This window comes from Neomonachus schauinslandi, chromosome 12 (assembly GCF_002201575.2).
Source record: "Neomonachus schauinslandi chromosome 12, ASM220157v2, whole genome shotgun sequence".
NCBI lineage: Eukaryota > Metazoa > Chordata > Mammalia > Carnivora > Phocidae > Neomonachus > Neomonachus schauinslandi.
Window position 1 is genome coordinate 24,250,308 of NC_058414.1, and position 144,179 is coordinate 24,394,486.

General features: G+C 37.4%; 1 protein-coding gene across 7 annotated transcripts; it reads left to right on the forward strand.

The window, feature by feature from the left end:
* Nucleotides 1-41,624: 41,624 nt before the first annotated feature.
* CD36 (CD36 molecule) lies at nt 41,625-119,993 on the forward strand. Of its 7 annotated transcripts, XM_044920292.1 has the most exons (15): nt 81,966-82,260; nt 89,005-89,098; nt 89,518-89,723; nt 99,352-99,512; nt 103,803-103,950; nt 104,648-104,827; nt 106,090-106,181; nt 108,359-108,405; nt 111,582-111,651; nt 112,832-113,019; nt 113,945-114,063; nt 115,102-115,175; nt 115,730-115,784; nt 116,587-116,751; nt 119,060-119,993. In XM_044920292.1, the coding sequence occupies exons 3-14, from the start codon at nt 89,604-89,606 to the stop codon at nt 116,749-116,751; spliced, it is 1,419 nt and encodes a 472-aa protein (XP_044776227.1). In that variant the 5' UTR covers nt 81,966-82,260; nt 89,005-89,098; nt 89,518-89,603; the 3' UTR covers nt 119,060-119,993. The 7 variants fall into 7 exon arrangements, with proteins under 7 accessions (XP_021545166.1, XP_021545167.1, XP_021545162.1 ...); XM_021689491.2 differs by lacking the exons at nt 81,966-82,260; nt 89,005-89,098 and adding an exon at nt 41,625-41,682; XM_021689492.2 differs by lacking the exons at nt 81,966-82,260; nt 89,005-89,098 and adding an exon at nt 63,555-63,573.
* The last annotated feature ends 24,186 nt before the right edge of the window (nt 119,994-144,179 follow it).

Sequence of the window (144,179 nt, forward strand, 5' to 3'; positions counted from 1 at the left end):
ATATACTGCTATCTCTAAAGATACTACTCTACAATGATTACATTGAATAATTTCATGCTTTAAATGTGCTAAATAATCCATTGGGACATAGAACTTACATTTATAATTTCTAAGAAATCCAGAAATTCACACTGCTCCATAATTTAATAAGGTTTCTTTTTTTCTTGCTTTGAGCCACAAATTCTTGAGTAAGTTGATCAGGTAGCTGACACAGTATATCTAACTTGGGAATAACTGAAGGAGCCAAAACTATTTGTTGAGAACGGCTAAATATTTAGTGTAAAATAAAGACATTTATAGAACGAACTTAGGAATACCTTTTTATGCACACTGAAAAAACTATGTAGAAGGTTCTAACTCACCTTCCAGGTACTCATCTCTCAGTGACGACTTTTTTATGAGACCAAATATATTCTTCTGTATTTGGAAAATTAAATCATTTTTCTATGCATCTCTGTGTCTTCTTTCTAGCCAATTTGTACAACTCTAATAAATTTTTTTATTTTGCTCAATTCAACAGATTTTATTACCTTTAATTCTCCTCTTATGACTCAGAATCTTATGACATGCACATGTTTGAATATGTGATATGTACGGCTATGGAGTTTGGGGATAAATTGGTGCTGATTTCACTTGGCTGAAAACTCTGATTCAAGTCTCAATAGATAATTTTGAGATGTCAAAAGTGATCTGGCAGGGAATGGTGATAATTGCCAGAATGTCTTCGGTCATCTAGAAAGTTTTCCCATAAACTTTGGGAAAATTTTAATTTTCTTTTCCAAAATTTTCACTGCCTTCTCATTTTGAAAAATATTTCTTTAGAGTGTTTTATTTTTGCTTTTGCTGTTGTCTATGTTTTATTTTTCTTCAGGAATTCTTTACAAAGCTAATTCTTCTACTTCATGAAACTAATTCTGCTAGATAGGTATCTCTCTTTTTAACTCAATTAGGTATGCCAGATATTAGGTGTTATGGGCTGATGGTTGTGTTCTCCCAAAATTCATATATTGAAAACTTAATTTCCAATATGATGGTATTTGGAGATGAAACCTGGAGGAGGTAATTTGATTCAGATGAAGTCACAAGGACATAGGCTCTAGGATGGGATTAGTGCACCTATAAGATGCAGAGACCAGAGCTTGCTCTTCTCTGCAAGAAGGGAACTGTCTATAAACCAAGAAGATGGGCCTCACCAAGAACTTGACAATGCTGACATCCTGATATCAGACTAAGCCTCCAGAATTGTGAGAAATCAATGTTTGTTGTTTGAGCTACCCAGCTCATGGCATTTCTGTCACAGAATTCTGAACTGACTATGATATTAGGATTTATTGTCTGAGTGACTTTTTTTTGAGTTGTTTATATTGTATACATAGATGAATGAGGCACACACTAAGCCCCCATGGAGCATACAATCTAGTATGCAGAAGTTGTATATATACACAACACTTGGCTATAATACTACCTGAAAATAAAGAGGTAGTATGAAAGCCACATCCCATCAGCCATGTTAAAAAAAAAGAAAAAGAAAAAGAAGGAAAACATATTTCCAGCTTGGAGGGTTGTTTTATCCTTCAGGAATACTTTGGAATTCTTTTAAAAAAATTTAATATTTATAATCAAAATTTCAAAAATACAGAAATCAGAAAGAACAGTACAGTGAAACCCATATGCCCAATCCTTTATCTTCAACTATTATAAACATTTTTCCGTATTTGCTTCAAAAATTTAGAAGTTGATGGTTGAAAGCCATTTTAGTTAAACTTTATAAGGTAAGGCACGAGGATAGTCATTCAGGGGTTGCTTAGAGATAAGACATTTAAGAGAATATGGGACAAGAAGGAAACCAAGGTTATCATATAGCTGCTATTTGGATTATATGAACACCAAGCTCAAGGACATGTGTAGGTAAAGCATGGTGGGGACAGAGGGATCTAACTTCTTTTGCATCAGGCATTATGCTGCATGCTTTCATCTTTATTGTGTATTTCATATAAGACATCCTTTACTTTTTCTATAGATAACAGAAGTCTTTTCCTTTAGATTTGTTATTTGGAAATTCTAGCATGCTAGGTTGAACGGCTTTCAGGGAAGAAAGAATGAAATAATGGAGGTCGGTTTAGGAGGTGAGGTATGATAGCTATGGGAGTGCTAATAAAGCTGAGCACAGGCCATGGTAAAGGAAAAGAAGTTGCAAATACATTTTTGGGTTAACTTTCAAGGAGGTGGCGACTGAGTTGGTGTGGATTGTGAAGGGAAAGGAAGAGGCAAGATGAAGAGAATAGTAAGCTAATATTTACTGAATATTCACTCTGTAAAGTGTGATGCTTACTATTTTAGTTAAATTATTGCATGCAGTGCTGGTGAATTTCAAGGTCAAATGCCATTGGTTTTCCTATTTGTAAAAAGAGGAAGTTGAGGAAAGGAGGGGTTAGAATATTTATATTAATAAAAAGAACTTACAAGCAGAAGACTCTTGCAAGTTCAGTCCTGTTTGATGTTACAGTCCCTCATTTTTCTACATTACCTCCCAAAAAGTGCATTTAACAGTAAAAGATTATGAGTCTTAGTGAAAGAAAAAAGGATGGTGCTACTAATAATGACAGGAGGAAAAACTAGCCATGGGGAAAGATAATGACTTTGGTTTGGATACTTTAGCAGAAATCGTGGTTATCATACCCATTCTCCTTTTTTTCCATAATAAATTACCTTCCAATTTTTAACTGGTACCTGACTGTCTAGAATGAAGAATACATTTTCCAGCTTCTCTTGCAAACAGGTGCTGACATGTGACCAAAGTCTGGTCAGTAAGAAGTAGGTAAAATGTTAAGTTCAGTGTCCAGGGAATGTCATTAAGGAACGAAATTATGCTCTACTTTTTTTTTTAAAGATTTTATTTATTTATTTGAGAGAGAGACAATGAGAGACAGAGAGCATGAGAGGGAGGAGGGTCAGAGGGAGAAGCAGACTCCCTGCCGAGCAGGGAGCCTGATGTGGGACTCGATCCCGGGACTCCAGGATCATGACCTGAGCCGAAGGCAGTCGCTTAACCAACTGAGCCACCCAGGTGCCCCAAAGTTATGCTCTACTTCTATACCTTCTCCCTGATAGAGGGAAGGCGGAGTCCATGGCTTCAAGAGCAGTTCTGAAAGATTTATCTTTTGGGCCATGAGACCAGAAGCCACAGTGGAGAATAGTAAGAGAAGTAGCTTGGATCCCTTCCACTGTGAAGTGAAAGAAAGAATAAACTTGTTTAAATTATGATTACTCTAGCATTTCTGCCATGTGAAGCATAATTTTATCTTGCCAGAAACTAATATATTGATTTTGATTCCTCTTACATTACTTACTCATTCCTTTTCCTATTATATAAAAGTAATAAATACCTACAATGCATAAATACCTGTACTTCTATTTACATGTTGTACACCATCTTAGATATGTTGAATGATTATTTTTATCCATATGGTTATTGTTAATATTCTTTCCTTCTGTGAAAGTATTTTGTGTGCTTGAAAAGAGCTTATTTATCAGATATAATTTATAATTGAATCCATCTATGTCATGTACTAGCTGTATATCCTATGGAAAACTCAATCTCTCTGAAAATCATTTTTTCTCACCTGTAAGATAAAGACAAGAATGTCTGCCCTGCCTTAAACATTGCTGTGTAGAGTAAATGAACCAATATACAGAAAATACTAAATAAATTTTGGTTCTCCTCTAGCTCATGAACGGTGCCTGTCACACAAAAGGTGGTATTTGTTGAATGAATTCCAGTTCGACAGATTGAAACCCCAAAATGAATGTAGTTCAAGTGTTAAACTCAAGACTGTATTGTGAAAACTCTGGGCAAGAGAGGCTGAAGAGCTCTCACCCCCTATTTTTTTCTAAGAGTTGGCTATAACTTAATGCTTTATGTATCTTTTGATTCAAATTTTTATGAATGAAAAGACTCCACAGAGAGAAAAGTAAGCTCCTGGGTGAAGAAGGACTTAAATTTGTGTGTAAATTCCTCAAAATTTACGGAGCATACTCTTGGATAATACAAAAGCAACACAAACACTTGACTTCATAACAGTTCTGATTCTCAGTTGAACTCCCATGGACTACTCATATAAATTCGTAATACTGTATCACATTTAAAAGGCAGTAGACATTTTGAGCTAAAGATGCTAATATTGGAATTATTTAGGTAGTTATCATCAAATAACACTACTAATAAATGCATAAAGATAAGAATAGTTGGGAAACCTTCAATAAAAAAGAAATCTTTCTGGAATCAGTAGTTAAGTTGTATATGGAGCATCATCTTTGGCTATCAAATGACTGTATTTGATTTCCAGGAAAGTTGTGGGAACTTTAGGAACATAGGTGTTTCTTCAGATTAAACTGCTAAGCATCTATCCAGTCTTTGTAGGGCACTGGATTATTTCAAGTTATTTCCCTAAATAATATATAATGTATAATAAATAAATAAATAATGTACAGTAAATAATTGAAGGGCCTACACAGTCTGGATGTTGGGGAGAATTTTGGTAGGGGAAAAGGAAGAGCTTAAACAAAAAGGGAAATGATTTACTAAGGAATGTCACCTTAGTGGCAGGAACACAAGCTTCTTTTGTTGTCTTGGGAGATGCAGTTAAGAGAGACATTGCTTTAAGTTACTTTAATTACTGGACTATGTTCCTTTGAATGTGGCACTGAACACTCGGTGGGCTAGTCATGCTCAGCATTTTATTTAGGTTGCGTGGTGGTTGTAACATGGAAAGGTATTTTTTATTTCCTAATAAAAGTGGGTTTTAACTATATGTAAAGAAATACGGAGCCTGGTGGGCTTTTTGGCGCCAATGTACATCAGAAGCAATATGGAGCATTCATTCCAGGGGACATGCATTGTTGGTGTATTATATGCTGGAACTCTGGAGCTAGGCAGAAAAGAATGATTGAATTCTTGGTAACTAACTTCAAACTGCTGCATCTGTGTCTTGTATGTGTTCCTAGTATCCTTTAAGAGAGGAAAAGTAAAGAACTTAAAATAAAATACAAAAACATATGGATGTTTATAGATACAGGAATCATTCTTGCTCTAAGCTGGCCACGTAGTCTCCTTTAGGTAGAAATCAGGTCTCCTTTATTCTTAGAATACAAATTAGGATATGGATATATTCTGCAATTATTTGTCAAATGAATAAAAGTGTAAATGGTGAATTCAAATGACCATCCCACATTATGCTAAAATATCTTTTTCAGTTTTATGTATGTATGAGTATAAACTATGAGTGAGAGTTCATATATGTATGTACAAATGACCTATATATACAAATATCAAATTACATATAAAATATGTTTATGTGTACACATATATGTAAGATAATGACATTGATAATACTAATGATAACTAGTTAATATACATTAAACTTCCATTATATTCTAGACACAATGCTAGGTGCTGCCATTTTCTGCTTAATCATCAGAGATTCCATAAATTATAAATTTCTACAACGTACCATTAGGAAAATGAATGTGAATGTCACATAGTTAGTAGTAATTCAAAATTTGCATGCATGTATATTTGCCTGAAGAGATTACACTTTTAACCACTGTGTATATATTTATAAAGATGTCTGCAAGATCAAATGAACAACTCTATTTCACTGCCTTTTTTCATGAACTTAGAATGTTTGAAAATGTTTTACTTTTGCATTCAGCACAGAATAAAGAAAATGCTGTGTCTTTCTCACTATCCCAGTTAAATCACTTCCTTGCTTTTAGTATGTTGCTCTAAAAGTGGTAGAGTCTACACCAATGAAGCTGGTTAATTGTGCATGTGTTCAGAGTAAATTATACTGTGACTTGCTTTTTTTGAGTAAAGCAGGAATCTGATTCCTAGTGGTATTCTATTACCAACACCTACACAGAGTATTACATAGAACATAAATGTATCATTATATGGAATATGAAATCAGAACTATTTTGGTCTCTGCTCCTTTCATTGGTTTGGAGCCATAGATTTGACCTCCAGTTAAGTCCTTAGTCTGTGAAACTCTTAGCAGGTTTCTCAGCTCATAGCCTGGACATCCTCCAGAGTTCTCTCATGTTCTGGACTCTACTCAAAACTGGCAGCCTCCTGAGTCACCTGATAAATTAGTTGGAGCAGTGTTCTCAAATGTCATGTATGCTGCTTCCAGAATCCAAATAGACTAACCAATCTGCGGCCTCTTTCTTAAACATAGCAAGTGCAAGGTCTAATAACCTGCCCTTTACCTTAAAGGGGATATCCTAAAAATCAACATACCGCTACACTCCGAAGACCCTCTCTGATGAGCCCATGAATCTTTGTGGGTTTATCTTCCACCCTCTAACTCACATGTGTCTAACAAGGCCACACCGAGTACTTGGGCTTTATATACCAGTTTCGATTTGCATGATGTTATATTCTCTCTCTATGAAACCAGAGTGACATTCTGCAGCATAGGAAGATAACCAAGCATCCTGTGTACTATATTACGACAGAGACAGCAAACAATTTAACATGACCTTGGACCATGACTGGAAAAGCTTATTGTTGCCCTTCCTGTGTAAAGGCAAGCTGATGTCTTAATTATCTCTACTGATAGGATTGAAAAATAGCTGTTTGCCAGATCAGCAGATCCATACTAGTGCCAGCTTTTGTGTTGATACATTCAGGTAAGAACACATCTACGCTGCAGTGGCATTTGGAGCCACGTGGTTAAGTTCATGGTATTCCATTGTCATCTGTATAGTTTTTGCAAGAGCCATTCAAAGGAATTAAATGGAAAGATAATGGAAACTACTACACCTATATCCTTAAATCTTGGCACTACTCCTTAAAATTCTATCCAGAATATGGTATTGCTTCTAAAGATTCAAGAATGAGAAATATCAAGGGCTTTCACTTGGTCCTTTTTATGCTACTTGAATGGCTCTTACTCTCAGGTCGAGGAATCAGTGTTAGGGTTTTCCAGCTACAAAATGTATGAATCCCAGTTAGGCAGTTGGGGATTAAGGAAATAACCACAGAGTGGGTCTTTGGTTTAGGCCCTAGACTCTTTCTATTACATGGTCTATTTTAGCCCACAGTTTAACTGAGAAGCCACACTTACTTTTACGTCCCTGATATCAATGTCAGATTTTATACATATTTATTTCTTGAAGAGAGGAGTATCAGATAATTGGTGCACATACTTTAATCTGGCTATAATGGTCGAAAGTCCATGTCAATCACATACTTTAATTTCGCTTCTGTAATATCCCAAAGATACTCTTTATTTTTATTTTATTTTATTTTATTTTATTATGTTATGTTAATCACCATACATTACATCATTAGGTTTTGATGTAGTGGTCCCTGATTCATTGTTTGTGTATAACACCCAGTGCTCCATTCAGTACGTGCCCTCTTTAATACCCATCACCAGGCTAACCCATCCCCCCACCCCCTTCCCCTCTAGAACCCTCAGTTTGTTTCTCAGAGTCCATAGTCTCTCATGGTTTGTCTCCTCCTCCAATTTCCGCTCCCCGCTTCATTTTTCCCCTCCTGCTATCTTCGTCTTCTTCTTCTTCTTTTTTTAACATGTAATATACTATTTGTTTCAGAAGTACAGGTCTGTGATTCAACAGTCTTACACAATTTTCTTTAATGTATACTCTGTTTATCCTGTTTGATCCTCTGTTTCTCTTAGAATTGATGGGAACAACAAAAACAAAATGACTTCCTGACCCTGACTAGCTTTAACATTTTTTGGCTGGATATTACATTTTTTTCTATGTTTAGGATGATTGTTTCCAGCTGAATCATCAGATTATTTCAAGTGGAAATAATCTATCCTAAACATAGATAGATACTCTATTAACTAGGTCAGTATTTTTAAAATCTGGCTGTGGAAATGTTCTGTTGTTGTTGTTTTTTAATTGTAGCTTTTTTGTTGTTGTGCCAATATCTCTGCCATACATTTAGCCAAGTAAACAAAATTTTTTTATTTTTTTATTATGTTATGTTAGTCACCATAGAGTAGTACATCATTAGTTTTTGATGTAGTGTTCCATGATTCATTATTTGTGTATAACACCCAGTGCTCATTTCAACACGTGCCCTCCTTAATACCCATCACTGGACTCCCCCATCTCCCCACCCCTGCAGATACTTCTCCAAAGAAGACATACAAATGATTAATAGACACATGAAAAAATGTTCAACATCATTAGCCATCAGGGAAATTCAAATCAAAACCACATTGAGATACCACCTTACACCAGTTACAATGGCAAAAATCACCAAGGCAGGAAACAACAAATGTTGGCGAGAATGTGGAGAAAGGGGAACCCTCTTACATTGCTGGTGGGAATGAAAGCTGGTGCAGCCACTCTGGAAAACAGTATGGAGGTTCCCTCAAACAGTTAAAAATAGAGCCATCCTATGACCCAGCAATTGCATTACTGGGTAAATGGAATTTCTAAGCAGGACATCCAGTCATCTGAATTTTTAACAAACTCCATGGCTGATTTTTGCTCTATTGGGTTCAAAACTGTTGGAGTAATTAAGTTTCTCTTTGCCTTAAATCATCACTTTCAAAGTTCTGTTTTGATTTTATTTTCCTGGTTTACTAAATAGTCACAAGATACAATTTGAGATAATGGTCTACAGCCTCATAATTTACGTTTCAATTAGTTACTCTTATCATTATGTAATTGTGGTTTCTCTTTCTAGGACTCTGTGGTCTTCACACGGTAAAATCATCAATTCCTGGCATTGGTTATCTTAAATAATGGACTTCTTCCTAAATTTCTTTCTTACAATCTAAGTTTATATGGGAAAAGAGATAAATGTTACTGAGAGTTTGGATTGTATTCTGTGATTTTTAAGTTATGGTTCTTTAGCCCTAGGGTTTTCTTTCTGGGCACACTTTAAAATATTACAGAGGGGGTCACAGAACTATTTGAAGTTCAAAAATGAGTCTCTTGATACATGAAGGAACATTTTATATTTATGTAAAAGTTTTGGGGTTTTTTGTTTGTTTTGTTTTGTTTTTTAAACCCTAGCATGGAAACTGAAAAATAGAGAAAACGCCTCATGTGTTCTGTTAGGCTAATCTAAATATATTCACATTACTCATAATCATTCAACTGATGTCATTCAATACCATTCAGCCCTCTTGTTTTTATCTTTTTCTTAAAAATTATTTGTTGGTTTAATTTTTTTAAATTTAATTTTATTATGTTATGTTAGTCATCATACCTTATATCATTAGGTTTTGATGTAGTATTCCATGATTCATTGTTTGTGTATAACACACAGTGTTCCATTCAATACATGCCCTCCTTAATATCCATCACCAGGGTAACCCATCCCCTCCCACCCCCCTCCCCTCTAAAACCCTCAGTTTGTTTCTCAGAATCCATAGTCTCTCATGGTTCATCTCCCATCCAATTTCCTCCCCCCTTCATTTTTCCCTTCCTACTATCTTCTTCTTCTTCTTCTTTTTTTTTTTTTTAACATATAATGTAGTATTTGTTTCAGAGGTACAGGTCTGTGATTCAACAGTCTTACACAATTCACAGCGCTCACCATAGCACACACCCTCCCCAATGTCTATCACCCAGCCACCCCATCCCTCCCACCCCTCACCATTCCAGCAACCCTCAGTTTGTTTCCTGAGATTAAGAATTCCTCCTGTCAGTGAGATCATATGATACTTGTCTTTCTCTGATTGACTTATTTCACTCAGCATAATACCCTCTAGTTCCATCCACATCATTGCAAATGGCAAGATTTCATTCTTTTTGATGGCTGCATAATATTCCATTGTATATATATATACCACTTCTTCTTTATCCATTCATCTGTCGATGGACATCTTGGCTCCTTCCATCGTTTGGCTATTGTGGACATTTCTGCTATAAACATCGGGGTGCACATGCCCCTTTGGATGCCTATATTTGCATCTTTGTGGTAAATACCCAGTAGTGCAATTGCTGGGTCCTAGGGTAGCTCTATTTTCAACTTTCTGAAGAACCTCCATACTGTTTTTCAGAGTGGCTGTACCAGCTTGCATTCCCACCAACAGTGTAGGAGGGTTCCCTTTCTCCGCATCCCCGCCAACATCTGTCGTTTCCTGACGTGTTAATTTTAGCCATTCTGACTGGTGTGGGGTGGTATCTCATTGAGGTTTTGATTTGGATTTCCCTGATGCCGAGCGATGCTGAGGACTTTTTCATGTGTCTGTTGGCCATTTGGATGTCTTCTTTGGAAAAATGTCTGTTCGTGTCTTCTCCCCATTTCTTGATTGGATTCTTTGTTCTTTGGGTGTTGAGTTTGATAAGTTCTTTATAGATTTTGGATACTAGCCCTTTATCTGATATGTCATTTGCAAATATCTTCTCCCATTCTGTCGGTTGTCTTTTGGTTTTGTAGACTGTTTCCTTTGCTTTGCAAAAGCTTTTTATCTTGATGAAGTCCCAATAGTTCATTTCTGCCCTTGCTTCCCTTGCCTTTGGTGATGTTTCTAGGAAGAAGTTGCTGCGGCTGAGGTCAAAGGGGTTGCTGCCTGTGTTCTCCTTTAGGATTTTGATGGACTCCTGTCTCACATTGAGGTCTTTCAACCATTTTGTGTCTATTTTTGTGTGGGGTGTAAGGAAATGGTCCAGTTTCATTCTTCTGCGTGTGGCTGTCCAATTTTCCCAACACCATTTGTTGAAGAGACTGTCTTTTTTCCATTGGACATTCTTTCCTGCTTTGTCAAAGATTAGTTGGCCATAGAGTTAAGGGTCCATTTCTGGGCTCTCTATTCTGTTCCATTGATCTATGTGTCTGTTTTTGTGCCAGTACCATACTGCCTTGATGATGACAGCTTTGTAATCGAGCTGGAAGTCCGGAATTGTGATGCCGCCAGCTTTGCTTTTCTTTTTCAACATTCCTCTGGCTATTCGGGGTCTTTTCTGGTTCCATACAAATTTTAGGATTATTTGTTCCATTTCTTTGAAAAAAGTGGATAGTATTTTGATGGGGATTGCATTGAATGTGTAGATTGCTCTAGGTAGCATTGACATCTTCACAATATTTGTTCTTCCAACCCATGAGCATGGAACGTTTTTGCATTTCTTTGTGTCTTCCTCAATTTCTTTCATGAGTATTTTATAGTTTTCTGAGTACAGATCCTTTGCCTCTTTGGTTAGATTTATTCCTAGGTATCTTATGGTTTTGGGTGCAATTGTAAATGGGATCGACTCCTTCATTTCTCTTTCTTCTGTCTTGTTGTTGGTGTACAGGAATGCCACTGATTTCTGTGCATTGATTTTATATCCTGCCACTTGACTGAATTCCTATATGAGATCTAGCATTTTAGGGGTGGAGTCTTTTGGGTTTTCCACATAAAGTATCATATCATCTGCAAACAGTGAGAGTTTGACTTCTTCTTTGCCAATTTGGATGTCTTTTCTTTCTTTTTGTTGTCTGATTGCTGTGGCTAGGACTTCTAATACTATGTTGAATAGCAGTGGTGATAGTGGACATCCCTGCCGTGCTCCTGACCTTAGGTGGAAAGCTCAGTTTTTCCCCATTGAGAACTATATTCGCTGTAGGTTTTTCATAGATGGCTTTTATGATATTGAGGTATGTACCCTCCAGATTGAAAGTATTCCTACACTCTGAAGAGTTTTGATCAAGAAACGATGCTGTATTTTGTCAAATGCTTTTTCTGCATCTATTGAGAGGATCATCTGGTTCTTGTTCTTTCTTTTATTAATGTATTGTATCACATTGATTGATTTGCGGATGTTGAACCAAATTTGCAGCCCAGGGATACATCCCACTTGGTCATGGTGAATAATCTTTTTAATGTACTATTGGATCCTATTGGCTAGTATTTTGGTGAGAATTTTTGCATCCATGTTCATCAAGGGTATTGGTCCTTTTTGATGGGGGCTTTCTCTGGTTTGGGGATTAAGGTAATGGTGGCCTCATAAAACAGGTTTGAAAGTTTTCCTTCCATTTCTATTTTTTGGAACAGTTTTAGAAGAATAGGTATTAATTCTTCTTGAAATGTTTGGTAGAATTCCCCTGGGAAGCCATCTGGCCCTGGGCTTTTGTTTTTTGGGAGATTTTTGATGACTGCTTCCATTTCCTTAGTGGTTATAGGTCTGTTCAGGTTTTCTATTTCTTCCTGGTTCAGTTTTGGTAGTTGATACATCTCTAGGAATGCATCCATTTCTTCCAGGTTATCTAATTTGCTGGCATAGAGTTGCTCATAATATGTTCTTATAATTGTTTGTATTTCTTTGGTGTTGGTTGTGATCTCTCCTCCTTCATTCATGATTTTATTTATTTGGGTCCTTTCTCTTTTCTTTTTGGTAAGTCTGGTCAGGGGTTTATCAATCTTGTTAATTCTTTCAAAGAACCAGCTCCTAGTTTCGTGATCTGTTCTACTGTTCTTTTGGTTTCTATTTCATTGATTTCTTCTCTGATCTTTATAATTTCTCTTCTCCTGCTGGGTTTAGGCTTTATTTGCTTTTCTTTCTCTTTTCTTTCTCCAGCTCCTGTGAGTGTAGGGTTAGGTTGTGTATTTGCAACTTTTCTTGTTTCCTGAGGAAGCTTGTATTGCTATATACTTTCCTCTTAGGACTGCCTTTGCTGCATCCCAAAGATTTTGAACAGTGTGTTTTCATTTTCATTTGTTTCCATGAATTTTTTTAATTCTTCTTTAATTTCCTGGTGGCATTCATTCTTTAGTAGGATGCTCTTTAGCCTCCATGTATTTGAGTTCTTTCTGACTTTCCTCTTGTGATTGAGTTCTAGTTTCAAAGCATTGTGGTCTGAAAATAGGCAGGGAATGATCCCAATCTTTTGGTACCAGTTGAGACCTGATTTGTGACCTAGGATGTGATCTGTTCTAGAGAATGTTCCATGCGCACTAGAGAAGAATGTGTATTCTGTTGCTTTGGGATGGAATGTTCTGAATACATCTGTGAAGTCCATTTGGTCCAGTGTGTCATTTAGAGTCTTTATTTCCTTGTTGATCTTTTGCTTAGATGATCTGTCCATTTCAGTGAGGGGGGTGTTAAAGTCCCCCACTATTATTGTATTGTTGTCAATGTGTTTCTTTGCTTTTGTTATTAATTGCCTTATATAATTGGCTGCTCCCATGTTAGGGGCATAGATATTTACAACTGTTAGATCTTCTTGTTGGATAGACCCTTTAAGAATGATATAGTGTCCTTCCTCATCTCTTATTACAGTCTTTGGTTTAAAATCTAATTTGTCTGATATAAGGATTGCCACCCCAGCTTTCTTTTGGTGTCCATTAGCATGGTAAATGGTTTTCCAACCCCTCACTTTCAATCTGGAGTTATCTTTGGGTCTAAAATGGGTCTCTTGCAGACAGCATATTGATGGGTCTTGTTTTTTAAACCAATCTGAAAGCCTGTGTCTTTTGATTGGGGCATTTAGCCCATTTACATTCAGGGTAACTATTGAAAGATAGGAATTTAGTGCCATTGTATTGCCTGTAAGGTGACTGTTACTGTATATTGTCTCTGTTCCTTTCTGGTCTCTGTTACTTTTAGGCTCTCTCTTTGCTTAGAGGACCCCTTTCAATATTTCTTGTAGGGCTCGTTTTGTGTTTGCAAATTCCTTTAGTTTCTGTTTGTCCTGGAAGCTTTTTTTTTTTTAAAGATTTTATTTATTTGACAGAGAGAGACACAGCGAGAGAGGGAACACAAGCAAGGGGAGTGCGAGAGGGAGAAGCAGGCTTCCCGTGGAGCAGGGAGCCCGATGTGGGGCTCGATCCCAGGACCCTGGGATCATGACCTGAGCCGAAGGCAGACACTTAACGACTGAGCCATCCAGGCACCCCTGTCCTGGAAGCTTTTTATCTCTCCTTCTATTTTTAATGACAGCCTCGCTGGATATAGTATTCTTGGCTGCATACTTTTCTCATTTAGTGCTCTGAAGATATCATGCCAGTCCTTTCTGGCCTGCCAGGTCTCTGTGGATAGGTCTGCTGCCAATCTAATGTTTTTACCATTGTAGGTTACATATCTCCTCTCCTGAGCTGCTTTCAGAATTTTCTCTCTGTCTCTGAGACTCGTAAGTTTTACTATTAGATGTCGGGGTGTTGACCTATTTTTATTGATTGTGAGGGGGGTTCTCTGTGGCTCCTGGATTTTGATGCCTGTTTCCTTCCCCAAATTAGGGAAGTTCTTGCTATAATTTGCTCCAATATACATTCTGCCCCTCTCTCTCTTTCTTCTTCTTCTTCTGGGATCCCAATTATTCTAATGTTGTTTCGTCTTATGGTATCACTTATCTCTCGAATTCTGCCCTCGTGATACACTAGATGTTTATCTCTTTTTCTCAGCTTCTTTATTTTCCATCATTTGGTCTTCTATATCACTAGTTCTCTCTTCTGCCTCATTTATCCTAGCAGTTAGAGCCTTCATTTTTGATTGCACCTCATTAATAGCCTTTTTGATTTCGACTTGGTTAGATTTTAGTTCTTCTATTTCTCCAGAAAGGGTTTCTCTAATATCTTCCATGCTTTTTTCAAGCCCAGCTGGTATCTTTAAAATCATCATTCTAAACTCTAGTTCCAACATCTTACTAATGTCCGTATTGATTAGGTCTCTGGCAGTCGGTACTGCCTCTTGTTCTTTTTTTGAGGTGATTTTTTTCCATCTTGTCATTTTGTCCAGAGGACAATAGGTGAATTAGAGAATAAATGCTAACAGGTAACAATGACCCCAGAAAAATAGTCCCTAAACAAATCAGAAGAGACCTGAAACCGGGAGAAGAGAAAGGGAAAGAAAGATAAAAGAGAAAAAAAAAAAGAAAATGATAAAAACAAACAAACAAAAAAACAGAATACGATCAAATATGATCAGGCTGGTGCATAGATCAGTGCCACACTCTAGATTTTGGGCAAATTTTGGTCTGTTAGAAGAAAGTGCCTGCCAAAATTTTAAAGAAAGAAAAACATATATGTACAAAAATAAGGGTAAATATGATGAAGGGATGGAATATAATTGTAAAGATGAAAATTATAAAAAATTTTATAAAAGGAATTGATAAGAAGTTGGTTGAAAAAAAAAAGAAGAGGATTAAAAAAAAAGGGGAGAGAATGTGATCAGGCAGGAGACTAGAACAAAGCCATACAGTAGAGATTTAGGGTATATTTTGGTCTGTTAGAAGAAACTGTATCCCAAAATTTTAAAGAGAGAACAACTTATGTATATATACCAAAAATAAGGGTAACTGCTATGAAGGGATAGAATATGACTCTAAAAATGAAAAATAAAAAAGATTTTTAAAAAAGGGATTAATAAGATGTTGGTTGAAAAGGGGAAAAAGAAAAATTTAAAAAAAAAGAAAAAATTAACTTTGAAAGACTAAAGAATCATGGGGGAAAAGCCATGGATTCTATGTGCAGTATTCCCCTAGCGCTGGAGTTCTGCCGTTCTCATTGATCGGTAAACTTGGTCTTGGCTGGCTGTTCTCGCTGATCTTCTGGGGGAGGGGCCTGTTGCCGTGGTTCCCAAATGTTTTTGCCGGAGGCGGAATTGCCCCACCCTTGCCCGGTCCGGGCTAACTAATCTGCTGGGCTTTGCTCTGGGGAGCTTTTGTTCCCTGCAAGCTTTCCGTCCAGCTTTGGAGGACGAGAGTGAAAATGGCGGCCTCCCAATCTCTGTTGCGGAGGAGCCGAGAACTCGGGCCCTGCTCCTTGGTGCGCCCCAGAGAAAAGCAGTCAATCACTCCCGTGTCCCCGGTCTCTGGCCCCACGCCCTGCTCACCCGGCCTGTGACCGAGAGTTTCTATCTCTGGCACATGACCCCATCTGGAGTCTTCAAACCCGGGAGATCCCTGCGGTGAGCTCCCGCACTGCTCCTCCTGGGTGAGGAAGGTGAGTCTCCCCGGATCTGCCACTTGTTGGGTCCCTGCTGGAGGAGCAGTGGCCCGACTGTGCCACGGATCACGGTTTATGGCAACCCTGAGCTGAGAGCCCGTGCCTCGGCTCCGTCTCTGCAGCCGGCTTCCCTGCTCCAATACCTGGGAGCTCTCCCGCACTCAGGCACCCCCAGTCTTTCTGTGACCCCGCGGGTCCTGAGACCACACTGTCCCGGAGGGTTCCACCACCCGCTTAGCCACCAGAGTGATGTCCCTCAGCAGAGCAGACTTCTAAAATTTTTGATTTTGTGCTCCACAGCTCTATCACTTGCCAGAAGCAGCCGACAGAGGCCCTTCCCCCGCCGTCTATCTTCCCGAATATTGCCTTGGATTCACTTCTCCACACGTCCTATCTTCCAGAAAGTGGTCGCTTTTCTGTTCAGAGAGTTGCTGCTATTCTTTTCTTTGATCTCCTATTGAGTTTGTAGGTGTTCAGAATGGTTTAATCCCTATCTAGCTGAATTCCTGGGACCAGACGAAATTTAGGTCTCCTACTCCTCTGCCATCTCGCTCCTATATCAAGATTTTATTTATTGTTTAAAGTAATCTTTACATCCAACGTGGGGCTCAAACAACCCTGAGAACAAGATTCACATGCTCCACTGAGCAAGCCAGGTGCCCTCAAACTGGTGTGGTTTTGTTTCATTTCTCATTGTGGTTTTGAATTGCAATTCCTTGATGATTAATGATGCTGAGCATCTTTTCATGTGTCTATTTACCATGTATATGACTTCCTTAGAAAATTGTCTATTCAAGTATTCTGTCCATTTTTGAATTGGATTGTTTGGGTTTTTTTTTTTTTTTTGCTAGTGAGTTGTATGAGTTCTTTATATATTCTGCATATTATCCCTTTATCAGACATATGATTTGCAAATATTTTTTCCCATTCAGTAGTTCACCTTGTCATTTTGTTGATGGTTTCCTTTGCTGTGCAGAATCTTTGTAGTTTGATACATTCCCACTTGTTTATTTTTGCTTTTGTTGCTTGTGCCTTTGATGTCAGATTCAAAAACTCCTCACCAAGACTGATGTCAAGGAGCTTACCACCTATGTTTTCTGCTTGGTGTTTTATTGTTTCAGGTCTTATGTTCAAATTTTTAGTCCATTTGGGTTAATGTTTTGTGTATAGGACAAGATACAGGTCAAGTTTCATTCTTTTGCATGCGGCTGTCCAGTTCTTTCCAACACAGTTTATTGAGAGACTGTCCTTTCCTTATTGCATATTCTTGATTCCTTTCTTGTAAATTAATTAACCATGTATGCACGAGTTTATTTATGGGCTCTTCATTATGTTTAATTGATCGGTGTGTCTGTTTTAATGCCAGTACTATATTGGCTTTTTTTTTGTTTTTTAAATATTTTATTTATTTATTTGATAGAGACACAGCGAGAGAGGGAACACAAGCAGGGGGAGTGGGAGAGGGAGAAGCAGGCTTCCCACTGAGCAGGGAGCCCAACGCGGGGCTCGATCCCAGGACTCTGGGATCATGACCTGAGCCAAAGGCAGATGCTTAACGACTGAGCCACTCAGGCGACCCAATACTATACTGTTTTAATTACTATAGCTTTGTAATATAGTTTGAAGAGAGGGAACATGATGCCTCCAGTTTGTTCTTCTTTCTTAATATTGGGCTATTTGGATATTTTTGTTATTGCATTCAACTTTTAAGATTATTTGTTGTGTATCTTTGAAAAATGCTATTGGAATTTTGATAGGGATTGCATTGACTCTATAGATTGCTTTGAGTAGTGTGGGCATTTTAACAATATTGACTCTTATAATCCATGAGCACAGAATATCTTTCTGTTCATTTGTGTCTTTTTCAATTTCTTTCATAATTGTCTTTTCAATATGCAAGTCTTTGACAATGTATTGGTAAAATGTATTCCTAGGTATTTTATTCTTTTTGATGCAATTATAAATGGGATTGTTTTCTTAATATTACCCTTCCAATATTTTGTTAATAATCTCTGCAACAGAATTCTGCGTATTGATTGCATATCCTGCAACTTTACTGGATTTGTTTATTCAAACAAATTTTTGATGGAGTTTTTATGGTTTTCTGTATGTAATATCATGTCATCTGAAAGTAGTGACAGTTTTGCTTCTTCCCCCATTCCCTACTCAAACACTCATACTCCATAAAGTTTACTGATTTGGAGTCTGGGATGCCTCAAGTTTTGGACATTAGGTAACCCAAGAAAACTTGACGGCAGACAGAGTAGATAGTGGCATTTTATCTTCTGTATTCCTATTTCTTTTCTCTGTGCTATGACTGCAGTTCTGCAGACCTTCCTACTGGCTTATCTTAGGTTCCCTTCATCTCCTCTCATAGCCCTCTTTGACCACTTTCCTTTGCCATCAATACCTGAATTGAGGTTACATTCTACCAGTCCTTTTTACCTTTTCTTGAATTGAGCAGCATAGTGATAAAACATGGGCCTACCTATGAAATAAAAAGAGCGCATTCTGCAATTAAAACCAAGCCTTAAAATACTTATATCCTTAAGGCACATGAATAAGATTTGTCTGTTTTAAATATTAAGCAGTATAAGTGGAAGTTTTCGTAAGTATTAATTTTTTTTAAAGATTTATTTTAGAGAGCATGAGCAGGAGGAGCAGGGGGAAAGGGAGAGAGACTCTCAAGCAGACTCCATGCTGAGCACAGAGCTCAATGTGGGGTTCAATCTCACAACCCTGAGATCAGGACCTGAGCGGAAACCAAGAGACACTCAACTGACTATGCCACTCAGGTAGCCCTAAATGCAAATTTTCAAAAGAGGGTACAAATGGAAATGGCACAATAGCTTTTGATGGAAGAAGAGAGATGCCAAATCGAGAATAATTTCACAAGAATGGAAAGCCAAGGAATCAAACTAAAACTTCTACTTCAAATTTTTGCCTAAAATGAGCCTTCGGAGTTTGTCTGCAAGGGTTCCCATCTAGGTGTACACAGCTATACTGAGCTCCTGCTTGTCACCAGACTTTGTAATAGACCACTGGACCATTCTGCAGTAAACAACAAGGCTACCAGATTAGCAGGGCAAATATTTTTCTTTCCATTTAACAGACAAGAAAACTGAGGCCCAGAGAACTTACATAAGTGACTTTCCTGAGGTTAAGAACTGCATCAAGAATCTGGGTCTCCTCATTGCTCTTAGTAGACCATCTACAAATCACACTTCAGGTATGTGATTCTAATAAAACCTTGTCATGTGTGCTTACATCCTGTCCCCATTTGTTCTTCACTTATTCGACTATTATTCTCTATTTTCCTCCGTCTTTTTCTCTGTTTCCAAAGCACCTTTTGTACTTTGCCTTTGATATTATGTGTGTTGCTCCATTATCTTAAATAGACCGAACCAAAGATTCACATGATAATCTCTGCCGTGAGCATGTTGATCAAGGTACTAGGGAGGCAGGAGGTGTGCCAACACATTGTATAAGTGCCTTGATCACGTAATCCAATACTGTGACACAGGACAAAGTGGCCAAGGTAAGCAAGGAAGTAAGGCAGAGTGAAAGTGAAAAGGAGACAGCCACAGAACTGCTATCACAATGTACTAGAAGCAGAATAGGCTGAGCTTCTTCTGCAACCATACTGTTAGAGAGTTTACTGAAAGAAGGATTAAATAAAATCCAGAATCTCATTATATGGAAACTTATTAGGCCACTTGATCCATGATCAAAGACAAGAAAGACATTTCCTTTGTAGCACAGAGTATGGGATCTCCCTAGTGGAGCTAGGATATACAAAGTTATAGTGTAAGCTCACTAATATTGTTTGAGCTTTTTTCTCTGAAATTTGTGGCAGGTTTGGTCCATAAGATCACAGAACTGGGGAAAGTCTTAGAATGCTCTTTTATGCAATCTCTGAAATGTCATTTGTTTTAAAATTTTAAAGGAAAGGTATTTCACTTCATATTCTATTTTCTCATTTTAGGTACCATTTTCTGCTCACCCTCAAATGATTATTTTATGATGTCTTTGCATATTTAGCAAGAAATGGGTACTTGGTACACTCTAATTTCATACACAACAAAGCTTAGAAATGGCTGTGGGAAGAGATGCTTGGGGAAGGTGCTAACATCTCTACCTGTCCCTTGTAGAAGAGCCTCAAGATGGTATTTTTTTTGAGTCATCTTGTTCATCCTCTGCTGTCACAGTCCTTAATGTCACCACTTACCAGTACCCAAGATTTTCTAAATAGTTTTTATGCTATAAAAAGAAACATTCTGGGAGTGGGTGTATAAGACATGTCTGGATGTCAGAGAATTTAGGATATGAGCTCATTCTGTTTATTTACAGCTTGATTTCTCTTGGGAGGAAATGTACTCCCTTTTCACTTACACGATCTCCCAGGTGGAAGACAATTGTTTTTAAGTCATTCTGTTTGCTCTTTCAGTCAAAGTTGTTGGGCTTGAGACTGATTTTTCTTCAAGGCTGTATAAACCTTGGAGTTGGCAGGATGATTTTGGAGAAGGTACAAGATGGAAAATAGGGAGCACAGGCTCTGAAGGCAATGATTTGACATGTTCTTTCTTATAACTCCTTAAGGAAACTTCAGCTGCATGATTGACTCCTCCCAATTGAATGAATACTAATTTTAAATTGTATTAATATCATAAAGTAGTTGTAAAAAACAATGGAAAGTATATTTATAAGGCAGTACTTGTTCTATTTCTTATTCTACCATAAGTAAATAAATATATTTTATTTCTTATACTCTTACATTAAAAATGTAAGTATAACTGGCAGGTTGCATAAAATATTTCCTTGGGAAAATATTCAAACCATAGCTTTCATATTGTCTTTCTTGATATAATTTTTAAATTTTTAGTTGATTTTTTCTGTATAAAGGTGAACATGTTCTTTAAATGTAAATAGGGAAATACTTGAAAATGAAAAAAAAAATTCCACTAAGTAAAGGTGACCTCTAAAGTTTTCATGTATTTTCTCCCAGTGAAATGGCTATTTCTTATCACTTAAGCGTGGCTGAAGATAAACTATTGTATAGTATTAAAAAACTAAGAAATTCAGTGTTATTAATTTAGGATTTTAGAGGAATGATTAGAACTAAAAATGGTCATACTGAATTCATCATGACCACTTAGTTCTCATTCATTTAGGTTTTGCTTCTATTCATTTTTTTTTTTTTTGGTTGGAGTGTTTTTCTAATATTCTAAATACCTATTGTTATAATTGATTTTGATCATTATTCCTAGATGTTATGACAACAAACATCTACAGATCATAGTAAGAAACAAACAACTTTGATTCTGATTTCAGGCCCTTTGTGCATTTCAATTTCAAATTTATATATTGATAAACCCAAGGACAAGTTTAGAATCCATATAACCCATAATCTAACTTTGGATTAGATTCTGATACCTCTTGTTCAGAACTGAGAAAAGGTTTTATTAAGCCCTAAAAAAGGTTAGTCAAGGCAGGTGAATATTGGGAAATCATCCAAGTGTTTGGAAAATATTACAGAGTTATGGGTAATCCATTAGACATTCATTTCCTATTAAGAATTGCAAGAGTAAAAACATAACAACTGGCTACCAAGCTAAGGAAGGTTAGTCAACGCAGGTGAGTATTGGGAAATCATCCAAGTGTTTGGAAAATATTATAGAGTTATGGGTAATCCATTAGACATTCATTTCCTATTAAGAATTGTAAGAGTAAAAACATAACAACTGGCTACCAAGCTAAGGAAGGATATAAAACCGAACTACATTTTGACACTTGATGAGTAGCTATTCTAACAGCAAGGATAAATAATAATGCGTGGCTGATAAATAGGACAGCTTCTTCATCTAGTAGTTTTTCTGCACTAGAGTGTTCTTTATATGGGACACTTAATGCGGCTCAACTGAGATGTTACTGTAAGTAACTGTAAGGTGGAGTGTCATAGCAGGAGTAGAAAAAGGGTAGATATAAACTAGACATTGAGGGAACATAAGCCCTGACTTATACCTTGGAGACATAAATTCAGTGTAGTGTAAAGACCAGAAGTTTGTAATGGAGTCATCCACTAATAGCGATGCAACCAGGGGAGGGCATTGAACTTTTCTCATCTGCCATATGTGTCACTTGAGTTGACACTGATTATTTGCATCCATTTTGAATAAACTGCCTTATGTATATGTGTCAGCCAGTCTGGTTTTTATAATCACAAGTCACTGGAGTAGTTTTTCTCAAAAGTCAGTCTTGCTCTAGAGAGTGCAAGCATAAGAAACCATTAAGAATGGCCTGACACTGGAGAGAATTCTGAGATCCAAGGGGAAAGATGGGTTAGGTTGATTGTGCAATAACAAATCCTTGTGCATGTTGGAGACTCATTGTTCATGATTCTGATAGTATAGACAATCAAAATTGAATCAAACTTGTGATTGATAATTATTACATTAAAGAATTGGTGAATTCGTGCATTAAAAATATTGAGTACCCATTATATTCTAGACACAGTGATGACTTCAAATCACTTCCCTCCAGGAGCTTCTAATTCAGTGGATAATGATAATTAACGACACAAGGCAGCATTTGTTAATAAACACTCAAATGAGTGTCACCGGCAGTAAGTTCTCCAGGAATTCATAAGAAGAAACAATCTTTCTAAACAGAGAGGCTCATAAACTGAGCCAAATTTCCATGTTCCCTGACAGTAATTTGTCCAGGTTTCATGTGAAACCAAACACTCAACTAAATGTACATTCTTCCCCAAGGCTTGATTATTGCCATATACAACTTATTCTTTATTTCTGTTTTATAACATGGCTGGGAACAGCAACAAGCCTAAAAGGAGGCATTAGTAATGTTCTCTGAACATATTTCATTAACGTCTTTTAAAAACATATATTTTTAAGCCATGATGCAAAATTACCAGAAGTTTCTATAACATGATTATAAATGTGGAATACTTTTTTAAAAAAGGAAACTCTCAAGACTCACAAGAAAAAATAGAAAAACATCAATCCTACTGATAAACTAGATTAAGTGAAGGTTTATCCAGGACCTTGTCTCTTGGTGAAGAAAAAAAGAAGCTGCTTTTCCTAGGACTTGATTCAATCTCTTACATGGCACTTGTATAAATGTATTATAAATTTTTATTAAGCCACCACAATAGTTAACCTAATTGCCCCTTTCTGAGAGAAACTGATAGAAAAGTATATGATCTGTGCTATGCTGTTTTTCAGGTCATTACTCAAAGGAACTGCAAAAGAAAGTTTGTGAATTCATAGAATCATCCATAGAAAGTTAGATGATTGCAACAATTTTCATTAATCCCCTGGACCTATTCAAAGGGTTACAGAGGTATCTCACACAATGTAGGGATGTAAATATCTTTTCTGGCTCTTATGTACCCCATCTGACTGTGTCGTATGGGTTTGGAGGATATTTAAGTATTGTTCAGTGATTTAAGACAAATGAGACAATTGTTGAGACTGTCCTTAGGATATTTTTAAGCTTTTTACAGATCAGATTGCTGCACAAGTTGCTTATTTTCTATAGTTTCTTCCTGTGAAGGTGGAGTAAAATTCTCAATATGAGCAAAAGGGGATCTGGAAATCCTATTTAGTTGTATAGTCTGAAAAGATTTTCAAAGACAAGGAAAGGAAGCAGGATTGGGTAGAAAGAAAAGGAGGATGGAGAATCACTGGTCACATACACCTTTTGTTTTTAGGGCTTCTTTGGTGCTCCTTGGAGTGTGGGAAGATTTGCTAATGCCACTGGTGAACTAAACTAGTTCTCTCATGTGCCCAGAGTGACAGAGCTCCAAAATGTCAAGTCAGTGACTTCTATCCTCAGAGTATCATCAGCTCTCCCTTGAATGACTTTTTGTCAACTTGGTAGCACATCAGTCTCCCAGTGTAACCAGAAACATTCCTCATACAGATCTTTGAAATAATTTCCACTCAATTTCCATAGAAAGCCTTCAGTGGGATGGGCCCTGAGCTAAATAAAGGGAAACTCACTAATCTTGAGTTGTGATTGGCAAGTAACTGAGCCAAACCTCCAAAGGACTTTATATGATAATGTGACAAAGGTAGTGGAGTAGAGTTCTCATGTGGGGTATCATCAAGGAAAGTAGAAGTGACATTTTTAGACTCAATGCTTTATATCATCTCTTTGATCCTACAGATTATCCTCTTTGATCCTACAACCGACATATTATAGCAAAATGAACCCGATCAGTTTCTTCTGGCTTGTGAACTGGCTTGCATGCAAAAACAAAAACATAACATTTCATGAATGCTTTTATTTAGTGACTCTCAACCTTGGTCTTTGCAATTCTAATTGAATCTCTGATTTAGCTTTCAACTTTCAATACCCACATATCCATTCATTTTTCATGTGTCCTCCATGTTTCCCTTTATATTCATCAAAGGCCTTCTGGACTCAGTATACAAAAAGGATTTGATGTACAAATGGCAAAATAGTGATAAACACTGAAGCTGGGAAATGGTCATATAAGGTCATTATACCTTTATTTCTACTTTTAGAGAGTCCAAAACACAAAGTCAAAAGACAAAACCATAAGAATGATTTTTAGGTTTTGTGTTTATTATCAAGATGAGTACATAGAGTTACAAACTTTACAGAAAGAAGTTCATAGGCAGGCTCAGACTTAATTGTGCTTCCTTTGTCCATTAAAGAACACAAATATGTCCATTGAAAAACACAAGTATTTTCTGTATTAGTTTTGTGTGCAATTAAGTCCTTGAAAGACTGTCAGTGTTCTGTGGTTTCTAAGTTTCCTTGATGGGGTGATATCATGTAAATCATGATCAAGAGTTAGGCCTTGGAATCTTAACTGCTAAATTCACCATTTCTATGTGGTGGTCATTGTTGTTAAATATAAAATTCCACAAATTGCTGATTCTTTTTTAACACATCACTAGTGTCAGGGACGAGATGTTTCCTTTAGATCACGTTAAGGCTTCTTAGTTGCTTCCCTTTTTTCTCTTATAATACATATCTTGCAATATCTTCCATGCAGTTGTTTAAGGAACATTACACTATAGAGTCCTTGAGCTGGAAGCTTGAAATAGTGTCTCAGTGACAAGGAAGGAAACTAAGTGAAAAATGAGGAAAGAAAAAAAAATAATAAAAGAAACAAACACAGTATATAGATATACCAGATGAGACTAAGAAAAAAATAGGCAACATTCTCCAACTTGTTTAACTGTGATCTTAATAGAGAAGAAAAAAAAAAAAAAACTAATGGGGAAATGTTCCAATTTGCATTGTTAGTTTAATATTCAGAAAAACTTTTAGTAACTGTCTTTTAGAATGTGATGGTATCTCCATGGCTTAATATTCACACTGTATTGGGGCACCTGGGTGGCTCAGTCACTTAAGCGACTGACTCTTGATTTTGGTTCAGGTCATGATCTCAGGGTCAGCCCCGTGGTCAGGCTCCTCAACAGGCACTGAGACTGCTTAAGATTCTCTTTCTACCCCTCCCCTACCTCTCTCTCTCTCCCTCTTTCTAATATATATATATTTTTTCCTCACTGTATCATTAAATTTTCTATTATGTATCATTTAATGGGAAAACAAAAATACAATGTTATTCATTACGTTTCTTTTGAGGTAACTTTTGTATGATCAAATAAAAAATATGCATCAACAAAAGGCAAAAATCAAGTTAATCAGGTTTTATTAATTTATCATCTTTCTGATGCATTTTACAAATGATAAAATTAAGATTTTGAGAAGGGGGTCTATGATCACATACATTATAAGTAGGAGAGTCACCATCCCAGATGTCCTGATTCAGTGTTTAATTTTCAAGGGCTCCCGTTATGTAAACGGCTCATTTTTTTTCCTTTGATAAAAAAGAAAAACAGCATTTAAAAATATATTCTGGGTTTTTTTTCAGCTTCTCAAAAGTCTTTTCCTCCAGATTTAAATGAGTCTCAACTAAGTTGTCATTAGGTTGTCAAACATATTTAATTGGTGAATCCTGTATCTCATCTAAATCTCATTGCAAGTGGTTACGTGTTTTTGCCTGACAACCATTATTTCTCAACATCTCATTATATTTAGAAACAGGATATTTCCAAAGGAAGGAAATGACAAGGCTATATCTTTTTTTTAAAAAAAAACTAATGCTGTATTTTAGGGGTGAAGCCCAGCTTATTCAAAGTCTCATCAGAAATTATGGTGAGGACTCATTTGTCACCAGGAAAAAACAGTCACTAAATTTTGTTTGTTTTTACATGCTTGACAATTCAGAAGAAATATTGGATTTATTTTGCTATCTACTAACTTCTTCTATAAACATATACATAGAATATAAGCAAATTCTTAAAATACCTTTAAATGTTCAAATGTCTGTCCTAAAATATATTTTAATAGGTGATAAAAGAATTCAAGAGGCCTAAATAGACTTCATTTTAAACTCCAAACTGTTAAACAAAGGCTGGTCATGTGGGACACCATATGAGTGTCAAGGAAGAAGATTGAGTTTTTCGAGGACCGAGACCTCATTGAAAATAGCCGACTCAAAAAACTAAGCAACCCTCATTGCAGATGGAATGAGCCTAAGCAAAGTGCATAAGATAAGGTTGAGATCCATCTTCCAGGCAAAGAACCTAGGAATACCAAGGTCAATGATGAGGCTTGAGGTTAAAATCAGAGAGAAGTTTCAGAGCTAGATGAGAGAGTTAGGAATGTCATGAGCACAGACTGGAAATGAGCAAGCAGGTCTGAGTTTCATGGGCTGTCTGAGCTGAGCAGCAGAGTTCAGATGCCAGTGAGGCCCACTCATTTCTCGCAGATTCTGAATGGAAACCTATGTCAGTAATTAGATAAAATGACTTGAGAAAATTTTCTTGCCTTCTGCTGGGCTTTTCTTCATCAGGAATAATAGCCTATGCTCTCAATGAGGGCCTCCCACTTTGAACCCCCCCACCCCCCCCCACACCACCCCTACACCCACCCAGGCTATTTAAACTGGAAGTAAAAGAAAAGAAGTTACATGATTACATGTTCAACAATTTATTAGCATCTGCCTGCTGGCAAATTTGTGACACATACATCAGGCACATCATTTAACATTTATAATTTCTACAGTCTTCCTTCACTGAAAAATGCGTGGCAGCGCGCGTCCCCTTCCCCCCATTGAATGCATCGCCACGCCCCATGGCAGCTCTGGAAATATTTGGGGGAACATTAAAGAAAAAAGTATCCTCTGTCATGATGAGCACTGAGTAATGAATAGAATTGTTGAATCACTAAACTGTATACCTGAAACTAACTAATCAAAGTATGATCAGCAAACATACAGGTTTTCTTTATCATCTCGTAACAGAGACTATTGTGATGTATTATATAATTATAAAATAATTTGAACTTTCTCTCACAATTATTTGAACTTTATCTCATACAAAAATATAAAAACAGCCCGTTACATAATATTATTATTAAGTCTTTAGGCTTTCTGCCAAAAGTGTTTCAATTTTGATAGATAGGAAACCTCTTTTCCTTGTACCCTTATTGTTATGACTGATTTCTGGCTGCATGTTGAGTCACCAGCTGAATCATAGACATGATCAGTTATTATGATCTGAACTCAGTACAGAGATATTGTGGGTTTGGTTCCAGACCACCACAATAAAGCAAGTATCACAATAAAGTTAGTCAAATGAATTTTTTCATCTCCAAGTGTATATGACAGTTATGTTCACATATACTATAGTTTATTAAAGAGTGCAGTAGCATTACAGCTAAAAAAATGCACAATTTATTTATTTATTTTTAATTAATTAATTAATTATTAATTTATTTATTATTTAAAATGCTTTATTGCTGAAAAATGCTAACCATCATCTGCACGTTCAGTAAGTTGTACTCTTTTTGCTGGTGGAGGGTTTTGTCTTGACGTCAATGGCTGCCGACAGATCAGGGTGGTGGTGGTTGCTGAGGGTTGGGGGACTATGGCAATTTTGTCAAATAAGACAGTGAAGTTCGTTGCATTATTTGAGTCTTCCTTTCATGAATGATTTATCTGTAGCATGTGATGCTGTGTGTTAGCATTTGACCAACAGCAGGACTTCTTTCAAAATTGGAGTTAATCCTCTCAGTCCCTGATGCTATTTTATCCACTACGTTTCTGTAATATTCTAACTCCTCCATGGCCATTTCAACAATCTTCTTCACCAGCATAGATTCCATCTCAAGAAACCACTTTCTTTCCTCATACATTAAGAAGCAACTCCTCCTCTGCTCAATTTCTACCATGAGATTGCAGTCATTCAATCTCTTCTCTAGGCTCCACTTCTAATTCTAGTTCTTGTGCTGTTTCCACCCCATCTGCAGTTAATTTCTTCACTGAAGTCTTGACCCTTCAAAGTCATCCATGAGGGTTGGAATCAACTTCTTCCAAATTCGTGTTCAGGTTGATATTTTGACCTCTTCCCATGAATCATGAATGTTCTTCATGGCATCTAGAATGGTGAATTCTTTCTAGAAGGTTTTCAATTTATCTTGCCCAGGTCCATCAAAGAAATCACTGTCTATGGCAGTTACAGCCTTATAAAGTGTATTTTCCAATAATAACACTTGGAGATCAAAATTACTTCTCCGTCTATGGGCTGCAGAATGTATATTTTGTTAGGCATGAAAACAACATTAATCTCATTGTCTACCTTCATCAGAGCTCTTATCAATAAGCAGTTAATATTTTGAGTCTTTTTTTTTTTCTATGTAGTAGGTCTCAAGAGTGGTCTTCAAATATTCAGTGAACCATGTTATAAACAGATGTGCTGTCATCCAGGCTTTGTTGTTCCACTAATAGAGCACAGGCAGAGTAGATTTAGCATAATTCTTGAGGGCCTTAGGATTTTCAGAATGGTCAATGAGCATTGGCTTCGACTTCAAGCCACCAGCTGCATTAGTCCCTAATATGAGAGTCAGCCTCTGTCCTTTGAAGTTTTGAAGCCAGGCAATGACTTCTCCCTAGCTATGAAAGTCCTACCTTGCATCTTCTTCTAATATAAGTTTGTTTTGTCCACATTAAAAATCTGTTGTTTAGTGTAGCCACCTTAATTGGTTTGGCTAGATTTTCTAGATAGCTTGCTGCAGCTTTTACATCAGTACTTGCTGCTTCACCTTACATTTTTATGATGTGGAGGTGGCTTCTTTCCTTAAACCTCATAAACCAACTTCTGCTAGCTTCAGGTTTTTCTTCTGCAGCTTCCTCAATCTTCAGAAAATTAAAGAGAGTTAGAACATTGCTCTGGATTAGGCTTTAGCTTAAGAGAATGTTGTGGCTGGTTTGATCTACTCAGACCACTAAAACTTTGTATCAACAACAAGGCTGTTTCATTTTTTTTATCCTTTGTGTGTTTATGGAATAGCACTTTTAATTTCAAAAAGTTGGTTTTTTTGTTTTTTGTTTTTTTTGTTTGTTTATTTGTTTTTTGCATTCATAACTTGGGTAACTGGTGTAAGAGCCTAGATTTTGGCCTATCAGCTTTTGACAGGACTTCCTCATGAAGCCGAATCATTTCTACCTCTTGACTTAACATGAGAGATATGAGACTCTTCCTTCCACTTAAACTCTTAGAGGCCATTGTAGGGTGATTGATTGATTTAAATAATTGACATACAATGTTATATTAGTTTCAGATATACAACATAGCAGTTGGACAGTTCAATACATTATGCTTACCCTGATAAGTATTGTCACCATAAAATGCTATTATAATAATATTGACTCTATTTTCTATGTTGTACTTTTCATCACCATGACTGATTTATTTTATAACTGGAAGCTTGTACCTCTTAATCCCCTTCATCTATTTTACCCATCCCCTACCCCTCCTCCTCTTTGGCAACCCCTAATTTGTCTTTTGTATTTAAGAGTCTGTTTGGTGTTTGTTTGTTCATTTGTTTTTTAGAGTCCACATATGAGTGAAATCAGATGGCATTTGTGTTTCTCTGACTTGTTTCACTTAGCATAATACCTTCTGGGTCCATCCACGTTTGCACAAATGGCAAGATCTCATTCTTTTTTATGGCTAATATCCAATTGTATATGTATACCACACATTCTTTATCCATTCGTGTATGGATTGCTTTCATATCTAAGTTATTGTCACTAATAGTGCAGTAAGCATAGGCGTGCATATATTTTTCGAATTAGTGATTTGGGCAAATATCCAGTGGTAGAATTACTGAATCATATGGTATTTCTATTTTTTATTCTTTGAGGAACGTCCATACTATTTCCACAGTGGTTGCACCAATTTAAATTCCCACCAACAGTGCACAAGCGTTCCCTTTTCTCCACATCCTCTCCACACTTTTTACTTCTCACCTTTTTGATACTAGCCATTCTAACAGGTATGAAGTGATAACCCGTTGTGGTTTTGATTTGCATTTCCCTGATGGTTAGTATGTTGAGCATATTTAATGTGTCTGTTGTCTGGGGCGCCTGGGTGGCTCAGTCGGTTAAGCGACTGCCTTCGGCTCAGGTCATGATCCTGGAGTCCCGGGATCGAGTCCCGGGATCGAGTCCCGCATCGGGCTCCCTGCTCGGCAGGGAGTCTGCTTCTCCCTCTGACCCTCCTCCCTCTCATGCTCTCTGTCTCTCATTCTCTCTCTCAAATAAATAAATAAAACCTTTAAAAAAAATGTGTCTGTTGTCCATCTGTGTATCTTCTTTGGAAAAAAAAAAAGTCTATTCAAGTATTCTCATTTTTTAATAAGATTTGTGGGTTTTTTGGTGTTGTATAAGTTATTTATACATTTTAGACGTTAACCCCTTATTGGCTATACCATTTGCAAATAACTTGTCCCATTCACTAGTTTGCCTTTTTGTTGTTGTTGTTGATGGTTTCCTTTGCTGTGCAAAGGCTTTTTATTTTGAAATGGTTCCATTTGTTTATTTTTGCTTTTGTTTCCCTTACCTGAGGAGACATATCTGTAAATATGTTGTTAAAGCTCTTGCCCAAGAGATTACTGCCTATTTTTTTTTTTCAAGATTTTATTTATTTATTTGACAGAGAGAGACACAGCGAGAGAGGGAACACAAGCAGGGGGAGTGGGAGAGGGAGAAGCAGGCTTCCCGCTGAGCAGGGAGCCTGACTCGGGGCTCCATCCCAGGACCCCGGGGTCATGACCTGAGCGGAAGGCAGACGCTTAGTGACTGAGCCACCCAGGCATCCCTGCCTATTTTTCTTTCAGGAGTTCTATGGTTTCAGGTCTCACATTTATGTCTTTAATTCATTTTGAATTTATTTTTGGTTATGGTATAAGAAAGTGATCCAGTTTCATTTTTTTGCATGGAGCAGTTTTCTCAACATGATGTATTGAAAAGACTATCTTTTCCCCATTGTATATTTTTCCCTATTTCATTGTAGCTTAATTGGCCTTATAAGTGTGGGTCTATTTCTGGGCTCTCTATCCTGTCCCATTGATCTATGTCTATTTTTGTACTAGTACCTTACTGTTTCAATTATGATACCTTTGTAGTATATCTTGAAATCTGTGATTGTGAGTAGGGTTATTGACTGGTCTAATTTCAATATTGTTGTGTCTCAGGGAACAGGGGTGCCCCTGCAAGGGAAAGAGACCAGAAACAGCTGGCCCTTGAAATAGTCAGAACACATACAAGATTTAACAAGTTTGGTGTTTTATATGGCACAGTTTGTGACACCTCAAAACAATTACAATGATAACATCAAAGATCACTGATCACAGATCACCACAAGAAATATAACAATAATGAGGTAAACAGTGATTTCTCTATCATCCTTCTGAATGTGAATAGTTAACAACTTTTGTGGGACTTTATTTAGAATAAGAGCATATTAGATGTGGTAGACAGAATTCCATAATGGCCCCCAATATTCCTGGTCCTGATACACACACCTTTTATGATTTCCTGCCCTTGAGAATAAGTGGGAATGTCTATATTTCATTTTTCACTCCAGTGATGACAGTGTATTTTATTGCAAAATTGAAGGGAGTCAACCAGAGGGGGAGGTCTTAAAAGAGGACAGAGATTTCAAGTGTGAGAGATTGTCTTGCTGGCTTTCAAGAAAATTACTATGTTGCGAGAGGTCCACATACCGCTAGGGCCTGAGGACACCTCTAGTAGCTGAGGACAACCCCTGGCCAACAGCACGCAAGGAAGCATGAGCCTCAGTCCTACACCACAAGGAACTCATTTTTTTCCAAGAAACACATGAGTGTAGAAGATAACCCCAAGCCTTAACTGAGAATGTAGCCCAACAAAAGCCTTGATTTCAGCCATGTAAGACTCTCAGAAGAGAATTCAGCCAGCTCGTGCCCAGACTTTTGAAATCCACAGAACTGTGAGATAATAAATGGGTATTATTTTAAGCCACTAAGTTTGTGGTAATGTGTTATGAAGCAATAGTGAACTAATTCATTAAGGGTATTTTGTTTTTGTTGCTATTACTTCTCATCATTTTCTGAAAAACAAACAAACAAACAAACCTGGAAGCTAATTCTTGACTTATAAATATTCTATCCCCCATAGAAATCCTTTCATGGACTTAAGGTTCAATGTTAAATCTCAAACATTTTGCTTGTGGGTTAATGTAATAAATAAATATATGACAAATAGGGCGCTGGGAGGCTCAGTTGGTTAAGCGACTGCCTTCGGCTCAGGTCATGATCCTGGAGTCCCAGGATCGAGTCCCACATCGGGCTCTCTGCTCAGTGGGGAGTCTGCTTCTCCCTCTGACCCTCCCCCCTCTCATGTGCTCTCTCTCTCTCATTCTCTCTCTCAAATAAATAAAATCTTTAATAAATAAATAAATATATGACAAATAGTTTACTTGTTAATAAATTTTTCCAGTATGCCTTCTTTCTGCGTGCTGGATAGTCTTCTAAGCAGTATGGACTATGGCAGTGAACAAGACAGTGGAAATTCCCTGGCCTCGAGGAACATCTATTTTCATATAGTATATTAAAAACCTAAAAAATACCAAACAGATATTTGATAAAATCAAGTAACATAATAAATGGAATAAAGAGGACTTAGAAGATAGAGTATGATGAGAGATTGTTCATTGATTCATAGAACACTAGATCAAAAACTAATGATGTAATGTATGGTGATTAACATAATATAAATACATACATACATACATACACACATACATACGTTGGCCCCAAGAGAGGTAACATTTGAGCAGAGAAGCTGAAGGAAGAGAGGGAGCAGCACCAGCACAGAAACATCTGGGAGAAGGGAGTTTAAGTAGAGGAAACAACCATGGAAGTTCCAGATAGAGTTTGGCCTGTTCCAGGAAGGCCAGTATGGTTTGAGCAGAGTCCATGAAATGGAGCATAGTAAGAGATAAGCATGAAGAAGTGATTAACATCAAAAGCATATGAGGTCTTTTTTATTTATGTATTTATTTTAAGTAGGCTCTACACTCAATGTGGGGCTCAAACTCATGACCTCAAGAGCAAGAGTCACATGCTCTACCAACTGAGCCAGCCAGGAGCCCCCATATGAGGCCTTTTAGATTCTGAATCTATGAAGATATTTTCTACTTCTGAACCTTTTGTTAGAATCCTTTGAAGACGCTGTGCCTTTTAATGTCTATCTCAAAAAGATCTACTTAACTGAGTTAACTTAGAGTACATGAAATTTGAGGTCTACTGAAGGACTGCTGTTTTCTTTTATGATGAGAGCTTTGACATATATCAGAGCTCCATTGTGGGCCTGGCCACCAGGGGACACCAAGCTTGGCTTTGAGTGAACTAACATTCCTCAGGTAGGGTTTTGAGATAAATCCATTGCCCCTCCTTCATGGTTGTCTTTGTTATTCATTTCATGTCTCCATGGATTTTATGTTGTTTATTGTTTTAAATAACTTTTAGAAACAGGTACAATAAAAAAAGGGGGGACATTAAAGATACATTTGCCAACCAGAGATCTTTCCTTCTAAAACTATGATTCATATTAAATCCCTTTATTAAACAATTGGTTAGTATCTAGGGACTGTGGATTCAATTAAATGAAAAAAAGCCCTCCATGTCATCAAAGAGATTAAATATGTATGTTAAGTACGATAAAATAAGATTTAAGTTTACAGGGAAGTAAAACTTCATATATGATACTATGGGAGGTCAACACAGGAAAAGCTTATGCTCAGAGGAATTGACTAAGACAAGACAGAAAGGAAAGGTTTTCACTGAATTTTGAAGCAGGACTACCGTGGGCTGCTAAATATGGTAATGCTTGTACAATGAACAATACTAAAGGGTGTCATTAGTACTGTATATGTCATAAATTATATATATGTGATAAATTATATAATATAAATTGTATAGTGTAAGATATATAATATAAATAAATATAAATATACATGGCAATTTTCTTATATAGTGCAGGAGAGTGTCTTGAAGAAGGGATTGTTTTCATTTGCAAAAAGTAACTCTGTGGGCTAATAGTAGCACTAACAGTAATTTTTAAACATGGAAGTATCCATTAATTCTGATTTAATTTGTCTGGGATGGAAATTAAGCATGTTATATATTTTTTAAAGCTTCAAGCGTACACACCATGTTAAAGTATTGTTGAATTTGAAGAGTAACATTTACGTAGAGCTTTCAGACTTCTACACAGAGGAAAAATTTGAAGCGGTGGGAAATGCAAGGTAAGAATGCAGGGACCATTTCACTGAAGAATGGACTTCACACAGGAATAGAAATGACAGCTGAGGGCCTTCAACAGTGGTCTAAGGAATTTAAAGTCCATTCTCTGGGCTATGGGTACAATTAATGTTTTATTTTAAATAAGTAAGTCATAAAAACTAATTTGTGTTTTTGGAAGCTTAATCTGCAAGCAGTGGAAAGGAGAAACGAGAAGGCACTGATTCTGCATGCAGGAAAATCAATTAGGAGACCAGGGCAGTGAACAAGGTACATTGGAATCAAAACCTGACTTAGGTAGAGGCAGTGAAAATAATACACAGGAGACAAATAGAAGATTCATGGTGAAATTAGAACTGTTAGGAATTGGAAGATGATTGGGTGCATGGGAAACAGTTTCAGGCTGGGTGACAGAAAGAACAGTGATATAATGGTGCAGAGATCGGGAACACAGCCTCAGAGATATGGAGGCGGAGACATGTGTTTAAGGCAGCGGAGTAGAGATGTCCCCAGAAGTGGGAGATGCAATTATACCACAGCGAGTCAAGCACAGCGATGTCTCCCAGCTCAAGAGCTGGATCCATGGAGAGCCGGACCCATATCTGGCCACCTGGAGCACTCTAACTATGAAGCAATAACTTAACTTTACTAAACTTCCATTTAAATTTGTCAAGTGGTAAATATTAGTTTTATCCCAAGGTTGTTTTTTGTTTGTTTGTTTGTTTTAATCACATGAGATAATACAGACATTTGACTAGTGTGTAGAGAATTCTCAACAATGCTAACTAAATGTATTAGTAGGATAGAAGTTATGGATAAAAATAGATTTGGGGGTTAACTGCAGAGGTGCTCAATTAAGCCCACAGAGTAGGATACGTTGCCAAGGAAGAAAAGATACAGGAGAAAAAGAAGGGATAGGCCTAGACCTTCGTAGATGCCTACTTTGAGAATGCAGGCAGAGCAAGGGGAACACAAACATGGATGGGAAAAGGACAGCCAAGAAAATGGGTGTCTGATCTTTACATGAAAAAAAATTATGCAGAAAAAAAGGAATCATAGCAAATCATGATCTAAAGACTAGAGGTCTTAATTCTAGAGCTTTGTTAAAGCCTTCTAATTGACCTCAGGACTGTCCTACTTCATCTTTCCATTTCTCTTAAAGAAAAGAGGAGAGAGCTACAGTGCCCTAGACACTGCTTTGCACAATCACACACCAAGAAAGTACTAAGAATTGCCTGATGATTAGCTGATTAGTACGTGATAACATCAAAACAAAATATTATACCCAGAAAATGCTACAATGTGGAAGTAATAATTATAACAAACCAAGGTTCTGTGTCTAGTTTTAAAAACCAGTGGGACATCTGCTTGGCTGCTACCATAATTGGCTACCAGCCTGTTGTTTTGTTGTGCTGGAAGCAGGACTTTATGTTCTGTGGGTATTATTTGCTCTTGGTCCAGAGGGACCCAAGTTTCCATTAGATTACAAGCTCTAGACACATAGCCACATGTGTGCAAGAGTCTGTGCAAGAGTCTTGCACAATTTCTCCTAGTCACTAAATTTCTTTCCTTTGAGCACTGGGTTCTTTCAGATTTTCTGGATACTTCTGTGAGAATTGATAATCCCCCTGACCTTCTGGTCTCTGAGGTATCACTTGGTGTGTTATGATTCCCCTTGGGGTAGCTTTGAGAAAACTGCCTATGATAACCTAAACAAACAAACAAAGATACATGTCACAATATAACTGTTCACTCCTGTTCACAAGTCCTTAATTCCACTCACTCACTTATTCATTTATACCACCTGTCATTCAAGAAATATGATTTCTGGAATACCTTCAGTTTAAAGACTTCCTCAATTAATTCTTCTTCCCCTTTCCTCATATACCACAACCACCACCACCACCAAAATCTGTTGAATTTACCTTCTAAATATATTTTTGTAAATCCATATGTTTTTCTTTTTTTCCCCCCATTTTTCCTATATCCATTTTAGGTCAGTCTACCATTCAAGTTAGTAATAGCTGCCTTACTGGTTTTTCCACACCCATTCTTCCATTCTTACCTCTCTTCAATCCCAGCAGCCATGCTGCTATCAGAGTTTGTTTTTCCAGTGTAATTCAGATTTGATCATGTATCTCTCTGGATTAAAATTTTCAAAGGCTCCCCACTGTTCTTAGGATAAATCCCTGCAAGTATTTATGATGTCTGGCTCTTCCCTAACTCTTCTGCATCATCTCTTATTACTCTTCCCTATCCTCTTGTCCAACCATGTTGGGCTTCTGCTCTCTGCTTTCAGTGACTTGAATCTTCTGTGCTCCTTCCTGTCCATGGCAGACTGCTTACAGTTGCTGGCTTCTTACCTTTGAATGCTTTCCAAATTCTTTGCCACTTAAAACCTACTCACTCTTAGGGGCACCTGGGTGGCTCAGTCATTAAGCGTCTGCCTTCGGCTCAGGTCATGGTCCCAGGGTCCTGGGATCGAGCCTCGCATCGGGCTCCCTGCTCGGTGGGAAGCCTGCTTCTCCCTCTCCCTCTCCCCCTGCTTGTGTTCCCTCTCTCACTGTCTCTCTCTCTCTGTGAAATAAATAAATAAAATCTTAAAAAAAAAAAAACCTACTCACTCTTAGATATTAGTGTGTCTGTAAATCAATGGTAAATAAAAATGGTAAATAAAAAGCCAAAGTTTGTGCTCCCAAGTATCTGATTGTTTTGTGAAGAGAGCCAGGCATTATTTAAGAAATCATAATATATAATCATAAACTGAGATAAACTGGAATAAATTGAAAAGGAATGTTACACTGTGATAAGCTAAGCTGAAAGTTCAGAGAGGCTTCCCTACATATATATAGGCTTCCTTATATAATGTGTATTTATATAGATATATAGATATGTATGGATATATATCCATATCCACACACATGTACATATATAAACAAATGCTTACAATTTATATACACATATACATATATGATCACATACACATATATAACATTTATACATATATATGTATATTAGAGAAACCTCTCTGACCATTCAGCTTAGCTTACCACAATGACATGTTCTTTCATTACTTACCCCAGTTTATTGTAACACATTATGATTTGTTAAATGGTGCTTGTCTTCCTTCAATAAACAATAAGATACTTGAGAACACAAACTCTGGCTCTTAATTAAGCATTTTTCCCCAAAGGAGTAGCACAATCCTGTACACAGAAACAGAATTTCAATGCATCTTGCTGTTGAATTAATAAATGATTAAATGACTACCCATCCAACTCAAAACGCTGCTTTGGGGCTATAATATTTCATGCAAATTCTTGGTAAAGCTTTTATGACTAATGAAGATGACATTGGAAGGGAGATAAAAATAAGGATATGAAATTTAGCAATAATTTGAGGCTTCAAAGACTTAAAAAAAAGCAAAGAGAACGACTCTGTTAGATTTTTTAATAGTATAGATTTCCATGTTTCCTCGTTAACTTTTGAATAACAAACATAGAGCTAGAATTCTCTCCTAGAGTCAGTTTTGAGAATAAATGGTAAGAAAAACTTTACCTGAAGCTGATGTTCAGACTAAAGGCATTTCACACATGTATAGATTTGAGGAGAGCAAGTTAAGAGATTACTAGTAAGCCTTTATCCAAGCTCTCCTGAGGAAAATGCTCCTTATGAAGAAGGTCTTTGAGTGAAATTATTTATTCCATGCAAACAACTAACAGCCAAACAAATAGAAAACCCTGGTAAAGAGGAGTCTACTAATAGAATCTGTTACAAATAAGCCCAAAATTGTCTTTCAGACCCTGAATATACACTTTAAGCAAGCTGATAATAATCCAAGGGCGTTTTCCAAATACGTTTTTCCTAAAAACAGGGTAGCAAGGTTAATGTGTTGAAGTGTCTTGGTGAATATTCTCATTGTTTTCAAGTGTGTACAGGGGTGTATGCCAAAATTTCCCAACAAGGCTACAAACTATTCCTTCCCTATTATGTTACAGAGCCAAGGATTCAAGAACACTTTACTGTTAACTCTTACACAGTGGACAGAAATATAAAATGAGGGACAAATCTTTGATTTAAAATTTGAATTTCTCTGAAGAGAATTTTTTAAGGCATATTATTAGTTTAAAAGTCCTATACGCATTCATCATGGCATGCTTAAGGATGAAGTCCATTCTGTTACCAATACTTGATGAAGGCCACTGGAAGAGGCTGGCTGGATGAAGAAGAAAGATATCTGGAAGAAGAATGGCACCCTGGGGACATCAGAGACACAGGACTGGGAGGCATTGGGAAGGACAGAAAATGAGTCCTCTTAACGCCACTGTATTGATGATGTTTTGCATACGTACAGATGAACTGCTTGTTTTGAGAAAAGATTTTCACAATGAAATGGGAAATTCCATAATAGCATCTTGTGAGGAAGAGTCTATCAACAGCCGGTGAGAGCTGCTATTTACAGCAGGATTATTGGTTCAACTTGAATGCCTTAAAGTTCTGCCATTCAGTGTGCAACAAAAAACAGATGTTTTGGTTTTGTCTGGTTCAAAAATTTAGGCTCATCAACATTTGAAAGGTGACTGATTTGTGGGGGTTGGGAGAAGTCCTGGGTTTAACTGACATTCTGTGCTGAAATGTTTAATTTTAAAGATAGTTGGTGAAGAAAGTTTCTGATGATTCTCTGGATGAAGGGGGTCAGAGATCTTGTCCTCGTTCATTATCCCAGAGCCATAGTCTTTTTTTAATTTTTATTTTAAGTAGGCTCCAGACCCAATGTGGGGCTTGAACTCATGACCCTGAGATTAAGAGTCACATGCTCTACCACCTGAGCCAGCCAAGTGCCCCTGTAGTCTTTTTTTTTTTTTTAAACTCAATCTACCACTAGTCTTTCCTCTCTCTCACGACCCACTGCTTATAAATTGGTGCCTAGCAGGGAGTGAACAAGTTAATGACAATGAATAGGTAATTCATGGAAAGGAATTTCAGGATTTCCTATTCTTATTTATAGGACATAATCCATATTCAAAGATAATGGCGCTTAGAGTGTTGGAGACATCCTGTGATATTCATTGTGATTCATAGAAAATATGTGTGATCCTGAGTTCACTGGATTTTTTGTCTTTTCAGTTCTTTGATGAAATATTTTATTAATAAGTTCAAATAATAGACATTTTACACACATGGAAAAATAATTTTTTTGAATGAACAGGGTGACATTGACATTCTATGATAGTTGAACATGGGCCCCCCCCCCCCCCCCCTCTCATGCAAAATCTCCCTGGTATTTGTTCGCTAAGCTCACTGGCTGACTCTCTGCCCTGTGGCTATCCCTCCTCTAGGCCGTTGCCCAATCTCCACCTGCCAGACATGATGTTATGGCTGAGAAGTGGCCATCAGGCTCCAGCAGGTCAAACTCTGCTTATACAAATTCATGAGGACAAGCTGAAAAACATAAATGCAAGAGATGAGAAAGATCTTTGGCTAGAATTGTGCCTTCCAGAGCTATCTTTTCCTTGTGCTGGGGACATAATGCTTCTGGGCATTTCCTGGTGTCATAGCAATACTCCACAGGGACCGTTTCTGTACTTTCTCTAACTTTGTTTTAAACTAAAAAAATTGAAGAAGCCTGGGTATTACTCATAGGTTGGCTAATCTGATAGAGATAAAGCATGGAAGAAACTCATTTTTAACCTGTAACTATATTGCATGATGGGAAAGAAACATACTTTCAAGTCAAAATTACATGAGATAGACTCTCCTATGAGTCACTTATTAGCCACAGGTCCACTGTCAGTATTTACCCTTTTAAGTTCTAGGTTTCTTTTCTGCAAATGGGACCTAAAAATATTAACTTGATTTGAAAGGATTTTTTTGGAATGGGAAAAGAGAATGAGATTATATGATATCTACTTAGCAAAGTGCCAAGAACATAGACAGTGCTCAAAACATGGGACTTATTATTCAAATACAAAAATACTGGTTTCAGTCATTGGAAAAAAGAACCATTCTCCTTTCTGGGTGTTAGGTGCTGCTAGTTACAGGCCTGCATCATTTAGAAAGTGGTAACCCAAAATCCATTATTTTTCTCTAATGCCATTCAGTAAAACACATACTATTGACTGAAAATATTTAGTACCTCAAAATCTAAGGAGAGCAGTGTGACTTTTCTAGTTCCCCTGCTCACTTTGTTCTAATATAAAATTAGAGATTCTTAAATTATGAATCCTAGAAAGTGATTTATTGTTAGAAATTTTGCCATCATATTGTCAGAGTAATAACTTTAATCATAGCTTCTCAGGCCAAAGGTAACCTTATTTATATGTTTACAAATAGTACTAAGCAAAATTCAATTTCAATCCACTACATTATACAACTCTACCAAAAGATTAACTTAAACCAAAGCATGTGGCAATGCATGAGGCTTTCTCTCACTGAGACAAACAAAACAGGACCAAATTACCCCTCCACCTTAGAAGAGAAAAGATACCAGAAAGTTTACCAAATAGATATTTACATTTATGGACTGACCTGCGTAAGTTACTTAAAAAAAAAGTTGAGTAAATAATTCTTAATATTCACTATTATGTTTCTTTTATACTTCAACGAGAAAGGAGACTTTGTCATAACAAATGGTAAATCTGGAGAGAAGCAAATTGATTACTAATGATTATTTGATTTCTCATGTTTCATAAGCACAGAAACTTTTTTTTAAGGGGCATAAAAGGTTTTAATAGGAAAGGGATTAAAGGTTTTATTTTCCTCAACTGAAGCACAAAATGAATGAGATTTTTCAAGTTAACTTTCATTCCATCTGGCTCAGGTGTCAGGGATCTATATTTATCTCGTGTTAGGCATGCGCTTAAAGTGCTGGAAGGCTCAGGATGTCAATGGCTTTCAGATGTCAGGATAACCTTAAAGACAGATGAATGGTCAAGACCCCGTGCCTCATTTTTGAGTCCTCAGCTGCTGTGCTGTGGAAATCATGTGTTTATTTTCTGCGTCTCCTCCTACAACAGTGTCTCTGAAGCCAGACTTCTGATCCTACATCTAGGCAAGCAAGCTCCTCCAGAAGTTGGTGAGCAAAATTATTTTTACTTAGGGGTGTGGCTGTTAGTGTCTTTGTTGTGGATGGGTTATCATCTAGTAAGTATTAATAACTATTATTTTTGACTCTTTAGGAAGATCATATTACCTGTTGTAATAATTTAGTCTAGGATGCTTCTTTTAACATTTGTAAGCTTTCAACTAAATAGACACTAAATGACACTTAATTGTAACATTTCCACTAGTCTCCAAATTCATCCTATGATATTTCCATTTGCACATTTTCATGGCTTTGACTTGGAAAGTATCAGAAAACGTAAATTTCTTATTTCAAAAATGATAGTTTTACTGGAAATCTTATTCCTTCAGATTCTCTAAGTTGATATGGCTCGTCCCAATCTACTCTGAGTTATCTTATTTTAATTTCTGTATACCTTCTTCTAGGCTTTAAAAAATACTATTCTTGTGAAAAGAACACTCTAAAAATCTGGCCAATTAAATTTTTCTCTGCCAAATTGGAAAAACTTTTTTTAAAATGAGACTAGAGGTTGAATGACCTTTGTTCATGGGACTCTGAAAATGTTTTTTGACACACTGTCAAGACTAACAAGTATATTTAAGAAATAATTTAAAAGATCCAATCCTTTCAATAGGCCGACTCTTAGAAGGAAAAAAAGAAAAAAAATCTTTCCATATATATACTTACTGATCACTGGTGATCATACAGATTGTACTGACTGGGCACCAGATATCTTATTTTGGAGGGAGGGGGTTTTGTCACATAGCAGAACTTTGTTACCTGGGTTGTTTCATAGTATGTCTGTATAAGCTCGGAGAACACTGCAGAGAATGATAGAGGAGTGACTTACGCAGAAAGGAAACTTAAGGACATACTTAGCTTACAGACAAAACCAGGTGCTGATTTAAAAACAGTCCCTTCTGATACCCCATGCTATTTTATAAAGTCTCAAAAGGAATTAGGTAGAATTCTTTACCCTTAAAGAAGATCATTTCCTTTTATTCTTTGGGGAAATGGTTGCTTGGAGCTGTGCTGAATTCTGGGGAGAGTATTTTGGGCTGATGCTTACAAAAGTGTTAACTTCTTGTTCGCTCCCTGAGTGAGAACTCACAACTCCGGTGGGACGTGGATCAGATGAAGAGAAATAGGCAACCTGTCTTGTTCTCAGGTACACCTGACTAAATAATGAAAGTGGGATTTGTAGGGCAATACATGAGACTCCTGTAATCCTGACAAGGAAAGGAGAAATGTTTTCAAATGATGTACAACGCAAACAAACGCTAATTATTTGGAATCCGATCCTTTTGTAAAGGACAATGACAACTTTGCTGCTAACCGTTCTGAGAGTTTGAGAAAGAAAGCAAACACTTGAGGATAATAAAACAATTTTCACCTGGGAAAAGGTAAGCTCTTGAACTCAGAAGAATCACTGTCAGGCAAAAGTGGGAGGAAAATAAAAGGTGGGGGGGGGGCATAATGTGGCTAACAAATCAGTGGTAAAGACCATATAAGACTGCAGAGTAAGTCAGTAAATGGACAAATATGTTTTTCTTAGAGTGAAGATATACATAATAATCTACTGATGATGATGTGACTATGGCTAATTTTGCTTTTAGCACAAATGGCTAATTAAGATTACTCATTAAAGAATTTAATATTCTTAGTATTTATAAACGAAGCTTCGTGGAATTCTGAAATTCAAAAGAAATGCTTTAAAATGAATGACAAGGGAAAATGTCTTTTATTGGTCCGTTGTTTATGTTTTTTGATTGCTCTTTGGATGAAACTGCAAAGTGTATCACCACTTTCCTGCAGCCTAAAAGCGGTCTCAAGTGAGGAAGGGGGAGGTGACTGCAGGTGAAGTGACCCTGTGTTTTCTTCCGGTTCCTGGAATCTTAAATTCTGCTGGGTTGAGTGATTCTCTCCATCATAAACAATGAACTGTTTGTCAGGAAAAAGGAAACAGACTTAAACTAGCATAAGTGCGTGAGAATATAAAAAGAAACATAGATTTATAAATAATTAGTGTTACTGTTTGTTGTATTGTAGCAAAGTGCAGAAGCTAAGCCACTAAAAATTTTTTTCTTTTACAAAAGGCAGTGAGTATACCACTGGTTTCCCAGTGAACTTTCTAGCCATTTCTTTATGAAGGTTGGTAAGGTGGATTCTGTTTTGTGTCTTCTGACGAATTTAACTGTGCGGAAATTGAGTAACACTTTAAAGAAGGTGCTTGGTGGTACATTGTTAAATTGTTTAAAATGTTTTGAAATATACTTGGAGACCTTTGTCACACAAACACTATCATCTGAAAGAGGAAATGACAGAAAATTGGCAAGCATTATTGAGGGGCATAGCAAACAGCTTGGCTACATTCATTAAGGAGTCCAGAGTGTCCCCAAATAGAAAAGCATTGTTCTTCGTTCAGTGCTCGTAAAGTTTAAAAGTGGAATAAGAACAGTGCTTTAAAACACAGTTTCATCTCTTAATGTTGTTTTTCTCATTAAATCTTCCAAATATAAATGTTCTATTCCACCCACTTTGATTGTTAGGAAATCAGAAAGGATATTAGTAGTCACGTCCTAGTTTTAAAAAATTAAGGGCACAGTCTAAACAATATTCATGTGGAGCCTCATCTTGTCCTATTCTGGAATTTCATTATTACTCTATTTGAAATGTAACAGATGCCATTGTAAAGTGTCCTTCTTCCATCTCAATCTAGGAAGTTTTAGAAATGAAGTAATCGAAGTTAATTTATTCAGGACAGGGGTTTCACAGCGTGGACCCTTAACACAGTATCTTCTTAGAGCAGCCATAAATTTGCAGTAAGTGAGAGGGATCTTTTCAACAAGTATTCTTACTTTGTGAACCCTAAAACAGCAAACCCAGTGGAATCAACTACTCTGAATCACTTATTCATTGATGCATTCGTTAAAATATACATATGAGCATTTACTATGTGTCAGACACTGTTGTAGGCTCTAAACAACATGATTGACCATATGGTGCTGGGCGTTTGTAAGGATCCAGAATCTTTTTTTCAGGTGCTTGTGCTTTTTTTTTCCCCCCCCAGGTGCTTGTTCTAAATCTTGTTTATATGGAATGAAACCTTTTGATGAAAGTTTAAAAAAACCTGTTAACTTAGTAAATGATAAAGACGTAGGATGATTTTGTGGACACTTTCCCCACCATGCACACAAACAGACCCCTTAATGAACCATCCATCTCCTGAAGAAGATAGGCTGGACGGGTGACTGTTAAATTGACAGAACTAGAAAGAAGATACTGGACAGAATTGCTTCCTTTGACTGCTCTTAACTTCTTGTCATTGCCCCTACAAATGAGCATTGCATTCTTAAAATGCTGAGTAACTAACGGAAAGCACATGGAAACCCCTCCGGAATATGAGCACATAACTGAGTGCGCACTCTCACTGTTTAATAGCTCCTTAGGGTTACTTTTTGTTGAACTGTTTCGTCTGAAATGGAGAACCAACACTCATCTAAATCTTAGCTCAGTCTCTTGGAGGGGAAGGGAAAGACGTCTAGTTTCTATGGAGACTTCTAGTTTCTAGGAGCTGCCTCCTTTTCAGAGCCGCTTGGTCAAAAGTTAGATCTCAGCAGACATGTGGAGGGGCAATTACAGGGCAGGAGGACACAAGCGGTGATAAGTGCAATGAAGGGAGATAAGACTTCCACTGTGCCCTCAGAGTTGGCCCTTTGGCTGGGCTGTCGGCTCCATGGAGGCAGGGGTCATTTGTAACTGAGCATCAGCACTGCCCAGTGTCTGACACATAGTAAGCACTCAGTAGCTAGATTTTACTCATTTATTCAAAAGTATTATGTCTAAATCTTTCCTAACCCAAAATGTTCACCTTCCACTAAGCGCTCTAAAATTTTCAGAAGTTTTAATCATTTAAGCATTTCAACGCATCTCTTAGGCTTAGTGCTCTTTAAAAAAAATATCCAACTTGGTACAAATCTCTACCATAAAGCGATAGATCTGTGCAGTGTTTTGTGTGCGAAATCTTTAGGTAGGCAGTTTCATGGAACATTACAACAACGAGCACCTCCCTGCCCTTCCCAGCATGCCTGGGGGTTTGTTTTTGTTATTTTGTCCTACAGGATAGATCATCTATTAAAAATTTAATTATAAAATGTAATACACAAATATTCTGTAATTCACATAACACTAAGTGTGTAAACTCACACTGATGATCTCCCGTGGGTCAAGTCCACGAAGCTCATTTATTTCACGGAATATCACTGATTTCTTAGTCATTCCCCCCACCCCCGTCTGTGTGCAAAGCTTAGATGTGCTTGCTTCTGCTTTCAGTCTCTGAGATGTCTTTACTACATGTGCCAAGTTTTGGACAAAGCTGGAGGAAAACTCCTAGATCTCAGGGTCCAATGGTAATCTTCAAGATTTGTTAAGCTGGCCCCAGGTATAGATCATGATTTCTCCACTTCTCACACGCTTAATGGGAAACCACAGCAAGTAGAGTAGCTGTTGTTTGCTAGCCTAGTCACGCAGAACCCCAGAATCCTCCCCGGGGGGTGGAAGGAATGGCCAGCTGGTGGCAGAGGCACGGTTATCATCTGCTGTCTTCCTCAGTTCCCTGGTCAGGCTTCCTCCGTGACCACACTGAGAGTGTCTTGCAAAGTTTCTTCCTTCAGTTTTCCAAACCTCTGTATTGCATCCTTATCCTGCACTCCTATTACGATAATTCAGTGACGTTTTACGTTTGACCCGATGAAGTCAGGAGGGGGGAAGAAAAAGGATTAGGCAAGGAAAAAGGTAAATCCTGGTACTAAGAGGCAAACTTCAGGAAGCTTACTGTGATTATGCCCATTATCTTCTCTACCCCATTAATATTCCTCTTAAGTAATAGAGATGCCATTTTGTTTTTCTCTCTCAAATCTCCCACGCAGAACTTCTGTACATAGTAACCGCAAGAACATTTCTGAAGCTGAAATTCTGTAGAATAAATAAAAGCAACTGAAACTCACTGAATGGTCTTTTGTGAAAAGAAAACGACTTACTAATTATTTACCATGGCAGAGCGACAGCTATGAAGCTTGGCTTTTTTCTGAGGTTTAAAGCTAGAAGTTGATGTTCGGCAGCCTCCCAATGTTCACATTTGTTCACAGCAAAAGCTGCAAACATTAGAAGTGGGAAGAGTTCTTAGCATACTCTTAAACCAAGGTCCACTGATTTTTGCAAGTGAGGACTCCGAGGCCCATAGAAGTTAAAGGAGCTTTTTATGCCATTGCCTAATAGGCATTGAAGTGATGGTCCCGTTTCCTCGTGAATCTTCAGTGTTTTTAGGGCCCCCTTCCCCATCAACACTTACTAAGTAACCTTACCAGTTTTTTCATTTCACCAATAATCTATATGTTCAAGAGCACCCAAATCTCTATCTTATGGCCCCCAGTGCCTGCCGGTCAAGGTCTCAATGTGGACGCTTTGTATCTTATGTTGATAGTATCTGACCCCTTTAAAAACATAATTTTGTCTTCTGTTTCATGATGTACATTTTATGTTCAAAATTAAACTGAAAGCATCCCAAGATAAGTGTGTCACTTACTATGGCTAGATCCTAGTATTGAGTAAAATGTATGTACATACATAGATTCTGCAAACACTTTTTTTTAATTTTATTATGTTAGTCCCCATACATTACATCATTAATTTTTGATGTAGTGTTCCATGATTCATTGTTTGCATATAACACCCCGTGCTCCATGCAGAACATGCCCTCTTTAATACCCATCACCAGGCTAACCCATCCCCCCACCCCCCTCCTCTCTAGAACCCTCAGTTTGTTTCTCAGAGTCCATCGTCTCTCATGGTTCGTCTCCCCCTCTGATTTCCCCCCCTTCATTCTTCCTCCCCGCTTTCTTCTTTTTTTTTTTTTTTTTAACGTATAGTGCTATATGTTATTTGTTTGTTGTATTATTTGTTTCAGAGGTACAGGTCTGTGATTCAACAGTCTTACGCAATTCATAGCGCTCACCATAGCACATACCCTCCCCAATGTCTATCAACCAGCCACCCCATCCCTCCCACCCCCCACAACACTTTTTAAACAAATGAATAAGTTAAATAAGTAATTATATCCTGCCAGTGAAACCAGAAATTATAACCACTCGGATAATAATGATGTAAAATGATCAGTATTTAACGAGAGGCATTGTAAACCATTGGCAGAAATACCCTCTCTGTAGTCAGACTAAAAAGGTTTGAAATTTGGATCTGTCACTTCCCAGCTCTGTGACCCGGCAAAGTTGGTAAACCTCTCTGTGCTTCATCCATACAATGGGGATAATCGATTGCTCAAAGTCAGTAAGTTCCTGCACGTAAGATACTTACACAGTGCCTTCTACGTGATGAGTGCTTAGAAGGACTAACTGTTATTTCTCACAATAATTTAGACATGGGTAGTGTTATCCTCATTTTAAGAATGAGTAAACAGAGATTAAGAACCTGGCCCAAGGGGCGCCTGGGTGGCTCAGATGGTTAAGCGTCTGCCTTCGGCTCGGGTCATGATCTCAGGGTCCTGGGATCGAGCCCCGCATCAGGCTCCCTGCTTGGCGGGGAGCCTGCTTCTCCCTCTCCCTCTACTGTTCTCCCTGCTTGTGCTCTCTCGCTCTCTCTGTCAAATAAATAAATAAAATCTTAAAAAAAAAAAAAAGAACCTGGCCCAAGGGGGCGCCTGGGTGGCTCAGTCGTTAAGAGTCTGCCTTCCGCTCAGGTCATGATCCCAGGGTCCTGGGATCGAGCCCCGCATCGGGCTCCCTGCTCAGCGGGAAGCCTGCTTCTCCCTCTCCCACTCCCCCTGCTTGTGTTCCCTCTCTCGCTGTGTCTCTCTCTGTCAAATAAATAATAATAATAATAATAAAAGAGAACCTGGCCCAGGATCTTGTAGCTAGTTTGGTGAAAATGGCATAGACCCAACCTCTTCGCATGCCCACATCTAGTCCTATTATTTTCTCTTCATTCTTTTCTTTCATCTTGTTCCTAGAGCCTGAAACGTAGGACTCTTTCTTGATTTTTTTTTTTTTGGGCCTCTACCTACCTAATTATTCAGCAAAGCTGAGCTATTCCTGCTACCTTCTAAATATCTCCCCATCTCTACCAAATATTTCTGAAATCTTTCTCAACTGCTTCCTCCCCAGCCACTGCTTTTATTCAGACCATGTAATTTTCTGCCTGGGTTATTTCAAAAGATTTCCTCTGGCTTTCTATCCAATCTATTCTCCACATCGTGCCAAAGCCATCTTCCTAAACCTAAATTTTATTATGTATGCCTTCCCTAAAATCCTTGAGTAGCTCTAAATTGCTTTCAAGAGAAATTCCTGAGAGAAGGAATTCCTAGGTATTCAGGCCCACATCTCAGCCTGGCGTGGGTTTTATTAGGGCTTCAGGTTGTCATTTGTGTCCCTCTAGCATCTTGTCTTTTCTTTCCAAAGTCCATACCATGTACTAAAGCCCTCTCAAAATCGCTGTATTTCCTCAGCATGTGTTTCTTTTTTTAAAGATTTATTTATTGTTTTAGAGAGAGCGAGAGCACGGAGTGAAGGGGCAGAGAGGGAGACTCTCAAGCAGACTCTCTGCTGAGTGCAGAGCCCAACGGGAGATGGCAGTTGTGGGGTGGGGGGTGGCAGGGCGGGCGCTCGATCTCATGACCTGAGTGGAATCAAGAGTCAGAGGCTTAACAGACAGAGCCACCCAGCCACCACGTCCGTGTGTGTTTTCTTATGTATGTACATACACACACACGTATTTGGGGAGAAATGTCTTTGCTCCCTTTATCCTCTCCCACTTTCTTCACCTGGACCTGTATTGTTTAACTCTCAAGTAAGATAACACACTTGCACCAAAATGTCCTTCATCACCCTTCCCCAATCCACCGTTCTTCTCCCAACCTGGGTGTAGATGTCACAATGTATCCTAATTGTCTGTTTACAAATTCATCTTCCTAGGCGTGCTGTGAGCTCCTTGAGGGGAAATACCAGCTTTTTGTTTTGTTCATTCTCCCATTTTATCCCAATTAGAAGTCCAGACTAAGAATACCTTAGGAATTTATTTTACTCTTGCAAAGGCCACGGAAACGTTTGCCAGTGTCACTGGAGAAATAAAAGTCTAAGTAAGTGAAAAACAAAGTTAATGATTTAGACTATGGTAGGAAAGCGCTTCAAAAGTAATCTGGAATTTTTGAGAATGAGGAAGAGTTTGAAAGGGAAAGTGATCCAGTATTAGAACCTGTAAAAATAACTGCAAAAAGGCTGGAGCAAGAATTTTCATATCTCCTGGGCTGGGGTATGGTGGTAAAGGGAGCCCGATCAGAGCTTGGTTCAGGTTGCAGGCATGACTGCTCAGCAGGTGCTTGCTAAGTAGGCAAAGGGTTAAGGGCAAGATAAGATTAGGGAAGGACAGCACTATGATGGCTGAGCCAAACTCAGAGTCTGATGTCGTTTTAAATCCTTCCTTCTTTTGGAAAACAAGGACTAGCAAGTGAGTGTTGGAAACTAGAGAGTGAGAAGTATTATCTCCTAGCACCCCACTCAGTTTTAACAGCTGTTTAAATCAGACTAGATTTAGCACAGTAGTTCTCAACAAAATTGGTGTGCATGTGAATAACCAAAAATATTTAACTTGGTTCTCATAATGCCTGCTTTTAAAGAAATCTGTTGTTACGTTGCTGTTGTAATTAGCTTCATCATCACCATCATCATGATCGCTCCTACTGTTTTCTTTTTTCTTTTTTTTTTTTAAATATTTTATTTATTTGAGAGAGAAAGAATGAGACAGAGAGAGCATGAGAGGGGGGAGGGTCAGAGGGCGAAGCAGACTCCCTGCCGAGCGGGGAGTCCGATGCTGGACTCCATCCCAGGACTCCAGGATCATGACCTGAGCTGAAGGCAGTCACTCAACCAACTGAGCCACCCAGACGCCCCGCTCCTACTGTTTTCTTAATCTCGGCTCACACCCTGTACTTCCCATCTTACTGGTTACCATTAAAATTTAATCCCTTTAAATACAGACTTTATCTTAATACCTTTCAAGAAGTTGTTTAAAATCAACCTACCATTATCTTGATAGCCCTTTACTGGGAGGGTCATTAGTTTTCTAATTATATGGTGCTATTTCTATGTTTTGTAGATATTAGAATTGTATAATATTGTCAATGTAGCGGCTGAGACTCCTTCCCCTTAGTGGGATTTTGGTGATAAAGACTTAACGTACTCCTCTAGCTTCTCTTGAAGCAGGACGATAAAGCTCTTCAGTATTTCAGTGTCCTTCAGCCCTTGATGTGTCTGTCCTCCCCAAGCCCTGGCTTATGTTCCTATCTTGGCATATTCTTTTATTCTATATTTGATACAGCGGTTCTAACCTCAAAATCTTTGTTTAATGCCGTTTTGCATGACCATAATCATCTCTCTTGTTCCTCATCACTATGGCATCTTCTAATTTTCCTTCCTTAAAGTTCCATTTAGTCTTCTACAACACTCTGGGGGATTGTGGTACCAAATATGTCAGAGCCTCCTGACAACAGTGGCATGAAGAGGCAAGCTTTCGAGATACTTTATAATTGTCAATGTTCTTTAGCCAAAGACGAGCAGGAACACACCTGCAGTTGAACAAGTTGAGCTGATTACTCATGGCAAAGAGGGCAAAGTGTACCACAGGGAACCAAGGATGACTCAGAAAGGTATTGGAAAGAATCTCTTATAGAATTTGGACTTTGATTGGGTGATTGGGTGGCAGGGGCATGGGGAGAGGGTAAGGAAACAGCTTTGCTCTGAATTGGATGCTATAGGGAAGCAGGGTAATTTTGCAACTGGGTGTCTAATAAATCTTATCTAGGAGGAGGCAAGGTGAGACTGGCTGAGGCTGCAGTTGACACAGAAGCAGTAGTGATCCTTATTATCTGGGAAAGTGCGTTGTGTCTTATCTTAGTATTCATAATTGGTCTATTTTTTTTAAAGATTTTATTAGAGAGAGAGCGAGAACACAAACAGGGAGGAGGGGCAGAGGGCGAGGGAAAAGCAGACTCCCTGCTGAGCAGGGAGCACAATGTAGGGCTGGATCCCAGGACCCTGGGATCATGACCTGAGCCAAATACAGGCACTTAACCAACTGAGCCACCCAGGCACCCCGATAATTGGTCTATGTTTAGACACAATTACAGAGCATTTTGTTTTTGTCGTGACCCATCATGATCATACAGTGGCCGTGTCTAAGGTCGATATTCTGTGAAATTGTTCATGTTTGACAAACGGATACCAAGGCTTGGCTGCGAGTACCAGGCCAGCGTCCAGAGACAACAAGACCTACCACGTAGCAGCTGGACAGGTCCCGGACATCAGGGGCAATTTTCTCTTTCTCAGGACAAAATTGTTATTTCAGTAACGAAACCTTCTTCTATGAAATCCACTTTCCACTACTTTGGTGATAAGATTCTAATAGAGTTTCTTTGTGATTTCCTCCCTAAGCCCAAAGGCATGGTCAATGCACAGAGTATTTTAATACAAGATTTCATTTATTTTATGCTAGTATTTTGATGGTCAGTAAGAACTGCAAGAGATCAATCTTTGTATAACTATAATGTGCACTGGTTTAGGGAATTGATTCATTTCTTTGCATTTATACTATAAAAACAAATTTGTTATAGAAATGAAAAAATATACCATTGACAGATGTGAAGTAAATGGAGTGAAATCTTAATTTCACTTAGTGAAAGTTTCTTGTGGAGAAATTAGGGGGTCTTTCCACTTAGTACTAAGGAAAGAGCTTAATCAGAGATTGTAGAATCTTGGAGTTGAGAATTAACTATAAATCAAAGTATTTCTAATAGATCTAAGTTGAACTTAATGTGGTTAAAAATAAATATGCCAAATTTCTCCTTAGATATTCTAGATTCCTCCTAAAATAAATGGGATAATCTTTCTTTTTCTTTCACATAATAGACTAGTTTTGCTTAAAAGAACATCTAGTAAGTGATTCAATTTCATGATTGAATAATATTCAATATTTTAGTAATGTGTGGATTTAAAATGATAAGAAACATTGACAAGTGCCACACGCTTATAATTTGCTTTAGAGCTTGTTATAAGTCTATACAGGAGGTGTTGTGGGTTGGGATGGGACACAGGTGGTGGGGGCGGTGGGGAGAAGGTAAGGCTACAAATTAAACTTGATTCCATAAGTCACATATGGAAACAATACTTTCCACGCTGTAATATTTAAGACACTTGGAATATTGTTAAATATACCACTCTTTTTTTTTTAATTTTATTATGTTATGTTAGTCACCATACATCATTAGTTTTTGATGTAGTGATCCATGATTCACTGTTTGCGTATAATACCCAGTGCTCCATGCAGAACGTGCCCTCTTTAATACCCATCACCAGGCTAACCCATCCCCCCACCCCCTCCCCTCTAGAACCCTCAGTTTGTTTCTCAGAGTCCATCGTCTCTCATGGTTCATCCTCCCCTCTGATTGCCCCCCCTCCCCCTTCATTTTTCCCTTCCTGCTATCTTCTAAAATCCAAAGGCAACTAGGACTTCAGTCTTTTTAAGATTTAAGGCTTAAAGTCTTTTTAAAGATTACAGATGTCTGTCACCAGCCTAGGAGATGCGGGTTTATTCAAGTCTTGTACAACCAATGGCAGCACTTCGGATCCTGAAACCCTAAGAGTTCAGTAGTTACAGCAAGATCCTGATAACTGACTTGATTCCTTGTTATCAGTAATAAAAAGGAAATAATGTCAATAAAGTAAAAATATCCATTAGTTACTTGGGAAATTAGTATTCTTGGAGACCATTCTTCTCTATTTTATGCAGGGTCAAATTTGCATAAATGTACTTGCGGATGTATACTTTCTTTAATATTACTGTCTGGAAGTTTGCTACAGATAAGCATTAATTACTGCTTTTTGTAATGGTCAAAATATTTTTGTGTGCTCAGTTTAGCAAGAGATACCTATTTTAAATGGAAATAAAAGAGGATTAAGGCCAATCACTTTCCTTACCTGAAACATTCCTGCACTTGGTGTGTTTCTGCAAACTCTTCGCACATCACAGATATTCTTAAAACAGTTGTTATGACTTATGCCAGAATAAAATGGCGACTTTCTCCTCTTGCTTCTTTCTTTTTTTTTTTTTTTTAAGATTTTATTTATTTATTTATTTATTTGAGAGAGAGAATGAGAGAGAGCAGGGTCAGAGGGAGAAGCAGACTCCCCGCAGAGCAGGGAGCCCGATGAGGGACTCCAGGATCATGACCTGAGCCGAAGGCAGTCGCTCAACCAACTGAGCCACCCAGGCGCCCTCCTCTTGCTTATTTCTAATCCTTGTATCTCCAGAGCATGTCAGCCTTAGGGGCAAACAGAGGTGATTGTTTTTAATGGCAAAAACTACCCAGATTATTTCTTGGAGAGTCGTCTTGTTTTCCAGGGGCTTAGATTCTCTTTCTTTCTTTATCCTATACCTCTTTAAACTGTCCTAATGCATTTACGTTTTATGCACCCACTGGCCAAACAAGACCAATTATACAGATGTGCACCACAAAGCAGGTTCATACAATCTTTTTACGGGCTGCTTATTCCTGACAAGTTACTTCTCGAAGTTACTGACCCTGGACTAAGTAAGGCAAATGATCAATGTCTCCTACTTACTGGTCCCTGCCTTTGCAATAGAGCACTCTGTCTCTCGACCTTTGGTCCCCAACCTTATCCCCTGCATCTCTCCCCCAACCCCCATGATGCTGAAGTGCTACCCCGATTCCGCACGACCCTGTGAGCCAAATCACAGCCTGGGAAGCGTGAGAAATTAGGAGATTAAATGCTTCCTAATAGCCGCTGAAGGCCATGAGTGCCCTTGTTATCTGCTTTGCTATTTGTTACCATTATACTAGAGTTGGCACTTCAAGCAGAGCCGGTATAAGAGAAATGCCCCGTCCTAGGTGCCTTTGGATTTTAGTGGTTTTGTCTCTGCCTTTACTGGGGCTGTCAGTTCAGTGCTTACCCAGTTTTCATTACTTCTTCTTAACCCTGCTTTTAGGCCCCATCAGACGAGCTTTGCAGGACTATTTCTCCCGCTCCTGAGGGGGACTCCAGGGAGTAGCTTCCCAGCTTGACAGCGCCCCCCACCCCCTTGCCATGGCTGCCGCCGTAACTGCATGTAGTCCCATGACTCCAGATTCTGTCTAGAATGACTCTACCTTCTCCTCATTGGACTGAACACAAGTTTTAGTTCAGAACCTCATGTCGTTCCAGTATTCATTAGTCTTCTGTTGACTCTCATCCCAATTTACTGCTTTTCATATGACCCTTTATAAGTGAAAACTCTTATCTTGTCATTTCCCCTACTTACAGTTGCTTAATGATTCTCTTCGGCTTACAGAATAAAATTCAAGTTTCTTAGAAATACACAAGGGGCTTCAAAATCTTGTTTCCATCCATTTCCTTCACTTTTTGATAGTTCCTTAAAAATGATTTTGTGGTTTTCCAAATACATCATTCCCGTCTGACTTGGAATTTATTCATGCTGTTCTTTTTGCTTGCCCTGCCTTTTCTCCCTCTTGCATGATTGGAAGATGTCTACTTATCCATTGAAGCCCTTCCGTTAATGGATAGTGCACCTCCTCTCAACAAATCCACTATCTACTAAACACCATGTTTTTATTCATCTTTGTATCCCTGTGCTAAGCTCAAAGTCTGGATATAATCAGTGGCCAGTAAGTGTTTAAATGAATATACGAGTAAATGAGTTCCCTAACACCTTTCCTCCATTTTAATCCAAAGCTTAGAACTTTCTTTACTCCTACTCTTTATAGTTTCTCCCAGAAAACCTCAGGAGGAAAGCTTTATGAAAACTCTTGGAGCTTTCCCCGATAGCAGTTCCTAGTATAAAATTTATATGGCATTAAGTAGATCTGAATTCAAGTGTTACATATTAGTTTCATGCCCTTGAATAAATTGTGCAATCTCTCGGTGTCTCAGGTCCACATCTGTAAAATGGGTGCAAAATTATCGTGTGGTTATGATTTTATAAGCCAGACTGTACCAAAAAAAAAAAAAAAGGAACTCTATTTCCTCATCTGAGAAATTAATCATTGAGATTGAATGATTTTTTATTTTCCTTTCGGGCTCAGAATTAGAAGACATGAACTTGGTCCCTGTTCTCTTACTATCTGTGACATTGAGAAAATAAATTTTGGGGTCCTCTTTCTGCTTCCTAGCTAAAATGAGGAAGTTGTACCAGATGATCTATAAAGAATCTTCCAGTCTAAGTTTACTTGATCATCTGTTATCTGAATCTATATCTCTATTTCCTTTCTTTTGTATATACAATTGCACTCTAGTTTCCCAAGTATGTTTTTAAAATTATTGACAAATGAAGATAATTTCAACGGGGGAAAGTGTTCTAGATTTACAGAATAGGTGGCTGGGAGCTGGTAAGCAACAGGCTATAATATCTTGGTCAAATTCCAAACACAGAAGTAAATTTTAGTATGTTGATATTCTGATCTACAGAATTATATAGCAACCATTTGTAAAGACTTCAATAAACTTTTTAGACTAATTAGGGATGATGTCAGCAAGAGAGCAGTTTTAGAAATTTCTAGTGTCCATTCCGTCCCAGAAACCTCACTCTGAACAACTACCCACACATGAAAATACCTTCACAAGAGCTAAGGATTCCAGGCGAGGAATTACAGTCCCTGTGCGAAGCAGATACTCTATTTTTATAGAGACGTTGAGACTGTATCAGATTACCTCAATCTTTTCAATGAAGTAAAAAATAAAGCAGTTTTCTGAGAAGATAAATTTCCTGGGAAATTCTTAAGAAAATAAAGACAAAGAAGAAGAGAGTGAAGGCAAAAGACATAAGGTAGGGAAAAAAAGTAAAGGATTGGTAAGTACTTACTGTGGACAGCTCAATTCGAATATAATATTGTTTTAAAATGTATTTGATTGGGGCACCTGGGTGGCTCAGTCGGATAAGCATCTGCCTTCGGCTCAGGTCATGATCTCAGGGTCCTGGGATTGAGCCCCGTGTTGGGCTCCCAGCTCAGCGGGGAGCCTGCTTTTTCCTCTCCGCCTGCGCCTCGCCCTGCTAGTGCTCACTCTCTTGCTCACTCTCTCACAAATAAATAAAATCTTAAATAAATAAGTAAATCAAGAAATGTATTTAATTTTCAAATGAATGTGATTGAAAAAAAGTCAAGTGGTATTTTAGCACCTAAAGAAAAAAAATTCAGTTGCCCTAGTTTCCCTGTCTTCTCCCATTCCCCATGTCTCTTTCCAGGAGAAAGAGCATTTTCTAGATAATGTAGCTATGGTGTTATTCCTTGAATTAAGGGAAAAAAAAAAATTGTCCTTTTCACATTAGCCTTTGATCTGCTCCTGTGGAGGAGAAGGACCTAGCTTTTATCGTACACACACAGAACGCTCCCTCCACTTCACGCACCACCTGCACATACACACTTCTTCCAACCCGACCAGTGCGGCTCCTTCTTGATACTGTTCACTGTGGGCATTCATATTATACATTTTCTGAGAAGTAGAGCCACAAGTTTGGAATGAGTGCTTTCTTTCTGGTCAAATGTATCTTTTCCTGGTGATGATAATTGCCTCCTTCAATCTTTTGTCATCCTCCTGATCCAATATTATCTTTCCACACCCCCAGGCCTGTGACCTAATTCTTACCCTGAAACTTCCTTTAAATTTCTTCGAGGAAATTCCCTTTGTCTCTCAGTTGTCAGACCAGCTATTTCTTCAACCTTCTGTCTTCTGGTTTCTTGGTTTACTTCCTTGCTTTGGTGGAGGGTTTCTGTTCTGGGAGTTCCTTGAGCTCCTTAGGAAAGGGTAAAAGCCAAGCAAAATTTGGGAACTTACAGACATTGAAATGTCTTTATCCTCACTCTTGAAAATGTGTTTGCCTATAGAATGACAGCCAGAAATAATTTTCCCTCCGATTTTTGAAGAGATTGCTCATGTGACTTCTAAATTCCCAGCGTTGCTATTGAACTTTGTTGTCTTTCTGACTTGCGTGTGACATTACTCCCAAGCCCGCCAGAGGCTTTTAAGATCTTTTGTTTGTTCTTGATAGTCTGAAACCTGGTGAGTACAGACAGGGAGGACACAGCCTGGGGCCCTGTGAATCCACTGTGCTGTATAACTTGGGTGACTTCTTACACTCTGGAGACTTCTGTCCTTCAATTCTGGAAAATATTCATGCATTCTATCCTTATTTCCTCGTTTTGTTTCTGATTTTATTTTGCTTTCCCTGGAAATGCCTTCACGGGAATGTCGGATCTGTTTTACCCCAGTGAGGGTGCTCTCTGGCTCCTCTCTGTACAACGAACAGCGTGACCTGGATATTCCAACAGCTCCGCTGACTCTCTTATTTCTGTGATCATCGCTTGCACTTCCCAGATTGCTACCTTTTATTTCCCTTTCTATGATTTTACGATTTTCTGTTTCACTAGCCTCAGGATGGAATCTCTTCTCTTAGTTGCCTAAAGACATCAATCACAAAAATATTTAGTGTTTTTTATTCCCCTTTCTTATATTTATCCTTATTGTTTGCTTGTCTGTTTTAAATTGTGTCTTGCAGGTCAGATGTTCCTCAAATGTCTGACGATTGTCCATTTATATTTAAAATGGTGGTAAATAAATACGAATCTCATTCTAGAGTTTCACTGACCAGTAGGGTAGCCACTGGCCATAGGTGGCTATTGAGAACTTGAAATACACTTAGCCCCAACTGAGATGTGCTATTTTTTAAAATTTTATTTTATTTTATTTACCTTCAATTAATTAACATATAGCATATTATTAGTTTCAGAGGTAGAGTTCAGTGATTCACCAGTTGTATATAACACCCAGTGCTCATCACATCACGTGCCCTCCTTAATGTCTGTCACCCAGTTAACCCACCCCCACCCCAGCACCCCTCAGTTTATTTCCTATGGTTAATGAGATGTGCTATAATAGTAAAATAAAAACCAGACTTCTAAGACTTTATATAACAAAGGTAAAATATCTCATTAATTAAAGATAATATAATAATTTTGATTATTAAAAAATTATGCTTTGTAACATTATAATTAATACATATTAATATATTAGGTACACAGATTATAATTGATTAAAATGATAGTATTTATGGTGTTGGGCAAAATGATACATTAATATTAAAATTAATATCACCCATTTATGCTTTTAATGGGGCTACTGGACATTTCAAAAGTATATATAGCATGAGGCCCATTATATACTTCTATTGGACAGTATCACTCTGGAGGAATCACGTAAGGTCCTGGCCATGTCATTGTCCTCCCCCACAGCCCACCTCCACTAGGAAGTCCTATCAACATGTTTTCTCTTACACCAGTCAGTTCCCCCAGAAAAGAATCCTCTCATTTCTGGCTTGCTAGAGTTCTGGAAATGGCAAGAGAAAAGGAATCAGTATGTGGAATTTTGCTTAAACTTATTTCAGCATGGATCTCCCTCATGCCCCTAAGTGGGCCTCCTGCTCTTAAGAATTCTCTGGCTCAATATTGCCAAAGAGGAAGGACCCCCCCCCCCCCCCCACCTTTCAGCAGGGCGAGGAAGGCGAGTGAGCAGGCTGAGTAGAGTATGTGGAGAGAGGATCTAGGGTTTAGGACTTACAAAGATACTCAACCAAGTTAGACCCTGCTTCCCATGACACCCTATGCTGCTAATCCATGGCCTATCTGGGATTGTAGAACAGATTCCTTTTGCTTCTTACTGGCTTTCTGTTGTAGGCATAGATACTGAGAATCTGACACTCTAGGGTTTGCTGAACAATTATTAGTCCATTTGCTTTATACGTATTGACTTGTTTCTGACCTCTCATCTAAATATTTAGGCTGAACAGGTGCGTTCATGTTTTTGTAAGCTCTATTACCTTCATTTTAATGAAATATCAGGTGCCAGTGAAAACATTCAATCCACCACGTTTAACCAAAAGTCTTAAAAGTACTTCATCTTTTCTTTCTTCTTTCTTTTCCGTCAGGTTATGCTCAGACATTTAAGTCTCCTATAACCTGGTCTAAATATATTTACCTCTACCTGTAGGTATATCAAACCAGGAATAGGTTGTTCACATACCTTTTTTCAACCATGCCAATTACAGTGCTAAATGCTTTATGTAATTACCTAGTTTTATTTTCTGAGAATCCCACTTCCTTCTACCTGGTTCTAAGAGTTCTGCCAATATATTCTTAGGACTCCATGTGATTGCTTCCTACAACTTACAGTTTTTCTAGTAGGATAAAATGTTATTGTGACTTATTAATCCACATAGTTTTGTCCCTCCCACGCTCTTCATCTTCTCTGAACTGCAAAATAGGAAGCTGCAAATCGGGGAAGGACCTTAAGTGGAGACAAGAAATGGACTTTATGTGACTAATCAGTTTTTTGTTTTTAATTTGAGAGACGGGGAAAGGACATGAGTGAGGGGAGGGACGGAGGGAGAAGAAGAGGGAGAGCGAGAATCTCAAGCAGACTCTGCACTGAGCGTGGAGCCCCACAAAGGCCCACATGGGGCTCGATCTCATGACCCTGAGATCGTGAGCTGAGCCAAAACCAAGAGTCAGATGCTTAAGGGACTGAGCCACCCCAGTTGCCCCAACTCTTCAGTTTTAATAAAGATCTGGAAAGCAGTTATGACCAACCTGAAACATTGTTCTCAACACTATCCCAAGGCAGATAAAAGAGGATTAAGTTTGAATGGAAGTGGGAACACAGGAGCTTAGATGTGAAGGAATCCCAGAGAGCTACTGTGGTCGGCCTTGCCATAGACACACTGCTGGAGACAAGCTTTCTCCCCTCCCTCCCCTCAGGCGAATATAAGGATCTCAGAGCTGAGGTGTGACTCAGAGAAAACACTGTGTCCATCGTGGCACCAGAGCAGTGGTGTCCCGTGGGCTCTATGTGGTGTAGAGGCAGCTACGTTTAGAAGCAGATTCATGAAGACCCTGGGACCCTAGCAGTTTGTGCTCAGGGTTCTAGAAGGTTGTGTAAGTAAACAGAAAACAGCCATGATCTGCCAAGAGCTCATGGTTTCAAGAGAAAACCATAGCCACCAGTTCAGAGAGGGTATGTTCTGTGTTCTCCTCTCTTCCTCTGAACCTAACACCTACTGAGAAACCGTAATCGAGAGTTTAAACCTGAAATGACGGAGAAATATAAAAAATGGGAAGTGTCTTAAAAGTGGCTATATGAAACATGCTGGGCCAGATAGAATGAAAGCTTGAAGTAAAAAACAAAATGTAGAAAAATAGAATTTCAGTTTTGCACACCTGATTCTGTGACTCTGAAGCTCATTTCCATTTCAGTGATAAACAGCCACTCCCAAAGTTGCCAGCTGTGATGGTTCACTCTTGCCAGGACAAATGCAAAAGCCTCTCGAGGTCACCAGGACAGCTTCTCTTTGTTGCATGGTCGTGAATTTTATATTCCACATTCCCTTTGTCAGGATAGACAGTTGTCTTTCCTGGAGGGATGGCAACTTGGACTGGATTTTTATTTTAAACTTTGATTTTAGTTTGAAACCTTAACATGGAACGTTCTCCCTTTAAAGAAATACACACCCTTCTAGGTGACAGGAGATGCCGTGGCATTTCCGTGGTCTCTGGTTCAAGTTGATGGCATACACATACACGTGCATAAGCAATTTGAGCAAATGACTGTGCTTTCAAGATGGTAAAACAGCACCATGTGTTACACTGGCTGCTCCTGAAAAAAGGTAGCGTTTCAGAAGCTGATCGTTACTTCCTAATAGGTATTATTTGACAAGTATGTCAGTGTTCCCCCATATTTTGAGCCACTCTTATTGGAGCAGTCTGTTCCTTGCAGATAAAAGCATCCCCGTTGATAGAGCCAGAGCTTCAGCACTCTTTGACCTTGAGCCAGAGACTTAACCTGTCAGTCCTTTCCCCTCTCAGTACTTGGGCATTTTTGCCATTTGTAATACTGGCAAAACGATAATCCCTCAAATGGTTCTGAGAAAGATTCATTTAGACCCATATCAAGTTCTCAGGATGGTGTCTGGTCTGTAGTAAACACCCTCAGTGTTAGTATAACATGACACAATGTGGGTTTTTCAAAAAAAAAATGTTCTTCTGATAAGATGATCATTTTGCAAATTAAATACAATGTGATATTACAAAAATAAAAATGGAGATGTGATTATTTAAAAAGTCAAACAACACACAGTAAGACTATGTCAACCAGCCCTGCAATCGGATTCTGGAGATAAGTGCAGTGACTGTTGAAATTACTCATGAGAAAGAATTTTGGTTGTACTTAACCTTAAGGATGAAGGGGCACAAGGTACCATTTAGGTGGTATTTACTAGATTAAAAGAATTATTTGCCCAGGTGTCTCATTCTAGGAGCTTGCCCATATATCTGAACATTTATCTGTGAGTTTAAACATTGAAGCTCAGTAACGTTTAGGGAAAGAGGAATCCGGTCCCTACCTCCAGGGAGTTAGGGAGTTACCTATTTGATAGAGGAAAGCAAGACTTGGCTTTTTATTACCTAATCCAGTTGAGCAATAAAGAGGGAGAGACTCCAGGGTAAACTGCCTGACAGAGCTCAGGGGGGAGGATTGCATGCTGAGAGAGTGTTCTGTCCTCACATTGCCTCCCTGTCTTGTAAGGTTAGGAAAGCCTCGCAATGAATATGACCAGACAGCTTTATATTTGGGTAGGACCTGTAGGAGTAGATGTTAAAATCAGTGATCTGGGATTGGGAAAAGACTTTTAAAGTGAAGGAAATAAAGGCGATAAAAGGACAATCAGTACTTCTAGAAAGCCAACCTCCCTGACCTAAAGCTACAATGTAGGCTATCCATATTTTAAGAATGTTTTATGATGAAAAATAGAAGAACTGAGAAATTTTTCTTTAAGAATTTTTCCTCTATGCATTCAAATGGAAACAAATTCCACCCCTCACCCCTGCATTTAGTTTCTTTAAACAAGAATGCATTACTTAAGTTTCTATCTTTTGTGAATTAGTATTTGTACAACCTCAGGTTTCTTGTTTCCCGAGGCATGAATATGAATGTTTGCTTTCTGCAATGCCTAACATTCACGGTAAGATGATAGATTTTACCCATAACAAGAGATATGTAAATATACGAAGATCTTAAAATTTACTTAATACAACAAGGCAATCTATAACTGTCATAAGCATGTACATTTTGATATGTTTAGCCTGCCTAGTTTTAGATATAAAAATCATTAAAGTGCTTCCAAAGTTACATATATACACCTTTATTTTTCATCTTCATTATTTTCAGATTAAGTTGATACGTTTTTATAACAGTCAATATATTTATACTCATTTTCTAAATTTAAGTGACCTTTCATTATCTGTGAAGGTATCAAACAACCAATGATGTTCGTAAAAGGCATCTAGGATGTTTTGTTTTTTCCCAGCATTAAGTAAATTTTTTGTGTGCTTTGAAGCAGAATTTTTAGTTCTTTCCTGGACTTACTTATGCAAAGTTATAACTCTTGGCAGCTTAACACAAATTGCTTTTGAATTTTAGGGTGAAACCACATTTTGACCTAACGGTGCCCGAACTTAGCAGGCACTCAGTTGGAAATTAATTTCCTCTAATCTTGTTCATTTTGATGTTGCCACAACAGCTTTTTATATTTTCTTCCTTGAAGTCACTAGCTTTCTGGTAGAAATTGCTATATCTTTCTGAAGATGGAGAAATATTCTCTGCCTACAACCCTTCTCTGCGTTGGCCAATACATGGTAATTGGTGTCTGATTCATGTGCTTATGGAAGGAACTAGAAACATTCCTCTGTGAAGCTCGGCAACTCTCCTGAAACCTCCCCCTTCTGTAAGTCCTCCACTGCACCATAAATCTTCCGTTAGATCACCTGTTTTCCTATTATAATAATTTTTCTGTATGTCTGTCTCTCACTCCATGAAGATAAGGTTATATTTTACTTACTTTCATAATCTCTGCACCCAGAAATATCCAGTGCCAAGAGGAACAGATTTTTAAGACAACAAATTTATTCACTTTTATTTAACTCTAATCTCTTGATAAAAGTAATGAAAATAATTCTAAAACCTCAAAGTAGCATAGCAAAATGCATCTGCTGAGAGCTTTATATTGACAAAAGCTAAAGATTTAGATCTGGGCAAGGAAATGCTTGTATGTAACCACATACCCTTTTGTCTTTCTACTAATCTTTGATATTGTCACTTGGATGCATAAACTCAAGGTCATCCGTTTCATACTAATACTGAAAATCTTAGCATTTATCTAATTTTCCCAGTTTTCTCTGTGTTAGTTATCTCTTCCGTAAAAATGTGGCTAACAATACCTAATGACAGAATTTTCTGTGGACTTGAATAATGACACACGGGACCATTTAGGCACGATGCCTGGCCCATGGTACAATGTTAATAAATATTAGTTTTCTCCCTTGCCCTTTCTGAGAATTTTTCACATTGTCCCATGTGAAAGGGAAGAACTAGAATATATTAATCAAATAGAAATGTTTTCTTTTCATATTTAATAATTTAAGTAATTGTTAAAATGTTTAAATATTTAGAATCAAATTTGAAACATCGAAAAAGCAAGAAACAGAATAGTTTTAAAAACTTCACTCTGGTAACAGGGCCTAGCATATGGGAATCAAAAAGAGGGGGAAGTTATTCTAATTATCCAGGAACTGAATATTAAATTAAAAATAACTAGCATTGCTGAAGAAGAATAAAGAATAATAGAACACACACACAACCAAAGCATTGCCTTAGCAAATTATCAAGCCAGAACCTGGAAGAAGATATGTGAAAAAGAGGTAAAAATTGGAGAAGATAGAAACATAAGGAGAAAAAGCAGTATTCTGGTTGAGGTTTTATTTGGTCTTTTTTTCTTTTTTTTTGGTTGATTGTTTTGTTCTGTTTTGTTTTGAAAAAAGAATGTAGAACAAGCATTTCCGGCTCTCTGGGTCTCTGTAATCTCTTCTGTTAAAAGATCGGGACCAGATGATTCCTAAGATTCCTTCCATTTCTGCAGCATAAAGGTCATGAACAGAGAGAAGAAATGTGTCATACACAGAAGTGGGTGAAAGATCTTTGAACGAAGAGTCACAGTTATTTATATCTGAATAAATGTGGAAGTTGTGGGAGCCCAGGAAACTTTGTAGTCTTCTACCCTAGACTATATACATAGAATTACCCTTTGTGTGTGAGCTATCTCCTTAGACTGTGAGCTCCTTGCAGGTAGGTGTTGCTAAACGATCCAAGCCAATTTTGAGCATGCACTATTATCAGGTTATCTTAGTAAATATCGGTAGCCCTCAATAACTAACAGCAAGGCGAGCTACAGACCTCCTTCACAAAACAAAGTGAAAGTTCTCTCAGAATGGCTCCTGACTGAAGCAGATGAGTAGCAAGCAGGAAAAGCTGGAACTCAACCTGTTGCTTACGCTCCGTGAAGCCCTCACACTCAGTAGGCTCAGTAGTTCTTAATTGGACAGTTCAGAGGCATGCGCTTACCATGCAAACAACGGAATTCAGCTAACCACCTGGGTCTAGGCAGATAACCAGGAATGCCCCCAAATCAAAATTAAGACAGTGGGCCATTTCTCAGCTGAGCCTTAGGCAACTGGGCTCGGTGGGTATTAAGAGCCTGTAGCGTAAGAGTAGGGAGTGAACCATATGTCTAGGCAACTCATAAATCTTTCATTTCACCACTGAAAACCCCACGTATATATTTTCATGGACCTTTTCAGGTTTTAGGAGATAAAGATAATAAAATTATAGACTTCAATTACATGCTAAATAGCTCGACAAGGAATGTTCACAACCAGGGTAGCAGCCCATTTTAAGAAGGTAGCTTAAAAGTGCTCAGTACTCACACGTTGTATTTTCTATGGAAGTATTTGAAGTACTTTACAGAAAACCTCGTGGTAGGAGTCATGCTTTCTTCCTTTTTGTGGCAGACTTCTGGGCACATCATGGCCACATGATAAATCTTAATCGAATACGTGTATGGATAAGGATGCAGGTCATCAACAGTAATCCCCAGGGAATTATTGCCTAAATGATGTGGGAAAAATCATATTTTATTTTGTCCAGTTTAGCATATACCATAAATGGCTTGATTTGGTGTTGGAGTGTCTTTGTTTTAATTTTTTATTCTGATGAGTTGCATATATAATAACATACCCACCAAATATTGCTATCCTGGTTCTCTCATATGGCCAAAGAATGTCATGATTCTTGTAGACCCGAACCTGTTCATTTTGCAAGGCCCTGCACCAGAAGCCTCTTATCTCCAGTTTTCACAAACTAGAATAGGCACCGATGCTTTGTTTCTTATCCTAAAGACAAGTGTGCATGTTGTTATGTGGTTCCTAGGAGGGCTGGAGAGTCCTATAACAAAGACACAGGATGAAAAGAGCCAAGGGAATTGCCTTGAGAAAATAAGTAGGGAGATCCCCAGAGAGGGACCTGCTTCTGTGTTCTTTTAAACGTCACAGAGTAATTGTTTCTCTCTCTCTCTCTTTTTTTTTTGTTTTAAAGGAAAGACCCAGGGTGAGGAGCAGCTCACTTTCAAGCTGGGGAGGTTGGTAAACACTGGCGACAGGGCTCACTGTGGTTTAGGAATCCCACTGCCTCAGTGGAGTGTCACTCAAAATTCCACAGCCATTCTTGGATACTGGGAGGTGGGGCTGACCGATGTACAGCCGTGATTTGACCAGCACTTGGGGCAAACTCAACCACAGTTATCAGTGTTAATTCCATTTTCTTCCAACCAGCATTTTGCAAATGAGTTAATATTGGCGGCTTCGCACTTTTTCATCGGACTTCAAACTGGTAATTATGCTTATGTAATCACTGTGAAGTTTTCTAGCTTAACGTAGGACTCAAGACTGGTGCCTGCAATACTAAAATCTCTCCGTTGATCTGATTTTTGCTTTCTTCTTGTCCAGTGTAAGCTCTACTTGTGTTTTTCTCTTCTCTCGGCGAGTATTTGAGACCCAGATGTACGGGCAGCCTATCCCAAGCTTTTAGATGAGACGTTGTATCTAAAAGAAAATGGAAAGAGTTGGTCAGGTGTAGTAACTGCTGTGATCTTGTCAGTGATAAGTATAATACTAAGTAATAAGAGGATATTCAAAAATATTTGAAAGTATCCAGACCCTCCAACATGCAGGTGCTTATATACACGCAACAATGGAGGAATATCTTAAGAGAACAACAACATACTAAAAGGGCAAATTCGTGCATGGTTATCTTTTCCTCTTAAGAACATCAGTGCCCAGGAAGACTGTTAAATTACAGATGGTCACTTTTTACGTGAAGAGGCGGTTACAATAGCGTGAGCAAGTTTTGGACTCTCGAATATTAAGATTGTAAGGCAGAGTGGTTGTCTTCCCGATCTTGGAGAAGGAAGCAGCTATCCTTCCCCACTTCGAGTCAACAGTAATTGGTAGAGGTCACAGGCAGCGTTTGTCCTGCTGACACTCCTGGCATGGCTCTAGCCAACAGGTGGCTGCTGTGACTTGTTGGAGAGGTGATTCTGCAACTTTATTTTATACTCGGGTTAGAGAACTCGGTCATTGTATTGTATATCTGACTTGGGTTACCGAATCTTTGATTCAAAGGCTAAGAGACTATAGGACGTAACGTTAGAGACTTAGCCATTAAATTAAAGGCAGTTTTCAACTTGCACATCATTCCTACACTGTTTTTGATGGTAAGAACCAGCCACATGGAATGATAATAGGAAGCATCAAAGACCAGATACGAGAGTTAGGTAGAATTTTTACAGATTTCCGACAGAACCATTTTACCGGTCACATATAACCATTTCTAGTCGTGGCATTTTATTTTGACCTGCGTTGTGATACAGTGTTCTGCAGCAACAAACAATATCTGTATGCCTTAACTTTATTTCACCGTGATTATCTTAACTAGTTGGAAAGTGAACCTTGTGAATTACAAGACCGCTTTAGGTTCACCTCTGTGGGTGTGAAGACAGGGGACTGAGGGGGGAGACTGTTTGACATAGACAGGGACAGGAAATGCTAATACAACCTCATTCAAAGAATAATTCGTGACCTTGCTTGTACCTCAGACCTATACAATTCCGTTTGACATCTGGGTGGTTAACATTGTTTAAGCATTCTAGACAAGCCATAATTAAACATGCCAATACCAGATCACAGGCCATTATGGATTTACAGTTACATATGTTACCTAAATGTAAACCATTAGAAAAACAAAAAAAACTGAAATGACATGCTGTGTGGTAATGCTACTAAACAGATACATTTTCTTTTATACTCAAGGGCTAGGACTTCATGAATGCTAGCATTATGCAAATGACTTTGTCTTTAGACAGTTGGATTGTTTATTCAACAAATATTTGTCTGTCCAACCCATACTTGGTACTGATCATTTTCTGTACCTAATATCATCCACTTAACACTTTGAAAAGCAATTCCCCACTACAAATATTATTATTTAATAAGTTAAATGGATATCAAGACTGGAGCATTTTATAGGAGGTCGCCGCTCTACTAGGTCATCAGGGAATCCTCCACTGAATCTGGTACCACAGGTTTTCATATTTCTCCCTTAAGGATGATGAAAGATCAGTGAATTCCTGAGTATCTGAAGTCTGTGGAGTCTTGGGTTGCTTAGAAACTGAGTGACTAGGGGCTTGCTATGGCAACCCAATTTATCAGTGAATGCAGAACCAATGTAGCTGGCATTATGCCACATCTCCGTACTCCGCCGGTAAGAATATTCAGACTAGATCCTCTGTTGTAACAGTATTTTTATTACTTATACAATCAAACTAAAAATCACAGATTACCAAATATTGAAATAACGACCTATAGCTTATAATGGATAGAAACTACATGAAAATTAAGCTTAAGCTTACTGTGTAATTTTAGCTATGTCAAATATATTGTCTGTTGGTTATTATTCCATTGCCTACCTTGCTTTTATAGAAACGATTTTCATTAAATTGAAAGCATGAGAAAACAAGACTAGTAAAGTATTTAATCTCCGTGATAATAAAAAGGTTCTGGGGGCGCCTGGGTGGCTCAGTCGGATAAGCGTCTGCCTTCGGCTCAGGTCATGATCCCGGGGTCCTGGGATCGAGCCCCGCATCGGGCTCCCTGCTCGGCGGGAAGCCTGCTTCTCCCTCTCCCACTCCCCCTGCTTGTGTTCCCTCTCTCGCTGTATCTCTCACTGTCAAATAAATAAAATCTTTAAAAAAAAAAAAAAAGGTTCTGAAATTTGACTTAGATCGATAGTTCCATACAAATAATCTGTAAATGTATCTATGTATGTAGTATATTTTAACGATATCCTCATTTTATATTAACTCTTTATTTGCATATAATAAATGTGTTTTACCATATTATTTTTTTAAAAATCTTAGGCCTTAGGCGATATATTCATGTCCTCTGACACACAAATGTATCAGATTATTAATTTATTTGGAAAGCACATTTTTGCAATAATGTGGGGAAAGACCTTAGAGGCCTACTCTCATCCTCAGTTTGAGTATTTGCTCCCTTCAGTGCACTTTTAGACATGTTTTCAGATTTTAACGACACCTTTTCATAGTTTTTATATATTCATGCTATATGTAAGTGCAATCTCTGCCCCTCCTCATAGGTAGGTGCTGTATGGATCTTTTCTCCCTGTTGCCCCCAACTTGCCTATGTTTATCACGGTCCGTAGCAGAGAGAGAGATTTTGTTTTGATTGTATTAAGGGTTCTCCTGAGAGTAAAAAAGAAAATCAGTGTGACTCAGGTTTTCATGGGACAAAGAAGGATACATCTGGTGATATTTTCAATTTGTTCTTTATACTTATTCATGTCTACAGAATTCTGAAATTGATCAGTGTTTTGAATCGTCCAGCGTGTCTATTCAGCTGGGCAATGCCCAACTTAATGATAATATGTCTCATCTCAAAGGTGGAAATAAGGACAAAGACAGCACTTGAGCCAATTTTCTGGAACTAACTGCTATCAGAACAGAAAAGCCAGTTCCCAGGGGTGCTTGTGTAAGGCACCAAAGACTGAGCCATACGAACTTTGTCCCTTGACAAAGGTGCATTTTGAAGTCAGAGAAAGGCCCGCTGTTTTTTAACAAAATAAGTGAGCAGTCCAGAACAAATCCTCTACACAGCCCAGAGGAATCAAACTGTTAGCAAGGGATCACATAAATTAGTTTATAAAGAGACAGATTGGCATGTAAAAAATGAGATGGCAGAGTATACTATTTGGAAAACTTGGAAAAATTCTAATAGGCGAAACAACACAACGCAATCACTTATTAATGGTCCACATCTAATATTGAATCGTGATTTGAACAAATTTAGAAATCTTCATTTTTTTTTTTTTAAAGATTTATTTCAGAGAGCGTGTATGTGCGCACATGAGTCGGAGAGGAGCAGAGGGAGAGAAGACGACTCCCCGCTGAGCACAGAGCTCATCACGGGGCTTAATCCCTTGACCCCGAGATCATGACCGGAGCCGAAATTAAGAGTCAGATGCCCAACCAAGTGAGCCACTCAGGCGACCCTAGAAATATTCACTTGTATAAATATGTCTTTTCCTTGCTGTGGACCCATAAACGCATTTGGTCTATTAGAGTCATTTAAAACACTTGCAAAGAGCTTACTGTGTAGGAGCTTGTCCTACATCCTTGCATTGCAGTTCCTCAGTTAAGTGTCTGTGGAATGGCAGAAGTAAAGCCCTCCGTAAGAATATTTTCTAATGTGGAAGAATCAGACTGTTGGTTCAGTACGTGCAGATTTTTCCTTAAAGCAGATCACAACTGTTCTTGGTTTGATTTCATGCCTGGTATCTACTGCATATAAAAAAACACACCTAGAAAATAATCAGTCCTTCTAAACTTGATATCAGATAACCTGGTACCTCCTCTCCTACCACAGTATTGAACACACCCATGTCTCTTTTTGATCTCTGCCGTGATACCTCTAGTATAGGGTTTTCAGTATCACTTCAGTGCATATTTGAACACCTGTTAGATGGTAGGCACTATTTTAAAATCTGGGATATAAAGATAAACACTACCAACACAGTTCCCAGTGCGTACGTTACAGGGAGCTCCATTTTGACAGGCTCCCTTGCAACTCAGGAATAAACAACTAAATGATGAATTGAGCTTTTTATAACACTTTTTATGAGTATAACACTAAAGAGTTCTGGAGATACATAGAAGAAAATGTAGTTACATGATAGTTTATATGTGCTTAATAATATATTAATATCTCTGTTGCATATGGTGTAAAAAAACATACTTCTTGCCTTTTTTTTATTCTTTAAAGGCCTCCTGGTTAGGTCCTGTTTCTTGACCACATTTAATGAGCCAGGACTTTGGTTAGATATTTTAGTTGTTTAAAATGTATGTGATCTGGGCGCCTGGGTGGCTCAGCTGATTAAGCGACTGCCTTAGGCTCAGGTCATGATCCTGGAGTCCCGGGATCGAGTCCCACATCGGGCTCCCTGCTCGGCAGGGAGTCTGCTTCTCCCTCTGACCCTCCTCCCTCTCGTGCTCTCTGTCTCTCATTCTCTCTCTCTCAAATAAAAAAAAAAAAAAATTTAAAAAAAAAATTAAAAAAAAATAAAATGTATGTGATCTAAGGTGCACATTTTACATAGAGTCTCAAGGTATCAGTTTGGGTGCTTTCAGCTCAAACTAGCTGAATCAATACAGGGGTTTTTGGTGGTCCACATAATTGAAAACTCCAGCAGTACTCTTGAGGCATAGTTGGACCAAACTTGCTGGTTCTTTCTCCTTAACTTTCTCTGTTCTTCCCTTTATTTGGGTGTTGGCTTTGACTTAGATTGACTTTCCTTGAGGTTTTAAGAAGTCCTCCAACAGCATGAGTATGTGTTTCCCTATTCTTCTACATCGAGGATGGGGAGGGGGGAGAGATAATAATAGAAAGAGTGATTCCCACCAATGTTGAGCAATGTTGGCCAATGTCTTTGTGCGTCCTGAGGGAAAATGTATGTTCTGGTAACACTCCCTATTTAATTAAAGGAAAATATTAAATGGAACATTTGTATTTTTAGAGGCAATGCCTCTAGAACCAAAACCTTTATAAATCAAAATCTGGAGGCAGTTTTTTGGATCTTTCCTGCTGAACTCAATATGTAAAGGCATTTCTAAAAGCTGAGTCAGCCACTCGTGGCTTCCAGGGCCCAAGCTACCCACCCTACATGGGAGGCACTGAGGATCTGAGGGTGTGAAGTTCCTGAACAAATGTTACTGTCTTTCTTTCCTCTGGGAAATTATCAAGCATAGTGAAATATCCCTTGCAGATCATGATTTAGTCAATTATAATGGCTGAATTTAGTCAGATTTATTCATTATGTTTCATCTTTAAAAATCAAAGCCAGTTTCCCAGGACATGTCTTGACACTTATGTATTGGACTTAAACAAACAAAACAGACATTATCTAGTCTCAGTTTTAATTTTATTTGCCTAGGATCGGATGAAGATCGAAAGAGTGGCCTATACGATGGTAGAATATTCTAGAAAGAAAAGTTTTCCAAGTGATAAATTTGCACCAGAGGACTTAAAATCACATGGTATTTTTTCCCTCACCTAGCTGACATGGCACTTAAGCCAGAGAAAGTTTAGTAAATAGCACAAATGTAATCTTCATTTTCTTGAGTTTCATAGTTTGAAGAATTTAAATATTTTCTACTGCACAGGATGGTAAATATGAGGTTAAAAGAATGACAAAATGAGGCAAAGTTTTGACTAGAATATTTTCTGGTAGTATTTGGTATATTGAATTCCCATTGGAGGCTGGTGCCTTTCAAAACAGAAATATCTGTCAAGTGGATAATGTGAGTCTGTTTGTAAAAGGAGTGAAGGGTCAAATGAATTCATGATTTCCACTGATTTAGGGATAGCTGTGCTTTTGTAAATGCAACTGCACTAAGTAATTTGGATGCAACTCCAAATTTACACATCCAAAATCATGGACCCTTTTGAGAGAACTAGAAAGAAAAAAAGGATATGTCAAACAGTCACATAGAAATCAACCAGGACAGATACACGTAGGGTAACCGAGGAAGAAAAGAAGGAAAAATTAAAACAGAGAAGCTCGTGAAAGAGAGAAGTCAATGCTGAGGCTTATTATAAAAACAATATTTGGGGACATGCCTCTTTATAACAATAGGAATTATTTTCATGGTTTTTAATTTTGAATTGAGCTAACTCATGAAATGGTATGGTTTCCGTGCTTTTATGGACTGACTTCAGCTCCGATTTCACTCCCGGTAGCCGCCTTTTTTCCAGCCTACCATGATGACCCAGTTTTCCCTGAGGGGTTGTAGGAAATGAGAGGAAAAACAGGCCTAGCAACATTCTTGGGTCATATCCAGAAAATGGTTTTTAGCCCTTGGAATACATGGACGATGCCGTTCGAGCCTTGTATCTGTGGTTTGGGAAAACAATAATAATCTCAGCATTCACTCTGAACCGGAAAGCACCGTGCTGTTAACAGAAGGAGCGTCACAGAGTAAAATGAAAAGCCCTCAGATAACCTAAGCACTCCAGTTCACATTTGTGTCCTTACCCATGAACTGGAGGCATTGTGGAGGAGGATAGTTTGCTTGCCTACATACCACAACTGAGAGACCTCGGGCCCCAGCAGTCACTGAGGAGAGAAGAGGTCATGAAGCAGAACAAAACTAGCAGGACTAGCAGAGTCATGCAAGGGCGACATTCCGTAGCAATTCATATTGTTCAAGCTGCTGTTGTTTACGTGAATCATACCCTCAGAACAAAAGAGAAGAGTGACCTTCAGGAATCTGAAAGGGATGGCCACAAGAAACATGTTTTGAGTCCTTGGTGGCTTGTTGGAGAGCTATGAGGATGACAGAGACTTGTACAGAGACAGGGTTGATGCTGCCTAAACTCACTTAAACCTCCCTAGTACGGTTACCACAAGGTGATTTCCTTTATCAGTTTTACTCTCAAAGCCCCAAAATGCAACGCAAGCTTTAATGCTGCTGCTAAAGTGTCACAGCCAAAGTGAAGTTTAATAGGCAAGTCAGACTTCTTTATGATTCAGAATTGAAGTGTGGAGATTACAAAGGGAAGGTTTTACTCTACCTCTACCTCTACCTCTACCTCTGCTTGCATGAAAGAAGCAGACAACCAGCAATCACAGAGACACATGTAGGCCGGTTTCAGGGTTTGGATATTTTAGAATTATTCGGAATTCATCTCTCTGTCTAATGTATCACAGAGTGGTAGTGTACCCCTTTTTATTCCGTCTGGATTCTGATGTTTATGGTATCTGGGCTATGCCCATTGGAATATGTAAAGGACATGAGCTAAATGATTCATAACCTTTCCAGGTCAATATTTGCTTCTGGAAGTTTTATCAGATAGATTTATATAAACAGTCTATGTATGCATGTGTATATATTCAATGTTTTTGTTGTTATTTTTCTTACAAAGTATTGTACGAGGCTTTATTCAAACTGAAAAATACATCTAGAATAAAATGTTCCCACCTTGAATCCTATGGAGTCTTGGAAATCTTAAGAATATATTTCAAGTTCTTCCAAGGAGTTTATTTGATAAGTAGCACTCTCAACCAAACTTGTGGTTTCTTTGAAGACAGAAAACTCAGTCTTGTCCAAGAGCAAACCCTTTCCTTTAGCCCACTAAGAACCAAGCTGGATGATGAAGATGATTTGATTGCACTCTAGGGTCGACAGACTGTTTTTTATACTCCCTTAAATCTTCTAGCAGCAGCTGCCATGTCACTCAAATGCAGGGTTTGTGCCAAGTGATTCTTTGTAGTGTCAAACTTTTCCACTTCAAACAAACAAAAAGAAAGGCATCAAGAATATATTTTTTCCTGTGTGGTGATTTTTTAAGATAAATTATTGTTGTATAATGTGTATCTTAGAAACTTTTTTTCATCTTTGAAAAGAAATCTAATCAGGTATGCTCCTATGTCCCTGGAAAAGTGTGCACATGTGTGTGCATGTGCGTGTGTGTGCGTGTGTGTACATTTAACTCTTACAGGAATCTGATGTCCAGGTGTTGTGTATCTTTAAACTTAAGGTAACAGGTTGTCCGGTGAGATGGATGTCCATATAATTAAGGTGGTTAGTGTGTCTCTTAAATGGAACAAAATCACTTTCTCATTATCCAGCTGGTTTCTCTGTGTAAATTTTTTTGTTGTTGTACATTTGCCACACTCTTCAATTTTTTTTTTTAAGATTTTATTTATTTGAGAGAGAGAATGAGAGAGAGAGAGCACATGAGAGGGGGGAGGGTCAGAGGGAGAAGCAGACTCCCTGCCGAGCAGGGAGCCCGATGCGGGACTCGATCCCGGGACTCCAGGATCATGACCTGAGCCGAAGGCAGTCGCTTAACCAACTGAGCCACCCAGGAGCCCCACACTCTTCAATTTTTTAACTGGTACTTAAACAGTAAAAAACCTGATATTTTAGCATTTTAAAGCACATCATTTTGACCAAGCCATGAGCTAACACGAATGTAAACTGATTTCTCTAACCCTTCTTAAAATTATTTTATTTCATTTTTAAGACCCCACTTCAGGGGCTATCTGTAGTCAGATTACATTTCTTAAGAATAAAATGTGTTCCACCCTCAATTCAGTCATTTTTTAATATTTCTGTCCTCTGAAATTTCAAATTAGTTGGTTGTATACATTTTTTCCCAACCTTTTCTAATTTGGCATTTGTTAACTAAATGCTTGTTTTCCTTATTGATTATTGTGCTTTTTTCCCTACTATTTCACCATGCCATGTTTTCAGACCTAGTTATCCTTTTACCTGACTATTTCTGTTTCTCCCCCCTAATAATTTTCCATTTAGTGTATGAGCACAGATTACTCTGACAACTATGTTGATCATATCTGTTCCTTGTGTTTCCTAGTATCATTTACATGTTGACTTATTTTCTTCCCCCTTACAGAGTTGAGTCAGCTTTGCAAACTGTTGAAATAAAGATTAGGTCTGTCAACACTTTTAGATGGCCTGTGAAATTTACATATTGATTTGGCCCTGCCCACATGAGCACTAGTCACATACACAGAGGTGCGCTCTCTTTAATCTCTTTTACACACAGCTCCTATGATGGCTTCTATTAAACATGTGGGTAAGTTAATTTTCTAATTTTAATGCAATATCTTTGTTTTTATCCTGCGTTTCAATTCATTAGATTACATGGTTTAAATCTAAACTTTAGTTACCCTGATATTCTGCCTTTTACCTTTGATGATGTCCTTGAAATTCTCTTTTTAGGGCCATCTTACAAGCCTCTGTTTTAATCTCTCCAGCTTTTGCTGGCATTACATTATACTGTTATGTCTTAATTATTACATCTATATTTATTTCTTTTTATTCCTTCATGTGAAGCCCTTCCTCACCGTAGAAAGTAGGTAAAACATGCCATTGGTTTAATGCTTTCACAAATAAGCAAGGTAGCAATTGAAAATAATAGGTGTATGTTTATACACACACACACACACAATTATGTGTGTATATACATGTGCATAAATATGTATGCGTATGTATATGTGTATGTAAATCTCTATGGTTAGTTATCCCCAAAGATTAAAGTGATAAAACACATTTTACTTACGGTTTGACACTGGCAACTAATGTTCTGAGAAAGTTTACAGGCCTTTAGAAAGATTTTATTGAATTTCTTTTTCTTTTTTTTTTTTTTTTAAAGATTTTATTTATTTATTCATGAGAGAGAGAGAGAGGCAGAGGGAGAAGCAGGCTTCCCGCGGAGAGGGACTCGATCCCAGGACCCTGGGATCATGACCTGAGCCGAAGGCAGACGCTTAACCATCTGAGCCACCCAGGCGCCCGATTTAATTGAATTTCAAAATAATTCTATTAGTTACCACTTACAGACTATGTTCACTGCTCATTCTCCCTTGTGGTTAGAAATCATTTTCTTCTCAATGTAGCATCAGGTTATTTAAAATTGTTATTCAATTGGTACAAATGTGTCAAAGAATATGCAAAAGTACGTATTGATCAAGAACTTGTTATCTTCTTTTTTTCTTTCAGAAAAGAGTATAGGCTCTTCATTCAGTCTCTCTGGGTTTTAATCCTTGCTTTGGCACATACTAGCTTTGCGACCTCAGTTGTCTAAAGAGCCCAGGGAGGTGCTATCACAGGTCGATGAGCTAACACAGGTGGAAGACTTAGTTGGACAAGACTCCAGTGTGTGTGAGCTCCTTCATTATGTCATCATCATAACTTATACGTCTTTGCATACCCATACAATCTACAATTGCCATGTCTGTTATACTAAGATTCTTCATTTCCTGAACTGTAAAAAAAAAAAAAAAATCACTTAAAAAAATTCCATCTCCTAACAGAAGCTGCATACAGATTTGCATTAGGTTTAAACCTAATATCTGATTTGATCTTTCAGCCTGAGGGTATAGGTGTAGTCTGTATGATTATCCTCTTTGGCAAGAAAAGAAATCAGAAGTACAATGACTATGCATTACTGAGTCCACAAATCTTGTTAATAAGCAGTGATCAGAACTCAGGCCATGTGACCCCTCTTTTAGAGTCCTTACAATGCATCTATCATCTGTTTCTCAAATATGTTGCAATATTTGTTACTCAACTTACTTTACTCTTCCTCTTTTACTTCATAAGTGTTAAATTCCATGAATCAGCTTATCTGAAAATACTGTTACCAAGGATTTTATCTAAACCATACAAAACTAAAAGAAGGTTTATTATTTTTAATATTTTTGAAATGAAGAGAGTCTTTCAAAGTGTGACACAATATTTAAAAGGAAATTACTGTGAAAGTTAATGACATAAAAATTTTAAATTTTAGTATAAAATTATAAAAAAAATAAAGTTTTAAATTGTCAAAATTTTTTTTATAATTGTCAATGTCGGAAGACTGGCCTGTTCCTCTCTAATTAACAAGGAAAGGACAAACAAAGTCATAGGAAAAAAAAAGATGAACGAGAATATAATCACAAATATTTTAAAGATTTATTTATTTTAGAGATAGTGTGTGCACCAGCATGGGGAGGGACAGAGAGAGCGAGAGAATCCCAACCAGACTCTCCACTGAGTGTGGAAACCATGCAGGCTCAGTCTCAGGACCCTGAGAGATCAGGACCTGAGCTGAAACCAAGAGTCAAAAAACACTCAACCGACAGAGCCACCCAGGCACCCCTCACAAATATTTTAAAATAGAAATGGCTAATATACTTAAGAAAATAGGTTAAACTACATTCATTTGAGTATTTACCAATATAAAAGTACTTGTTGGGGGCGCCTAGGTGGCTCAGTCGTTAAGCATCTGCCTTCGGCTCAGGTCATGATCCCAGGGTCCTGGGATCGAGCCCTGCATTGGGCTCCCTGCTCAGCGGGAAGCATGCTTCTCCCTCTCCCACCCCTCCTGCTTGTGTTCCCTCTCTCGCTGTGTCTCTCTCTGTCAAATAAATAAATAAAATCTTAAAAAAAAAACAATAAAAATAAAAAAGTACTTGTTAAAAACTCAAAATTCAGTATAAACCAGTATGAGTGTGTATGCAGACAGGTAGTCTCACACATTGTGGTGTAAAAATATGAACGGAAATTTGGTAAAACTCTACCCCCGCCCCTCAAAAAAATGTACACACTTTTGACCTAGAAATTTCACTCACTGCTGTTTACTGGTGTCCTAGATCAGGAAAACAAAACTATATATACATGCAATGATATTGTAATAGTATTGTATGGTGACAGATGACCGCTACACTTAGGAGCATAGCATAACATACAGCGATGTTGAATCACCTGAAACTAACATTGTGTGTTAACTATACTCAAAAAATTTTTAAACTGTATATGAATGCTTAGCATTTTTTGGTGAGATTAAAGAACTGCAAATAAAAAAAGTATCCATTAAATAAGTGATCAGTTATTTAAAAGACAATACATCCTTTACTATGGAATATTTTTCAATAATGGAAAAAGAGAGCATTAACTCTATCCAAAATATGATCATATCTCCAAGGCACATAATTTGAGAAGAGTCAGGTTGCAGAAAGTATGATTTGGTATATGTATTATTCCATATACATATGTATGTAAATTTAAAATTCATAAAGCTCTAGGCGGTTGGGGAGAACATACCTGAACTGAGGGTTGAAAGAAACTTCTCATTTTACGCCTTTTTATAATTTTCAAAATTTCTTATTTGTCCACATTACTTTAATAAATTCCCTAAAATAAACATTTGCTTAATAGCCATTGATCACCATAGCAAGTATTGATTAAACACTATATGTCAGGATCTGTGCTAAATCCTTTATATTATCACTGTCCATTTTTACAACAATTCTGAGAAGGCAATATTTCCACCGTAACCAAGAGAGGTGAAGTAGTTAGCAACAAGTCACACACTTCAGGAAGTGATGAACTCCAAATTCAAACTCTGGTCCATTGACTTTCAAAACAGATGCTCTTCATCCCAATCAAACCATTGAATATTCGTGGTATGAACAGACAGCCTAGTAACTTCTGATTTCTGGTCATCCTCACTCTTTTTTTTTTTTTTTTAAGAGGGAGGGAGGGAGTGGGGAGAGAGCATCTTAAGCAGGCTCCATACCCAGTGTGGAGCCTGGTGTGGGGCTTGAACTCATGACCCTGAGATCATGACCTGAGCCCAAATCAATAGTCAGAAACAACCTACTGAGCCCCCCAGGGGCCCCCATTCTGACTCCTTTTAAAATATTATTATGGTTATGACAATTACTGTGTGTGTCCATTTATTTAATTGGTTACCAGCTTTGAGTCTGGTCTTTACTCTGGTAAAGACCAGAGTAGTTCAGCAGTGAACTAACCAGACAAATGTCCCCCTCCTGATGGAGCCAATATTCTAGCAGATGCAAAAACAGAACAAAAAATATAAGCCAAATCTATGTGGGATGGTGCTATGTAATCATAAGAAAATAGAAGGGAGAAAAGGGACAGGGGCCCAATGGAAGGGGTTTGAGTTTGAGTGCTAGTAATCAAGCCCCTGTAAAGTGTTGCAAACAACTCCCTCACTTAGTTCTTATTACTATCCGCTTACTTAGTTTTGTCCATTTTTTGATTAAAAAGAATAAGAGTAAGTGGTCCTTTAACTGCTAACCCCCCCCCACTCGATACAACCAGTGCCCAATAACACCAGGATTCACTTGGCTGTTGGATTCCAAACCCTGTGTGGTCACAAAAAAAGGAGTTCCCAAAGAACTGTGCCTAAGCGGACTTTATTATGTTGTAAGTTTTATCCTTCATCATACTAGATCTATCTAGTGTTCTAGTGGATGTACATAAGGTGTACATAAGGTGTATCTCGTGTAAGATATATCCCTTCAAAATACTGTGGGTACATATTCTTTTCCCAAAATGAAAATCTCAACAATGTTTACTCAGAAATGGGTACAGTGCTTTTCTACCTTATTGTTCCAGGTAACGATTTTGCTCAAAATCTAAATGTATGGTTACAGATTTTACTTAGCTGTGCTCTTTCTGGGTCTTAGCACACAAGACTCAGAAAGCTACTCAGGAACTGCTGTCTATGGGATTGAACACAGCTGCTTCTGGGAATGTAAATTTGATTCTTTGGACTGCTTGGGAGTGTGTGACATTTCCCTCTCCAGAGACAGTCAGAGGGTTTGGATGACATTGGGCTACTGATGAGTGATCCAAGTAAGTTCAGTGTCAAAGCATCTATTTTGCTTGTATTTTTTTTCTGAAGGATCTTTCTCTAATGGTGTTCACGTTTTCATTGTTATTTAACTATCCTTTCCATATGTTTAAAATGTGCTCTTTAAAACAGGAACTATCTGAACTCCTGTGTCTGTGAGCTATTTCTGAATTGTCATGTTGGGGGCGGGGAAAATGTGTGAGAATTCAAGTTGAGAAGAAAATATATCAAAGCAGTTTAAATCCAATAAAATAGATACTCTTAAGATAGTTATTGAAATAGCCCTTTTATTACCTTTTTACTAATATAACAAAGATTAAAGTTCACAGTTTAAAGGACTCTTCTTTTTAAGTTACCTGAAATCTCTAAGTTCTTCTGTTGAAACGAAAAGCATAAATCACAAGGGGATTGTACAAGTTCATTTCTACTTTATCCTACCGGAGTGGTCTAAATTTTGGAAAGAAAAAAGCCCAATAGGCCTAAAGTATTAATACCTAAGCATTCATCTTTAAATAAATGTGTCAGTGAAAATACCTGGGAAAAAGAAGGCAATGCTTGAGGGAAAAAAGAGCACTTGGGATTCTTGTCCAGGTGTACCGCAGGGCTAACAAAAGATTCACCACACACTCAGAAGGGAGAGCACAGGCAATCCAATGAGGAGGACTGCTTTAAATATGATCTAATGAACTAAATATACTTCTGCCTGTTATTATCACCTCACTTTATTTCAAGGTTGACTTGGAAGCATGTATTCAGCTGGCCTGTCTGATAGATGACAGTTTAACTTTGTAAAGATGTTGATCTTCCTTACATGATTTTGGGAATTTCTTTGTAAGAAGGGATTCTTAATATTGATGGTCTTTCCCCCCGAAAGACCTTTTGTTTTCGTTAGATTTTAAATATTGCCTTTCCTTTAAAGTACCTTACGTATATACCTTTTTACAGTAAAGGTCATCTTAAATGTAATTCTTTTTAAATGTTATTGAATAGTTGTATTTTGGCTGAAGAAACTTAAGGGAAATTTAATTTTTTGTTTTCACATGGATATTTTGCCGTGCTCGTGAAACTTGGGGAAAACTAACAGAAAATGATAAACAGTGAAGAATTTCTAGTTAGAACAATATGCGATTCCTTTTTTAAAGTCAGTTTATCATCCATGCTGATTGAGTGTCTCCAATTGTTTTCAAAATCCTTAGTCTTTATGCACTTCAGATTAACGCTGTATAGAGAAGTGCATTCTATTTCAACCTCATGGAGTTTTGCAAGCTAAATCATGACAAGGAAGTGAGATTGCTAATTCATCCTAATTTACACTTTCCACCCCCGGACCCAATTCATCATCTGGAATAATAATGATTGTGCAGGAAAATAGGACATATTAGAGGCAGATCAGCAGGTCAGTGCCTTTTGTTTCTCTGGCCTCTGACTTACTTGGATGGGAAAATGGCCAAAAAAAAAAAAAAAAGTCTGCTGAGTGTCTGAGATATAGGTAATGGGTCCTCACCAGACCATAAAAATAGACCCGTAAGAGCCATACCAGTGGTGTGATGTGCGTGGGTTTCTTTCTTTTTTTTTTTTTCCTAACTCCTCTGGCAACAAACCACTCATTGGGATTTGATCTCGTACTTTTTTTTTTTTAAAGGATATTTAAAATCACACACTTTATGTAATGAGGATTTTAGTGTAGGGTTTTTCTGCAGAATACCATTTGGTCCTACCAAGAACTGTCTGTTCAAATGTTTGAGCCTTTGATTGAAAGATCTTGCTTAGCCTTTTTAAAGGTAAGTCCTATGATTTGTTTTTAACAAAAAAGATTTCTATCTCCTAAGTGATAGGAGATGCCTCGACTCTATAAACACTCTTAAGGAGTTGTAGAACAATAACAGTAAAAAGCTGTAACTTTTTTCAAAGACATTAGACTTTATTTAAAAATTAGGTTTGTGTTGTTTTCCAAGTTACCAGTCTTTCTACATTTTATGTTTAAAGAGTATTAAAACCTTGTCCAATGGTCAATGGCATTTTATTTTTTGATGTTTAAAGTCTTCTGTAAACATTTATTAATATTTAAAATGATTTATGATCCAATTTGATTATTGTGAAACTTTCATTTTACACTTAGGCTATTTATACCTGACTTTTAATTTAATTTAGGAATAAAAATTCATCATAAGATTAATATAATGCGTTAATTGTTATGAATGACTTACCACTCTTATGTCAATGTACTTTCTAGTTTGCAAGTACCTTCTTATTACCTGACAGAGTCATTAGTGTGTTTAATTTTCTATCTATCTATTATATTCTATCTATTATTTCTATCTATTAATTTTTGGTGAACTTTGTCACTATGGTTAAATGCAATGTTTATTTTGGATATGTTCTTGTTAAGCATTTTGTTTCTTAATGAACAAAGATACTATAATTGCTACTTGGAACAGTAAATTATATTCTAAACAATGATTCTAGATTTAATTAGCGTAAATTATGTAAAATTTGGTAGGTAGGAGAATAAAAATAAATCAAAATTAATATTTTTGGCTCTGTAGGAAGCTTATTACAAATATCAGTAAATTATTTACTTGAATGATGACACCAAGTTTAAATAAAGGATAAATCATTCTGGGAAAATTTAAAGTTTCAATTTAATTACAGTAAGTTAATTCACACTGGAAATGGCATAAATTCTCTGGAGTGAATCTCACACAGTTTGGGAATTATCAAGAAACATAGTGAGAGACATATTTAAAATGTTTGCAGGCAATTTTCAGTCCTCTCCTATGTGGTTTTGAATTAGTAATGTCTTTTGAATCTAAAAGAAGCATTGCTTCCAATATTGGTTCAGAAAATAATCAAAATGAAATTTTAAAAAGGTTTCGTTATATAGAATCCAGTGGTCCATTGGATTTTATGAGAGAAAAATATGTAGTAGAAAATCTTTATTTACCAGAATCATTAAACCAGAACAATGAATCTAATCCACCATCATCAGATAATAGGTTAGCCTGGGAGGAACATCATCCTTACAATTGGACAGTACTTGCACAGGATGTACTGAAAAGTTTGGAATTTATAGTTGCCTCCCTTATTTTTTATGAGAATGTTTGGCGCTGTTTACTCAAGCACATTTGAATCTTGTGGATTTTTTGTTTCCGAAGGAATAAATTCTGTAATTGTCTTTTGATATAATCACAAGGTGTTTTAGTTCACTGGCCCAAGTTATGGCTAAAAGCTTTAAGGAGCATCTCCTAAGCTAGCAACTACCTGTCCATTTGTGATACTCTAAGTTCCTATAGATAAAAAAAAAGAAAAAATCATTTCATCAGATTTTATTGTCATCTCAGTGTTTTGCAAATAATCATTTCTATCTATGTACACTATATACATTTATTAGATTAAAAAATTGGCCAATATGAAATAACATTTTACTGTTTATTTGTATGGTTGTTCAAAATAATATTTCATGATAACATGTCAAAATAACATTTTCTATGATAGGTATTTTTATACATAATCTCATTTACTTTTGACATTTACAACCTTATTTGATTAGTGATACAGCCATTTTAGAGAAAATTTAGCCACAAAGAAACTATCCTATTAAGACCCAGATTAAATCTAAATCACTTGACTTCAAAGTCCAGAATCTGAACCGTTGCAAACCACATGGCATCTTACCGTTTATAATATAATTTGAGGTGGGAAAAAAATAGAATTCCTGTGTGAGATTCAAAGATCAAGAAAAGCTGTAGACAGTCCTATTTAAACTGCTATGACTCTAAGAGAATCATTTCAAACCTATAGTAATTCCGGTAATCAAGTACTCCAAAAGATAAGCTTGTGTCTAGAAAGATCCTTAGTATAGCATATGAAGTCCAATATACTTTTTAAATTTAAGTTTACTACCAAAACAAGTTTTAAATTGTAATATTTGAAAAGTATAATTTAGTGATATGTATTATTGTTTCATATTATAGATGTTTATAATTTTTTTCTATTGTATATTTTTACCTCCACATATTTTTTTTTTAAGATTGATTGATTGATTTTTAGAGGGGCTGGGGAAGGGAAGAAGGGGAGGGACAGAGAGAATCCCAAGCAGACTCTCTGCTGAGTGTGGAGCCCGGTGCGGGGCTTGATCCCCAGGACCCTGAGATTGTGACCTGAGCTGAAACCAAAAGTCGGACATTTAACTGACTGACCCATCCAGGTGCCCCTACCCCCACATATTCTAATAGAATAGAAATGCACATATAAAAAGGACTGTGGTAACTTCATTAAGAAAAGATATTGGAGAACTTCTCATCTAGTTATTGAAGTATTTTCTGCAGAGGGGTAGGGTTCTGTGAGGATGACTCAAGAGCCCAAGTGAAGTACAACAGGAAGGGGAAAGGGCTACAGTTCTCCCCCCCTTAACCAGAATAGTTTTTCTTGTAGCTATGTTTATATATTGGAATTGCACATAAAGAATTCTGTCTCTAAATAGAAGTTTATAAGGTACGGATCTAATGACCTTCTGTTCCCACATAATGAAACATAAGCAGATTCAAATTATTGGTTTACATCCATTGCAACTAGTGGATTTGAATCTGCATCACACTCATGTCTAGGAAATCATAGCTTGTAAACACACCTAGGCATGGTGTAGGGTCAGAGTGTGAAAAGGAATCTAATTTTGAAAGCTAACTTTCATCATTCATATCCAACCTGTTGAATTAATCACATCCCAAAACTCCAAAAATGGGTTTTGTGGGCAGGTAACATATTTATTAGGTGAGGAAGGCTGTGTATCAAAAGAACAGTGTGTGTGTGTGCGTGTGGTTGAAAACAGAAGTGTGTGGTCTGGTTTTCTATTCTAAGGAAACCTGCAAGGAAGGCTTATGGATAGAATAGGAAATCTGAGCTATTTACTCATGAGTAAGAAAATGTCATGCGGGTCCTGGCATTCATTTATGGTACAGATACTCTTGTAATCTGAAACTTTTTCAAGTTTTGCAGTTCACATCCCAGGAAACTTTACGTCTGGTCCATGCTTTTTCTGGGTGGAGTTTCCCAAGGAACACAGCTTTATCCACACATGGGAAGAATTACAGATTCTCTGGGAATTTTCTCTGATTTTCTGACCTATTTATTGGAGAGGCTTCTTAGAGCTTAGTCTCTCAGTTTCTACCACCAGGTTTCCAACATAGTGGAAAGGCGTAATGCTCCTAAATTCATTCTGGAAACACCCTTTGATTTGACAAAAAAATAAAAAGAAAAATTGTATTCTTCTTCTTTCAAAGATAACCCAAGGGAATAAGATACATTTACAAATTCTACAAAAGGAATAGAATTTATAATCTGTAAACTGATAAGATACAGCTGATCTCCCTATAGCCTCAAGAAAGGTATGTGATAAGTGATATTTTTAAATATGCCTTTTTCTTTTCTCTTCTTTAGACAAGTCTCAACCATTAGTTTTCTTTCCTGTACCTGTGATGATTCTTTGCTTTCTAAATTTAAGTATGTTAAGCAAGAAGTAAATTATTGCAGATATCAATATGTTGTCTATTCTTATGAAGGAGAAATAATAAAATGTAATCCAAAATTAGCAAGTGAAATAAATTACTATTTTAATATGTAAGGAACTATGGTTATGAAGAAAACCAAGTGTGCAAGACACACACTTTACATGCTAAATGTGAGAGAAGAGTGGAGACGAACTACACTTTTTTTCCTGAAGATAAACATGGGTGGAAAAGCTGTTGAATAGAATGTGCTGGAACCTGAACTTTCCTCTTATGTATGCAGTGTGTGTCTTACATAATGTGTTTGGCCCTCCTTTGCCTCAGGTGAATAAGACTGATTTTAATTTTATAATATGAAGCATAAAGTTAAAGTATGAGTTGAATAACGATACCTAATTACTCATGGTATCAAGGCACTGAAGGAAAATAAATGAACCCAAGTAATGTCAAATATCTTGCCTATTATTAGGGAAAAAAAAGTTGGAAACTTAAAACAGAGTACCAAAAATGAATCGGTTGAAAATTTGAAAAAAAAAAAAATACACATACTCAGTCTCTCGCTCTCTCTCTCTCTCAAAAACATTAGTACGCATGTGAAGTAATGTTAGATTAATACTTGTAGCTTTCCTTATATATCATCCAGACCAGTGTTATTCCACTAACTGTCTAACCATGAGTTCAACAGAATAAATTACTTGACACTTCTGTTTTCTGAAGAAATTAACAAAACAGCAGTGGGATGGATACACTGTCTCACTTCAGTTTTAAGTTTAAAGCAGACAGAGCCTAGGCAGGACCCAGGCATGTCCATTACTTGACATCTCTGGGGCTCAGGGTCTTTAGAAGTCATAATAATGAGTTTCCTAGTTCAGAGAGGGAGGCATTGGACAACACATGTTGTCCTCTGGGTCTTCTAGTGGACATTCTTGGGACTCTTTGCCCTTTGCAGCAACCCTTCCCTCTAGTACATGGGCTACTTTAATAAAGGAGAATAATTCTGGGAAAAGCCAGAGAGATTAATGTCTTGATTATGGCATAGAATCTGGAAAAGGGCAAATATATACACATATCTATTTTAGCAATAATAGAATTGTAATTTTTAAATCATTTTATGTTCCATCTGTCAGAGTTGCAAATGACATTAATATTAGTGAAGATGTTTAGTGATGTTTATATGGAATGTAAAATAACTTTCCAAAGGAATGACTTAATATTTGAGTTTTTTTTTAAATAGATTCATGATATTATATAAAGAAAACTGCAATTTAACTCTGGGGATTTCCTGTACTAATTTTTAAATGGGTTTGCAAAGCCATGGATTTCTATAGAGATTCTCCTAGAGCTTCCGAAAAGTGGAGAGGAGAGTGTCGGGGGGGGGAGTAGGGAGACGAAGCTGGGAATTGAGATCCCAGGCACCACAGTTGTACTCCATAGTCACTCTGCCTATTTGTCATCCATGTAAGAACCTGAAGAAGAACCAGTTCAGCTACTTAAGTTAAAAACAGCAGATCTCATCTTAGTGTCTTATTTTACACATGAGGAAACTGAAGTATGAGAGATAAGTGGTTTGCCCATGGTCATCTGGCAAGACAGTCACAAATCAGTTTTTGGTTTAATCCCTAGTCTACTAGCCTCAACTACACTAGGTTAGATCTCTGTATTTGGATGGCTACTTTAGGTGTAACATGCAAATGAGAGTTGGAGGATGGTCTTTGAAATGAGCATTCAGTAAGATAGTACTTGATAAGCTACCCTGAATATGATTATTTGTTCACAGTGTACAGAACACCAGGATGGCACGCATGTTACATGATTTCAGAGGGTGGGGAAAGTATTTCTTCACATTCCACTCCCAAGCAATTAATACAAAGCCAACTCCAGTCCACAGGAAAACTAAGTCACTTGTTTAGGCTTATATATTTTCCTTTTACATTGGAAAAAAAACATTTGACACTAATAGATTCAGGCTTCTTTGCCATCAGAACCTCCATGTGAATGAGTTCAGTGCATCCTGATGTACAGTGGACATATCCAGGGTATAAGGCATGGGTAAAGGGAGATGACAAAGATAAGCAAGAGTAGAGGTAAGTAAATAAAATTGCCATGGGAAAATTGTGTAACACTTATCTTTCTCCATTTTGAGGTAAAGTCTAATTTTCCTTATTTTCTTAGCTATGCAAGTAATATTCTTGAAAAGCCAAATGGCTCCTTCAGTGGAAATAAGTACTAATGGCATCATAAGGGTGGCACTTCTGTTTGCAACAACACTGTGGAGGGAAAATCCGAGACCATAAGAAAATCGAATTTTTGTTATTGAATTTACAGTGTTGGCAAAAATATTTTGTGTGTGACTTTTTTTGTCTGCAGTCTCCATTCTTTTGGCATTTATGTTTTCCATGGCCTTGGGCAATGAAGTAGGGAATATGTGTTTCTAAGCTACAAGGCATATTTTGACTGTTTATCAATGTCAGGTCAGCCCCACTTAAAAAATACAGTTGCAACCAAAATAGGAATGTGTTTTCAAATATTAGAAGAAACAAATTCTTATTTGTTATAATAGAATCCACTCATTTCAGAAATCACTTCCTTTCAATTTTTATGAAATAACCACATAGTGCATAAAGATACCAAAAATAAGATTGACTAGGTGAAATACATACAGGCACAAATTAGTTGATTTTAGCAGAATTGGTGTGAAACAAATGCCCATGATGACAAAATAATATTGCAGTTGGATATGCAAAAAAAAAAAAAAAAATCTCTACCTTGTGTATTTAAATTCTTCACACCTTTGGTCTATCCAAAATTCAATTATTAATGATGAAAGTAAAGTACACTTCTTTAAAATATTTCCATTTTCAACATTGTTTATAAAAAAAATTCAGGCATGATTTCAGTATTCATGAAAATGAGATTTTCTTTTAGTAGTGATTATAATTTTGGTGACATGAGAGAGTATTCTCGTATTAATTTCCTGACAATATATTTTCCCAATTTAACCATGCATTTTTGTTTTAACAGATAGCTTACAAATGATTAGAAGAATTGATTCTTTCTGAGACTCCTCAGAACATTCCCTATAAAATTTGTATCTTGCTCTATACTCGTGAATAAGGTATAGTAAAGACAGTGTGTGTTATCACACTTAACATTTGGCAGAGAAGACCTCAGTCCACATATCCTCATGTGCAGGAGAGCTTCAGGCAGGCTGTGGGTGGCAGTGTTTGGGAGGCAAAGCCAGATAAAGCACAAGGAGGCACCCAAGTGTCCCAGGAAAGCAGAAGAGTCAGGAAGAACAGCAAGCATGTTCTCCTGAGATAAGATATCAATGCTCATCATCCAACAGTAGAAAACTGAAAAGACGAGAAAATAAGGAAGGGGAAGGCCTAACCTAGAAAGTCCGTCTCGTAAAACAAAAAGAAAAAGCATCTGTTTATAACTGGCAAAATGATTTTTCAATTGTGTTTTCTTTGAACTTTGATCTCTCATACTGATTATTTAAGCTTCTGTTTTATGACCTCTTTCTAATGCTAGAACCAGCCCTCTTGAAACCACCTAATCGGACGCGGGAGTTTGGAAGAAGCAGGTGCTGAACCGTAATTTCTTCCCTGATTAAGAAAATGGGCTGTGATCGAAATTGTGGGCTTATTGCTGGGGCTGTCATTGGTGCGGTGCTGGCCGTGTTTGGAGGTATTCTGATGCCGGTTGGAGACATGCTTATTGAGAAGACCATTAAGAAGGTACAAGTAGTCTAAAGGGTATTTGTCTTGTGATTCAGTCTGTCTTCTGTCCCTGTTTTGCTGTGGTACCTGTTTTATATTTCGTGGTCACTGGCAACATTGTGTCTTTAATACAAAGGTGATGACGATCCATTGCAACTTCACCTGATAGAGAAATGTTGAAAGTATAATGTACATTGAACATGAATGCATCACTATCTTAAGTAAAATATCCAAATTCTGACAAAAGCTGTTTAGAGGTATGCAGGTTCGTAGAAATGATTGCTTTTCATTATGTCTCAAGGTTATGTTGATATGCTTTTGAATGAGAAGTAAATGTCTTTTGTGATGGTACATTTATAAATTTAGTTGTACTTTGGTTCACACTGAGAGAAGTTTTATATATATATGTATATATATACACTCATATATATACATACATACACACAAAATTGTATTTCATAACGAAGCAGGAATCTTTGGTAAAACTGGTATCAACTTTTTTATTTGGCAAACTGCTGCTTTTTATAATATGTGTAATGACATATGATTGTCTTATAAACATTTCCTATTTATAAAGGTTTATACTGATTCTGCGAAAATGCTTTCAGAAACGTTATGTAGGACACATGCCAGCATATATGCAATGAGTTGCCTGTAGTTTCAACAAAAATTAGGATGATTCAATACACAGGCTTTGCACAAGAAACTAGAATTCATCTCCCACCTTCGTTCTTTCTAATGAGCTTCACACTTACCGAACTTTAACTGAGAGAGAGAGAGAGAGAGAGAGAGAGCGAGAGAGAGCACGAGAATAAGAAGCAGATCGGCTGGAGTCCTAAACCAAGGGTGGCAAATTCAAATGGCTTCAGGGGTTTGGAGACAGGGTTTAAAAAAAAAAAAAAAAAGTGACGGTTCCAAGAACAAAATAACATAAGAACAGGAACTATTGTGACCCTTGAGAGCGTGTGTCCTGCCCCAGGGCATGTATGCTCAGTTTTTTACATATAATGCTTGCCAGATGAAACATATCTGAGTGCTGACCTCAGGTCGCAGCCTGGCTAGTTGTCAATGGCCCAGGCAGAGGGTTAATGAGCATAGTACACGATGGAGAACAAGAATCCAATCATAAAATGGGCTAGACCTACCAATTTATACTGAAATTTCTGTTACTGCCAAAACCTTTACTTCTCTCATCCATTCATCCCTGTTGACTTTTTGCTCTTACTATGAGTGTAAATAAATACCATTTTATTTCACTGAGGCATTGACTGAATTGACAAATTAATATGAAGAATTAATTTCAAATCCACTTATTCATGACAAGAAGCTACTATTTTCCACTATTTCTTTCTATAGCCACAAATGATAGTGGTTTTAAAATTAAAAGAAATTGTCTTGGGACGCCTGGGTGGCTCAGTCGGTTAAGCGTCTGCCTTCGGCTCAGGTCACGATCCCAGGGTCCTGGGATCGAGTCCCACATCAGGCTCCCTGCTCAGCAGGGAGCCTGCTTCTCTCTCTGCCTGCCACTCCCCCTGCTTGTGCGCTCACTCTCTCTGTCAAATAAATAAATAAAATCTTTAAAAAAAATTGTGTCACTATAGCCATTGTCTTAGTATAGAAGACAGGACAGTAGGGCATTTTTGAGGTAATGGTTCATATATATATAAAATAGGAGTGCTGTATTTGCTCAATAATATAGGCATTTCTAATTTTTCTGTTGCTAACACATTGCAAAGCTTCAACCGCATGCATTTAACTTTAAAGATATACTGTAAATGGAATGTCACCCCCTTCCTTGGAATTCCCAGTTTTCTTGCTATTATTTATGATCCAGTTCAATAAAGATAAGCAGATGCTGGTGAGGTGGGGCTTACATGACTATGTGAGATGCTAGTCCATTGCATGGTGCTCTTCCTACTCTATAAACTGTGCTTCCTTCCGGATCTTCTGTGGAGAGAGAACAGAATCAATTTCTCTGCTAAAACACAGGCTATCGTGTATCTTTTGGGAAAGTCTCCAGAATGGAAAGTCACAATAATCTCCCACTGTGCAGCATTTTAGACTATTTTCTTTCTGACACATAATTGATGGTCAGTAGCTAAATATTGATCATTTACCTTTTCCTTCTTCATTCAACAATAGTAGTACAGATAGCCTCTCTGTTCAGTGGTGTGTGAAGTGCTAACATCTATTTTAAGTGTTTGGCATTTATCTCTACATTCATAGTAGTTAATCATGAGAAAATAAGAGTTTTGAGATGTCAAAAATGTGCTTTTATATAGTGACAGAGAGTAAAATATTTTGTTTTACCTCAACAAGTTTAAGATTTAACTGGAGAAAAGCATATCATGCCAACCTACAGAGAACTGTGAGCCTCATGTATAATATGGGAAAATGCTACTTAGAAAGAGGACTCTCTCTGAATATTCAGTAACTTCAGAAAGGTGAACCTGTTGGATTTTGAACAAGCATAGGATTTTGAAAGTCCAAAGAGGGCTGCAATAAAGGCATCAGAGGACTGATTAATATTATGGAAAAAGTTGTGAAAATGCAACGAACTGCTATGAAGAGGGAGGGAAGAAAATGGAAAATGCACCCCAAATATGGGATCCACAAAAGAGAAGATTAGAAAAACGACATGGGGTAAAATTTAGGAAGCTTCGAAGATCAGGCAGGAGAATATTTAATTGACTATGTGACAGGCAACAGTAGTTGGTGGCTGTTTTCTGGTAGGCTTAAGAGATAACAAAACCTGCATTTAGAGATTTAGAGATTGCTGTCACATGGCTAGCATTTATTTAGAGCTGCGAAGAGCTTCATATATACCAATTCATTTGATCTTTGCAGATCTCTCTGAGAAGCTATTATTTTACCCATTTTAGTCACAAAGCCTTAAATTGACTTGCCAACTCATGTGGCCGGAAGGAGTCCGTTCCCAAACCTAGACAACGTGAAGGCAGAGACTAGACTAGATCACACACAGTCTTGTGCACTATGATCCTACTATAGAAGGGGCTGGAGAGTGAGGAGGCCAAAAACAGCAGAACAAGGAAAAACTAATGTAGGACATAGCCACTTTCAGGGAGGACCTAAGACTCTCTTTTAGGAAGATCTCTGCACAGTCTGCTCAAGATATCACAAAGGTGCTCTGGGCTAGCATGGTAGAGTACATAGGAAAAAAAGGGTAATGGAGTGCAGTGCAGTTTGGATATGGAACTAAATTAGGAGAGAGTAAAAATACTTCAAGATGTCCAGCTGAATTATTGGGAAAGATGTGCTATAGGAGGAAAAAAAAAAAAAAGACTGAAGTTTTATGAGTGTTTTGATAATGAACATCAGTGTATGTTTCAAAGGTCAAAACTCAGACTGATCATTGCTATCAAGATTACAGATAAAACTAAACAGTCCATGTGCTTTCTCAAGAAATTGAGTGTAGAGACAAAAAAGCAGAGAGATCACTACAGGTTTTATGCATAATTCAGAGGTAAGAAGACAAGAACAAATGATTTTACGTAAAGAAATAAAAATAAAAGAGTATAATTAATTTGGAAGTTAATGGGGGGCCAGCACTCAAGGAAAGAGAACATTAAATGCCCTCAGGCATACGAAAATTCAGGAAATAATGATTAGAACATGGTCACTAAGGTTCTTGAACATACAAATTCAGTAGGGTAGGGTAACAAATTTAGTAGTGTAGGATGCAACAAAGAAATGGAGGACTTTCTCTTGTTTTTGAAATAAGGGTTATATGTGCAACCTTTTACAAGACAAGGGAGGGTAGTATGGATCTAGACCCTCGAAGGTGGAGGAGGCACAAAACTGAGATTTGAGGAGGGATGAGTTCCAAAAAACTCTTAACTGATAGTTTATATTGTATGCCTGCCACATATCCATAGACTAAGACGAATCATCAGAATCCCTTCACTGCTCAGTATCTCTGATACATTTAAGACTAAGCCTGATTTTGCTCTCAGATTTCAATATAGCCATGTTGATCTTGTCAATTTTAGTCTTATAAAGATACTGGGACTTTTTCTTTCCTTATACTAGGCTGTTTCTTTATTCTTCAGTTTACAAAACTCTTCTAAAAATAAGATTGCAACATGTATAGAGTAGGAGTCAAATCTCTGAATTATGTGTAAACCCACAGAGCCAAGTGCCTTACCCGCTGCCTCAGAAGCACTTAGGTTAAAGCTGTTATTTTGCAAACATATAAACATTTTAGTTCTGGTTTTCGTTTACCACTGAAACTCACTGAAGTTTACTTTCTTCATTTAATTGACTAACAGCAAATTGGGAAAGTTATTACCTGCATACAAGCACCCTTTAAAAAAATTAAAGTGCTTACTTGAAAAAGATCAGAAAATCATCCCATGCTGTTATCTCATTTATAAAGTGGAGCTGGAACAGGGTGTTCTCTTCTGTGATATCACTTAGATATCACAGCACTTGATATGGTCTATAATAGTCCAGAAATTTTACTTCTTTTATATATGCGTGTGTGCATGTATATATACACACACATTCATTTTACGCTATTTCTAAGGGATGTTTTCTAGGGACTTCATGCTTTTTATAGATTATAGCTGAACACTTTCTGACCGGTATTTTTGACTCTGATTCCTAAGAGAGTTCTGTGGAGCCAGCAGGTTTATACAATCTTACGTAGATAAAGTTAATGGCATCAGATGTCACAAATGTGGAAGCTACCACAGCACTTTGGAAAAAGGTCAAAGTTCTGCCAGCATTTACAAAAGATAATTTGTTACTTGACATTGTTAATATCACTTGATAAGTATTTCATGAATTTTGCATAACATTGGTAATTTTAAATAAATCTTAATTTCCCTATGATATTAAGTATAGAACACCAAGAAGGAAATTAAAGCTTTTCCTTTCCTCCTAAAAGACTCTTAAAGTATACCATTGCTCAATTATACCATCATTTCTTTTCCCTATTCGTGAAAAGAACAATCCATTAGTAGTTTGTAAGACATGCCTTCAGATAAAATAAATTGAAATAATTATTTGTTTAATAGCCCATATTTGACTCAATAGTCCATATTTTAAATAATATAATATTTATATTACTTTTGTAATATCAGCTTATAGTATTTCCAAGTATGAAAAAATGATTTGTAGAAATCTTTTTATGTTAATGACAGTATATGAGAACATAAACATGAACATGAAAGAGTGCAAAGTAAATTTTAAAGTAGAGGTATAAAAATGGATTAAACACTCATACATTTGCATTTTAACTGCAATAATAAAATTACTTAACACCAGTGTTTCAAGAAACAGCAGGTACGTGTATATCATTTCCTTCCTCCTGTCCAAGTTGGGTCAACATATCAGCATAATTTAGTACTCATGCCGAATGCACAACGTCCCATATGAAGTTCTCACATCAGGTTTTGGAGGCTAATTTCCTGGGTTTCACCAAATCTTATCCTGGGTTTTAATCGATGACTTGACGCTGAAGCTGTTCTTTGTCAGCACGGCTACCGCTAATACCATAATTCAGTGCATTTTTGTGCACACGCGCACACACACATGCGTGCGTAGACGCTTGCAAAATGCACAGATCTTTTTGCGTGTGAGGAAATGTCGTGTCCTAAACGGAACAAATTGTGGTAGTGAGTGGGGATGGTGAAGACTATTTTCAGTATGTTTCTGCATTTTAAGGAAGTTTTAATGTCGCTGCGGTGAGAGTAAATTTTAAAATGACTAAATAGCAGAAAAAGAAGTGTCAGAGAATACTATGTGAGTTATCGCCACATGACTGATTGAGACAGAAAATGCTATGAATTAAACAATTCAAGCAGTCTGGAGAGTAAATGATGTTAGAATTCTCCCTCCAAAGGGTGGATAGGACCTGTATGAGAATAACAGCTAACATTTACTGAATGCTTGCTATGTGCAAACACTGTTCTAAGTGCTCACATTTATTCATCTCTATAACCAGGAAGATAAATATTCAACTAAACCATATTAAACTTACGTTGAATTTCAAAAAATACTAATTTCGTGTGCTTCAACCTAATACTATTGTTTTTACCCCCATTTTACAGATAAGGAAACTGAGGTATAAAGAAATTAAATAACTTGCCTAAGTTTCAGTGGTTAGCACAGGACCAAACTGGGGACTAAACCCATAGGATTCAGTGTCATTCTTAAACACTTCACTCTGCTTTGTTGGAAGAAGCCACTATACTTGTTCAGTGTGGGGACAAGATATGGGAATCTAAGTCATAGATTAAAATCTGCTACACATAACTCTGTTAGTACTTTATAAGATCCTTGACAACATATTTTCTACATTGGTACTCTACATACTCCACACGTAGAAGGATATCAAGGGCATTTTAATAATTACACCAAAGTTGCCAGGGTTGGTGATGAGCACTGTTTTCCTGGAACAGCAATAATCAAGTGGGTATGTAACTAGATGGAAGATACTGCTGTTCAGACATCTGCTTTCAAATTAATGTAGCAAAATAGAAGTTACAATGTCAATAGCTTTCAACCCAGCTGGAGTCCTTGCCATAGGAGAGTCATCATGTCGGAATCCAGCCAGTACTGGGGTTGGATAGATTGTATGCTTAAGGTCAGGGACAGATGCTGATGGACACATCAGCCAAGTGAGAGGAATTAAAATTATTAAATTATATTATTTTTTCATGCACATCATTATTGACTCTATACTTCAAATACAGTGAAAGATTTGCAAAATAGGCTAGATAGCCCAAATCCAACTTAAAATCTAGGCCTTTTAAGGTCACAAATAACATAAAATCCTTTGTTCCTTTTAAAATTAAAGGGCACTCGTGGCATATTTGGTCTTGGTATTCAAGGAGTGGCTATACAATTTCTAAACTACTACATAGAATAGTCTTAGGATCAGAAGAAACGCATTCCTATTTTGACTGTTTCAAGATTTTTTCTCTTTGTCTCTGATCAAACCGTGGCATTATGGAAACTACACAAGATTGGAGTAAGAAGACCTGATTTCTCTATTACCTGCTACTAAATTGTCACGGAGCATTGAGTCAGACATCTGTTTTCTCTAGGACTCATTTCTACCACCGAAAAAAAATAGAGATGGGGTTAGATGACCCTAACTCTAACAGCTGATAATTCAGTGCACTCATTTCAGGTTTTTGTGTTCCAACTTTCCCATTTAAAAAAAAAAAAAATCTCCCCATCGACAAATAAGGCAGAGTGAGTCCTGGCCTTTAGAAGAAAGGCATGATACACAGATAGTCTTTTGATATTAAAAGCACATACCTTAGAGTTAGGGAGATTTTCTGCCCCGACAAGTACCTTCCATCACAGTTCCTTTTCAATTCTGTAAATATTTATTGAGTTTCTTTCATTAAGAACTAAAGTAAGGGCGCCTGGGTGGCTCAGTTGGTTAAGTGACTGCCTTCGGCTCAGGTCATGATCCTGGAGTCCCTGGATCGAGTCCCACATCGGGCTCCCTGCTCGGCAGGGAGCCTGCTTCTTCCTCTGACCCTCCCCTCTCTCATGTGCTCTCTGTCTCTCTCATTCTCTCTGTCTCAAATAAATAAATAAAATCTTTAAAAAAAAAAAAAAGAACTAAAGTAAAATGTGTTCCTTAAGAGTTATATGATAATTGCTATTGCATTAGTCCTTAAGATTCTTATAGTGAAGGAGTAGTAATGTGTATGTTCATGTGTATTTTCTTCTCATACAGTCTCTTGAAACTGGTACATTATCATAGCTTTCGGCTTCAACACCCTCATCAGACACCTTTACATTTAGAAGACTAGCCATCATACTTCATCTGCATGTAACTCTGTCTTAATATTGAGCTTGTTAGTATTGGAAATAAGACTTTTGGGGAGCTAATGAAAAGTTTTTCAAGGGCAAGTTGTTGTCAGAAGTACTGGTCTAACATCGTTTTAGCAGCTCCAGTGAGCCCAGTGAAAATGCATTGCAAGAGCATGGAGTTTTGTAATAGCATTTTAGCTTGGTGCCCTGTTCTTCTCTGAGGAATTTCCTTATTCTCTGCATTAAGCAATAAGTAATGTATCCTGAAGATATGAAACTTAGTTTGACTTCTACCAACTAAGTGCAGAGGTGACAGGGGAAAAAAAAAAAGAAAAGACCATAAGAGCATGGTGTAAAAGAAGACTAGTCTAAGAGTCAGAGACTAGGATTTTCATGATGGTTCTGCTGCTCTTGGAGTACTCGTGGGCCAGCCACATCGTTCCTCAGAGCCTCAGCGTGCTCGCCTAGAAAATGTGACAATGTTTGGTGTCCTTTCCCAATTCATCATTCTATGAATTAATGCTTCCTGGTGAGGGAAACAAATAGGTCAGATTGTTCCTGTATTCATGGGTCTGTTTGGGCTCATTTTCTGTGAAATACTTTTCTTCCTCTTCCTCAAACACAAAGATGGAGCTTTCCATTGTGGGCACTCTTCCCAAGGTACTTAATTAGGAATACTGCCTGCTACCAAATCACCTTTGTTTGCTCTGGTTACCATAGCTTTACAGACTTTTGGCTCAGAGAGTGAAAGCCATGGACAGAAACTGGGGGAGCATCTATAACTCCTTCAATTAATACTGAAATTGACCCTGAGGGGTTTGGTGACTTTCCATTCAGTCTCACAGCACCTCAAACAAGGGACCAGATTTCTAATACAGGGTTTTGTGATTCTGTCATTGGTACTTTTGCCACTTGTTTAGCTTCACTACATGGGGCATTGATGATTTGTAATGAATTCCACAAAATAAAAGTAAGACAACTTCCTTATTTCATCCTTTTATTCTAAAAGTAGTAACTTAATAATGTTAGACTGTTGTAGCTTTTGGAAACATGACCTATTCTGTTGCCACAAATATACTGAGTTAGGGATTGAGAAGGATTTTGAGAGAGAGAAAAGAGAGAAAGTGAATGAGCAGTGGGGGAGGGGGCATGGGGAGGGAGAAAATCTTAAGCAGGCTCCACACCCAGTGCAGAGCCCTACCCAGGGCTCCATCTGACGACTCTGAAAGCGTGACCTGAACCAAAATCAAGAGTTGGACGCTTAATCGACTAAGCCAACCAGGTGCCCCAGGATTGAAGATTTTGAAGAGAAGTCAAATTTGTATTTTTCATCGAGAAGCTTTTCCTTTTTCTTAATTTAATAAATGTTAAGTGATCATCCTCTGAAGTGTACAACTTTTGAAGAAAAGTTAAAGCTTTCAATGCTGCCAGATTTTTCTCGGTTTTTCTGTTTTGTCTCCTCAGCCTAACTGAGGGCAGAAGAGAAGTTAATGTTCAAGCCGATAACCTTTTGGAAGAGGTTTAATAAAATGTGCTTAATAAGTTGTGTTATAACTGTTGCAGTATTACCCGAGGGTCACTCTAAAGCTTGCCAACCACTGGCCTCAGCTCACCAGCCATGTCTGCAGTATCACACACTGATTCCCTTTATAAAAGGTTGACTAAAAGAGGTTGCTATAATAATTTGTTGAAAACATGTCTGTTGCAATTGTATGGCAAGTTTGCAAAAGTTCTCCCGAGCAAGGTCCTTGAGCTTGGCCCTTGCAGTGGCTAACCAAAAGTTCTAAATGCCCAGAAGTGCCCATATTTACTACAAAGAAATAACGCAAACTTGTTTTCTTTTTCATAGCAAGCTGTCCTCGAAGAAGGTACAATTGCCTTTCAGAATTGGGTTAAAACAGGCACAGAAGTTTATAGACAGTTTTGGATCTTTGACGTGCAAAACCCACAGGAAGTGGTTGTGAACAGCAGTAGAATCAAGGTTAAACAGAGGGGTCCTTACACATACAGGTGAGTCCCCACAAATAAGCGGCATTCTTTCCTTGACCATTTGTATTTCTGAAAAGATTTCCATTTGCAAAATGACCTTGTTTTCGGATGTACTTATTATTTTTTCCAGTAAAGCATAATGAAATACTTTGTTTCTGCCTATAGAGAATCCCAATCTAAGGACTTAATGATTATAAGATATACAGATTTTATTGGAAATTTGGCAGCATCAAATAACTGCCCTACATTTAAGAAGTTATAGGTGTTTTGCACTTGTGACGCATATTCTCAGCAACTCTGAAATATGCATGCTTAGTAGGAAAAAATTTATCAGAACTTTAAAAAGCAGAGTATTTTAAAATCCAAAAATTGACTGTATACATTATACCGGTGGTTCTCGAAGTGTGGTTCCCACCTCAGCAGCATCAGCCTCACCTGGGAACGTGCTAGAAATGTGAACTCTCAGATCTCACCCCAGGTCAAATGAGGCAGACTCTTAGGTTGGAGCCCAGCAGTGAGTTTTTACAGACCCTCTGGGTGGTTCCAGTACATATCCAGTTTTAAAAACCACAGCATTAAACTGATTTTATGTAACTACAGTATATGTTAAGGATTTCTATTGAAACTAATTTCCAAGTCAGACGGGTATTTGTCTTGATTTAGTGGTTTCATCCTTCTGTTTCTCCAGGACTGAGACTGAAGATGTTACTCCTATATCTTATATTCTCCTACAGTTTAACACACTTTTGAATAGAATCTTCAGATATTAGAACTAGAGGGGAATGATTAGCCAGAACTTTTCATCTTGTAAACTAAAAAAACTGACACCAGGGGAAGTGAAGTGATTTCTCCATGTTCACGCAGACCTGGGAACTGGTGACTCCTAGATTTTTGAATGTTTTTTTTTTTTTTTGATTTAAACTACAGACTATGTGTTTTTTCCAACTATCAGGGTAGGAGAATTGGGGGTGGGGAACTGAGGTGCTAAAGGCACTAACCATCACCAGGATAAGGAATACATTTATGATATCCATGTGGGAACATAATTAAGTCCTGCTGTATCATTTGTTATACAAATGTGTGATTTTCCTTCAAGGATAATTACAACTCGTTACATAGCACGATCAATTCTTATCACAAAATTTCATATTTACAATGATTTCTTAAAATTCATAGTTTTAGTATCTTATCTGTTTTAGTCCAAATTATATAATTTATTTCTTCACACATTAATATGTTTTTAGATGGGCAACTCACACTCAAAATCTAACATAACGGCCCTTGTGAAGGTAGTGTCTGCTGCCCTAGCATATGATATATATGCTGCCGAGGGCCTTGGTGACTCTTCTGTCCTAGCCACTGTCCCCAAGACTCTCGTCTCTGCGCACATGTCTGTGACGATTCACAGTGCTACTGAAAAACACTTGGTTTTCATTGTTACCCCCCCCCCCCCAAAAAAATCTTGGAAAATATTTTCATTTTTTTCATGGTCTTAGAGTTCTCATGTTATTATCAAAAGTCTATATGAGTAGTTTGTTCCCCCCAAAATACTGTAACAATGATGCATACCTATGAAAATCTAGAATTCACATGTGAGCTAATGAAAATCTAAGAAAAATTATTAAAAAAATTATAACCTGAGTGAACTGAATACATGTGAGGAAAGTAAATAGTTATTAGAATTTGAGAACTTTTCTGTTTTTTTGTTTGGGCGAGGGTCACTTTTTCATTTTTAAGGATATTACTTGAGATGTGGAGAAATACAAACATAATACTGAATCCAGCCCGAGTCCTGCTCTGATAGGTGACAGCTAATACATATTTCCTTTTTAGAGACTTTAATCTCTCTCTCCAAGGGGCAGAAGGGTTAGATATACTTGATTTACTTGGAGAGGCAGTGAGGGCAAGGTTGAATAAGTGAAGCTGGATTTGCAGCTCAAGTTTATAAACAATAAATTCCCATTTATATAACAATGTTAAAAGGATTTCTAATCAACTAGGGGTCATCCTGGCTTATGATGTCACCCAAACGGAACCATTAGTGTCTGTTTGGATGCCTTAAACAATGGGAAAACAATTGGTTACCTCTCAGAAAAAGTTAATTTCAGAGTCTTCCTAACAGCTAATAGGTTGAGGCGAACTTGCCTTCACGTAAATTATACCCTGAACGCAGTTGAAACTGGAAGAGTGGAAAGACGTCCCTCCTCAGAACCACAGGCTCATTTGGCCCATGTCTGCTAACGTGAGTTCAGTGAAACTTTGACAAGGTATAATACGGGTCAAAGCATGAAACTGCCTGGTTTGAGATCTTAATTATATGTATTACAATTTCATTGTCTCTATGAAGACTCAGTAATTCCTTGAGAATTTTCTTCGATCCAACATTCTTCTTTCTTATTGTTGTTTTTCAGTTACTTTGCTTTGGCAGGAGTACAAAGAAAGCAATCTGGGGAAAAATCTAAGGCAAATTTCTCCCTTTGACCTTATTAACTAACACTTTGCAAAACGTGTACATTCTGTTTTTTAAACAAAGAAGTGCGCAATTACGTTCTCTTTCTAAATGTACATCCTAAACACAGGCCTCGGTGCAAAGGATTTGTCTCTTAGTGCCATCTACTGGTATGATGTTGTTAGTACAACTTAAGTAAGCTAGACTCTGGGTCACTTATGTTGCTATTGTTTCAATTATTATACATAAGTCTTCCTGAAAATTAAAGTGCTCCAATTCTAAATGTTAATAGCAAGTAGTCTAATTTTAGGATATAATTACATAAAAGAAATTAGTAGTTGACTAGTAGTAGACTGTCCTGGATGCTGCTTCAGATTTGTATATTCCTGGTATGTCTACAGTACTCCAAGAAGAATAAATAATAAACCGTTGACAAAATTATGTTAAAAATAAATTATCTTCCCATCTTACTCTGAACTCTTTTGAACAAATGTGATCCATTAGTTCATTTATTCACCCAAAAATTATTTATCAATAACTCACCATGTGCCAGGCACAGTGCTTGGGGATACAAAACACCCATAATTCCTATCCTACAGGAATTTCCTTTTTTTAAAGGATTTTATTTATTTATTATTTATTTATTTATGGAGTAAGAGAGTGTGCATGCATAAGCATGAGCAAGGGCAGGGGGAGAGGAAGCGAGAGAATCTTGAGGGGACTCCAAGCTGAGCATGGAGCCCAGCCTGGGACTGGATCCCACCACCCTGAGACCATGACTCCAGCTGAAAGCAAGAGTCTGGTCCCCAACCAAATGAGCCACCCAGGCGCCTCCAGGAATTTACATTTTTATTATACTTGAGTGAATTGTTGTATCTTTTGTTTTTACATTTTTTTCAGTCCCATGTTTTTTCAGTCTTTACCTTAGCTAGCTATTCATCTCATGTATAGACATTCACATATATGGTAATGCAATGAATGATACCTTATTTTGTCTCAATAAATATCCTGTACTTGCAAAAGATTTTTTTTTTATAATAATCATCCTTCACCATGTTCCTAAAAAGTAGTTGGTACTTTTTAGCCTAGAGATTTTACAGCCAAGAGCTTAGAACTAATAAGTATTTAGTATATAGCAGGAGTGGGGAGGGGAACTGGCCTGTAAAATGGAAATTTATTGCATTAGTTATCTTTCATTCTCATTAAAGTACTGGAAAATATGTAAAAGCCAGTGCTTCATAGGCCATGTATGTTGAGCATTCTTTCTAATATAAGAAAAGGGACTCTTAATATTCCCTGACGGGAACCTTTCTACTGTCTCCTCCTTACCCTCAGGATGAAGGCTAAATACTAGAGGATAGGATGCAACCCTTTTATGTTTGAGATCTTGCTTATTCTGGTGGCTTTATTTCCCACCATTCTCTTTAATCTCATTCTACAATCCAAACACATTCAACCATTTGCGTTTTTAACAATACACGATGGGGCTTTTTACCGTTTCTCCTAATTTAACTTCTATTTGTCAGACCACTTATGTGGAATTGCTACCACATTGTATCTTGACCCTTTCTCCCACCATGATCGTCCTAAACCTGGATTTGTATCTGTTCTGGGTTTTCCCATGGATTCTGTGAAAACTCTTATAGTAACACCTATTACTTCTCCATCCATGCAGATTTAAGATCCCCTTCTCTAATTTGCCCAAGACCCAGCATTGGCTTATTTATCATTTTAAACCAATTGGTTAGCATAATTTCTGACATATTCTATATACTCAAAAATTATTTGTTACCTGAATGAATGGCATTGGAGACCTGTTCACTTGAGGCAATTATTCTGAATTTTATTGGTTTGTTTTTCAGAGTTCGTTATCTAGCTAAAGAAAATATAACCCATGACTCTGAGAGCCACACAGTCTCTTTTGTCCAGCCCAATGGTGCCATCTTCGAACCTTCGCTTTCCGTTGGAACAGAGAACGACACTCTGACCGTTCTCAATCTGGCTGTAGCAGTGAGTAGACTAGATAAACAATAAAATTATTTGTTTTGAAATACGCTAGAACCGACTATAGTTAATCTCACGATTAGAACTATCATCAGATACTCTTTATCTTGTCATTTTTATAAAAATATATTCCTATGTCATTATTTTGAATGGAGTTAAGGTCATTTGGAAAGAAGACAAAATCAGAACAACGGAACTGGAAGACCACTTAAAGTATATCACTATGGACTCTGAGAAACAAACTGAGGGTTCTAGAGAGAAGGGGGGTGGGGGAATGGGTTAGCCTGGTGATGGGTGTTAAAGAGGGCACGTTCTGCATGGAGCACTGGGTGTTATACGCAAACAACGAATCATGGAGCACTACATCAAAAACTAATGATGTAATGTATGGTGATTAACATAACATAATAAAACAACAACAACAAAAACTGAATCTCAAAAAAAAAAAAAAAAGTATATCATTAAAAAAAAATAGGGTCTAACTTTAAATGTCTCCTTGTGACCGGCACTGAGGCAGGGAAATGTAATCATCTAGGGATTAGACAAATTACATTTTTTGTCCTGGCAAGATTGGGTAATAATTTTAAAGATACAGTTAGGTTTTTTTCCCCATTGAACTTAATTCTAGTATTTAATCCATCTATTTGTTAGATACTAAATAGGTACTAAAATTGATGTCTCAAACAGTGGCTTTTTTTTGTAGGCTGCACCCCATCTCTATCCAAATGCATTTGTTCAAGTGGTACTCAATTCACTTATCAAAAAGTCAAAATCTTCTATGTTTCAAAAAAGAACTGTGAGAGAGCTCTTGTGGGGCTATAAGGATCCGTTCTTGAGTTTGGTTCCATATCCTATTACTACGACAGTTGGTGTGTTTTATCCTGTGAGTACTCAAATATGAATGTTGATTTTTTTTATACTTTAATTGGATAAATATGGCATTGGCAATTTATAATTTTGTCATTTAGTGTGTTTATATGATTTCTGATCTGGAAATAAATATCGTAATTTTTTAAAATCTCTCACATGGCTTCAGCTTTCTGGTTGGAAAACTTTATTCATCTAAATTTAACAATTAAATTTAAAATGAAGCTGAGATTTACTTAGGTTTCCATTCTTTGAGAAATACAAAATTGTCTACAATAAGTCGTAAGCCAATAAGGCTTTGAATTCTATTTGTGGTTTGATTTCCCTTCTCAAAAAATCAAGTTTAATACCATATTTTTATTTGTGTTAAATGGATTCACTTATCATTCCTCCTTCTCCAGACCTCTTGCAAATTTGTTAATATAAATTTAAAAGCCTAAATTTGCACACATTGAGACGGATAAATCAGCAACATCCTATTTTAATGCAGTTTGTCATGAAATAGCAGTTTGCAGATTACAGAAAAGGCGAACTCGGCAATGCACTTAGCTATAGCTTAAGGTTTTGAATTATAAATAGGACAAGCTAACTGTTGAATTAGAATTTTGACTGTGACTTATTTGGCACTCTCTGTGATATTAGTTAGATTCTCCAATTCATTGTTATTTTAGTTTTAGATAGTGTTTAGGGTTGCAAGGCTATAGGTCAATAACTATGAATGCAGAAAGCCGTAAAGGATCAGAGATTCAGTTACTATTTTTTTTTAACTCAAAAACTCGTAACTCCTTCCTTGGCTAATTCTGTTTTTAATTTTGTAGGTCTAATTTTTAGTATCTACTTATTAAAGATCATAACATTTAGAAAGAAAAAAAAACAAGACCATAACATTTGGAATACCTCTGGAAGTCTGTTCTTGTTCTCCTATTTATAGAAGTATTTTTTAATATCCCCTCACCTCAATATAATAGGAGTAGTGATCAAAACTGCCTACTGGCTTAGCTAGGACAAAGAGCACTAGAGTTTGGATCATGTCAACTTCTGATACTGGCTTTTCTTCCTTTGTCTCAACCTTTGGCACTTATTTCTAAGTGCTTTTTACAGTCTGTCTTTTTAAAATGTTCAAGACCAATACTTTTAAAATTTCATTGCATATATATTTCCAACCATATAATTATGAACCACCAGGATCTGAAAAACACAAACGCGAGTTACATATTTTATAACTTGGAAAATATGGCTTGTCCTAGAAGTAATTTCTTCTTGTACCTATCTTTTCAGTACAACAACACTGCAGATGGAGTTTATACGGTTTTCAGTGGGAAAGACAACATAAGCCAAGTTGCCATAATTGACACTTACAAAGGTAAAAGGTGAGTGTCCAGATAAAGTGTGTGCACTCTGAGGCAGGCCCGGTATTGGTTTAACAACTGGTAAGGCCCAGGCGCCAACCGTGGTCCAGATCTGCCTGTATCTCAGCCCTGGACAGTCTTGTTCTGCCAGGTGTTAACACTTCAGTTGTGACAGCTGGTCCCACCTAGTGCATAGCTGCTGAATATCAGCCCCACTTGAGAATTTGGTTTACCTTCATGCACAGGTTCTCTTACATAAAGAAATCCGAAGGGACTATTTCCGTCTCTGCTGCATGGCCAGCACTGCAGGACGTTCCTACAGTTACGTGACCACAAAGGAAAGGAACAAAATTGATACATCAGCCGATCAACTAGCAGTTAGAAAAACATAACTTGCTGGGTGTGTTGTACTTTTGTTATGAAGCCTATCAAATAAAAATTGTTCATTTCACGGCATGACATCATGTGTCTATAAAGATGAAACCTTAATGAATCCATGCAAATGTTTTGAAATAATTTTCTATATTGATAAATCAGCATTTTTAAACCTTTATCAGTGCAAAAATGGAATTAGTACTTCACGTACGGTTCTAAAATGGGCATATTAAACTTGAAAATAAAGACTGTGCCTCCTGTGAAGTAGTAATAGAATGAGATAGGTTCATATAGTCATGATTTGCTTTTTTCCCCTACCTCCTGACTATTCATCTGGAGTATACATAATAATCCTATGTGTAAAAAATAGGAAGAATCCTAATAAGTGTCAGAGAAGATAGTCCTTTTCTAATCGAAGTTAATAAATGTGCTTTAGATCAGTTATTTCCTGGTAAATAATACAATAGTCAAAATTGAAAGAGATGAAATGTTTTTATTAATATAAGTAACCACTGCCTCACACTGAGTCCCTATTTAAAAATTGCATATAGCCCTTACACATTCACTAAGGTGGTACTTCTTCTTCTACAGATTCCACAGACTCTACATCTTTCTATAGAAAAGTCTAGCGGAAGAAAACAAACTCGTCTTAATGCTTATTTCAGGGGAAATAGCATCACTGTACATTGAAGAACATGAGCATATCTGCCATTTCAATATTACAGAGACATTTTGAGGAGAGATGCTAAGTGTTTCTAATTGGAGTGAGAATTCCACATCATTTTGAGATTATGACAAGATCCATTTAACTGATGAGGGCAAGACTGAGCATGATTGCCAAGCTTATTCTGTTGAAAAAAAGAAGCAACAGTTTGCCTTGACATGTCACTGGATGATATGTTAACAGTGGGAAAAAGACAGGTTTTCCATCACCAAAAAGTGGCTGAGGATACAGAGAAACCATTATTACTATTGTTTGTGTTGCTTCCAGATATATATACATGTACCTTAGATACCAGAGTAATCAACTCTGTCCTACTTGAATGCCAGTTTCTGCAAGCATTAAAAGGGAGAAAAGTATAAATTGATGATCTGCATGTTTCCAGTCTCTTCTCTTCAATATCTGCTTTTTTCTCCTCTTCAACATCTGCTTTTCTTTTCTTCCCCCTCAGACTGAGCTTACATCAGTTAACCACTTATTATTTTTCTCCTATTTATTTTGAACACTCAACATACTACCAAGTGGTCCATTTCTCCCAATGGGGAAAAAAAAAAATTCTCCCCTAGGTAGAGATCTAAATTTCTGATGAGTTTCTTCATTTTCTTTCTTCAGAAATGTGCTCTATTCTGTTGTTTTGAATTAACATTCGGCAATTTTTATTATATAATCTGGCCACTTAATGGTATTGGGCCCTTAATTGATCTCAATAAGATGGAACCTTCAGGGCGCCTGGGTGGCTCAGTTGGTTAAGCAACTGCCTTCGGCTCAGGTCATGATCCTGGAGTCCCGGGATCGAGTCCCGCATCGGGCTCCCTGCTCAGTGGAGAGTCTGCTTCTCCCTCTGACCCTCCCCACTCTCATGTGCTCTCTCTCATTCTCTCTCTCTCAAATAAATAAATAAAATCTTAAAAAAAAAAAAAGATGGAACCTTCAAACAAAACATGGGCTCAGTGATTTAGAACATTTCTTCAACTTAGCATTTGTCACACATCTAATCTTTATTATTTTAGCGGAAGTACTGAGTCATGATAGATAAAGTAACGTGAGAAAGGTGCTCTAGAAAAGAGAATGTTTGTTCATTTCCTTTCTTTTTATTCCTCAGGAATCTCACCTATTGGCCAAGTTATTGTGACATGATTAATGGTACAGGTAAGGGCATTTGTTTCGTGGTAATAATCACAATGAACCCGCCTCCCTCTCTCGCACAAATTCCACCACTGTACCTACAGTGTTCTGAAAGTTAAGGGTAGGCACTTACCTATCTGTGTAGCCCTGCAACAAAATTCAGGATCTCTATTGTTCCATAGGCTTAGCAAATGTTTGTCTAATGTGATGGGATTTCTGAAGATTATGCTTGAGGATTAGCCTTTCCTGCATGACTAGGGAAACATTTGTTATCTAAAAGCTCGACTTCATGAACTACCTTCATGGCAACAGAAGTAAAGGGTTAAAAAAGAAATAAAAACCTAGAGAAGTAGTTACTATTCACATGTTTTATAAATAATATACAGATAATTTAAAATTGACAGAATTTGAAACTAATACATTATATGTTAAAAAAAAAAAAAGAAGAAGATAGCAGGAGGGGAAGAATGAAGGGGGGGGAATCGGAGGGGGAGACGAACCACGAGAGACTATGGACTCTGAGAAACAGACTGAGGGTTCTAGAGGGGAGGGCGGTGGGGGGATGGGTTAGCCCGGTGATGGGTATTAAAGAGGGCACATACTTCATGGAGCACTGGGTGTTATGCACAAACAACGAATCATGGAACACTACATCAAAACTAATGATGTAATGTATGGTGACTAACATAACATAATAAAGTTTTTTTAAAAATGAAGATAATTACAAAACGTAAAACATACTTCCAAGTGGGATTTCAAGCTGAGGTAGAATCCATGAAGTTGCAAGACAGAGCTGTCTCTTTTGAATAAGGTGGTCAGAGTGAAAGAAAAAAAGAACAAAAACTTAAGGTTAGAGGTCTACTAACCATGAAAAACGGGTGCAAAAATGACCATTCTGAATTAGAAGTGGGGGGGAAAAAGGTAGTATGAACTGAGATTTTGCAGCAGGCTTAGATCTGGCTGCTCACTCTCCTTCAAGAAAAGCAAAAGCAAAGCACAGGTAGACCTATTAGTTTAAGAATTAAGGTTTTAAAAAGCAAATGGGATTCGAATACCATGAGGTAATTAAAACCTGAGATGAGGAGAACTCTCAGCAATGCAGAAGCAGAGAACAAGCATGAGGTTTCCGAAGTTGGTGAGGTGGTACCCTGTGGGAAAACAATATACTAAAGAGGAAGACAGTTAAATACAAAGTTATGTAAAGGGTACGGAATAAAAAGGAAACAGGGAATATTTACTTTTCCAAAGGTATTGTTGAGTTTCATACATCTATTTAATTTTGTTACCACTGTCTTATAGAAAAAGAACAGCAAAAACCTTGTTGAGTTTGCTTTGTACCAAATTTCAAGCCCTAAGTAAAGCATTTCTGCAAATAAATTGCCAAGTGTCCTAATGCTACTCACTCCCGTAATTACATAAGCATAATATTTCAGACCTTAGATACAGAGAAATATATTGTACTGCTCCTAAATAGTAAAGGATTCTTTATGGATTTAAGAAAAAAAAATTTTTAAATTCTGTCCAAAGGTAAGTTTTAAAAGGAGAGGTAAAGGATTCATTAATCACAAAATGATAAATACATGAATATCAGGCATAAATTTAAAGGTATCTAAGAAGAAAATAGGAAAACAAAGTAGACTTAGAGATGGTTTGGACAGGGCAGGGGACTCTGATGTGGTCTCTGTGAGGGATTCTTGGTTTATGGCACTGGGGAAAAATGACCAACAAAACAGAAAAGGTCAAGATTTAAAACCTATACCTTCTACAGTAAGAAGAGACATAAAATGAAAATACTGATATACATTTGAACTTTAAAATAAAAAAAGTCAGCAATCTTGTAAGTTATTTCCCTGGTAATTGGGAATAATTATGGCATATTCTTCAATGATATATCAGATAATGAGTCTTAAAGCTTTTAAATGTATTCTTTTCCTTTAATGGTTATGGTGTTGGGAAGGCAGCTGTAGACAAGGTCCATTGAGTGACCTATCTGGGGAGTTCAAGCCAACCTTGAAGATCTAGTACTCTCAATGCCAGAATCAAGTTCACTGTGATCTTCTATTATATTTCACTCATCACAAGAGTATAAGTGAAATGTAACAAGATCACAAGGTTGAGACATTTAACCAGAAAAAGAACCCAGAATGCATAATTAAAGGATGGGTCTTTCTGTTTTCAACAAACACATTCAATGGTATGGCTCATTTTAGTGATACTAACTGGAGAAGCAAATGCAGGAGTTATTTAGTTATTTCTTCATATATCCAGTGTGTGATGGATATGTTTTCCAAGCATTTGGAGGAAAGTCTGGTTAGTGAGAGAATTTTAATAAGTGATTTTTAAAATATTAATCAGTCATTAGGACAGACAAATGAATCCGTCTCTAAAATAAGAACAATCGGAGGGGGAGAGGAACCATGAGAGACTGTGGACTCTGAGAAACAAACTGAGGGTTCTAGAGGGGAGGGCGGTGGGGGGATGGGTTAGCCTGGTGATGGGTATTAAAGAGGGCACGTACTGAATGGAGCACTGGGTGTTATAGGCAAACAATGAATCACGGAACATTACATCAAAAAACTAATGATGTAATGTATGGTGATTAACACAATAAAAAATTAAAAAAAAACAAAACATAAATCTAACAGAAGTCCTAAGGGAACTTCATAGTAAACTTCATAGTAAGAAAAGTATCACCTACTGATGGGGTGGGGGATTTCAAAAACAAATATTATCACAATTTTAACATGTGATTTTGCCATTATTTTTGTAACTTCCATTTATTTTTAAGGAGTGGGAAGATTTAACATGAAATTAAATACCAATGAGTATATATATAGTATACGGACTTATTGAATAGGATAACTGTTAGGCACATGCTGATACTATGGAAAGAAATTAAGAAAAGTGTGCTTAATGGAATTATGAATTGAAATGTGCTGTAAATATAAAATACACATTGGATTTTGTTAATTTTTATATCGATTACATGTTGAAATGATGGCATTTGAGATGTATTGGGTTAAATCAAATACACCCGTTTCTTTTTACTTTCTAAAAAAATGTGGCTACTAAAGAATTTAAAAATTACATATACAGTTTGCCCTATATTTCTATTGATCCTACTGGCATAGAGATTTCTAGATTTTTTCTAGGATACACGTTACATCTAATCCCTTGTCACTGGCTTGATTTTTAAACAGATGCAGCCTCATTTCCACCTTTTGTTGAGAAGACGCGAGTATTGCGTTTCTTTTCCTCTGACATTTGCAGGTAAGACCAAGACAACAATGTAGTTCTGGGAGTCAGAATTTTTTCCCCCAAGTGACAAAACACAGACCTAAAGCTCATACTTAATAATGATGTTATCCGAGGGGAAAAAAGTACACATAGGGAAATTTTTCTTGATTTATTCAGAATAAATATGATACGGTATTCATGATGTGCTTAATAACTTTTATAAAAATTGAAGGTTGCAGAAGGATCAGATACATTATACAAATTATTTTTTCTCATTTTTAAGTAAGACCTATTTTTCCTTATTTTTTTTTTTTTTACTACACTAGACTATTTTCAATAACAGTCATGTCTAGAAGGGCATGCCCATCTTTCTAATGATGTCCCGAGAAGAGAATGCCATTAACACAGAACTATGTTCATGAGCTCTTGTACTACAGCCTCTTAAAATTGATGGCACCCAGCAGATATCATACAAGCATTAGAGCCCACATCAGTCCACTTGAGTCCTAGCCCTGTTCCTGAAGATGAGATTATGGGCAAACCTTTGAAATATCTCAATATTTTCCTTACCTGTAAAATTGAAGAGAGCAGTGTTTCTTTACTTAGGGTTGTGTGGGGATTAGAATATGTATTGAGCCCAGCACATTGCCTAGGTGTTGGTGAGTACTCAGTAAATGATGCGGGCACTCAGTAAATAATGATATATATATCCAGAAATTGGATATATATATCATTGGATATATATATATCAATCAAGAACTCACATGCACATGCCCCAGTGAGTACTTGGCCTTTTGCTCCAGGATTAAGTTCTGAAAGAAAGAAATTTTCATTGTATTTCATTTAAAGTGGGTACAAATAAAAGATTTGAGGGAAGTCATATGAATACTTGATCTATCAAGGAAATTAACTATGAGGAATGTCTTCGGTATAAATTCCCATGGTAGTTCACAAGCAAAAATTGCTCTTGGAAACTTTTGAGAGTAAAGGTAAGAATAGTTCCTACTCAGGTATTATGTCCTGGCATGCCTTGAAATTTCACAAGAATTTTTTTTTCCTATGAATTAAATGAGAATTTAAAATTCTAACAAGAGTATCCAATCCAATTTTTCTAAGTTAAAGCAAGAATATAAATCTAAAAATAAGAGAAAAAAAAAATCTCCAGACTGTAGTTCAGTTTCCTGGAATAAAGCACTTTCTTATCTGTGTTTAGGTCCATCTATGCTGTGTTTGGAGCCGAAATTAATCTGAAAGGAATCCCTGTCTATAGATTTGTTCTTCCATCCATGGCCTTTGCATCTCCACTTCAAAATCCAGATAACCATTGTTTCTGCACAGAAAAAGTTATCTCAAATAATTGTACATCATATGGTGTGCTAGACATTGGCAAATGCAAAGAAGGTGAGTAAATGTTCTCAGTATCACAGTCCATGATACAATTTGCAGTATTCTTTACCCAAGATTCCTTTCCACCAAAAATTTAAAATCTAAACAAGAAAGCAATAAGGCCAGGAAGTAAGTGTGGTGGTAGAAAAGCATTGTTTTGATTTTGCTTTGTTTTTCAGGTCCCAATTGTGTTCCAGTGTTGTGAAACTTAGTTATTATTAGGTAAAACCATACTGATATTTTCCCTGCTACTTTGGAAAATATCTGTTTAGGTCCTCAGCCCATTTTTTTAAACGGGTTATGTGGTGTTTTTGTATTTTTTTGAGCTCTATGAATTCATTGTATATTTTTGATATTAAGTACTGATTGGATGTTGTTTTGTAACCATTCCTGTGCTCCTTTCAGATATCTGGTAAGAGAAAAAATAACTCCTAGACTACTTTGAGCATCTCAACTTACCCATCTTCATTTTTCTTCCCTAGAAATTGGTTAATAAAAATATGTTTTCAGTGTGTCTTTGAAACAAGAATTGACTTAAATACAACTTGGAGTCTCTCTTATTTAGCTCACTTCCTTCATATTGGGATGAATGTGAATGAGGAAAAGAAACCTCTTAATTCTCAGTTCACAGATATAGTACTGGCTGAAACATAATGGTTGAAATTTTGTGCTCAGCAACTCAACTTTACATATTGAACATTAACACCTAAGGAAGAACAATAGACACTAGACATTAACTGACTAGGATGATGCAGAGATTTGTATTTTATTTTTGTACAGTAGTGATCAGGTCATATAATTTCTTCCCCAGTCAGTGTTCAAGCCCAGCTATGCCTTTTTTTTATTTAAAGAGTTTTATTTTCAAGGAAATATTTTCTGAGTGGTATGTGAAATGAGGAAAATGATTGATCCCCAATTATTTCTTAAAACTTGTTTTCAGGAAAACCTGTGTACATTTCACTTCCTCATTTTCTACATGCAAGTCCTGATATTGGAGAACCTATTGAAGGCTTAAGTCCAAATGAAGACGAACATAGCACATACTTAGACGTTGAGCCTGTAAGCAAATATATTATTGATCTGATTTGTTTCATTAAATTGAAAGAAAAAATAAATTCTCTCCTTTTTGTTAATCACATTTATTGAATCAATCTTTATTTCAGTGAAAATTACATTGATTTCTCTCTATTGTTTATGAAATATCAAGGTCATTAAACTTTAGTTTTTCAGCTTATGGAACTTTATAGGCCTTTTCAATGGTTCATAAGTCAGGAATATCAATGATGGGAATGAGTCTAATTGGCTTAAAACGATATGTATAAAATAAGCATAAAACAGCAATTTATGGGGCACCCGGGTGGCTCAGCCCTTTAAGCCTCGGAATCTTGGTTTCAGCTCAGGTTATAATTTCATGGGTCCAGAGTTCAAGCCTGCCTCGGTGCTCAGTGGGGAGTCTGCTTGAAGATTCTCCCCCTCTGCCCCTCTCTCTACTCACACCCTCTCTTTCTTTTTCTCTGAAGTGTAAATATCGCTTGCCTGAAGAGATACTGCGTATTATGAGGAATTAAAAGATTTTATGGATATATGTGATTTTGGGGCAATATCTATTATACTTAGTGTCAAGAAAAATCAAAAATTCCTATAACTCAACAGTTTAAAGTTTTAAATTATTTTAATATTGTCCTCTTCAAAAGTTAAATGAAATAGCAAAATTTTAGTGGTTGTGTGTCAGTTTAAATAATGATAGAACTAGTATTATAATTAAACTGATGATACATCAATTCTGAGTGAATATACATTTGACGATGCATAGTTCAGGAATCTACATGAGCTCAGCATTGCAGTATTTTGTTAATTACCCAAAACCAATTTCTGTAGATATCACAAATCTAACTAAAACCCTGATATTTGGTTGGGCAAAGAGATTGTGTGCGCGAGTACATGCATATATATGCATACCTGCATGTACACATGTAATTATAGTTATATGTCAATTTCACAAGTTTCAAGTAGTACAGTTTCATCTTAAATTTTATATAACAATAAAATTTTGGGATTTTTTTTTTAAAGTTAGTAACTAGTTTGTTCTCTTTTTAGATAACTGGATTCACTTTAAGATTTGCAAAACGGCTGCAAATCAACATATTGGTCAAGCCAGCAAAAAAAATTGAGTGAGTCTCTTGAACAAGTTTAATGGTTACCTGATTTTTAGTATTTTCTTATAAGAACGTGAGTTAGTCTATTACAGTAAGTGGAAAGAATAAATTTCAACTTCTCTTTGGCTTAAGGTCATTAACTAATCATTAAATGCTTATAATTTTTATTTGTAACAGAATTATATCTAGTGTTTATTGAAATGATAATTACACATATTTGAGAATGTTTTGAGTATTTGGTGGTATCATTTTGTTAGCTGTCCAAATATTTCTATGACCAGTTTCTGGAATTCCTATTTTACTTTCCTGGGTAGAATTTGAGGAAAGGGAAAATCTGTGCTTAGAAAAAGTCAGTCTAATTAGAAATCAGTATTAGAAAGGTTTGTAAGAGTGAAAGGTGTCTGAAAAACAGTCACATTAACATTTAAATGATTACAGGGAACAAAAGTCAAGGAACTTAACCAAGTTGCTTCTGAACATATATTTACACTAGTACTTACTGAAATTTCTGTTGTATATGTTAATATATTAATATGTATTTTCATAATTACTTTTAATGTATATTACAGGGCATTAAAGGGTCTGAAGCGAAACTATTTTGTGCCTATTCTTTGGCTTAATGAGGTTAGTATATATTTTTTTTAGTCTCTCAGTCATTAAAAGCAGTAAACTTCCATGTATATTAAAAAAAGCTTTTGGTGTCTCAAAACTGAAAATGTATGTATAGTATTTGAAGTTGTATATGTTTTCATTGCCTATATAGGTGAGTATATATATATTATACCTATTTGAGAAAACCCAAGCACACATAAATACCAAGTTTGTGTTAATTTTCAGTGTTTTTCTTTTAGAAAGTCAAAGCACTATCATTTTTGATTATTTTCAAAATGCATCTTTTGAAGCACTTTTTCTTGCTGTAGTGCTTGTCTTAGGAAAGAGTCATATGTACATGTAACTCCAAATGACTTGGGGAATATGACAGTGCTGCTAAGTCAACCAATCTTATAAAGACCTGGTTGGAGTAGGTGTAGGCAGTCTATCCTATTTGTAGTATAAACCATGGAATTAATTAGCCCCAGAATTAGGAAATGCAGTACATAAAACCTGAGAGGGATTGAAACTGTTGACCCTTGCCACTTCCCTCTGTCAATAGGAAAGATCTGTTAGAAAATTGTGGACTTAGTGAAATATAATCCCCCTCCCTTTGAACATGTTAAATAGCACTATTGAACATACTAAGTATTCTTCCTTGGCATTTATTGCCTTCTTTGACATGCAAAGTGAATTCTGTTGGCTTGTCTTCAAGATACAGATGACTAATACCTATGCAAGTGTTTGGAGAAAAGAGTGATATGTAAGTGGAAGGTTGTAAGTGTTTTGCTGCACTAATCTACTCAAATAATGCTAATTATTCATCTGATTACAGACTGGTACCATTGGTGATGAGAAGGCAGAAAAGTTCAGAAAACAAGTGACTGGAAAAATAAACCTCCTTGGTCTGGTAGAAATTATCCTACTCAGTGTTGGTGTGGTGATGTTTGTTGCTTTTATGATTTCATACTGTGCATGCAGATCAAAGAAAGTGAAATAAGTAAGTATATATCAAAAATTATATATTGCTTCAGTAACATTAGTTTACATATTACTTGTTTTCGTTTTACCAAAGAGGGGTTATAAATTAGGCTGCAAACATTTCTAGACTTGTCTACCTACTACTATCATTTTTACTATATCCTCCAAGTTTTGAGATGTCTAAATTAAAACACAAATGCAGATTGAACAAGTAAATGTGGCCTATCTACATTACATCTTAAGTTCTAGAAGGAATGAAATAAAAGATGAAATTATCACCTTTGAAAAGTTAGTATGAATATAGCTTTATTCTGACTTTTCATTTCTTGATTTCTTGCTAATTATAAAAGTCACAAGTCATTAATATATCATTGCCTAGAGAATGTTCTGCAAGATTGAAATTCTTAAGGGGAAAAATAAAATGATAAAAACTAAAAACTCATTATGAAAGAATAAAAATAGAAGAAAAATATGCTATTAAAAAACACTGAAGTAAAATGAATAAAACATGTTAAAATAGAAACAGAATTGCTGCATATAGACATGCTGGTCTAAAGTTAGGGTGTGCACCCTAGATGTTTACTGTGGAAACCCCAATGTATGATTAAAATGCATGCTTTGAATTTGAATATGACAGTACAAGAGAAAGGAAAAAATAGTGTTCAACACAGCAGAACTAAATTACTCCGTTTAGAGGAAAAATCTGTTAAATGTGGGCAAGATTTGAGTTTTGGAAAAATTGTAGAGGTAGTTCAGACCTCTGTGTTCTAGATATTAGTGCCCATGCCCGCTTGTTCATAAATAGGAATGAAAGCCTGACCCTATCTTCCCTAAATTGAAGTCTTTAATCATCATGGGTGGCATTGGTGTGGCCTCTAGGGGAGAATTTTTCCATTTCCCCAAATATTTCTTCCACTTCCCCACATGTTTCCACCAGCCTCTCTTCCCAAGCACTTCAAAACAAAAGCAACAAAATACAACCTAAATAAAAGCAATATGCTCACTTTGACAATCACAACTTCAAAACAAGTCTTATTACATTACTTCAAATCAGACCCTAAGCTGTCTTATATAGAAATTCTGGAGTTGCCACCAATAACTACGGAGCTTTTACTTTGTGCCAAGATTATGCTAAACAGTTTTCGTGGATTATCACAATTAATCCCTAATAAAATTTCATGAGTTTCCAATAGTCACAGAATCTTTAGCATTCATTCTAACTTCTGAAGACATTCCAGAAAATTATAACAGTGCAGAATTGTTCATTTTTAAAATGTGAATCAAATTGTTAAATGATACAGTGGAATTTTCAGTCCAATATTTTTGTGTGAGATTCACAACTTGTGTCTAAAGAAGCAGCCGAATCTTTTTCTGATCACTTCAGTCACTATTTACTCACTAGGAAGTAGACCAGACGACTCTGCCTACAATCTATTTGGACAGAATATTCAAAATGATAACCTAACACATTCACATTAAAATAAAGGACATATTGCATCACTTTAAAACCTATCAGCACAGTAAAAAAGTTGTGATTATTTACATAAAAGATTATCCACTAAAAAGGCAAATTACCGCAAAAAAAACTTGTTCTAGTGGGAAAGCATACTTTTCAAAAAGTATAATTTTGTTCCTGTATTCTCTAGTACAATTACATGATAAATTTCATCAGCGCTTAATAAGCCCTGAATGTCAAATTTCTTCAGTCCATACATGACTAAAAGTGAAAGCTTTCCAGAGTGTCTTTGTCAGCAAGTATGTTAGTTTTGCTTGAACATGACTGTTGTTACTGCTTTTTTAAAACTATTTCTTTGTAAGAGAAGAAAATTTTTCTTTGCAGATTACTAGTTCTAGAAAAATCACAGAAGGTGGAAATTTCCTTAAGCATCAGTTTTGAATATTATAAAAATTATGTCTTTGGGTAGATTTGAAAACAGTTGAAAAAATAAGATAGATGTATAAGAGGGAATAAAGATGGTGGAGCTAACCTGTGGTTTTACTCAATGGATCACAGATTAAGCCAATAGTTCTTTCAAAAGAAATAGTGTATACACCTCTAAATGAAAGATGGCCTGAAGGGACAGCAACAAGTGGTTTAATTAGCTACCAGTCTTTATCTGGCTAATTCTTGAGAGTTAGAAAGTAGCCTTCCATGATTGGGAATACGTATAGCCTTATCCATAACGTCCATCTGAGAACTTTTGTCATTTGAAAAATTAGGCTAAATAATAGAAAGTATGATATCTTGCCTATATAGACCATAAGTATTACCTGTATTATTTTTCCACTGCTTTCTGGTAAGTAGTAACATTTCTTCTATTTTTCAGGCCGTGAATGAGTTTTTACCTTTCTGTATCAGCTGCGTCAGGACCTTTGTTACTATTGGCCTACAAAATGAAGATTTAATATGCTTTTTACAAAACACACCTAATCTTCTGGTCAAAGAAATGGTGACGTTTTTCTTTCTTTCTTTTTTTTTTTTTGCACTAAGCAGCAGCACATTTCTAAAGGATTTTAAGATGTTGGTAAAATCCACACTTTGAACACAAAACTGGAATCTTTTAAAATTCATCATGTGCACAGTCGAATTGATTTCAGTTTCTGTAGGCCTGGCTCAGACATGAACCAACTGTTCTTATTGGGTACTGATTCACTAACCGGTTCCCTGGTGGCAAATTCAGCAGAGTGGACATTCTCAACAAAACTTGAACCCTGAACTCCTGTCTTCTCTGTTGAGGGAAAAACATCAGTGTCCCTGTTCAGTTGCAATAGACCGACCCCGGGGCTGTCAGTACATCACAGTTCATGAGCACCGACTCTTTTGAAAGACATTTAAGAATGGAAAGTAAAATTATATACTCCTCAAGGTTCTCTTTCTGTGGAATCCTTTGCACAGCAACAGCAGGCGTTGTAACCATTTCCTTACTGTATAACGATATATTTTGTCACTGATTATGCAAATGGACGTCCTTTTTAGCACATTTTGGCTCTTCGTGTTTAAGGACCTTATCATCTTCCACGTTCTGCAGCTCTTCTGGCAATATGAATAGATTGTGACCTTTCTACTCAGTTACATAGAACTTACGCTTGGCACCTTCAGAATGCTGTGCTAGGTATTAAAAGATGTAAATGATAATAAAGGAATTATTGTATGAAAGATTATCAAGAATAGAAATATGTGTTAACGGTTATTTGTAATAGCTCTTGCTTTCACAGTCACCTCAGAATGGTCTCAACCATTAAAATATGTTCTTCTTCAAATTCCTGTGCTTTGTGTGGTTCTTGCCATGTCACAAAACATTTACCCTAGTTTTCTGTAAGAAGTATTCTATCTGAATCTCTATGTTCTTCCGGCATATGCTTTCTGAATTCAATCATGACCACTTTCTCCTAGGCTAAGTTTTTAAGCCCATATGGGGAAAAGCAAAAAAGATACTTAGTTTCATCCTTTACAGTAGCAGAACTTCAGTCTAGAGCTTAAGGATTTTTCCTTTTTATTAGGAGACATACTGTTATTGATCCTTCTTTCTTTAGCAAGGGTTCACTTATTGCAGAGAGCACTAGTCCTACTAAAAAGCTTCTCACAGAAAGGGAAAATGGGCCACATTCTGTCTTGTGTTTTATACAGGGTGGCTTATAGGACAAAGTAGTAGTAACTGGTTTGGATACTAAAATTAAAAATAACTTGTTTTCCTCACATTACCTTCTAGGGCAAATATTGAAAACCCTAAAGACACCACCAGTTCAGAGGGATCTTGAGAAAAATCTCAAAAGTGTGCTGATTTCTTTACATTTAGTTGAGGGGCGGTGGGGGGGGGGTGGGAGGTATCCCTATAAGATATTGAGATTCTAGACATCTGATACTTAAAAGTTGACATGGTGATCTAAGAGATATATGAAGGAAATTTAATTCTTGAGCTAAGTGGGACTGAAGAATTGGATGAAAAACATATATATCCACCTCACACAAGATCTATGTATCCAAGAAATGATTTAGACTTTAAAATCTTCATACAGAAAATCATCTCACAACATTTAGGTATCAGGAAAAAGATTTGCACTTATGTGTCTTTAGTATTGTTTAACTAAATGCATGCATATTCTCATCTATCACATTACTCAACATTTTCTTTAAATTTGATAAACTATGTACAAGAGGAAAGACAAGACATATGCAAAGGTAAGTAAGTTATATTAAAAATACCCTGTAGCAAAGACAATACTTTCTTTAAATATATTTTTTAATAAGAAAAATGAGTTTGGATGTGTGTGTGCATGCTCATGTGTGCTAAGATGGGAGTGGGGCATTTTTGGGAATGTACTAAATGTGTGACTTGTATGTATTCAAGAAGGGAAAATGTTTGAATACCTATAACTGTGCATTGGTAAATTTGTATGCTTTATTCCACAGAAAAACTACACCATTTGGTAGAGAGGCACATTTTCATTCCAAACTGTCTTAACTACCACACAAACTGTAGTTGTTGTTCACACCTTAAGTTTGAAAATATATAGCATCTGTGAAGGGGTTAACATAAGTTAGAGAATCTACAACATCTCAATGGGTTAATGCTTATTGTTGCTGACAAGTGCATAAAGAAAAAAAATCTGTATAGCTTTTGATTCTCAGGAACAGAGGTAAAGGGGCTATCATTTCAGGAAAAAAAAAATGAGGCTACAGACAAATTGGTTATCCCTGAAAATTCACTGTGAAAGTACTAGATACTGGTGTTGGATTTGTGCATTTGCAATAATCTGTCAATCTTTTAACCCATTATCAGTGTCGGACCCACACAACATTTATAACTGAAGTAGAGGCAGAGGGAGAGCTTAAAGATGACCTCCATTAGTACGTTCCTTGAGAACACCTCCATAGGCTCTTGGATGTGTGCCAAACCTAAAGCCTGTCCCTCAGGCCAAAGCTCCTGGACAAGCAAATTGGCCTCTTAGATGAATTGGATTTTGTTTCAGTCTGTTGTCTGTGCAATGCTCTGGGAGTGGTAATCTGTCAAGGACCATCTCCCGATTGTTTTGGCCCTGTGGGATCCAGGAACATAAGCTCCCCTGGACACCAGAGCCAGGTAATCAAAGGGTGTTTCCTGGGCAGCAGCTGCAGAAATCAGGGCACCAGATGTGTGTAAAAGCTCCCCTCTGGGAGCTTCTGGCACTCAGGAGCATGGCAAGGAGCTTGAAATTGGTGCCTATTGGCTGGAGCAAGGCAGAGAGCACAAAGATGGCATCTGCCAGTTTCTGTCCCTAGAGAGTATCTTAGCAGGCCACTAGAACTATGTTAAAATTCATCTGGAGATTTGGTGACTGCTGCCCAGGGGACACAGAGTACCTGGCCTTAGTGGCCAGCAGGGCATACATTTGCAGTTCCACAAGACTGTATATATTTTCATACTTTAAAAGCTGCTGCCTGAGGGTCTCTCAGACCTCCTCAAAGAGGAGGAAACTCTTTCAAGACTATTTCATCTAATACATAGAAACTACCACAGAGTCAAATAAAATGAAGAAACAAAAGAATATATTCCAAATTAAAAAAATAGTAAAACTTCAGAAAAAAAAAACCTGAATAAAATGTAGATAATTTACCCAATACAGTTCAAAGAAATTGTCATCAACATACTCAAAAGACCCAGAAGAAGAATGGATGAACACCGTGAACTTCAACAAACAGAAGATATAAGTATCAAACAGATGTTACAGAGCTGAAGAATCAATAACTTCACCAAAAGTACATGAGAGGGGTTCAGCAGAAGACTAGACAACACGATGAAACAGAAGAAAGGATCAATGAATTCCAAGACATGGCAGAGGAACTCACCCAATCAGAACAGCAAAAAGAAAAAAAAAATGAAAAAATGTGACGATAGCTTAAAGGACTTAAGGGACAACATCCAGTAGGCTAACATTTGCATTAAGGGGGGCTCAGAGGAAAGGAGAGAGAGAAAAGGACTGAAAACTTCTTTAAAGAAATAAAGGTTTAAAACTTCCCTAACCTACAGGAGAAAATAGACATCCTGATCCAGGAAGCCCATAAATTTCCAAATAAGATGAACCCAAGGAAAGCCTCACTGAGACACATTACAGTTAAACGTTAAAAAGTTTAAGACAAGGAGAGAACCTTAAAAGCAGAAAGAAAAAAACTACTTGTTACACACAAGGGGTTATCAGAATTTTCAGCAGAAACTTTACAGGCCAATATATTGGAAATGTTCAAAGAAAAAAAAAAAAATCCCAGCCAAGAACACTCTACCCAAAAGCAAAATCATTCAGAGAAGACACAGAATTTTCCAGACAAATAAAAAAGCTAAAGGAGTTCATCACCACTAAACTGGCCTTATGAAAAATTCGAGAGGGAGTTCTTTAAAATGAAAAGAAAATATATAAAGTATAAATCATATAGATATACATAAATATATAGTAAAGGTAATGGAATAATCACTACTAAAGCTAGTATAAAGATAGCAGTAAAAATAACTATAATAACTAATAAGGGGCACACAAGATTAAAAAAATTTAAAATGTGATGGCAAAAAACAAAAATGTGGAGCTTTAAAAATGCATTCAAACTTAAGTTCTTATCAACTTAAACTGTTATAAATATAAGTTTTTCTATGTAAGCATCAGGATAACCACAAAAACCTCTAGTAGATACAAAAAAAAATAAAGAGTAAGAAATCTTTTTTATTTTATCATCTTATGTTAATCACCATACATCATTAGTTTTTGATGTAGTGTTCCATGATTCATTGTTTGCGTATAATACCCAGTGCTCCATTCAGTACGTGCCCTAGAAATCTAAACATACCGTTCTGAAAGTTATCAATTCACAATGGAAGAAGGCAAGAGAAGAAGAAAGATATAGAGAAGAACTACAAAATAGCCAGAAAACAAGGAAGAAAATGGCAAAAGTACATACCTATCAGTAAGTACTTCAAATGTAAGTGGAATAAATTTTATTATCATAAGACGTAGTGAATGAGTGGATTTAATAAAGGAAAACAAGACCCAGATGCAGGCTGCCTATGAAAAATTCACTTCAAGCATAAGGACACACATAGACTAAAAATGAAGGGATTTAAAAGGATATTTCATGCAAATGGAAACCAAAAGAAAGCTGAAGTAGCTATACTTATAATAAACAAAATAGACTTTAAGATGAAGACTGTAATAAATGACAAAGGACATTATATGATAAAGGGGTCAATCCAACAAAAGGATATAACATTTGTAAGTATTTATGCACCCAATATAAGAACATCTAAAAATATAAAGCAAACTTTAAGAGACTTAAAGAGGGAAAGAGACACCAATATAATAAAGTAGGGGACTTTAAAACTCCATTTGCATCAATGAATAGATCATCCCAACAGAAAATCAATAAGGAAACATTGGCCTTAAACAACATGTTAGAACAGATGGACTTAGCTGATATATACAGAACATTCCATCCAGAAGAAACACAATACACATCCTTCTCAAGTGCACATGGAACATTCTCTAGGATAGATCATATGTTAAGCCACAAGTCTTAATAAATTTAAAAGATTGAAATCATATCAATATCTTCTCTGACCACAATGGTATAAAACCAGAAATCAGTTATAAGAAGGAAAGTAGAAAATTTACAAATATGTGGAGATTAAACAACATACCACTGAATAACCCATGGGTCAAAGAAGAAATCAAAAAAATAAAAAATAAAAAAACCTTAAAACAAATGAAAATGGAAATAAAGCATACCAAAATATATGTGATGTAACAAGAGAAGTTCTAAGAGGAAGTTCATACCAACAAATGTCTACATCAAGAGACAAATATCTTAAAGATACAGCCTAACATTACATCTCAAAGAACTAAAAAGAGAACAAATAAAGCCCAAAGTTAGTAGAAGAAAGAAAATAACGAAGATCGGAGTGCAAATAAATGAAAAAAAAAGAAAAAGAAAAAGAAAATAGAAAAAGATCAATGATAATAAGGGCTGGTACTTTGAAGAGAGAAAAATTAACAAACTTTTAGCTAGACTGACCAAGAAAAAGAACTCAAAATCAGAATGAGAGAGAAGACATTACAACTGATGCCACAGAAATACAAAGGATCATGAGACTCCTATGAACAATTATATGCCAACAAATTGGGCAAAACTAGAAGCAGTGGTTAAACTCCTAGGAATATACAACCTACCAGGACTGAATCATGACGAAAGAGAAAATTTGAACAGACTGATTACTAGTAAGAAGAATAAAGCAGTAATCAAAAACCTCCCAACAAACAGAAGTCCAGTACAAGACAGCTTCACTGGTAAATTCTAGCAAACACTCCAAGAAGAATTAATACCAATCCTTCTCAAACTCTTCCAAAAAACAGAAGAAAGAACACTTTCAGCTTCATTTTTACAAAGCTAGCATTACCCTGATACCAAAACCAGAAAAGGAGGCCACAGCAAAATACAGGCCCAAATGTCTGCAATATAAATTCAAAATCCTCAACAAAATATTAGCAAACCAAATTCAAAAATACATTAAAGGATCATACATCATAAACAAGTGGGATTTATTCCAAGGATGCAAGAATGATTCAACCTCACAAATCAAGCAATGTGATATGCCACAGTACATTAAGAAAATGAAGAATAATCATATGATCATCCCAATAGATGCAGAAAAAGCATATGGCAAAATTCAAGATCCATTAATGATAAAAACTCGCAACAAAGTGAATATAGAGGGAACGTACCTCAACATAACAAAGGCCATATGTGTCAACAGCACAGCTAACATTATACTCAATAATAAAAAGCTGAAAGCTTTTACTCCGAGATCAAGAGCAATACAAGAATGTCCACTCTCACTACTTTTATTCAACATAGTATTGGAAGGCCTGGCCACAACAATTAGGCAAGAAAAAGGAAATAAAAGGCATCCAAATTGGTAAGGAAGAAGTTAAACTGTCACTATTTGCAGATGACATGATACTATATAGAAAGTCCTAAAGACTCCACCAAAAAGCTATTAGGAACAATAAATGAATTCAGTAAATTGCAGGATACAAAACCCATATACAAAATTGCAGTTGTGATTCTATACACTAATAACAGAAATTAAGGCAATCTTATTTACAATTACAACAAAAAGAGTAAAATAACTAGGAATAAATTTAAGCAAGGAGATGAAGGATCTATACAGTAGAAACTATAAGACATTAAAGAAAGAAACTGAAGGTAACACAAAGGGAAAGATAGCCCATGCTCATGGATTGGGAGAATATTGTTAAAATGTTCATACTACCCAAAGCAATCTACATATTCAATGCAATTCCTATCAAAATTACAATGGCATTTTCCACAGAAATAGAATAAATAATCCTAACATTTGTGGGTAACCACAGAATAGCTAAAGAAATCCTGAGAAAAACAAAGCTGGAAGCATCATGCTTGCTGATTTCAAAGTATGTTACAAAGCTAGAGTGACCAAAACAGTATTGGTATTGGCATAAAAACAAACATATGGGTCAATAGAACAGAATAGATATCCAAGAAATAAACCCATGCATACATGGTCAATTGCTTTCCAACAAAAGAAACAAAAATACACAATACAAAAAGGGCAGTCTCTTTATAAATGGTGTTGAGGAAAATGAACAACCACAGGCAAAAGAATGAAACTGAACCACTATCTTACAACGTACACAAAAATTAACTCAAAATGGATTACAGATTTGAATGTAAGACCTGAAACCATAAAACTCTTAGAAGGAGACATAGGCGGAAAGCTCCATGACATAAGTCTTGGCAATGATTTTTTGGATCTGATATCACAAGTAAAGGCAACAAAGGGAAAAACAAACAAGTGAAACTACATCAAACTAAAAACCTGCACAGCAAAGGAAACCATCAGAAGGCAACCTATAGAAAGGGAGAAAATACTGCGAATTATGTATCTGATAAGTTGATGTGTGGGTTTAAACACTGACACCCTTCATATATACACAAATATATAAAGAACTCCTGCAACTCAAGAGCAAAAAAAACAAAACAACTACAACAACAAAATGAAGAATCCAATTTAAAAATGGACATAAGATCTGAATAGACGTTTTTCCAAAAAGACACACAGATGGTCAACATCAATAATCATCAGGGAAAGGGAAATGCAAATCAAAACCACAGTGAGATACTATGTCACACCTGTCAAAATGCTAAAAAAAAAAAAAAAAAAAAAAATAAAAAGAGTTGGCCAGGATGTGGAGAAATGGAACTCTCATGCACTGTTGGTAGGAATATAAATTGGGTGCAGTCTCTATGAAGAGCAGTATAGAGTTACCTCAAAAAATTAAAAATAGAACTACCATAGGATCCTGCTATTCCACTTCTGGGTATTTTATGAAGAAAACAAAAATGCTAACTAGAAAAGATATTTGAACCCCTATGTTCACTGCAGCATTACTTATAATAGCCAAGATAGGGAAACAACCTAAGTGTTCATCAATGAATGAATGCACAAAAAAGATATGGTAAATATACCCCACACACACACACACGCGCGCGCGTGCACACACAAACCACTATTATTCAGTCATAAAAAATTAAATCTTCCCGTTTGCAACGTGGATGGACCTTGAGGGCATTATGCTAAGTGAAATAAGTTGGTTAGAGAAAGACAAACACTGTATGATCTCATTTACATGTGAAATCCAAATAAATAAATAAATAAGGCCCAGCTTACAGATATAAAGAACGGTGGTTGCCAGAGGTGGAGTGTGTATAAAGTGATTGAAATGGTTGAAGGAGGTTGAAGGGGGCAATCTTCCAGTTATAAAATGCCTAAGTCGTGGAGATGTAATCTACAGCATGGTGACTCTAGTTAGTAGTACGGTATTACATATTTGAAAGTGACTGTGAGAATACATTTTTAAAGTTCTATTATAAGAAAAAAGTTTCCTAACTACATACAATGAGATGTGAACTAGACTTACTGTGGTAATCATTTTACAATATACAAATATAGAATCATTACATTATAATCCTGAAACTAATATAATGCTTTATGCTAATTATACCTCAATTTAAAAAAAAAGAATATTCAGCTCTGCTAATAAAAGAAATAATATGGAGAGATGAAACTAAGTGTGTAAGGAAGTAGTTTGTGTGACATGTTAGACATAAAGTCAAGCATGTGTTGAAAATAGGAAGGTATGGAATTATCAAGTAAGTATGAGTCACTAAGTGTGTATAAGACATTTCTAAGAGACACAGACATACCCCATTTTCCCCTGCCAGTAACATACAGAAAAGAACAAACACCAAAGCCGTGGCTGTCTATCAGGTCACTGGTTCTCTACAGCGGTGGCTAGACATATCTGCCCTTGTGTGTCTAATACAACAAGAGCGGATTTTGACACCAAGCACCCTCTGTATTTTGGACCCCCCTTGCTCAAACCCCAACTCTGGTCTTACCCTCCTCGCCATCAGCAGGGAAGGCTATTGCAACAGCACAGGATTCAGGTATAGTGGGGCTTCCACTCTGTCCTAAGTTTGTGAACCTATGCAATCTCTTTTTCATAACTCCTCACTGTGCATTTTAAATGGATAAATTCTGTTATTTGATAAGCTAAAGTTCTCTGAGATGGTCTGTTCCATGACCTGTGGGACAGCTCCTGGCCATATTCTCAGAGGATGCTACTGCATCAAGAAATTCCCTACACAACACTATATAGTTCTTCTACTGGGACTAAAAAAACAATGAACAAGTTTGTTTAGAGTAACTCAGCATGCGAAATAAGAAGAAGATATTTAACAGTCTTGCTAAATAAACAACAAATTACAAATAGTATATGCACATTAAGGCCCAGATGGCAAATAAGTTTCTTTTAGCAGCTGTTTGATGATAGTTGCCTGAAATCATTTGGTTGAAAAAGAATGAACTGGCTGAAAAAGATAAGTAGACGGGTCCAAGATCTGTGTAGACCAAAGGCCATGAATAGTTAGCAAGGTCTATCATGGGCAACATTGAGAGAAAAATCCCTGGATCTCTAGAGGAAGGGGAGGTCCCTAAAGTTAGCTGTATGAAATGGGCGAGCTGATGTGTGGGTTTAAACACTGACACCCTTCAATGGGATAAACCTTTATGATCAACAAGTTTAATTCACTTCCACATTGGAGAAATGTTTACAAACAAAAACTCTCAAAGTTTTATTAATTGTAGGGTTCACTTCTAAACCTTAAAGTTACAGTGTGACTCAGCTTTATATATATGCATTTAGGTATTTATCACTGATGAAAATATGCTTAAGCTACTAAAATAGGAATCAGCATACTTTCTCCGTAGAGGACCAGACAGAAAATATTTCAGGCTTTCCAGGTCACATGGGCTCTGTGGCAGTTGCTACTACTTAGCTCTATCATCGTAGCATGAAAGCGACCCCAGACAATACCAACAAATAGGTGTGACTGGATTCCAATAAAACTTTATTTACAAAAATCAGGAATGGACTGAAATTGGCCCCCAGGTCATAGTTTATTGATCCCTGTGCTAAAAAGTACTTACACTTTGTAAATTATGGTATGATGGGTAATTATTTTGAGTGGCTTGGTTAATGGGGAAGTTTCCTATATATTAATATAGCCTATCAGAGCTATATAAGATATATGTCATCCAAAATTTGGGCTATAAAGAGTAGATATTTAACTGATTATATTGCTTTACCACACCAAGAATGGAACTCTTGACTTTTGGGACTAGAGGCCCATCTTAATGGGGTTGCTCTGCTTGATCCTACCTGAATGGTTAAATAAGAATTATCATCATATCTGAAATTGGTGCAGCCATCCCTTCTAGTTCAAAACTCGTTTGCTCTTTTCTCAGATACTCTTTATACTCGTTGGACAACAAAATTTTGATTTGCTTTTCTTTTTATAGTAAGGTATTTGCATATTCAGGGTTTTTATATTTCAGAAAATCTTCAATTAGGTTATTTTTACTTTTGTTATAACAGTTCTGGCTTTTACTGTGACTAAATCTAAAATTCTGTATCTCCTTTCTCTTAGTTTGATGGATAGAAATTTGGTTCTGGTGCCTGGATTTGAATTCCAGGCCCACCACTTACTGTATGGCCTTGGGAAAATTAATTAACCCCTTTATGTCTTAGTTTCTTCATCTATAAAATGAAGGCACTCATGGAGTGGCTCTGAGGATTAAATGAGTTAATGCATATAAAGCGCTTTCAAGGGGCGCCTGGGTGGCTCAGTCAGTTAAGCATCTACCTTCAGCTCAGGGTTCTGCATTGGGCTCCCTGCTCAGCAGGAGACTTCTCCCTCTGCCCTTCTCCCCTGCTCATGCACACACACACTCTCTCTCTCTCTCTCAAATAAATAAAATCTTTAAAAAAAATAAAGTGCTTTAGACAGAGAATGAAGCAGAGTAAGCACTCAAATGTTAATTAAGACCACATAAATTTGGTAGCTCCCAGCAACTGTGAGAGGATTGTCTACTAACTCGTATTTCTCCTCTATCAAATAGAATTCATAACCCTGGAAAAATTATTCAAATTAATCAACCTTTAGAAAGAGCTGAAAGTTGATCATGTTGTACTGTTGTCTCCTGAATTTGAATTTACCCTACTTACAAGCTAATAATTTAGCCTATACTGTTCATGGATGTTGACAGCAGACACATGATACTCCTGGGAAAGAGACAAAAGACTTTGTTATTTGTAGGACACCAAAGCACAAGCATCAGCATATTTTCTCTCAGCTGCTCCTAACCTTAAGTCTCACAGGAGCGATGCAATAGGGCCCAGATGGATGCTGTGCACGTAGCGGGTTTGTATCCCAGGTGAGGAGAACAGAGTTTCAGGAATCCACCACTCTGAGAGTAAACAGTAAGCAAGGCTGCTTTTCGTTTGGGGATGGGAGTGAGACTTTCCCTTATCAACGCCCCCCGCCCCCCGCCCGCCCCGCAGTGACCACTGCAAATATAAATCTTAGAGAAGGACCACATAAGAAGCAACCAGGGCCTTTCTTTCTTGGTACATCCAGCAAGACATATAGGAAAACAAGAAGTCTGATGGTTACTATCTCCTTCAGGAGTAGACATGGCTAAGCCATTTGTGTTAGGTTCGTTTTTCTTTACTCTTTTTAGCTATATGATAAACACTTTGATAAATGTGGGTAAATACCATTAAACTGATTTCTTCCTGGAAAGCTTCTCAAAGGCTTTAAGGTGCTATAAATCTCCAAGAGGAAAAATTACTGTTCAATGTATCCCAAAGTTTTATGACTCTGAATTCCTTTTGTTTAAGAATAATTACTTATGAATGCTAAGTACATTCTTTAAAAACACTGTTGGCTGTTCCTATTTTGCTTGTTTCTCACAATTTATTCCTTGGTCTTTTTTTTTTTTTTTCCCTAAGTCACTGTAAAATAACCATACCCTCAACCTATGCAGGAATATAAAGTGCCTAGGACAGGGGCACCTGGGTGGCTCAGTCGTTAAGCATCTGCCTTCGGCTCAGGTCATGGTCCCAGGGTCCTGGGATCGAGCCCCGCATCGGGCTCCCTGCTCCACGGGAAGTCTGCTTCTCCCTCTCCCACTCCCCTTGCTTGTGTTTCCTCTCTCGCTGTGTCTCTCTCTGTCAAATAAATAAAATCTATTAAAAAAACCTGTTTTTAAATTTAAAAAAAATAAAGTGCCTAGGACAAAAAAAAAAGGCACATATAAAGGGCTCAATATTTAAAACTGTTGCCTTGGGCACTTGGGTGGCTCAGTCATTAAGCATCTGCCTTTGGCTCAGGTCATGATCCCAGGGTCCTGGGATTGGGTCCCGCAAGGGGCTCCCTGCTTAATGGGGAGTCTGCTTCTCCCTCTCCTTCTGTTGCCGTTCCCCCCTGCTTGTGCTCTCTCGCTCTCTCAAATAAACAAAATCTTTAAAAATAAAAATCAATAAAACCGTTGTTTTCCCCTACTCTGTGGCTTTCAATGACATGCTAGTTTTAATCATCTGATCGTGGTAGTGACAGCCTTGTTTCATTAACTTTCTGTGCCACAGGACACATTCCTGGACTACATAGCTACCCTTTTTAAGCAAATGCCAAACGTTCCTTTGGTTCCTCGCCAAGACTTTCTGAAATTCTTCTCTCACTAGGACATGACACATATCTCACTAATGCTTTCATCTTCTTATACTCAGTATTTCCTCATTCTGCAGCAGACCCTATTTACCGTGTTACAACACGTATACTTCTCTCTCGTGACATTCAGGAGACAGTGATCTCAATGCCATGGAAACGTCACTCATAAAAAGAAATTAAGAAGCACTGTTAGTAGCAGCAGAGAAGGTGGTGTTCCCCAACATTTTGTCTACTTCCTTGCATCTCTCAGACTGCTACATTTAGGAGTTGCACAATAAATTCTGGCCAACTGTCTACGGATAGAAGTGCCATGCAGTACTTCCTCAGAAGCACCGAAGAGCTTTGAGATCATTGTTAACCTGTTGCTGCATGAGACAACACCACAGAGGAAGGGTGTGTGCAACACAACCACCAGCCCCAACTTTGAGACCTGCGGCATGGAAAATAAGCTGTTAGGTTATGCCGTGAAGATTTGGTTATGTTATGATAAAGCCCAAAACCAATTCTGAACAAAAGACCACCCCCCAAAAAAGGATTCCCCCAAACTGTTTCTTTTAAGTTGTTTTTGGAACCACCAACAGCCTATGTACACTCTGTGTTAATACATTTGGAAACCCTGAAGACCCTTATATTGAGAATGAAGATATCCTGTAGTAATGTTTACTAAATGGTGTCCCTTAGCACACTAATTCTTGGATTCGTTCTATATGGGAAAATATTGGTCCTCTGGTGAAATATTTGGGAAATATTACAAACTAAATACGACTCTCTTACAGAGTCACAAGATATATAAGCATGATATGTGTTCCAAGATTCCACTGACTCCTTTAATCCAATGTTTTCTAAACTTAAGCATGGAACACAGTTTTTTCCACTGAATATTTGTAGTAGTGACTTACAGAATTCCAATCTGGGAAGGCCAATGTAGAGAAATGTTTAATACTTCTTCTCACTCAGCTGCTATGTAATAGAGGGATTATGCATATTTCATATCACTCAAGAGCTCCGGGATAAGTGGGTCCGATATAAGGAAGATAAAGAAGATAGACATTGACTAAAAAAAAATAAACCTCTTTACTCCTACGCAAGTCCTTAGATATAAATAAATAAGGACAACACTGAACTTCAGCAGGCAGCACTCAAGCTCCAAAAGCAAATAGATTATTTGGTGGGGTGCCTAAAGCACCTGAACCTTAACTTCTCAGTCACAGAAAAATTCATGTTTCATATAGTTTTAAAGCAGACAAAAAAAGGGAAATACGGGGCATATGTGTACACACACATATGTATGCACTTACATGCAGACTGTACACATGTGTGCACGTGTGTGTATATAGAAGAACATGAAAATGTCCTTGTTGCATGGAATGTTAAGTTTCTCAAACAAACATATACCCTAAATTTTATGAACAATACATTTGGAAAGGCTAGAGACTTAGACAAAATTGAGAGAGTAGATATTTTCTGTTATGTGCCAAACATTATTCCAGGATCATCAGATATAACAGTTTTTTTGAAAGAGAGGTATAAATAATTAAATTAAGGTGATATGATAAAGTGCTGAGCAGTCCCTTAATATTGGCGAATCGGCAAATATCTCTGTAAGGATTTGACACTTGCAGTAAGAAGATTGGCTCTCCAAAGATGTCCATCAACAGATGACTGGATAAAGAAGATGTGGTATATATATACAATGGAATATTATGCAGCCATCAAAAGGAATGAGATCTTGCCATTTGCAACGACGTAGATGGAACTGGAGGGTATTATGTTGAGTGAAATAAGTCAAACAGAGAAAGACATGTATCATATGACCTCACTGATATGAGGAATTCTTAATCTCAGGAAACAAACTGAGGGTTGCTGGAGTGGGGGGTGGGGTGGGAGGGATGAGGTGACTGGGTGATAGACACTGGGGAGGGTATGTGCTCTGCTAAGTGCTGTGAATTGTGCAAGACTGTTGAATCTCAGATCTGTACCTCTGAAACAAATAATGCAATATATGTTAAGAAAAAAAAAAAGAAGAAGAAGGTAGCGGGAGGGGAAGAATGAAGCGGGGGAAATCGGAGGGGTGGACGAACCATGAGAGACGATGGACTCTGAAAAACAAACTGAGGGTTCTAGAGGGGAGGGGGGTGGGAGGATGGGTTAGCCTGGTGGTGGGTATTGAGGAGGGCACATTCTGCATGGAGCACTGGGTGTTATGCACAAGCAATGAATCATGGAACACTTCATCTAAAACTAATGATGTAATGTATGGGGATTAACATAAGAATAAAAAAAAAAAAAGAGGGAATTTGGACATAAGAAGAGACACCGGGGATGGACATACACAGCAAAAAGACCATGTGAGGACGCAGGGACAAGGTGACCCTCTGCAAACCAAAGAGAGAGGACTCAGGAGTAGGCAAACCTGCCAACACCCTGATCTTGTACTTTATACCTGCAGAAACTGGGAGAGATTAAACTTCTGTTGTCCGAGCCCCCCACTCTGTGGTATTTGGTTATGGCAGCCTGAGCCGACGAAGGCAAAAATGAAAGTATGTTAAATAATATAAATACATGTTCACACAACAAGGATTAAAAAGACAGACACATGGCATCTTAAATATATTAACTCCCAAGCACATGTACTTTTTTAAACTTGTATTTTCCAATAAAAATAATGTATGTACACAATAAAGAAATATTCAAACCACCGAAGAGGTTTAAAAAATAAAAAAAAAAAAAAAAAAAAGAAGATTGGCTCTCCAAAGATGTCTATGCCTTAATCCCAAAAAGCTGAGAGTCTATTTTGTGACATGGGAAAGGGACTTTACAGCTGCAATTCAAGTTATGGGCTTCAATTGGGAGATTATCCTGTATTATCCACGTGGGTCCAAATAAATCACAGGAGCCCTTCAAAGTACAGAATTGTTTCTGCCTGGAGGAAAAAGAAATGTAGCAGAAGGGGACATCAAAGAGGAGGCAAGCAGGCTTCATTCAGGTCTTGGTAAATGGAGGTGTAGAGTTAGACTCATTTCCATACAATAGGACCACATTGTGAGAACGTGCCAAGAATTATGAAGAACAAGCTAAGTTAATGCAGTATTTCTCAAACTTGTTTTTTTCAGAGCAACTTGCAGGACTCATGTTCTGCAGAACAGGCTCTGAGAAACAGTCATCCTGACAAATTATAATCCACATTTGCGAAGGGTAAAATGTTTTGGCTGATAAGTAGTAGACCAGCAGACAGGAGCTCCAAATTTAGTCCTAACTGCCAATAACTTCCTGATTAAATTTCATTGGCTTCATCTATAAATCGGAGGAATTGAGCTAACCTAAGCGCTTTTAATCTTGAAAATTCTAGATTTTTAAAAGAGCTTATGCTAGTTGGGCGCCTGGGTGGCTCAGTTGGTTAAGCGACTGCCTTCGGCTCAGGTCATGATCCTGGAGTCCCGGGATCGAGTCCCGCGTCGGGCTCCCTGCTCGGCAGGGAGTCTGCTTCTCCCTCTGACCCTCCCCCCTCTCCTGGTCTCTCTCTCTCTCATTCTCTCTCTCAAAAAAATAAAAATAAAATCTTTAAAAGAGCTTATGCTAGTTATAATATGCTGTAAAGAATACACAAACAAGAAAATTGGTATTGTTACTCCAGAATCACACTGATTACATTTCCAAAATAAATTGACTGAAATTATTTGAAACATCTGAATATTTCATCCGATGAGATTTGATTATTTTGAAATTTGTCCTCTCACTTAAGACAACATTTTCCCGTATTTAAGGCTTTTGCCCAAATTAAAACGGACTTAAACACTCCTCAAAGGCCACGTGCGCTACCTTAAATATCCTGGAAAGACATCTTGGTCTATAAATGGTTCGTGGGCCATTGGTGCTTCCAAAACTTGAATGGGCATCGAATCGCCTGGGAATCTTTTAGAATGCAGACTCTGATTACATAGGTCTGGGATGGGGTCTGAGAAGCTGCATTTCTCACAAGCTCCACGTGTGATCCTAATGCTGCTTCTCGGCACGCAGTAGCACAGACTTGAGTTTTAATGCATTTTCTGTAATTGTCAGCCTTTGTGAGATTGATCAGCCAAGTATTTCTGTTCCTGTTTGCTCACTGGCAGGCAGTAGTAACAAAACTTGCTCTAAAAGCCTCTCAGAGTTATTGTGAAGATAAAATGAGATTTTATACGGTGATTCAACAAAATTTAAAATTATTCTATCCATATAGGTTATTTTTATGTAGATTCAATGATTCTCTCATGGGCAATTTTTATCTTCTTTCCCACAACAGATGAGACTTACGTTAGTCATCTTTTGAGACCTCATTTATTGATTCTCCACATAATTCTGGTCTTCTAATAACTCACTAATACGTATGAATGATCTAAGTAATGTATGAAAATAGGGGAAGAGTGTCAATAAAAAACTGCGATTTTTACTATTAAGTCAAGAGTTAGTATAGTGCCACAGAATTTTATAGTTGAAAGAGATTTTAACCTCATTTTGTGGAGGAGTAAATGAAGACTGGGGAGGAGGAGGAGAGATATTATTGTCCAAGGTCACGTAACATGTCAGTAGCCTAAAACTAGATTGTAGAAAAAATTCAAGATGACAGAACACCTACTAATACATGACATAAGAAATTGTCTGCACATAAAAGTCCTTTAAAAGTGTCAGGTAAAGACAAAGACTTCGATTAAATTTCAAAACCAAATAGATAGGATAACCTACAGCAGAGAGTGAGTCCTTAGTTTTTACATGTGGTTTTTCAACATTCCACTAGATGGCAGACAAAACCCAGCATAAAATACAGTGGGCCTTAAGAGAGGGGAATGGATAAGCAAATCCTCTCTCTCGTAAATATTTTCTTATTGAAACACTGGGCCTCTGATTTTGATATGTTTATTCAATGTACCAATATAAATCCTATCACTAATATACAGAGATATAATTCCTATACATTAGTTTGTTTAACACTGAACTAATTGGCTCTACAGAGAAAAGTATTTAGTATCATGGAAAGAACATGAAAGGAGGCTTGGGGCCTGATCATAGTCTTGACACTAAATGAAGGAATTATATGAAGATATCTAACCTCTGAATTTCCTATTCTTACCCATAAACTGTGGATAGCAAATAATAAAGCACTACCTAACTGGAGGGTATTGGGTTGTATGGGAAATTGCTTTGCAAACTATAGAGCGGTACTCAAGGGTTGGTGAATGTTATTTATTTCAGCCTTTTCCCCCTTTTTGACTGGATGGTAGGAACTGAGAACCTCAAGTCAGGCTGGCCCCCCTTAGCCGACCCCTACTCCAGTAATCACTCCCAGCGTCCTTAGGCTCCAGGAAGCATCGGTCTTCACAGATTCTGGCTGGCTTCGGTGTTAGACTCCCAGACTCCTTTGGACATTTTCAGGTATGTCTACTTCAGGTAAAACATTCTACTACTTTAATACCGTGGATCACAAGGACTCTTGTTCGCCCCACTGTGAGTTAAAGCCCTGACTTGGCTCTCATGAAAGAAAAACAGGAAACTTCAGAGTCACTTTGCTAGAGTCACTGAGTTTTCAAAGCTATGAGACAGAAGCCAGATGATGTCACACTTGTCTCCTCACATTCCCCCTGTCCTTCTGCAGAAGTTTTGTTCCCCTCCAGGTACTGCCCAAATTCCAGTAATTCAGACTCAGCAACAGCCTCACTTCCTCCTTATATTGCCTCAGAGGCAGATTCTCACTTGCAAGCCACATGCCAACAATAAAGCTTAATTCAAGATTCAAATTAATTACTACATGGAATATGACTCAAAACTCTTAAGTACAGAGGGCAATACTGAAGACATTCGTGCTATTTAATACGTGAGAGGAAATGGAAGATGACTTGTCAGATCTGAGCTGGTTAGCACAATAGGTTGTAGAATATGCCCCAACGAAGGTTGTGGCCAAGCCATTACTAGAGAGTGTGACCCAAAGGCGTTAATCAGAGGGCGAACTAGCCAGTCCACGCAGGAACGGTGGGAATCTTTGAACAGTCTGCAAAACTTCTGAGTAATAAACTGAATTCCAAATAACAAAGCATTTATCTGCCACTTACAGGCTGTTAGAGACGTGTGTACATCTGTCCTTCTTGTTAGTAATTTTCACAATAAAACAAACTTCTTGGCTGTTAGCGTTGTTCTCAAGATCTGATTGTCCTCGTTCACAAAGGAGGTGAAACTGATTCACTGTGTTTTCTTTCTGGGAACACATCATTCCCACTTCCTAGAAATGCCCCTGTGTGTAAGCTTTCATCTTTTTCCACCCATCAAGTCCTACCTCACTGGCTTGCATTTACACAGAATGGCAAATACCTGATAAAATCTGAATGAATTAATTACTCCTTCCAAAGCATTCACATTTCAAAGAAATCCGAACGGGATAAAGCAGAAAGAATGGTTGAGATTTTCATTGGTTTCTAAAGCCCTTGAAATTCCCGTCCACACACACACCCAAGACTGACACGTCCTAGCATCCTTTACAAATCTGAGTGTATGTAAATATACTAAATTTCTGTCTTTTTACTAACTAGAGACAAATAGCTGACAGAGTTGTAACAAACTGGAAAATTATGTTTGGAATGATTTGACACACCCCAGAAGCACATTTCAAAGATAGAAGTGAGCAGCCTCCAGAGCAGAGGTAACTGGGGTGTAAAAAGAGGCCCATCTAAGTTCAAACTGGACAGAGTCATATACAAATTAGAATATTCTATATAGAGAAAATACACACTGCTTTGTATTCAAAGTCCTAAGTTGAAAGTGGGAAGGACAGATCATCCAAAACACAGGTGCTAATGTTCTTAAACAGCTTTTCACTTGAGCAATTCCACAATGAGTGGCAGTTGACTTATTTACATAGACCAAGCAACAGGAAGGGGGAAGATAGTGAGTACAAATAAATATGTATTAATAACCTTATCTCTCAAAATACCAATACCAAGCTCATGTCAGAACAATACCTCTGGAATATTAGAGAATATCTATAACAGAGTCTAAAGCAGTGTAGAATAATTTCTGTGAATTTGCCAATGGCATATTCTGATCACATCCCTTATAGGTGTTGGTTGGAGACTGAGGCAAGCTCCCATCCTGCCATGTCTTGCTTAGACAATCCATGACTTCACCTTCTAACTCACAAAGCTCACAGGCCCCTGTGTCAGAGGTTTCTTAGATTGCTTTTAACCCACCAGCATGATTATTTTCAAGTATTGCCGTCTACATCTCTTCATTTCCATAAAAGTACAGGAAGTAGTCACTTTTTTTTTATTTTTATTTTTTAAAGATTTTATTTATTTGAGAGAGAGAATGAGAGAGAGAGCACATGAGGGGGGGAGGGTCAGAGGGAGAAGCAGACTCCCCGCCGAGCAGGGAGCCCGACGCGGGACTCGATCCCGGGACTCCAGGATCATGACCTGAGCCGAAGGCAGTCGTTTAACCGACTGAGCCATGCAGGCACCCAATGAAACTTTATTTACTATTTTTTTATAAAGATTTTATTTATTATTTGACAGAGAGAGAATGAGAGACAGAGAGCATGAGAGGGAAGAAGGTCAGAGGGAGAACCAGGCTCCCCACCGAGCAGGGAGCCCGACGCGGGACCCGATCCCGGGACTCCAGGATCATGACCCAAGCCGAAGGCAGTCGCTTAACCGACTGAGCCACCCAGGCGCCCCAGTAGTCATTTTCTTACCTGAGCATATAAGTATGCTAAAATATTTCCCATCTTTAAATGGTAACAAAAATCCCTTTGCTACTGTAATATCCTAGGCAAGGGCTCAAAGCCACCATTGTGTTTCCTAACTGGAAACAAAGCTTCCATTCTTGCCACTCTCCCCACCCACTCCCGCCAGTCTCTTCTCAACCCACGAGTAAGAGTGTCCCTGTTAAAATCTTGACCCATGTCACTTCTCTGCCTAAAACCCTCGGAACATAAGCCAAAGTTCATGAAATATCCTTCGAGATCCCAGGTGACCAGTCCACGCTCCACCTTTAACTCTCCAACGTGAGCTTTTATTCCTCCGGCCCTGTATCACCCAGTTCTAGTCTCACTGACCAGCTTGTCCATCCTTGGACATGCCAGGCACACTTTCACAGTGTGGCCTTTGTGTTTGCTGCTCCCTCAACCTGGGGCAACGCCTACATGCCCAAATATTCAGAGTGCTTCTTCCCTCACCCATTCAACCTTTTTCCTTGAAAAATCACCTTCCCTGCAGCACCTGGGCGGCTCAGTTGGTTTAAGCATCTTCCTTCAGCTCAGGTTATAATCCCAGGGTCCTGGGATCCAGCCCCACATCGGGCTCCCTGCTCAGCAGTGAGGCTGTTTCTCTCTCTCCCTCTGCCTGCCCCTTCCCCTGCTTATTCTCTCTCTCTCTCTCTCTGTTAAATAAATAAAATCTTTTTTAAAAAAATCACCTTCCCATGAGGTCTTCCCTAATTACCCTATTGAAATTTGCATTCCACCCGTAGCCCCTTCATTTCTGCCCAGGAAAAACATATTGAATGAGAGAAACGGCCATATTGGTATGGACTATGAGACTGGGGAGTTAGGATGGAGAGAATGGATAGATTTGAGCAACATGTAGGAAACAGAAATGTCAGGATCAGTGAGTTGGAGGAGAACGACCTGTTGAAGGAGATTGAGAAGAGGCAAACAAAAAAAAGCCAGGAGTGTGGTGACATAATGGGAGGCAAAGAATGAACTCTTCCTGGGGGACAGGGCAATAATCAGGAGTATCAAGATAAAGATAAAAAAACATTCTATTAGATATGGTGGCAGGACGAACTCGGTGAGAATCATTTGATATAATGCCACAAAGGTTCTCTGATCACTCTTCCACTGTGCTGCTTCTCACCAGACAAGCCTCCTTTTCCCTCTTTCTGACCAGCGCAAATCCACGCAAATCCACGCAGTGTGCACACAAATGCATACAGGTATTTATTCATGGTGGTTTTAAGACACACGCACAAATTCTTTGGTATTTCTTCAGTCAAGAGGTGGAGTCAAATTCTTCTCCCCTTGAGTATAGGTTGGCTTTAGTGAAGTTTTTACTAACTAGACACGAATAGCTGAAGTTTCCACTTCTTATCAGTGGAATATGGCAGAAGTGAGCCTGCATGGCTGTGGATGAGAAGTCACACAAGGTGATGCAGCTGCTGCCTGGCCTGGTCTGGTCTCTCTATTGTCCCTTTGGAGCACTGGGCCCACATGTAAATAAGGCTGGCTACTCTTTTTTTTTTTTTTAAGATTTTATTTATTTATTTGACAGAGAGAGACACAGCGAGAGAGGGAACACAAGCAGGGGGAGTGGGAGAGGGAGAAGCAGGCTTCCCGCTGAGCAGGGAGCCCAATGTGGGGCTCGATCCCAGGACCCTGGGATCATGACCTGAGCCGAAGGCAGACGCTTAACGACTGAGCCACCCAGGCACCCCTAGGCTGGCTACTCTTAAACCACAGGCTAAAGAGACCAGCTGAAGAAAACACATGGAGATAAGGAAGTGCCTATGGAGCCCCAACTCTTCCAATCTCCAGCTGTTTGAGTCTTTTCAGCCCACTCCAACATGGGACTGAGGACGCTTTTGAGAGGACTCCAGCATCCAACATCATCTGACTATGACAACAGTAGAGACCTATATGAATTATATCGGGCTGCCAAAACAAAACATCATAGACTGGGTAGATTAAACAACAGCAATTTACAGAGCGGAGGCTGCAAGACTGAGATTTAGGCTGCCAGCGTAGTCAGGTTCTGGTGAGAACCACCTCCCTAGTTAATAGATCGCTACCTTCTCACTGGGTCCTCACATGGTGGGGAGAGACAGAAAGCAAGCTCTCTGGTGTCTCTTCACTAATCTCATCACAAGAGCTCCACCCTCATGACCTCATCTAATCCTCATGACCTTCTGATACCTCCAAATACCATCAAATTGGGAGTTAGGGCTTCTACATATGAATTTTGAGGGGATATAAATATTCAGTCCATAACAGATCTGGAATGTCTGCTTGAGGCTGGTCCACACCAGAACCATGAGAGAGAATATCAAATAATTGGTGTTCTTTCATGCCACTAAGTTAGGGATAATTTGACATACAGTGAGTGACAGAAAACCAGAACACTGGGTGACTCCTCTTTAATCTTCCAGGCTTCTGCCAGTTATGTCTGCAAAGAAAAATTTTCTGTAGTATTCTTCATTCCTCTCACCCAGGTGTAAGGAAGCTATACATCCTATGTGCTCCCCCAAGTCATTTATTTCACTTTAATATGGCATTTATCACAAATGAGTACAGTTGTCTGTGTCCCCTATGAGAGTCTCTGGAGGCAAGCGATATAGAAGTCATAAAAAAAAATGTTGAAAAGATAAGCATTTTAAAATCCATTCTCATATGATATCTCTGAGGAGTACACTTGTAGGTAGAGAGGAATTAGGAACAGCACAGGGTGTGGACAGAGCAATTACAAATGACTCCTAAAGAAAATGACATTGGGCGCCTGGGTGGCTCAGTCGTTAAGTGTCTGCCTTCGGCTCAGGTCATGGTCCCAGGGTCCTGGGATCGAGCCCCGCATCAGGCTCCCTGCTCAGCGGGAAGCCTGCTTCTCCCTCTCTCACTCCCCCTGCTTGTGTTCCCTCTCTCGCTGTGTCTCTCTCTGTCAAATAAATAAAATCTTAAAAAAAAAAAAAAGAAAATGACATTAGTTTTACCCTCCATCTTCAATCCCCTCAATAATTGTGTGTGTGTGTGTGTGTGTGTTGAAGTCTGGTTGAATTTTAAGAAGGCACAGACCTAGAGAAGAGCATCACCAGAAGTGGCAGGCTTATTTTTGATATAATTATATATGAATGATTAAAGAGAGCCACAGATGGTGACTAACATTGCAAACATTAAACAGAAGCAAGATCCAAATGTACTCAATTTATCAAAGCATATTTATTGAATGTCTGCTATGTGTTTGGAACTATCTTATTTGCTATGGGAGAAATGAGGGAATTATAAGGAAGACTTCAAGGGAGTAATTATCTAATCAGTTTCGTGGGGATACAAATCAGTAAATAGCAAAGTATAATACACTGTTAATCAGGGCAGGAGAAAAGACTACAGAACAATCAGACTGAGAAAAATGAATAGATAAATAAATAAATAAATACAAAAAAATCAGAAAAACTAACTGATAATCAAGTCAAAATAGGGAGAGTTCTAAGCAGAATTAATGTCATATGAAAAGATTTAGAGGGCACCCGGGTGGCTAGGTTGGTTAAGCGGCTGCCTTCAGCTCAGGTCATGATCTTGGGGTCCTGGGATCGAGCCCCGCATTGGGCTCTCTGCTCGGCAGGGAGTCTGCTTCTCACTCTCCTCCCTGCTCCTGCTCTCTCGCTCGCTCACTCACACTCTCTCTCTCAAAATAAATAAAATATTTCAGAAGAAAAAAAAAAAGATTTAGGGAGAAGGGGATTCACCTGAAGGAGCAAAAACAATTTTCACATGGTTACAGTTTCAAGTGCAAGTTAGGGATTGGCAAGAGTGGGGCTGAAGAGATGAACAACAGGTGAACAGGAAAGTATCTGTAAAGCAGGCTAAGGAGTAATGGACGTAGGAGGGCATGGTGGAGACAATGAAAGTTTTAGGTAAAAAAAATGACATGACCAGATATTTTCAGAAAGATTATTCTGGCTACTGTGTATAGAATCAACTGACGGATGTTATAACAAGCTTAGCAAAAGATATTAGCAATCAGAACCAAGGTAGTTCAAGTTTTCAATGATATGGAAAGTATTCAAGAAATATTGAGTGGATTAAATTGGCAGGACCTATGGATTCATTTGTGGAATGTAAGAGAATTTTATTTAGAAAGTTAAGCAACTTGGATGGATGGATGTACCAATCCCTTATATAGGCAACATAAAATTAAACATAGTTTTGGTTGAAGTGCTGATATTTTTCAGACGCATATATAATTTAAAAGTGGAACTCAAGAGATGGAACTGGAAAGAGCTATACTTAAAGCCATGGAAGTGAATGGATTGGTCCAAAGGAAGTGTAGAAAGTAACAAGATAATCCTGGACAAAATTTTGAGACACACTAGCTTTCTTAAAGGATCAAGTGGGAGACGGAGTATTTCCAAAGAAATCTACCAGGAATGCCAAGAACAGTAGCAGGAGAGCCACCATAGAAGCCAAGAAAAGAGTGCTGTAGAAAAGCATTGGTGATTAGCAGCCTCCAACCTTATGCTGGACTTTGGAGGGGAGCAGGGACATTGGAGTCGCGGGAATGGAAACTAGATTGCCCAAGATG

Excerpts from the sequence above, each read along its gene's own strand:
- CD36 (XM_021689491.2), top strand. The coding sequence starts at position 89,604 with ATGGGCTGTGATCGAAATTGTGGGCTTATTGCTGGGGCTGTCATTGGT. Across the intron at positions 104,828-106,089 it reads CAGTTGGTGTGTTTTATCCT|TACAACAACACTGCAGATGG; the intron begins GTGAGTACTCAA and ends CTATCTTTTCAG. Across the intron at positions 111,652-112,831 it reads TTTTCCTCTGACATTTGCAG|GTCCATCTATGCTGTGTTTG; the intron begins GTAAGACCAAGA and ends ATCTGTGTTTAG.